Here is a 121916-nt window from a genome sequence, read left to right as displayed (position 1 = left end):
TCGGCTTTTGTAGTAGAGAGGGCAACACATTTTTGCAACTTAGATTGACAATAAACTGCTTCCCTTGCAAAAGTAAACAGATAACCGGAAGTGGACTTCATCGAGTCAACATCACCTGCCATGCCTGCATCTGTGTAGTCTTTAAGCAAGGTCTTACTCCCACTAAAACACAAACACGCCTTGGAAGTGCCCGTGAGATATCTCAATATCTACTTAACACCTTCCCAATGCTCTTTACTCGAATTTGACAGAAATCAGCTTACAACACCAATGGCGAAAGCAATATCCGGTCTTGTACACACCATTACATACATCAAGCTGCCCACTGTAGATGTATAAGGAATCTTTTGCATATGACTCTTTTCATGCTCACCCTTTGGACACATATCTTTGGTCATGCAGAATTGGCCACCAAGCGGACAACTGACTGGCTTCGCTTGATCCATGTTGAATCTCTTCAACACCTTCTCAATGTAGCTTTCTTGAGAAAGCCATAACTTCCCACTCTTTCTGTCATGAGTGATCCGCATACCAAGTATCTACTTTGCTTGACCCAAATCTTTCATCTCAAAGGACTTACTCAAGTCTTTCTTCAGCTTGGATATCTTGTTGATGTTTTGGCCAACTATCAACATATCATCCACATACAACAAGAGCACTATGAAATCCCCATCTAGAAATTTCTGAACAAATACACAATGATTGAAAGCGGACTTCTTGTAGCCATGCTTCACCACAAAGGACTCAAACTTCATGTACCACTGTCTCGGTGCCTGCTTCAACCTATACAAACTCTTTTTCAGCTTGCATACCAGGTGCTCCTTGCCTTTGACCTCAAACCCCTCTGGTTGGTCTATGTAGACATCTTCTTCATGATCCCCATGAAGAAAAGTTGTCTTGACATCTAGTTGCTCAACCTCTAGGTTCATACTTGCGGCCAAACCTAATACCACCCTGATAGAAGTCATCTTGACTACAGGAGAGAAAATTTCATCAAAGTTAATACCTTTCCTTTGACCAAATTCCTTCACAACAAGGCGAGCTTTGTGACTTGGATGTGGATTATTCTCCTCATGCTTGACTTTAAATATCCACTTATTCTTGAGAACTTTTCTTCCTTTCGGTTTCTCAACTAAGTTATAAGTGTCATTCTTATGCAAAGAACCCATCTCATATTACATGGAATTTAACCACTTCTCTTTGTCTGTACCTTCAAGAGCCTCTTGATAGTACATAGGTTCTCTACCATCAGATAGTAAACCATACGTATGTGGTGGATACCTGGTCGAAGCTTGTCTTTCTCTCTCGTACCTTCTTACTCCATCTTCTTGTGGTTTAGGAGGATGCACTTCTTCTTGCTCAGGTGGTGGTTCATGCACTTCATCTGTATCTTCTATCTCAATAGGTTCTATTCCATCATGAGCAATAAGATCATCACCATGAACTTCAAACCCATGGTTCTTTGCATTTTCAATGCCTTCTACACGTTCCACAGTTTGAACTTCTAGTTCTAAGTCAACAAGATCATCAATGAAAGCTTCTAGCTTCTCACCATTATCAAAGTCTGCTATTGTTTGGTCTTCCAAGAACACGACATCTCGATTTTGGATTACTGATAAGAGCCCAAAATTGTATTTTTAACCCCTTAACAATCATACTTTTAGACCAATTATGCGAGTAATAAATAAAAGTTAATGCTGATTACGTGTTTTTATGTATTTCAGGCATTGAAGTCAATTATGTGCAGAAATGTGCCACTTTGGCGAGATAAAGGAGCAAGGGTTGGTTGCTAAAAAGTTCTGTGATTAAAGGACAAGATTCAAGGAGACAAAGCCTTTGTAAAGCTTCGGTCAAAAGCTGAAAAGTCAACGCGGCGAAATAGTGCACAAGTCGGTAAGAAACTTCAAGACCATATCTTTGGACTCAGGCCTCAGAATTGGGCCTAGCTTTTGTCAAAACGACCGGCTCGGAAAGAGCTTTCCAATGGTCCGAGCCTTGACCCAATCAGAGGAGCAGAAGTGGACGAAAAGTCTGTTGAAGTCAAAGCCGGTGAAACAGGCTCTCGTGGATTTGAGAAATTGGGCTTTGGGCTTTATTTTCCGCCCAAAACATGACTCCTCAGCCCATGTACGAAAATGTGGATCTGGTCTCCTCCTTCACAAAAGACAAGACTTAACTCTTAAGGTATGGTTAGTTAGGTTAGAAGGTAGCCATTAGAGATAGTTTTTTTTTTTAGATCTAGATCTAGTTTTTACATTCAATTAGTTAGTTTAGAATCATATTTAGTTTTAGAATAAAGTATTAGTTCTTCATTTCAATTTAGATTATTGATTCAATTCTTAGTTATATTTAGTTGTTTTAAATTCAATTTAAATTCATTTTGAATCATTGTTCTTATTGTTCATTAGATTAATAAGTAGTTGTTATTCATTCCATAATGACATGTTCTTATTGTTCTTGTGTTGGGAATGGTAGTATAGAAAATTCACATCATTATATTGTTAGTTAATTTAGTATAAATTCGTAGTATCATCATAATAAGTTAATTTCTTATTCAAATTATTACTCTCACCATTGTTCTTTGTGTTTGTTCAATTGAATTTGTTTAAGTCTTGAGAGTTAAGAGTGGAACGAATCCGTACTCTTATCTATATTGCATGAATCTATTTGAGAGAGTAAGAAAATATAATTGATAACATAAAAATGGTAATATTATGTATTAGTGTTGTTAACATTAATATTAGTGTTTAACTCTTTTTATGGTTATCAATTACCTTCTTGTTGATCGGATCATAAAGTTTGTAACCAAACTTTTCATCCCCATAACCCAGAAAAATGCACTGTTTGGCTTTGTCATCAAGCTTGGATATCTCATCCTTGGGAATATGAACAAATGCTCTGCACCCAAATACCATAAAGTATCCATAATCAACATCTCTGCCTGACCATACTCTCTATGGATAATCACTATTCAGAAGCTTCGAAGGCGATAGGTTGATCACATGTACGGCTGTACGCATTGCTTTTACCCAGTAACTTCTTGGTAACTTAGAGTGAGAGAACATGCATCGAGCTCATCCTCTCTACAATGGTAAGGTTCATCCTCTCGGCTATACTATTTTGCTACAATGTCTTGGGAACTGTATGCTCATGACGAATCCCATGACTCTTGTAATATTCTTCAAATGGCCCAATGTACTCTCGCCCATTATCTGAGTGAATACACTTCAAAGGCTTCCCTGTCTTTTTTTCCACCATGCTATGGAAAGTCTTGAAGACGCCAAGGACTTCATCCTTGGTCTTCAGACTATATGCCCATATCTTTCTTGACGCATCATCAATGAAAGTCAAGAAGTACAAAGCTCCCCCGTGGGACTTCACTTTCATAGGACCATATAAATCTGTGTGTGCTAGCTCAAGGACATTCTCCTTTTGGTGAGAAGGGAATCTTTGGAAAGACATCTTGTGTTGCTTTCCAACGAAACAATGAGTGCATCTATTTAAATGCGTACCTTTGATGTTTGGCAAAGCCTTTTGCTTGGCAAAAACTTCCATGCCTTTTTCTCCCTAATAACAAAGTCTATTATGCCATAGTTCGGAGGAAACTTCTTCTTGTGCGGCATTTAACTCTGCTTTACACAAACTAGCTTGTGTCTTGTAAAACGAGAAAGTTTTCTTTCCTTTGGCTACTACAATGGAACCTTTGCTCAGTTTTCATACCTGGCCTGTTACCAAACGAGTTTTGAAAGCCTTCATCATCTAACTTTCTAGCGAAAATTAGGCTTAGTCGAATGTCAGGGACATGTTTTACATCCTTGAGTGTCAAGGTGTTGCCGACATTAGTTTCTACATGAATATCACCAATGCCTATAATCTCCGAGACTTCATTATTACCCATCTTCACCTCACCAAAATCACCCGATTTGTAGGTAGTGAAGAAACTCTTGTGGGGTGTGACGTGGTAGGAAGCACCTGTATCTACCATCCACTCTGTACCCTAACATGAAGTGCTCAAGCATAACTCATCACAATTTGACACACACTACACCAAAACTAGATATTTGTAATGCACACTTTTTTTTTTGATTTGTAACGGGTTTGTTACCATAAGTGACTTACTATTGTTTTATTACCGTGAAGGAAATATTGTAAAGCGCTACTTTAATTTTCAGTAATAATTGAATTAATTTCTAACGCTTTTACTTAATTTTGTTATGGGAAGTTATCGTTAGGCAAACGTTGAAAGTATAAAAATAAACCGGGAAAAAATTAAATTGAAAATTAGAAATTTTGGTACGAGGGAAATTGAAAACAATTCAACTCAACCGAAAATTTCGGGCTTTTCACAACCCCTCTTAACTAAAATAAAATAGATGAAAATTTCAGGCTTTTCATCTTTCATCGACCCTCTCTCAATTCTCTTTCAAAGTTTTTATTTTGGGGTTCGCCGCTTGTGTCCTTTCACTCCGCCGCCGTAAGTAAGTACTCCTTCCTCTTTCTTATCCTTTTACTACCTAGGGTTTCGACACTTCGTTACTCTAATTTGCCGTTTAAATTTAGCAAGCTTTTCAGTAAACTAACCTTTGTCTTTCTTCCTTTTACTACATTGTTGTGTAGATCTGTTATTCTCATGTTGGTTTAGTGTTATACAATGGTTCACTGCGAAGGTATACTTTTTATTTGTTCTTTTTATTTTATTGTGTTTTTCAATTAAATCCTGTATTTTGGTTGTTTTTCCTGAGACTAAAGGAAAGAGTCTTGAAGAAGTTCATGCTCTATTTGAGAGTAGAAGACAAGAGATTGAGATTGCAAAATGAGGGAAAGATGAATTCCATACATTTCCCTGTTTTCAAAATTTCGTTGATGTGAATTATACTACCCTCTTTTTCAGCTAAACTAAAAAAGAAAAAGAAAAAAAGAAAAACTTATGGACTTAATTTAGTTAGTTTGAGTGTCAAACCAAGTGACACCATGCATGGTATATTCTCGTGTGTGCCAACGTTAACCTTGGGAGCTTAGAGCAACAGATTAATAGTGCTTAAATTAGCCATGTAATCGGTTAGATGATTAGGATCAACTCCCAAATGTAACCGATTATAATAATAATTTTGAGTTTCTCACATGACAATGATTGTCGCTCGATGGATCCTAATGAAACCCAATAATCTCACATCAACAAGAATGGATAGATACATATGTTATATTACAGGATTTTCAGATAAAGATATCACACCCAAATTTAACGTTTAAATGGCGACATATACTGATGTATGTGATCGATTGCCCAGCTGCCCCAAGTTTGGCAAGCCAGACTGTTTTCATGGTTTCGTAACAGGCTTACTTTAAATCACACAATTAATAGGGGAAACAAATGGTAATCAAAGGTTTTCATTATCAGATCATTTGAAACAGTTGGCACACATGCTGCATTATATTTATACATAATTTGTAAGTTCTAACCAAAAGGCAGTATATGTTCTTTGATGTATATATTACATGCATATTTTCCGCTTCTAGTTGTGAACTTGTGATCGTTCTTTATTTTCTAATTTTATCTTTTATCTTTTATTTTTATTTTCAGTCATGAAATTCAGTATCGAATTTGTGTGATCTCCATTCCTGAATTTTGTTTGGTCTTGACTCTTTTAACTCAGTTATGAATTCCATCAACTCTGTTTTCTATGATTCCAAATATGCCTCAAAGTACAGTTGCATTCCATAGATATTTTTCATAATGGACCTGCTATTCAGACTCTTTCCTTTTGCTAGCACCTGAAAATATAAGATGTCTAAGTAATTTGAAGTGTCTTGGAGATGTTTCTATATCCCTAGTTTTAGATCTTGGTCATACTGAAATCTGGGATATAAGTGATGACTGATGACGATCTTTGTTTGTTACTTGTAGTTTCAAGTTCCATGGCTACATTGAGTTGCTTGAATATTTTCTTTCTACTTGCATTTATATAGCAATGTACAAGTATTGATCATTATAGTTAATTTTGTTGTAATTTCTTCTGACTTGTTTTTCATTTGGAAATATATCATGTCTCCATTGCCATCTGGTACTACTAACATTTGAAGAGATTTGTGGCGAATTTCCGAAGTAAAGGAGAAAGGTGAAGGGCTGGAATTGGTAGGCACAAATCAGCCACAAAGTGGTTCTTCATAAGCTTGGTAAGGGAGCATTAGGAGAATTTAGTATGAATTAATTAATGTTTGGTACTTCAATTCCAAGTTCTTTCCATGTTATTTTCTTACTTAATATGAATTGATGTTTGGTACTTCCAAGCTCTTTCCTTGTTATGTTCTGATTTCTATTTTCCCTACTTTGTGGTTTGATCTCTGAATGATTAAAGCATGTTTTTTCTGTTTCACGATTTTCATTCAGAAGATTAGTCCTTATGTGATTCATCCCCGCTTTACCTGAGTGTGTCAAGTATTTCGTCCTGTGTACCTTCTTTTCTCTATAACAACAAGAGTTTACGTTTTTGCATAAAATTTTGTTTCATTTTCCAATAAAATGTTCAATGATAGTTTGAATTAATTTTGGGGTTGTGCTATTAAAGTTCCACTTGTGTGACCCCTGGTTACAATGGCGGTGGACAAAAGTTCAAAGAACCATATGAAGTCTTAAGATTGATATTAATACTTTCTTAATTGACATTCTATTTTTTTTTTTTCCTTTTGAAACAATTTGAGTGTTAGGCAGACCCCTACCTGTCTTGGTTTTTGGTACAATAGAACTTAGTAGCTTATAAAGAGAAGGTATAGAGTAGCTACACTCACTTACCTTTTCTAGTGTCCGACATGGCGAGATGCTAAAAATTGTGGTATACACATGCAATATTGGCATGTGTCACGTCTAACAGAATTTTCTTTGAAATAGGCCTGTCCTTGTAACTTATCCTTAGACACATGATTATACAAAACATAAGTTTTAGTCCTGGTTACATCATTTATAGCTTCTTGAATTGAACAGTCCAACCTTACGAGGGGGTTTCTCTTTCTTCTGTAGAATTTTATATAGCTCTCATTGAATTTGAATGAGAGGCTACCACAACCTTTTGTTTAGTAAAAGAGTGCCTTAAGACCTAAAACTATGGCCTACTATTCCTGAAAAAGAATTGACTATACTCCTCATGCTCCAATTTTTCCAGTGAAGAAATCTCCAGCTAACTACTTGAGTATCGGTTAGAGAATTCTCGCAAGTACCATCGTGGATCCGATTCACTAATTTTATTTCCTTGTTCAACCACGGTTTCCATCTTAAATAGTTTGTATAGTTTCGGGATCAAGAAATGAAATCACAAGGAGTGGAGTTTATTCTAGACCTGCTATTACATAAGTAAGGGGAAGGTAGTCGAGCAAGATGATTCACCCTCCAACTATATAGGTAGTCCCTCCCTTTTATTTTTGGCTCATAAAATGATCCTGTGTACTTTCGCATGATAGTGTCATTTCTTTTGATGTAATTATTTTGTGGGGTTTGACTGAGCAAGTATAGTTTGATAGGTCTTTAATCAAGTGAATGTATTGATAGATGGTTGAAATGCACCTTCCTTACATCTTTCCCATGTTTATGGTATAGTAATCTTGTATAATAAGCTGTTTATGTTGTTTAAATTGACCATCTAGAGTCATCCAGACTATCATTTGTTTTCTTTGACTATTAACGGTCAACACTTCCTTAGTTGATTGGACTGGTTTATGTTGTTGCAGTCGTTTCTATTGTGTGCTGGTTCTAACTTTTGCATGGAAATCATCAGTAAGAAAAATTGGTCATGGTTTTGGCATTGAGCAATTGAAAAGCTTGATGTCAAGATGAGGACGCCTATGCCTCTCGGTTAGTGTTCTTGGTTTTGAATTTATCGATGTCATTGCTATGCTCGTAATATGTACCAATCATAGGAAATTAAATGTAATGTGGACCTGATTGGACATCCCAAAGCATTCAATGCAGTAAGTTATGAAAATATTGTGATACATGGCATATTACTTGCTTGAAAGATAATCACAAATCTGCATATGTCAGCTTTTAGAGGTCAGATTGTAGTATTTAGATCAATTAGTAGCTACTCTAAACTTCTCACCACTGAAGAAGAAAGTCCGACTAGCTTTAACAACTCTTGCTAATAAACTTTCATGTCTATACTATGCTTCTATTGGTAGCTACTCTCCCTCTTTTTGAATTCCGTGAGTTTGAGTATAATGAGCTCGTATTACTTAAGATTAGGATATAAGTATCTTTACATATTTGTTTTCTATTGTCTGACTCTCTTTTATTTATTTCTACTAGAGTATACAATGAGAGGGACTTTTCTGATGATACCATCCCAAAGTCATCTCCTGATGCTTACAACTACTGAAGGCGGGACTTCTATACAATTGATTGTATTCGTTATGTATAAATGACATGAGAGCTTGAGTTTAAAGACAAGTCCTATTGATTTGGAAAACAATATGTATTTCATTCATGGCAAGTCCTATTTATGTAAAACGTTTTGGTGAAGTTATTTTAATAAAAGATTATGTGATTGGATGGACTTGTGAGGTTTCTTGTTTATGTTAGGAACGATTGTATAATACCTAATAAGTGGGGGCATCTTTATGCAGGTTCAGTATAGTAGTCTCTCAAAAAAGGGTGGTTTTGGGGAAATTATTTTTTTACATATGGAATAGTTTTGTAATGGTGGAAAACCGTAACTAAGCTTTTGTAATGAGTAACACTTATGAAGCAAAGATAACCGTTACTAAAAGAAAATTAATCATTACAAATTTTATAAATCAAGAACACAAAAAAGTGTTACTAACTTTATAAAACCGTTACAAAAAGAGTAATACAATTGAGCAAAGAAAAAAACTGTTAGCAAATATTTTTAGTTACGAAAAACCCATTACAATAAATAATTATGTAATGGTTTAGATCCGCTACTGAATATTAATAACTTAATTAGAAATGCCCAAACTGTGGCCTTAAAAAAAACGTTACAAATATTTTTGGTAACGGTTTTGACCGTTAGGTATGTCCCGCTTTGGTATGGTAACAATTGCCAATTCACCTTCGAGCTATGATAGTGGAGTCTCGATTGGTGGTGCTTTCTTTCAACTCTAACTTGTCTTCATGTACGGTACTATTATTCTTATCCCTCTTCAATTCTATGCATTCATACTTGATGTGGCCACGGATACTGCAATGATAACACGACAAGTCTTTCTTAGGAGGTCTACTCACGCTCCTAGATTTTCTTTTGTCATATCATCACCTCTACAATGAGATGGCTCTCTACTTTTGCATCTCTTTTGCTTTTCTATAACAAGGATCTCTGAGTGACAGGAGCTACTTTATGAGTCCTTTCTTGTCTTCTTGTAGAGGTCTTCTAATGTTTTCCACAAACTAAAAGTGGTGGTCTCTTGGGATACAGTATGGATAAGTTGTCGCCAATACCTTTAAGAACACTGTGGAGATGCTGATTAAAAGTTTGAGCTTCCTCTCTGAAAATGGATGGTGGACAAGTACGAATTGCAAAGACCAACTTAGAGAGCCTAACACAAGCTCGTAAGAGTGCTAACTCACACTGTGGATCTCCCAATATAGCCAAATGGTTCAACAAAGTCATAGCCTTGTCAATACGCTTGCGAGCAAGACCCATGACCAAAAATGCATCAGTGCTAACTGCACCTCCAAGCAACTTGACACCCTGCTGTGGCTGGGACAAATCTGAAGGAAAGAACCCGGGAGTAGAAAATGACATGGATCCCGTGATGGCCAAAATATCTCAGTTTTTAGCCACATTAAGAGCTGATGTTAGGCGTTTTGATAGTTTAATGTCTTTGAGACACGAATCCTCAAAAGGTACTAATATTCAATTTCACCTTACTCACGTGATTCACATGTATAATTAGAGTAAGGAATGTTTGTCCAAACCTCAGGATTAGGCCAATTATCACAATTGAGATTTATCTTTTAGAGGGAACTGGTGAGAAGGATTTGATAGATAGATTTCTTCTTCCTAAGATGACTTACTACACAAATTATCTAGAGATTACAAGTTGTTTTCTTAAATGAGATAGAGAGAAAGATAGGGAAATGATTAACCTACTCATACAATAATTAGTTACATAGCATTTAGGAAACAAGATCACTACATCTCTAATACGTTTTGGGTTCATAGACAAACTTGAAAATGGAGTTGAGTCTCGATCCCTAGCAAGATGTACTCATTTCTGAGTCCATCTTGCTAACATGAGGAGTTGAACTGATATTTTATCTCTAAAATATCCCTTCAACTCCTGATTTCATTTTCCACTAGCCGATCAAATTCAGGGGTCTTTTCGCGAGAAACTTCGCATTTCACCTGAGTTATCCCAAAGTCAATGGGTCGCGTGAGCTAATCTAAAAGCTCCGGGCTCCAAATTTGGTCGGTCTCCAAAATTTTTTGTGATGGGATGTCTAAGAAAACCTAAGTATCTAAGCAGTGAAATTGGAATCCTAATTCATAACCTTATACTCACATGAGCATCATTAACTCTCACCTTGGGAGGGTTTTAGCTCATGATCCTGTGAATGATTATGCAAGATGTTTGATGTATGCTAAGTTAAAATGAAAAGAAACAGAATAAGAAGAATGTAAAGAGCTGAATTTAAGCTAGAAGGCAAAAGATTTTATTAAGAAAAACTAAAATGGCTTCCATTAACACTATTACAAGAACTTAAGTTTTGCTAAAAAAAATATGCATGAATGAGAGTCCATGCTCCCATTCTCCATTCAATACATATTAGAGACTTCATTCATTTTTCCCACGTGAAACCACCTTCTACATTCAATTCCATCTTATCTCTAAAACAAACCAATTGACACCTTGCACAAATTGACACTATTAGCACCTAAACTCTAGTCAACTTAATTATAATGTCATGCAAGGTGTCAATTTGTGCCAATAATTTGTACATTTTGTCTTGACTTGCTCGAATCTTGTGGGCCTGTAGAGTGGGTCCATGTGTTGCGTCCAGTGGCGGGCTGGGATTTTGGCATTTTTACAACTTCCCGCTTTTGTGTAGAGTTCGCTGCACTGATCATCTGAGCAGCTCATTCGCCGAAATCTGAGTCCCGGTTCAAGAGATATGAGCTTCGGAAGTTTGATGCTTTTGTGCACGTAATCTCGTTCTGACTTGATTCTGTCATGTTTGAGTCTCCGGGCTTTAGTCCGGCTTTGTTGGGCTTCACAGGGGCTGAGTAGATATATACACCATTCCCATGCTTTTATACATGTTTTATCATTATTTTTACAATAACTGTGAAAACCTGCAAAAGTACGAAAATATAATTATTTAATTATTATTAGACACAAAATTAACCATATTGTTATGTCTCTACGGGGTTTAATATTACAGTTTTGGGTGCTTATCACACCACCCCCAAACAACACTTTGCTTGTCCTCATGCAAATTTCATCTATACTACAACGACTCAGTAACAAAAACTTGTTTCCGAAATTAATCTCAGATATCTATATATCTCTTTAGCGGGGAATGATGATTAATTCCTTTTAAACTCAAGTTAATATAATGTGCATACAATAATTAAAACATCTACATATGAACATGCATATAGTGAAGTTTACATTGAAATGTACAAGCAGGGACATTTCTGGATCCTTTGGAAAGCGTCCCTAAATAGGTTCTTACAGGTATGTGTCGAAACACAAATTCACTCATAATTTTTTCACTCAAGTTTTGCTAACTCTAGTGTGCAGTGGCACACGTTTCCTCACATCTCAATGATAGTCAAAGGAGCTAAGGTTGATCAATCACATCTACTACTTATTATCACACCATCCTACTCCTAATTGAGCTAGATGTCTTTATTAGGTATTATGGGGCTTAGGTGGGGATGTAGAAGAAAATGTGTCTGGAAAATAAAAAATGACAAGTATGAGAGAATAATCTCTTCAAGATATTTACACTAGAGAAATCCTTGTTTTCTTTTCTTGCTTCTACATAAGTTTCCATACTTTGCTCTTAAGCTTTTGGAGTTCCAATTTTTATTTTATTTTCAAAAGCTTAAGAAAAATAATTCTATCTTTCTTTTCTTTTCTTTTTTTTCTTTCTGAGAGGCAAGTAACCGATTTGGGACAAGTCTTTTCTTTTTTTTTCTACATTTCATCTTATTTCTCATACTCATCATTTAGGTAGGTTTATTTTATTTGGAGTTAATAGATGGGTAAGATTTTTTTGGTGAAAGTGAAAGGTTTAGGAGGGTGACTAGCGGTATAATTTGTATGGTATGACTTTTTTTTTTGCTATGTTGATCCAAAGACGCCTAAATTCTCACCTAGGGTTTTAGATGGTGATCAAGTAAAAATCCCGACGCGTGATTTTCTCTATTTGGAAAAACTACTCCTCTATGTCATTACTCACATATCACACAAATTGAGGTTTTTTTGTTAGACTCTCACCGGATTGATAATTTAAGTAGACTAACTGTGAGTTCCAAAAACTTACTGCTATGTACAATCAATGATACTCAGTGCATGAATACTCATGAAAAGATGTAAAAACTATTGCGTACGTATTATCTTAAGTTTCTTAAGAACAAATCCTAATTCGAATGTTAATGCGAGATTTCTAGACAATTTTCATCATAGAAAAGAAAACAAGACTTTGTCACTAAGTACATTCACTAAAAAGAAACTAGAAACTATATACAACCTACAATTTGCCTAATTTTTTGCTACAAGTTTACAAACACCTCAAACGAATGATGCTTAGTCCTCGAAGTATCAAGAGAGAAAGAAAGAAATTACCTGAGAACCGTGAGCAAAATTAGAGCTGGATAGCTGCAACAAAAAGTTATTCTAACATAATATATTATACAAAAATAAAAACGATAGCATACCAATGCAACTATATACAGTTAGATATATATACACAGTGGCCTACTCAAATTTACCAACCACTAGGTCTTGATGTTCTCGCGTAATCTCGAGTGAAATGCATTTCCTTAGCATTGCGCTAATAGATAATGGTTTGCAAATGGTGCTCCATTGTTGTTCCCCTGATTCGTTCAAATGTGGTAACATATCATCGCCGTTAGGTAGCAAACGTAACCATCGCACCATGAAGGACGATCACGCCATTGCCGAAACCTTAATGAACAAATTATTCTGTTCGCAGGGCACATATAATCTATTTTAACCCAGTCGTTAAAAGTAGCCCGAAAACTATGGGAAATGTGTCCTCATAATTCGACAAGTGGTTGCGGGTAAAAGTAGATCTCGATGCCTAATAGTCGCGAGCTCTTTTAGATTGGTGATAACACGGTTTATGATATGAAAGAAGGTATGACCTTGAGCAAGCGCGTTGAATACTCTGCCCAGGCATCATTGGCGGTAGAAAAATGCCAATCTCCCATGATGTTTAGAAGGATAAACAACATCGATTCTCCACGTTCATGGTCATGCTTGCTAAGGGAATGGTGGTGTCTGGCCATCCCACGTCAGCTTCTTCTTTAATTTCAAGACCATCACCATGTGTTCTCTGGCGAGGCCATGAAAAGGAACGAGTAGAGTTCTAGGCGATGTATGGCCATGTTGTCGCGACTAAGGATAGGGATGATCCAAAGTTGGGGCAAATGTTGGCTCATAAAAGATATGTTGTGTGCCACCAACTTGGAATGTGAACCCATCTAAGAAGAAGACTTGGGCATGATTAAAAGCTTGTGTGTCTCCCATATTGGCATATAAATTATGCGTGAAACTTGGAGAATAAGTTTGGCCGAAACGAAGAACTAGGGAAGGCCACCTGATTTTGGTGATGTATTCACGAAATGAAGACCATAAGCATTGGAATCCATCATAGCCTAAAAGATTGCTCATGAATGATTCTTGGTGTATACATGCTTGATGAAGATAGGTCGGTTAGACGGCGAGAGAGGGGTAAAGGCGGGGGGATTCTGACGGGGTATCAATCGATGTGGGAAAACGTCCAAAATAGAAATAGTCATGTTGAAGCAACGAAAAGGTCCCACCTGGGAATCAAGTATGTCTACCATGCCCGATGGATAAGGTGATATAAAGAGAAGTATCCAATAAAAGTCCTAATGGGGTGGATGAAAGAGTATGGAAAAAAAGATAGGCCCTCCTCTCAGATTCAAATTTAAAACAACAATTTAAAATTTTATTGAAATGACTATTTATTAATAACAACTAGAATTATGACAATCCTAGTAGGCATACTCTTAAACATATCTTAACAAAGAAGACATAAAGACAAACAAGCAATTTTGATTATTAAATGATGACCATGCATCACATATGGAGAGTAATGAAGACCTTACAAGTGAATCATCATCTGTACAGTCTTTAAATAGCCCCTCAAGATTGTCTTTCAGCCACTTCAAAAATCATCTTCTGCAATGGAAATGGAAGAAAACCATCTCCTAATATTTTTCCCTCGCCTCATTCAGATATTTCTTAAAATGGAGAAACAGCTTGCAGTACCAGTAAAAGTGTTACGCCTCAGAGACAAAAAAAAATATCCGGATTCTGAAGTTCATGAGAATAGTTTCGAGGATCAGCCCCTCCAATCAGTCCTCATATGGAAGTTTTGGTGAATTTATAAGAACCTTGGAAATGAGAGACCAAGGAGGGGAAATTCCAAGCAATTTTACCAGGAGTACTTCTAGATAGATCTTATGTGGTTGCCCCATCTGATCTCAACTCTCTCTTCTTTTCACCTGATTCAAGTTTCACAAAATCTTGGCTGAACTGCAAGGAACTACAGAACTGCAAGAGGGACCTTGGACATTTGAGAATGGAGGGGACAGGTTGAAAAGAGTGGTAACTTTCGTGAAGGCTGCTACCAAAATAGTCAAGGCAGTGAGAGCCACTGAGGAGCAAACATATTTGAAAGCTGACGGGAATGTATTTGCAGTTTTAGTAAGTGTCAGTACACCAGATATTATCTATGGGAACACCTTTCAGGTAGAATTGCTCTATTGTATAGCACCAGGACCTGAAGTGCCAACAGGAGAGCAATCATCACGGTTGGTTATCTCATGGCGGATGAATTTTCTTCAGACCACAATGATGAAAGGTATGATAGAAGGTGGAGTTAGGTAAGGTCTCAAAGGAAATTTCGAGCAGTTTGAAGATCTGTTGTCTGACAATGTTAAACCAGTCGATATGAAAGAATTTGGATCCAACAAAGAGCAGGTCTTGGCTTCTTTTGCAGGTGGAGCCACAGTCAGACTGGAAGCTGGCTACTCAGTATTTATTGAACTTTACTGTGGTTTCCACTATTCTCGTGGGTCTGTATGTTCTTATCCACATCTTATTAGCCATGCCTAGCATGATCCAAGGTCTTGAGTTTGATGGACTAGACTTGCCAGATTCAATTGGTGAAGTGGTTGTGTGTGGGATTCTGGTTCTACAAGGTGAACGGGATTTGGGGATGATAATACGCTTCATGCAGGCCAGAAACCAGAAAGGTACCTCCTATTTAAGAACTTTAACTCTTTGTCGACTTGGTGTTGTGTCATTGTTTGTCTTACACTAACTCGAAATGGTTATGTCATCTTCTAACTGGTAGGAAATATCATGGTTTTCAATCAGTACATCAGAACATGTTACAAGCTTACAGTATATAAGTAAAAGCCGCCTCACTTAACAGTATTATGCAGCATTATAGCTCAACTCTAAGATAGTAATTTTATTTCTTTAGAAGAGGGTATATTCACTATATTGTTACCAATCACAAAAAGAAAAAAAAGATGATATTTGATTTTAATTCCACCTATGGACCTTGGAAATCTTTATCCCATTCATTTGGTGATCACTGAGTCCCATGCTTAGGATTCAGCAGATCTATGACTTGCAGCATTCTCTGCCAAAACATAATCTGTACAAATTTTTCTTTAATTTATTATTTTGTGAGAATATGTATAGGCTGACTCATCCATGTTATAAAATTACTACTTTAGGCACTACGGATCATGGAGGAAAGCGCAAGGGGATGGATGGTTGTTAACTGTTGCTCTGATTGAGGGAAGTAGCTTAGCAGCCGCTGATGCAACTGGTTTCTCAGATCCTTATGTGGTTTTTACTTGCAATGGGAAAACAAGAACGAGCTCTATCAAATTCCAGAAAGCTGGCCCTCAATGGAATGGTAAACTCACTTTTCTTGAATATTCACTTTCTACTTTCTAGTATCAGTGTCCTCTCAAGGCCTACCAGTGAGCTTAAAATTGACCTAACTTCATGCAGTAGTGAAACAACTTGTTTACTGGGTCCAAATTCTTTTACAAATGCTTCATGCACTGATGCTGCAACAGAACACTTTTCAACCTGCAGAAATTTTTGAATTTGATGCAATGGATGATCCTCCATCTGTTTTGGAAATAGAGGTATTTGATTTTGATGGACTTTTGATGAGGCTATAACTCTGGGACATGCCAAGTCAACTTTCTAAAGTCTAATTTGTCTGATCTGGCGGATATATGGATCCCTCTTCAAGGAAAATTAGCTCAGGCATGTCGCTTCTAAGTTGCACTTGAGAATTTTCTTGAACAATACAAGAGGTAATAATGTTGTTAAAGAGTACTTGGCTAAAATGGAGAAGGAGGTTGGTAAGAAGGTGAGTTGCTTTCCTGGTTAGGAGTTGTATCTGTTGCTCTAGTTGTCTTTTCCTGTGCTTACTACTAATTCCTAAATTATATGTAGATAAATATAAGATCACCGCAAACTAATTCAGCATTCCAGAAAGTGTTTGGGCTTCCCCCGAAGAATTTCTCATCAATGACTTTACTTGTCACCTGAAGCAAGTTGCCATTGCAGGTATTGTACAATAAACTATCTAGTTTGTTGACTTCCTAAACTCTCAAAAGAGGGGAGTTTCCATTCTTCAACATATTCATTTACCCTGCACTTGGTTCATCCTTGCTTGTCCTGCAGGTGGGTCATCCCTGCGGTAATTAGTTACGGACCTTATGGTCCATTTTGTTATGGCAGGCTATGTCCTGTTGCCTTATCCATTTACCGCTGATTCTTTGCAGGGTCGGCTCTTTTTGTCCAAGTAAGAATCATGGGGTTTCATACTTAACATGTTTGGAAATATAACAAAATTTTTCTTTTATGGGAGGACATTGAAGACATTCAGGTGCTTCCACCTACTCTGGCATCTATGGGTAGTCCATCCATCATCATTATTCTCTGTCCTGAAGAGGTATGGATGCAAGGCATGGTGCCAAAACACATGATCAAGAAGGCAGGCTGAAGTTCCACTTCCAATCTTTCGTGTCTTTCAATGTGGCTAATAGGTACTTAATAACCTGACTCTGCTTACTTTGACTTTTGATCATATAAATTCTATGAAAAAGTACAAAATGAGTAGATATGCATGGAAAGTTGCATCTTTAAACAAACTTTTGGGGAAATAATCCATTCACCCAGATGCTCCCCGGAAGGGCTGGAAATATAGCAAAGACAGAAGACTGGCGATGGTGTTGGAGCATCGCCAGATTAAGGTGGACGGTCCAGATTTTTTTAATAGACAAATCTATTAAACTCCCTTCCTTCCGGTGAATTTCTGGAGCATCTCTGAGGTGCACGGTCCAGATTTTCTTTAATAGACAAATTCACCCGGGTGTGGTTGGTGAATTTCTTTTTCAAGTGTAAAAACTAAAAACTAAAGATGGTCAGTCTTGCTCTTGTATTAGGGGTCAGCCAAACCCTCTTGTAATGTACTAAATGTATATTCGGAGTGTTTATGGGAAAAAAAAAAAGTCTTGCTCTTTGTACAATGTGGTTTTGAGTGAAGAAGATAAATATGCTACTTCACGAGGACAATTTTGGCACTATGGAAGGCAATATCGCTAACTCCCCGAAAGCAAAAGGTTCAAATAGTTGAAGAAGAATCTGAAGAAAAAGAGTCCAAACTGAAGAGAGCGGAGCTTTTCTGGGACTGGAAGATGCCACCATGTCAGAGGTTTATTCGTCTCATCTCTCCATTCCTGTAACCTCTCTCTCTCATTTGCAATGTGCATGTCCAGTGTAGGGGCTTTATTAGAGCATCCAGTTACTCTCTTCGACACAGACCTTTTACCCCTGTAAGTATTGACCTTGGTATTGTAATATTTTACTGCATTCTCAGGTGAAATTCTTCATGGAATTGTTTAGTGGAGGCTATATAGAGCGGAAGGTCATGGAGCGAGTGGGCTGCCTTGAGTATTCGTGATACCTCAGGGAATTGGTAAAATCTGATATGTACCAGAGACAAATTTGTTACAAGTTTGCCAGGCAGATTTCGAGCTATGGAGGAGAAGTAACGAGCACTCAGCAAAAAATACCCTTCCTCTAATAACAATGGATGGGTGGTTGAAGAGGTCATGACCCTCAACGGTGTCCCTTTAGCAGATCATTTCACTGTATGACAACTCCTGTTACTATTGATTCGTACCTTCCTATTGTGCTTTTATCGTTTCTTCCTTTTTGTAATTCAATTATTTGTTTTGAAACTCCTTGCAGCTTCAGATAAGGTATCAAGTTGAACATCTCCCTTCAAGACCAAAATCATGTAATGTCCAGGCTTATTTTGGAATTACTTGGCTCAAAAAGCACCCGCATCAGAAAAGGGTCACAAAGAATATTCAATCCAATCTGACTGTTCGCTTGAAGTCAATTCTACGGTCTACTTGAGAAGGAATATGTACCAGGAAAGTAAATAGTATGTTCATTCTGAATAGAATTTTGAGAATCACCTTCTAGATAGATGTTCGGATGATTGCATTCCTTCCGTGCATAACACAGACTTACTGAGATCAAAGAAGGTTTTTGTGATTCCACAATGATGATAGAAAATTAGTAACCCAACATTCCTCTTGAATACTTAACGGACATGACTATTGCATGGCTGATGCCCAGAAGACTGAGAGCTGTCTAAAGATGGTGTTAGTTGATTGATTAGCTGATTTATGGGAGCTCAAGTTTCAATCTTTATATTGACACATGCATACAGTGCTTGTTGGTTCAATTTGATTCAGACAATCTGACGCTACTTAACCTCTAACAAGAAGGGAGTTACTAGTAGTCAATGCTCATGGGATCAAGAAGTCGTAATTTGGTCATTCCTAGCCTCCTAGGTGAGCTGTGTTGTATGATGTAGATCAAATGATCAATTTGTACTTTATTTTGTTATTTATTAATTTTTAAATTTAGATGTCTGTATATAGAACATTTTGTATTATTCAAGTAATTTGCAAATAAGAAAATGTCTGAATGTAGTTTTATATATTTGGTGGGCGTGTTTCCTCTTAAACCAGAGTATCAACTGATAAACAACAGAGAAGAAACATCATGGAAATACTGACTAGTTGTTCTTTTTCTCTTTAGGAAAGTCTGAATTCCATTGAAACAGGTTGGTACGGTATATGCAAAATGTATAGGACCGTCTCTTCTGGCCTACTGTGCCTGATTACAGCCCTTGCGATTACAAGTCCTTGGTGTGAATCTAAAGGAACTCGAGTACTCAACAATGCATTGTACTAGTGTTCCTATGACGTCTTAAACTTTCCACAATGTGCTTTTCTTTTTTCATTTCCCTAGATGGCTAGATTGCACTCATCGCAGTATGTAGGCAGTTTCCGAAGTTTCCAACACATGGCCAATAAGAATTTAAGCTTTCGAAGTACTTTGGTGGAGTCGTGGAGATCTAGCTCTAGTTTCGCAGTGAATTATTACTGGCAAACTCGAAATAGTTGTGAAGTTTTTTATTCGGTCTTGACCGATATTCATGTTTACCATTTTTGGCATTGGTGATACAGAGAAAAATATGCTGCTGTATATCTAGCAGAATTTGTTCGTCCTAACCATTTGAAATGAGAGATTGACCCTTGACGTAATAATCACCTCTACAACTTAACCCCATTCATCGTCTCTCTCTCTTCCTCCAAATCAACAATGAAAAATTGCAATGGTGGTCACAATGTCATTCTTTAAACGGCATAGAGGTCTTGATGTAGAATATATGTAATTGATCCTCGATGTAGGATATATGTCAACCTCACCCCCATTCCCTTAAGAAGATCTCATAGAAATCAAAATGAACCTATTAAAAGTCAACATCTAAAATTTATAACACAGTGTGTTGTAAAACCCGAGCACCATCACCTGCAAAAGTTACGAACATAGAAAGTGTGTTTGCTAGATAATAATGTTACTTTGTAGGTGAAGAAATTCGCCCAATCTCATTGTTTGGCTGGTTAGATAGGAATACCACCATTATTAGTTGCAATTATGGCTACCTCCATTTTCAAAAATATTAGTGATACCCCCCTTTCCAAAGTATTAGTGATAACATTAATACTACGTTGGATCTTACAAATTTGGGTGGGGGATTATGAAAATGGGGGGTAACACTAATTGCAACTAATAAGAGGGGGTTGGGGGTTGGGTGGGTGGGTCCCTAACTAATCTTTGTTTGGCACGCACACATTCTTTTACCACACAAGCCATAATCTCTACACGGGGTTATTAGGAACCACACTTCTTAACTGAATAGGCTATTTCTAATTTCTCATGTTTTACAATTTAGAAACACCTCCCTCAATTATTCTAATAAGTTCCCTCCATTTTAAGTAATTTACAAAAAGCTCCCTCACCTCACTGAAATTAGAATTAGTTTTCATATTATTTAAAATAATTTAGAAAACCTCCTTCACGTCATTGAAATTATAATCAACCCCTCTTAATGTTTTTATATTGTTTTTTAAAGATGTTAGAGTGACAGGTTTAAAGATTTGAAAAAACCCGATGCGTAGCACGGTTTGCATACTTGTATAATAGTTACTGTAGCGGTATGCGTTTCTACCTTCGAAATGAGATTGTGAATATGGAGAATTGGCTGTGCTCTTTCTTTGGAAAAGAGTTGCCTACGTATCAGGTTTCTTAACCTAACTTGAATCAAGCCTTACGTAGTTCATCTCTCTCTATTTATAGAGGTTGATCTGACTTTCCTTATTTGCTTCAGGCCATTACCAAGTGGAGATCCTCATTTTGTGCTCTCTTGATGATTTGTCATTACTCTTGTTGTTACAAAGTAAATGTGTCCTTTAATGTTGTTGATATCTATCACTTTTGGGGTATAAAGATACTGAAATCTTTATTTCGCTCGAGTAGACTCAAGTCCTTACTCACGCCTTTTATGTTTAGTTGAGTAGGGATTGAACCAACCTAAATTCTAGGACCACTTACATCTTTCTTATACTCTAAGTAGGGAAACTAGTGAGTAAGATTTATTTGGATTATTAGCTAAGTTTAGTTTTGTTATTTAAATCCTAACGGACGCTTAAACATGCTAAATACAACAAATGACGATAAAAACCTAAGATTTTCCTAAGATATTCAAAGAGAAAGAAAAGGTGGAAGATCATTCCACTCATGCGAGGTCTTATAAACTTCTCTTAAAGTCGGATTACTACCTTCTCTAAACTGTTTAGGGTTCATTATCAAACCCGAACCGGCTTAATTGTCAATCCCTAGTGAAATGGAATCATCTCTAAATTCATTTCCCTAGCATATATAAGAAGTTGAACTGGGGTTTCATCTCTGAAATCCCATCTCAACTCCTGGACTTATACAACATAACTCATTAACTATGAAAATAAGAGATTATAGATAACTTCAACAAGTGGCCTAACCTGTGCATAAAAAGGGAGGCACACGTGAGTCCTTCTAAATTTCCAGGTCTCAAGTTTGGCTGGACACTACCATTTTGGGGTAGTGTGCTATATGTGCCCTTAAGTCCAGATAGTGAATCCTATTTCTAAGAAATTTTAACGAATCCTCTCATGAGCTTCATTAATCCTCCACCTTGGAGGATTTCAGCTCATGATCCTTGGATTGATTTCAAGTTACAAGATAGAAAGTAACAAGAGATAGAAAGAAAGAAAAAAATGTAAAACAAACTGATTACCTAAGTAAAAAAAAGGAAATTTTATTAGAAACTAGAAAATGTTTCCACCATTAACAATGTTTCAAGCTTTTTCTAAAAAAAACTAAAAGCTCCCCTCCAAAAGATAAAGACTTGGAATTTAAATGGAACAAGAGTCAAGGCAATCAATGTAGTGCATCCCCCTTGTTTTGTTTTTTCTCCATTTGAGAGAAATCTCATTTCCTCCCACGTGAAAAACACCAAACCACATTTACTTCCTTCTTACCCATACAATCCACAACAAAATGACACCTATCTTTTTTCCACTATTAATACCTAATCTCATCTAACTTTATTAACTACATGCAAAGTGTCACTTTTGCACCAATTATTTGCACCTTTGTCTTGACTTGTATGATGACTCATCAAATCTTGTGGGCCCACATAGTGGGTCCACGTGCAGTCCAATGGCGGTTCGGTCTTTTGACAATTTCACAACTTCCCGCCTATGCGTAGAGTTCATCGCACTAATCGTCTGACCAGCTCACTTGTCGCATTCGGAGTCCTGGTTCAAGAGGTAGGAGCTTCGGAAGTTTGATGCTTCTGTGCGGATTTGTTAGGTTTCAGATGGGCTTAATTGGAAAGCTTATGTTCACTCCCTATTCCGTGTTTAAATGCTAGCTTTATCATTATTTGTACGTTAGTTGCTCAAACTTGCAAAAACATGAAAATGCGATTATTTCATGATTATTAAACACAAAATTAACATAAATATTATGTGTCTCTATGGGGTTTATAAGAGTTTGGGTGCTGCTTATCAGGTTGATTGGACCGATCTTCGTGAGCAAGTGTCCGTTGTAGATCATTTGTTTCCATGTATGGGTCCATTTGATATTTGGATGATCTAGACTTGGGTCATACATAACTTTATGGTGTTATTTGATTTGGTGATATAATGATCCGAGAAGATATGACTTGGTATATGGACACGTGTGATGTAGTGATAGGTTTGAGAACGGAGGGTACTAATAGTTACAATGGAAACAACTCCAGCCGTCCAGTTGAACAACTAAATAATCACGCACCACATTACAAACATAGATTAGTCATCCTTAGGCTGCATCCACATTCTAAATTAAGCATCCTTCCCTCTTTAAAGAAATTGGTTCAAGATCTGGCTGGCAAAATGTATCAACTAGAATGGACATAGGAATGTGATACTTGTGCACTTCAATCAAGTTGCTACAAAATCATACTAAAGAAACTTGTTATAGAATCCCTTTTAACACTGCTAGCTAGGACTTGAATTGACTTGGCATGTTAACATGACAAACCCTCGAGAGAAACATAAACTGAAGTGTTATTAAGCATCCACATCCAATTTCAAAGCTCTCTAGCAAGGATGTTTCATGAAATACAAACACTTGATTTGCAAATCGTTGATTTCTAAAACAAGAGAAAAAAGAAGTTTGCAACAAGCTTAAAAGCATTAAAGCAAAAAATAAAAACAAAATAATAAGCATAAAGATCCTACGACCATAGTTCATACATGCGTCTAGCAAAGGCAACACGTACAAACAATAAGTTGGCTCTAAAACTTCCCCAAGCTCCTCAGCCCCAAGCTAGATCAGCTCTGACATATGAATGACAAACAAGTAATTAGTAGGTTATCAAAATAACATGGGGGGACTGTTGGGGAAAATGATACCAATCGATCCCCACTAAGATAGCTTGCACTTGGACAATCTACTACTCCAATCTAAAATCTAATCTTTCACTACAACTAATAACCAAACCCAACCTTCCTAAGCAATCAACAACTATATATCACAAACAAGTAATAATAAAGCAAAAAAAGTAAAGCATACCACAACACAAGATGTAACATGGTTCGGCCAATTATGCCTACTTCCACAAGAGCAAATCCTTTTATAAGTGTGGGAATGAAGATTACAATCACTCATCTCAAGTCTCTCCAAACTTACTAGATCACTATTCTCTCTTTACAAGCTTTTTCTCTTTGCAAGGGTTCTCTCAATTTTGGTGCTCACAAAATTGGGTTTCTATTAAAAACTTGGTTTTCCAAAACCTGAAACTCTTCTATTTATATTGGGGGTGAAATATCAGTGTAAAAACACGATCTCAATATTCTAGCAGAATATCAAAACCCGATATGTATAGGCATGAGCGGGCGCGAGCTCTGGGCAAGGCCAACTCAAGCACGTGCACGCCCTCTTCTATTTCCAGTTTTCCCAACTTCCAAGAGACATGTTTTTCGTGGAGAGGCTAAAAAAAACTATCTTCTTTTTTTCCAAGGGGCGGGCGCTTTGGGCAAGGCTAACTGAAAGGCACAAGACGCCTCGACTTCTTCACACCTAACAATACCTATTTATGTCACATGGTAAGGGACTCACACCCAACAATCTCCCTCTCGAGCCATGAAGGGGTACTCCAAACATTCCCGAATCAACGGGAGGAGTGTGGTACCATTCCGCGTAAAGACAACAAACATCAAACTTATCTTTCGTAAAACTTTGGTCATCATATATCCGACCCGTTTTGTCAAGATAGATCTTCTCAATGCACAATTGTTTTCACTTTGAGAACTTCTCTAATCCAATGATAACGCACATGTATGTGTTTGGATCTAGAATAAAAACTCGGATTCTTGCTCAAATGGATAGCGCTCTGACTATCACACAAAACTACAAACTAGTTTTGTCTTAGCCCTAGTTCATTGAAGAACCTCTTCATCTATAGCATCTCTTTGCAACACTCAGTGGCTACAATATACTCGGCTTCTGTAGTAGAGAGGGCAACACATTTTTGCAACTTAGATTGACAATAAACTGCTTCCCTTGCAAAAGTAAACAGATAACCGGAAGTGGACTTCATCGAAGTCAACATCACCCGCCATGCCTCGTGATCCGGTAGTCTTTAAGCAAGGTCTTACTCCCACTAAAACACAAACACGCCTTGGAAGTGCCCATGAGATATCTCAATATCTACTTAACACCTTCCCAATGCTCTTTACTCGAATTTGACAGAAATCAGCTTACAACACCAATGGCGAAAGCAATATCCGGTCTTGTACACACCATTACATACATCAAGCTGCCCACTGTAGATGTATAAGGAATCTTTTGCATATGACTCTTTTCATGCTCACCCTTTGGACACATATCTTTGGTCATGCAGAATTGGCCACCAAGCGGACAACTGACTGGCTTCGCTTGATCCATGTTGAATCTCTTCAACACCTTCTCAATGTAGCTTTCTTGAGAAAGCCATAACTTCCCACTCTTTCTGTCATGAGTGATCCGCATACCAAGTATCTACTTTGCTTGACCCAAATCTTTCATCTCAAAGGACTTACTCAAGTCTTTCTTTAGCTTGATATCTTGTTGATGTTTTGGCCAACTATCAACATATCATCCACATACAACAAGAGCACTATGAAATCCCCATCTAGAAATTTCTGAACAAATACACAATGATTGAAAGCGGACTTCTTGTAGCCATGCTTCACCACAAAGGACTCAAACTTCATGTACCACTGTCTCCGGTGCCCGCTTCAACCTATACAAACTTTTTTTTCAGCTTGCATACCAGGTGTGCTCCTTGCCTTTGACCTCAAACCCCTCTGGTTGGTCTATGTAGACATCTTCTTCATGATCCCCATGAAGAAAAGTTGTCTTGACATCTAGTTGCTCAACCTCTAGGTTCATACTTGCGCCAAACCTAATACCACCCTGATAGAAGTCATCTTGACTACAGGAGAGAAAATTTCATCAAAGTTAATACCTTTCCTTTGACCAAATTCCTTCACAACAAGGCGAGCTTTGTGACTTGGATGTGGATTATTCTCCTTATGCTTGACTTTAAATATCCACTTATTCTTGAGAACTTTTCTTCCTTTCGGTTTCTCAACTAAGTTATAAGTGTCATTCTTATGCAAAGAACCCATCTCATATTACATGGAATTTAACCACTTCTCTTTGTCTGTACCTTCAAGAGCCTCTTGATAGTACATAGGTTCTCTACCATCAGATAGTAAACCATACGTATGTGGTGGATACCTGGTCGAAGCTTGTCTTTTCTCTCGTGACCTTCTTACTCCATCTTCTTGTGGTTTAGGAGGATGCACTTCTTCTTGCTCGGTGGTGGTTCATGCACTTCATCTCAGATCTTCTATCTCAATAGGTTCTATTCCATCATGAGCAATAAGATCATCACCATGAACTTCAAACCCATGGTTCTTTGCATTTTCAATGCCTTCTACACGTTCCACAGTTTGAACTTCTAGTTCTAAGTCAACAAGATCATCAATGAAAGCTTCTAGCTTCTCACCATTATCAAAGTCTGCTATTGTTTGGTCTTCCAAGAACACGACATCTCGATTTTGGATTACTGATAAGAGCCCAAAATTGTATTTTTAACCCCTTAACAATCATACTTTTAGACCAATTATGCGAGTAATAAATAAAAGTTAATGCCGACATTCGTTTTTATGTATTTCAGGCATTGAAGTCAATTATGTGCAGAAATGTGCCACTTTGGCGAGATAAAGGAGCAAGGGTTGGTTGCTAAAAAATTCTGTGATTAAAGGACAAGATTCAAGGAGACAAAGCCTTTGTAAAGCTCGGTCAAAAGCTGAAAAGTCAACGCGGGCAGAAATAGTGCACAAGTCAGTAGAACTTCTGAAGACCATATCTTTGGACTCAGGCCTCAGAATTGGGCCTAGCTTTTGTCAAAACGACCGGCTCGGAAAGAGCTTTCCAATGGTCCGAGCCTTGACCCAATCAGAGGAGCAGAAGTGGACGAAAAGTCTGTTGAAGTCAAAGCCAGCTGAAACAGGCTCTGTGGACTGAAGAAATTGGGCTTTGGGCTTTATTTTCCGGCCCAAAACATGACTCCTCAGCCCATGTACGAAAATGTGGATCTGGTCTCCTCCTTCACAAAAGACAAGACTTAACTCTTAAGGTATGGTTAGTTAGGTTAGAAGGTAGCCATTAGAGATAGTTTTTTTTTTAGATCTAGATCTAGTTTTTACATTCAATTAGTTAGTTTAGAATCATATTTAGTTTTTAGAATAAAGTATTAGTTCTTCATTTCAATTTAGATTATTGATTCAATTCTTAGTTATATTTAGTTGTTTTAAATTCAATTTAAATTCATTTTGAATCATTGTTCTTATTGTTCATTAGATTAATAAGTAGTTGTTATTCATTCCATAATGACATGTTCTTATTGTTCTTGTGTTGGGAATGGTAGTATAGAAAATTCACATCATTATATTGTTAGTTAATTTAGTATAAATTCAGTAGTATCATCATAATAAGTTAATTTCTTATTCAAATTATTACTCACCACCATTGTTCTTTGTGTTTGTTCAATTGAATTTGTTTAAGTCTTGAAAGTTAAAGAGTGGAACGAATCTGCACTCTTATCTATATTGCATGAATCTATTTGAGAGAGTAAGAAAATATAATTGATAACATAAAAATGGTAATATTATGTATTAGTGTTGTTAACATTAAGATTAGTGTTTAACTCTTTTTATGGTTATCAATTACCTTCTTGTTGATCGGATCATAAAGTTTGTAACCAAACTTTTCATCCCCATAACCCAGAAAAATGCACTGTTTGGCTTTGTCATCAAGCTTGGATATCTCATCCTTGGGAATATGAACAAATGCTCTGCACCCAAATACCATAAAGTATCCATAATCAACATCTCTGCCTGACCATACTCTCTATGGATAATCACTATTCGAGGAAGCTTCGGGCTTATATAGGTTGATCACATGTACTACCAGACGCATTGCTTTTACCCAGTAACTTCTTGGTAACTTAGAGTGAGAGAACATGCATCGAGCTCATCCTCTCTACAATGGTAAGGTTCATCCTCTCGGCTATACTATTTTGCTACAATGTCTTGGGAACTGTATGCTCATGACGAATCCCATGACTCTTGTAATATTCTTCAAATGGCCCAATGTACTCTCGCCCATTATCTGAGTGAATACACTTCAAAGGCTTCCCTCTCTTTTTTTCCACCATGCTATGGAAAGTCTTGAAGACGCCAAGGACTTCATCCTTGGTCTTCGGACTATATGCCCATATCTTTCTTTGACGATCATCAATGAAAGTCAAGAAGTACAAAAACTCTCGTGGGACTTCACTTTCATAGGACCATATAAATCTGTGTGTGCTAGCTCAAGGACATTCTCCTTTTGGTGAGAAGGGAATCTTTGGAAAGACATCTTGTGTTGCTTTCCAACGAAACAATGAGTGCATCTATTTAAATGCGTACCTTTGATATTTGGCAAAGCCTTTTGCTTGGCAAAAACTTCCATGCCTTTTTCTCCCTAATAACAAAGTCTATTATGCCATAGTTCGGAGGAAACTTCTTCTTGTGCGGCATTTAACTCTGCTTTACACAAACTAGCTTGTGTCTTGTAAAACGAGAAAGTTTTCTTTCCTTTGGCTACTACAATGGAACCTTTGCTCAGTTTTCATACCTGGCCTGTTACCAAACGAGTTTTGAAAGCCTTCATCATCTAACTTTCTAGCGAAAATTAGGCTTAGTCGAATGTCAGGGACATGTTTTACATCCTTGAGTGTCAAGGTGTTGCCGACATTAGTTTCTACATGAATATCACCAATGCCTATAATCTCGAGACTTCATTATTACCCATCTTCACCTCACCAAAATCACCCGATTTGTAGGTAGTGAAGAAACTCTTGTGGGGTGTGACGTGGTAGGAAGCACCTGTATCTACCATCCACTCTGTACCCTAACATGAAGTGCTCAAGCATAACTCATCACAATTTGACACACACTACACCAAAACTAGATATTTGTAATGCACACTTTTTTTGATTTGTAACGGTTTGTTACCATAAGTGACTTACTATTGTTTTATTACCGTAAGGAAATATTGTAAAGCGTTACTTTAATTTTCAGTAATAATTGAATTAATTTCTAACGTTTTTACTTAATTTTGTTGCGGGAAGTTATCGTTAGGCAAACGTTGAAAGTATAAAAATAAACTGGGAAAAAAAATTAAATTGAAAATTAGAAATTTTGGTACGAGGGAAATTGAAAACAATTCAACTCAACCGGAAAATTTCAGGCTTTTCACAACCCCTCTTAACTAAAATAAAATAGATGAAAATTTCAGGCTTTTCATCTTTCATCGACCCTCTCTCAATTCTCTTTCAAAGTTTTTATTTTGGGGTTCGCCGCTTGTGTCCTTTCACTCCGCCGCCGTAAGTAAGTACTCCTTCCTCTTTCTTATCCTTTTACTACCTAGGGTTTCGACACTCGTACTCTAACTGCCGTTTAAATTTAGCAAGCTTTTCAGTAAACTAACCTTTGTCTTTCTTCCTTTTACTACATTGTTGTGTAGATCTGTTATTCTCATGTTGGTTTAGTGTTATACAATGGTTCACTGCGAAGGTATACTTTTTATTTGTTCTTTTTATTTTATTGTGTTTTTCAATTAAATCCTGTATTTTGGTTGTTTTTCCTGAGACTAAAGGAAAGAGTCTTGAAGAAGTTCATGCTCTATTTGAGAGTAGAAGACAAGAGATTGAGATTGCAAAAATGAGGGAAAGATGAATTCCATACATTTCCCCTGTTTTCAGAAATTTCGTTGATGTGAATTATACTACCCTCTTTTCAGTTAACGAAACGAAAAAGAAAAAAGAAAAAACTTATGGACTTAATTTAGTTAGTTTGAGTGTCAAACCAAGTGACACCATGCATGGTATATTCTGTGTGTGCCAACGTTAACCTTGGGAGCTTAGAGCAACAGATTAATAGTGCTTAAATTAGCCATGTAATCAGTTAGATGATTAGGATCAACTCCCAAATGTAACTGATTATAATAATAATTTTTGAGTTTCTCACATGACAATGATTGTCGTTCTGATGGACTGAATGAAACCCAATAATCTCACATCAACAGTAATGGATAGATACATATGTTATATTACAGGGATTTTCAGATAAAGATATCACACCCAGCCGAACGTTTGTTAAATGGCGACATATACTGATGTATGTGATCGATTGCCCAGCTGCCCCAAGTTTGGCAAGCCAGACTGTTTTCATGGTTTCGTAACAGGCTTACTTTAAATCACACAATTAATAGGGGAAACAAATGGTAATCAAAGGTTTTCATTATCAGATCATTTGAAACAGTTGGCACACATGCTGCATTATATTTATACATAATTTGTAAGTTCTAACCAAAAGGCAGTATATGTTCTTTGATGTATATATTACATGCATATTTTCCGCTTCTAGTTGTGAACTTGTGATCGTTCTTTATTTTCTAATTTTATCTTTTATCTTTTATTTTTATTTTCAGTCATGAAATTCAGTATCGAATTTGTGTGATCTCCATTCCTGAATTTTGTTTGGTCTTGACTCTTTTAACTCAGTTATGAATTCCATCAACTCTGTTTCTATGATTCCAGTCATGCCTCAAAGTACAGTTGCATTCCATAGATATTTTTCATAATGGGACTGCTATTCGTACTCTTTCCTTTTGCTAGCACCTGAAAATATAAGATGTCTAAGTAATTTGAAGTGTCTTGGAGATGTTTCTATACGCCACTAGTTTTAGATCTTGGTCATACTGAAATCTGGGATATAAGTGATGACTGATGACGATCTTTGTTTGTTACTTGTAGTTTCAAGTTCCATGGCTACATTGAGTTGCTTGAATATTTTCTTTCTACTTGCATTTATATAGCAATGTACAAGTATTGATCATTATAGTTAATTTTGTTGTAATTTCTTCTGACTTGTTTTTCATTTGGAAATATATCATGTCTCCATTGCCATCTGGTACTACTAACATTTGAAGAGATTTGTGGCGAATTTCCGAAGTAAAGGAGAAAGGTGAAGGGCTGGAATTGGTAGGCACAAATCAGCCACAAAGTGGTTCTTCATAAGCTTGGTAAGGGAGCATTAGGAGAATTAGTATGAATTAATTAATGTTTGGTACTTCAATTCCAAGTTCTTTCCATGTTATTTTCTTACTTAATATGAATTGATGTTTGGTACTTCCAAGCTCTTTCCTTGTTATGTTCTGATTTCTATTTTCCCTACTTTGTGGTTTGATCTCTGAATGATTAAAGCATGTTTTTTCTGTTTCACGTATTTTTCATTCAGAAGATTAGTCCTTATGTGATTCATCCTGCCCCACGGGAGTGTGTCAAGTATTTCGTCCCAGGTACCTTCTTTTCTCTATAACAACAAGAGTTTACGTTTTTGCATAAAATTTTGTTTCATTTTCCAATAAAATGTTCAATGATAGTTTGAATTAATTTTGGGGTTGTGCTATTAAAGTTCCACTTGTGTGACCCCTGGTTACAATGGCGGTGGACAAAAGTTCAAAGAACCATATGAAGTCTTAAGATTGATATTAATACTTTCTTAATTGACATTCTTTTTTTTTTTTTTCCTTTTGAAACAATTTGAGTGTTAAGGAAGACCCCTACCTGCCTTGGTTTTGGTACAATAGAACTTAGTAGCTTATAAAGAGAAGGTATAGAGTAGCTACACTCACTTACCTTTTCTAGTGTCCGACATGGCTAGATGCTAAAATTGTGGTATACACATGCAATATTGGCATGTGTCACGCCTAACAGAATTTTCTTTGAAATAGGCCTGTCCTTGTAACTTATCCTTAGACACATGATTATACAAAACATAAGTTTTAGTCTGGTTACATCATTTATAGCTTCTTGAATTGAACAAGTCCAACCTTACGAGGGGTTTCTCTTTCTTCTCAGAGAATTTTTATATAGCTCTCATTGAATTTGAATGAGAGGCTACCACAACCTTTTGTTTAGTAAAAGAGTGCCTTAAGACCTAAAACTATGGCCTACTATTCCTGAAAAAGAATTGACTATACTCCTCATGCTCCAGTACTTTCCAGCAGCAAATCTCCAGTTAACTACTTGAGTATCAGTTAGAGAATTCTGGCAAGTACCATCGTGGATCTGATTCACTAATTTTATTTCCTTGTTCAACCACAGTTTCCATCTTAAATAGTTTGTATAGTTTCAGGATCAAGAAATGAAATCACAAGGAGTGGAGTTTATTCTAGACCTGCTATTACATAAGTAAGGGGAGAAGGTAGTCAGAGCAAGATGATTCACCCTCCAACTATATAGGTAGTCCCCTCCCTTTTATTTTTGGCTCGCAAATGATCCTGTGTACTTTCGCATGATAGTGTCATTTCTTTTGATGTAATTATTTTGTGGGGTTTGACTGAGCAAGTATAGTTTGATAGGTCTTTAATCAAGTGAATGTATTGATAGATGGTTGAAATGCACCTTCCTTACATCTTTCCCATGTTTATGGTATAGTAATCTTGTATAATAAGCTGTTTATGTTGTTTAAATTGACCATCTAGAGTCATCCAGACTATCATTTGTTTTCTTTGACTATTAACGGTCAACACTTCCTTAGTTGATTGGACTGGTTTATGTTGTTGCAGTCGTTTCTATTGTGTGCTGGTTCTAACTTTTGCATGGAAATCATCAGCAAGAAAAATTGGTCATGGTTTTGGCATTGGAGCAATTGAAAAGCTTGATGCTGAAGATGAGGACGTCTATGCCTCTGGTTAGTGTTACTGGTTTTGAATTTATCAGTGTCATTGCTATGCTCGTAATATGTACCAATCATAGGAAATTAAATGTAATGTGGACCTGATTGGACATCCCAAAGCATTCAATGCAGTAAGTTATGAAAATATTGTGATACATGGCATATTACTTGCTTGAAAGATAATCACAAATCTGCATATGTCAGCTTAGAGGCTGTATTGTAGTATTTAGATCAATTAGTAGCTACTCTAAACTTCTCACCACTGAGTAAGAAGAAAGTCCAGACTAGCTTTAACAACTCTTGCTAATAAACTTTCATGTCTATACTATGCTTCTATTGGTAGCTGCTACGACCCTCTTTTTTGAATTCCGTAGTTTGAGTATAATGAGCTACGTATTACTTAAGATTAGGATATAAGTATCTTTACATATTTGTTTTCTATTGTCTGACTCTCTTTTATTTATTTCTACTAGAGTATACAATGAGAGGGACTTTTCTGATGATACCATCCCAAAGTCATCTCCTGATGCTTACAACTACTGAAGGCGGGACTTCTATACAATTGATTGTATTCGTTATGTATAAATGACATGAGAGCTTGAGTTTAAAGACAAGTCCTATTGATTTGGAAAACAATATGTATTTCATTCATGGCAAGTCCTATTTATGTAAAACGTTTTGGTGAAGTTATTTTAATAAAAGATTATGTGATTGGATGGACTTGTGAGGTTTCTTGTTTATGTTAGGAACGATTGTATAATACCTAATAAGTGGGGGCATCTTTATGCAGGTTCAGTATAGTAGTCTCTCAAAAAGGGTGGTTTTGGGGGAAATTATTTTTTTTACATATGGAATAGTTTTGTAATGGTGGAAAACCGTAACTAAGCTTTGTAATGAGTAACACTTATGAAGCAGCATAACCGTTACCAAAAGAAAATTAACTGTTACAAATTTTATAAATCAGTAACACAAAAAAGTGTTACTAACTTTATAAAACCGTTACAAAAGAGTAATACAATTGAGCAAAGAAAACTGTTAGCAAATATTTTTAGTTACGGAAAAACCCATTACAATAAATAATTATGTAATGGTTTAGATCCGTTACGAATATTAATAACGAATTAGAAATGCCCAAACTGTGACGCAAAAAAACCGTTACAAATATTTTTGGTAACGGTTTTGACCGTTAGGTATGTCCTGTTTGGTATGGTAACAATTGCCAATTCACCTTCTGAAGCTATGATAGTGGAGTCTCGATTGGTGGTGCTTTCTTTCAACTCTAACTTGTCTTCATGTACGGTACTATTATTCTTATCCCTCTTCAATTCTATGCATTCATACTTGATGTGGCCACGGATACTGCAATGATAACACGACAAGTCTTTCTTAGGAGGTCTACTCACGCTCCTAGATTTTCTTTTGTCATATCATCACCTCTACAATGAGATGGCTCTCTACTTTTGCATCTCTTTTGCTTTTCTATAACAAGGATCTCTGAGTGACAGGAGCTACTTTATGAGTCCTTTCTTGTCTTCTTGTAGAGGTCTTCTAATGTTTTCCACAAACTAAAAGTGGTGGTCTCTTGGGATACAAGATGGATAAGTTGTCGCCAATACCTTTAAGAACACCGTGGAGATCTTGATTAAAAGTTTGAGCTTCCCTCTGAAAATGGATGGTGGACAAGCAACGAATTGCAAAGACCAACTTAGAGAGCCTAACACAAGCTCGTAAGAGTGCTAACTCACACTGTGGATCTCCCAATATAGCCAAATGGTTCAACAAAGTCATAGCCTTGTCAATACGCTTGCGAGCAAGACCCATGACCAAAAATGCATCAGTGCTAACTGCACCTCCAAGCAACTTGACACCCTGCTGTGGCTGGGACAAATCTGAAGGAAAGAACCTGGGAGTAGAGCGACATGGATCCGGTGATGGCCAAAATATCTCAGTTTTAGCCACATTAAGAGCTGATGTTAGACGTTTTGATAGTTTAATGTCTTTGAGACACGAATCCTCAAAAGGTACTAATATTCAATTTCACCTTACTCACGTGATTCACATGTATAATTAGAGTAAGGAATGTTTGTCCAAACCTCAGGATTAGGCCAATTATCACAATTGAGATTTATCTTTTAGAGGGAACTGGTGAGAAGGATTTGATAGATAGATTTCTTCTTCCTAAGATGACTTACTACACAAATTATCTAGAGATTACAAGTTGTTTTCTTAAATGAGATAGAGAGAGAAAGATAGGGAAATGATTAACCTACTCATACAATAATTAGTTACATAGCATTTAGGAAACAAGATCACTACATCTCTAATACGTTTTGGGTTCATAGACAAACTTGAAAATGGAGTTGAGTCTCGATCCCTAGCAAGATGTACTCATTTCTGAGTCCATCTTGCTAACATGAGGAGTTGAACTGATATTTTATCTCTAAAATATCCCTTCAACTCCTGATTTCATTTTCCACTAGCCGATCAAATTCAGGGGTCTGTTTCGCCAGAAACTCGCACACGGGAGTTATCCCAGTGTCAATGGGTCGCGTGCGTGAGCTAATCTAAAGCTCCAGGCTCCAAATTTGGTCGGTCTCCAAAATTTTGTGATGGGATGTCTAAGAAAACCTAAGTATCTAAGCAGTGAAATTGGAATCCTAATTCATAACCTTATACTCACATGAGCATCATTAACTCTCACCTTGGGAGGGTTTTAGCTCATGATCCCAGGAATGATTATGCAAGATGTTTGATGTATGCTAAGTTAAAATGAAAAGAAACAGAATAAGAAGAATGTAAAGAGCTGAATTTAAGCTAGAAGGCAAAAGATTTTATTAAGAAAACTAAAATGGCTTCCATTAACACTATTACAAGAACTTAAGTTTTTGCTAAAAAAAAAACATGCATGAATGAGAGTCCATGCTCCCATTCTCCATTCAATACATATTAGAGACTTCATTCATTTTTCCCACGTGAAACCACCTTCTACATTCAATTCCATCTTATCTCTAAAACAAACCAATTGACACCTTGCACAAATTGACACTATTAGCACCTAAACTCTAGTCAACTTAATTATAATGTCATGCAAGGTGTCAATTTGTGCCAATAATTTGTACATTTTGTCTTGACTTGCTCGAATCTTGTGGGCCTGTAGAGTGGGTCCATGTGTTGGGCCCGTGGGTGGCGGGCTGGGATTTTGGCATTTTTACAACTTCCCGCTTTTGTGTAGAGTTCGCTGCACTGATCATCTGAGCAGCTCATTCGCAAATCTGAGTCCCGGTTCAAGAGATATGAGCTTCGGAAGTTTGATGCTTTTGTGCACGTAATCTCGTTCTGACTTGATTCTGTCATGTTTGAGTCTCCGGGCTTTAGTCCGGCTTTGTTGGGCTTCACAGGGGCTGAGTAGATATATACACCATTCCCATGCTTTTATACATGTTTTATCATTATTTTTACAATAACTGTGAAAACCTGCAAAAGTACGAAAATATAATTATTTAATTATTATTAGACACAAAATTAACCATATTGTTATGTCTCTACGGGGTTTAATATTACAGTTTTGGGTGCTTATCACACCACCCCCAAACAACACTTTGCTTGTCCTCATGCAAATTTCATCTATACTACAACGACTCAGTAACAAAACTTGTTTCCGAAATTAATCTCAGATATCTATATATCTCTTTAGCGGGGAATGATGATTAATTCCTTTTAAACTCAAGTTAATATAATGTGCATACAATAATTAAAACATCTACATATGAACATGCATATAGTGAAGTTTACATTGAAATGTACAAGCAGGGACATTTCTGGATCCTTTGGAAAGCGTCCCTAAATAGGTTCTTACAGGTATGTGTCGAAACACAAATTCACTCATAATTTTTTCACTCAAGTTTTGCTAACTCTAGTGTGCAGTGGCACACGTTTCCTCACATCTCAATGATAGTCAAAGGAGCTAAGGTTGATCAATCACATCTACTACTTATTATCACACCATCCTACTCCTAATTGAGCTAGATGTCTTTATTAGGTATTATGGGGCTTAGGTGGGGATGTAGAAGAAAATGTGTCTGGAAAATAAAAAATGACAAGTATGAGAGAATAATCTCTTCAAGATATTTACACTAGAGAAATCCTTGTTTTCTTTTCTTGCTTCTACATAAGTTTCCATACTTTGCTCTTAAGCTTTTGGAGTTCCAATTTTTATTTTATTTTCAAAAGCTTAAGAAAAATAATTCTATCTTTCTTTTCTTTTCTTTTTCTTTCCTGAGGCAAGTAACTGATTTGGGACAAGTCTTTCTTTTTATTTTTCTACATTTCATCTTATTTCTCATACTCATCATTTAGGTAGGTTTATTTTATTTGGAGTTAATAGATGGGTAAGGAATTTTTGGTGAAAGTGAAAGGTTTAGGAGGGTGACTAGCGGTATAATTTGTAACAGGTATGACTTTTTGGCTATGTTGATCCAAAGACGGCCTAAATTCTCACCTAGGGTTTAGATGGTGATCAAGTAAGTAGACGCGTGATTTTCTCTATTTGGAAAAACTACTCCTCTATGTCATTACTCACATATCACACAAATTGAGGTTTTTTTGTTAGACTTTCACCGGATTGATAATTTAAGTAGACTAACTGTGAGTTCCAAAAACTTACTGCTATGTACAATCGATGATACTCAGTGCATGAATACTCATGAAAAGATGTAAAAACTATTGCGTACGTATTATCTTAAGTTTCTTAAGAACAAATCCTAATTCGAATGTTAATGCGAGATTTCTAGACAATTTTCATCATAGAAAAGAAAACAAGACTTTGTCACTAAGTACATTCACTAAAAAGAAACTAGAAACTATATACAACCTACAATTTGCCTAATTTTTGCTACAAGTTTACAACACCCCCAAACAGAATGATGCTTAGTCCTCAAGTATCAAGAGAGAAAGAAAGAAATTACACGAGAACCGTGGAGCAAAATTAATTTGGATAGCTGCAACAAAAAGTTATTCTAACATAATATATTATACAAAAATAAAACGATAGCATACCAATGCAACTATATCTAGTTATATATATACACAATTGGCCTACTCAAATTTACGGTGATAAGAGCCCAAAACTGTAGTTTTAACCCCTTAATAATCATCTTGTTAGACCAATTATGTGAATAATAAGTAAGAGTTAACACCGATTATGCGTTTTATGCATTTCGTGGGCTTGAGTCCATTATGTGCGTAAATGTGCCACTTTAGCGAGATAAAGGAGCAAAAGTCAGCCAGAACTTCGAATGCCATATCTTTGGACTCGGACCTCGGATTGAGGCCTACCTTATGTCAAAACGACCGCTCGGAAAGAGCTTTGCAATGGTCCAAGCCTTGACCCAATCAGAGGAGCAGAAGTGGACGAAAAGTCTGTGGAAGTCAACTGCAGCTGAAGAGGCCTTTTTGATTCGAAGACTGGGTTTTGGGGCCGATTCTGCGGCCCAAAACATGGCTCCAAGCCCATGCACGATTTTTGGATCTGAATGTATAAGAACAAAAGCTTAGTTCATTGTTAATGGTAGATAGTTAGGTTAGAAAATAAATTAGATTAGTTAGCCTCCATTAAACCTTAATTCTAGATCTAGTTTTCATTAGATTAATTAAGTTTAATTTCATTTCAATTCTTGTTTTAGATTAAACTCTCAAATTATTGTTCTTGATTGATTAGATAATAAAAATAGTTATTTTGTCAATTTCGATTTATAGATCTAAATTCCATTATTGTTTGTTATCATTTCATAGTTATTAATTAGATTTCGATTATTGTTTAGTGAAATCGCATAAAGTTAGAATCTTTTCATTATGTTTAGTTTAGATTTAATGGGAATTGTTAGTTTGATGAATCAAGGCTAAATCCTCCATTAGAGGGTTTGATGAAGCCTTGATGAAAACTTAGTGGTTAGTATAGAATTGGTTGTAGAATCTATTCCACTCTAGAAAGTCGTGTTTAAGCCATGAGAATGGGTGGACGACTTCACATGCTAGTTAGTACTTTCGGTAGAAATGCCATGAACACTAGGGATTAGAACTCGAATTTCTGCCGCGTGAGAACGTGAGAATCGAGATACAAGAATCTATACTAGGTTATTAAGTTGGATTCGAGGTGGATTCAATTCCCTCTAATCCTTTATCTAGATTCAAAACAAGCATATTCCCATAGTATTCAGAGTAGTTAAATTCAACGTAGACTCATTTTAGTTTCATCGTAGTATAACACCCCTTCGTGAAAGCTCTCATTGACTTAAGAGTTTAACTAGTTAGACTTAGAAAACAATCCGTGCTAGAGAACTAGGAGTGGAACGAACGTGACTCCATTTAGTGCAATTTGATCGAGAGTAGAAGATTTGATAATAGACTCGTAAAAGAATAGTTCTAGTTTACTTACGTTTTGGATTCAGTAGTTCATTTCAGTAGGTAAACTATTCATTTTACATTTATCAAAATGCCACGCCATCTTAGTTGCACTTTAGCATTGTTTTCTTTGTAGAAGTAGTCATTTTTAAGTCCCATTAAACCCACCCACCCTTGTTTGATTCATACCGTGGTTATTCGTTTTCAGGTCGAAAAATTCGGAAAAAAATACCGAGCGCCAGCCGCTTCAAGGAGAGCGCGACCCGCTTATGTTATTCTTGGAATTTCATCAATACACCGAAGGCCGCCAGCTTCAAAGAGAGCGCGACCCGCTAAGTTACTGTAATTTTCTTCTACCCAGAAGCGGCCAGCATGAGAGAGCGACCAGCGCTAAGTTCTTGGAACTCGAATTTTTAATCGAAGCGCCGCCAAGCTTAAGATAAAGAGCCTTAGCCGCTCTTAGCTGAAATTTCGGATTTCCCGTGTTTGATTCGAACTTCGAGTTGTCAAGTTTTTCAGTGTTCTAATCTCTTATTTTAATCGAACACGCGTAAACAAGACGCTTATTCAAACGCGTAGCAAGGAGGCATTCAGTACTCCTTCTTCCACTCCTCGATCTTCTCGTCGAGGAGTTTTAATTCTAGTATAATCGGGCTTGTTTTTCAGTAGAAATAAATACAACACGCCTATCTAGAATTTCACACACTACACCCGATATTATGGTGAAGAAAGAGAGACTCCTCTCTCGACTTTTATAAAGCTTTGAGCGATAGCCCTAAATCTTGCATCGTTCTAGCGTAATCTAACGATGGATTTTCGAATTCCCCAAACATATTTAATTCATTTACCCGTTTTCCATGGTCTAGACCATGAAAAACCTTACCAACACGCGTAGGATTGAACAAGTCCTTACAACATTCCATCATCCTACCGTTGGTACTGAACAGATTAAACCGAGGGTATTTCCCTTCACCTTAGCCGATAAGTGGCGTCTTGGTTAAGCGCCCAAAGCGCTAATTTCGTGGACTCGTGGGCCAAACTTGTTGATTTGTTTATGGAACATTTTACCCACCCCTAAAGACGGATGAGATGCTTTCCAAGATTCATTTTTTCCGACAAAATCCTCATGAATCATTTTTCGAGGCTTGGAATCGTTCACCGATCCTTATAGAGTGTCCACACCATAACTTAGCTAAAGACACGTTAGTTCGTGCCTTTTCAAAGGACTTCTACACCACCATAAAGAAGTCCTTGACATAATGAATGGGGTAGTTTCCTAAGTAAAGGAGCCAATGAGGCTTACAAATTTTTAGAGGATCAAACTAAAGCGAAGGGGTGGGGGTAGTGACGATTACTCCGCCCGCTAGTTCTTCTTCCACGATTAAGGCTACCAAGATGTTTGAGGTTAAACCCGATCTAGAACTTAAAAATTTAATCGAATCTCTAACTAAAAAGGTTGAGGCCATTTCTGTAAAACAAAAGCCTATCCCCGCCATGAATGTAAATTCAAATCCATGTAGTTTCTTGTTGGAGTCCCGAAAGCATCCCGACTCTAATTTGTCCTATAGCCTATGAACATTCTTGTTCTATTAATAGTGAACCTAACCCGCTTGGAGACAAAATCCCAACTTCGGTTGGAGAAATAACCAACAAGTCACACCTCGTGGTACAATAATCAATATGTTAGGCCAACACACGCTTATAACCAAACTCCACCACAACAAGGACAGGGTCTGGGTAATTATAATAATTATAACAACCAAGCACAACCTCGACAAGGTCAAGCACAAGGTCAATATAGTTATAATAATTATAATGCTAATAGAGGTATCGTTCCGGTAAATAATAACTACCACAATCCGGCCTATAAATATAAATAACCAACAAGTCACACCACCCCGTGACTATTACACCCACACAACCGGATCGTCTTGACACCTTCATACAAGTGAGCCAACAACTCTTCCAAACCATGGCTCAATCTAACCAACACATTCTACAACTGTTAATAATTTAAACCAACAGTTAGCCCAAGAGAAAGCCCAACCAAAAGGTGGTTTCCGTGTTTATACATACCAACCCTAGAACAAAAAACACGACTTTGAGGTAAACGGTAATATTAGTAACGGAAACTACAAACGTAGGTGAAGCTAAATGCCATCACCACTCTCCGCTGGAAGAGTGGTTGATAACAAAGTAACTATGCCTATAGTTACCCCATCAAGATTCTCCTACAACGGATATCGAACTAGATACCGAAATAGAAACCGAAGAGCCTACAACCGTAGAGGTACCCGTTAAACCACAACCTAAGAAAAAAAAGCCAAGGTTAAACATCCTGTTGATTCATATGCTAATTATAGAGAGAAAACACCGTTTCCCCAAAAATTAGCCATGTTAACTAGGGATACAAATTATGAGGAGATTAGAACGTTTTCAAAAATCTAACTATAAACCTTCCCTTTCGGAAGCTATTAAAAGCTACCACACCATGCTAAGTTTCTAAGGAGTTGTGGTACTACTAGGCGTAAGACCAATATACCAAAAGACGCTTTTAAACGTAACAATTCCCAACGCTTATCCGAAAATAATGGAATTGTTAAGTACAAGGACCCCGGTCGCCCCATCGCAGACAATGCACCTTAGAGATTCTCACACGACGGATCGCGCTTATTAGACACTGGGGGCTAGTGTTAACTTACTCCCATTTTATTTGTATAAACAAATAGGTCTAGAGGAGATGCAACCTACTAAAATGACGCTGCAATTAGTCGATCGGTCTATTAAGTATCCTAAGGGTGTGGTTGAAACGGCCGGGTTAAAGTCCAAAAATTTTACTACCCCGACCCGACCCGTTATCCTCGATACGTAAGTCACTAACGACTCTGTACCTATCATTTTAGGGCGCCCTTTCTTACATCGCCAACGCGCTCATAAACCGCCCATGATGGTTCGATGTCCTTGTCCTTTGGCCATCTTTCTCGTTGAGGTAAATGTTTTCAAAACGAGGACACAAGATCCCGATTCACCTACAAATGGAGAGGTTAGCATGATCGAGAGCTTAGCTCAAGATTACTTCAAAACATGTTTCCGGAGAAACAGCCTTTAACAAATTCCTTTTCCTTCGAAATTCGACTTTAACAATGACTCGGTAGTAGTAGATTTAAATCGAAGAAGAATTCCCCGCAACTCTTTTGCACCACTTCTTTACCACTTCGCGAGTCCCCTTGCCAACAACCATTCATCCCTTGATGCTATGACCGGAAGATGAATTTTTCAATCTTTATCCCAGTGATCCTTTTGACCCACCTATTGAGGAATGTCTTGCATATATCAAGATTTCGATGATATGGACTTGAGAGCTTAGCCGAGAATCATTCACCTTCCATCACCAATATTCCCCACCCTCCACCTTTTCAAAGGAACCTCGAAGTTTGCACTCGATCCTTTAGTTTTTCCCCTGGCTTCATGATTTTTTAAATCCACCTATTAAACAAATACTTCCCAAGGATAAACCACTAGACACCTTCATTTTTAGACTTGAGACAGTCCCTAACTACACCATGAATGAGTTTTGTGCTAAACCCACATTCTCATTTTTTCATGCTTTTCCCTTTAAAACTTATCCCAATCCACCATATCTTCCACAACCATTCACTTTTCCACACTTATTCACTAGGACACCCCTCGCTCAAAGATGAAACATAAGGTGCATGCTCGGTTATGTTATAGGTCTATTCGACTTCGCTTTCATTCCACTAGGCTGCGTCAGAGGGAAATCTTGGTGCTTGATTGTGTTTGGATATGTTTTCTGTGATATTTATTTATGGAACGATCCACAACTATTTCGGGTTGTTGATATATGATAAAACCGCATATTCATACATATATTTAGATAAAGTCTCGAAAGTATCCGACTATAAACGACTCAATTTTTGTGTTTGGTGCATTTCTTTCATTTCCATATATTGGTGAGTGCACCATTCAGGTAACCGGCCCTCCCTATGGAGTGTGTGGCTGTAAAGTACCGGATCCTAAGTCCACGTTTCACATAATTCACGTTTTCCACTCTTGCATGTTTTCTCGGTTTTTGAGTCATGTTTCTCTATGGTGTGAATTATGTCTTTTATTGCTTATTGTTTTCCTTTATATTAAACCTAATTCATAAAAAGTAAAAAGTTTAAAGCTATAAAAATAGTAATCTAGCAAGTCTCGAATCTGACTTTAAAAGACCCCGTTTTAAAACAAATTTTACAAACCCGTTTTCAAAAATTTGTTTGGGTGGGGTGTGTTTGGTTTTTCCATTCTTGCTCACTTAAATTCCTATTCTTACCCCACCTCGCTCCCTTGAAGAGTAGCTAGATTTCTACTTGTTTGTTGTTTTGATGTTGTCTTTTATTATTTTTAGTAGATAGGATGTTACGTTATTAAATTCAGAAGTTAATTTTGACTTTTGTAGTGAAATGTTGTTTGAATGACAATATGAATATAATGTCGTTATTTTCTATCATTGCGTGATTAGTTAATGTTGATCCCACCTTCCCAAACTGTTTGGGGGTGGTGTTATCTATTCCAAAGATGATTTTATATAAACTTCATTCATTCTACACTCACAACCTACACTACACCTAACTTCTATCACTCACCTTTCACTCCCACGCTTTGCCTCATTTTTCAATTTTCAGCAACTCCGAAGCAAAGGCTTCTACAGAGCGACTCAAGCTCTCATATATTTTTGTTCTGAATTTTGCTCGAGCGCCATGCCAAGCCGAGAGCGACCTCCCTCATCTATCGCCCTAGAGCGCCTCATAAGCTTCAAGTCAAGTTGAGCGACTTCGCCTCTATCTGGCTCTATATACCGACTTCCGTGGACCAGAAAAATTCCAGTTTTCTACGGGTAGTTTCAGATCATTCATAGCTATTCCAGAGCGTAATTTTGAGATGACATCTCCTATAATAATACCGAACAGTCTTTCAAAGATTTGTTCCAAAGCACTACTTTATGGTGCTTGGTTTCATGAGGTGATCACACACGTAGGCTAGAACCGCTTTTATGGGTCTTGCTAGCAATTGTTCTTGGACTTGCCATGCCCGCTAAAATACAACACCCATGATGCTATTGGGTAGATAATATGCATGTCCAGGGAGTGGAGGTAAGTTTTAGTTTTGTTAGTGTCCGCTTATGTCCCAAGCAATTTAATTATGTTAACCCCATAATGGGTGGAACTCTTTAGAGTTGCGTCAATTTTTATTTCCTATATTAGTACGTTCTAACATTGTTTTTTGCAGATGTTTCCTGAATTTCACGCTTCAATGGTATTTTTCCTACCCTCTTTATTTACAATGCTTTGAGGACAAAGCATGCTTTTGTTTGGGGGCATAGAATCACGGTAATTAAGACATCCATAGGATATAGATATATATAATATGCATTTGTTTTCTAGTTAAAATTTCAAAAATTTAAAAATATAAATAAATAAGTTTATGCTATACACTTAGGAATATTGGTATTGTTTTCTTTCTCCATGCTCTTAACAATCTAGAAGTCTCACATAGCTGTTGCATCAGAATAATTGTTAGAAACGTAGGTTAATACGTAGGTAATAATCTTTGCATCTATCTATAAATATATTACATGAGTATCTATGATTGTTAGCAGAAAGTTTCAAATCTAGGCTAGAGTACTTATTCTACAAATCCTGTGGAGAATATAGCCTAAAGCCTTATATGAAATAAACATTTGAGAAATGACACAAGGGAGAAGTAAAACTGATAGAGAAATCACACGCCCACTTGCTTGATCACTAAACCATATCCTAAGTGAGAATTTAGGCCGCTCTTTGGATCGATATAGCCGTAAATTCAAACCTATGAATTATTTTCCCATTTAGTCACCACTCGAGCCTTTTCTTTAGCCTTCCATACACCACAATTCCTTTACCACCCTGTTACAAAACAAAAAAACAAAAAAAAAAAAAAAAAGAATAAATCAACCTACCCAATTTAGAATAAGTCCGAGAATAGAATGAGTGAAGAAAGAAGAAGAGAAAAACCGTGTAAACAAAAATTGTTACTTGCAAAAAATAAAGAAAAGAAGTTTCCATCCAAAGAAAAGAAAAATAGAAATAAAATAAAACTCCAAAAAAAAAATAGAATAAAAAAGGAGTCAAAAGCAAGGAAAAGAAAAAAAAAAAAAAAAAAAAAAAAAAAATATGGCTAAGGATGGAAACAAAGTGTAGAAGCAAAAGAAAATAACAAGGTTTTTCTAAGTTACATAATAATGAAGACTCTATTATCTCAGACTTGTCCTTTTGAATATCCATTTCCTTCCTTCTTAAACCATCTCCTAATCCCCGTGAACACCTAATAAAGACCTCTAGCTCAATTAGGAATATGTTAGTGTGATAGTAAGTGGCGATGATGTGTTTGATCGACCCCGGCTTCCTTGTTGTCATTGAGATCGTAAGGTAAAAGTGTGCCCAATTCGTACATTAATCGGAGTAGCTTAAACTTGAGTGGAAAAATCAGAGTGTTGTTTCTTGACTATTATTGTGAGAACCTACTTAAGGACGCTTATTCCGAAGTTCTCTAAAACAAACCCGCTAAACATTTGATAGTACTACTCATCAGATATATATGTTTATTGTAGATGATTGATTATTATGCATATATTAACTTAGGGTTTTGACTGGTTATTCTTATGTAATTGCTAGAGAGATGTATAGATAGTTGAGCATGAATAAGGAAACAATAGTTTTATTTTCTTAGTCGTTGAAGTATAGATGAAGTTCAGGAGTACCTTCATCGAAAACTCTCACGAGGTTATAACTCGGCCCACTAGGAATTCCTAGTGGTTTAAGGCCTTGTTGCATATGGTCAATGCAATCGCTCAAATAAACGAGATTAGGTAGAACTCCATTTTTGGTCACTTATTCTAATTTTCATCTTTGCTTCGAGGACAAGCAAAATGTTGTTTGGGGTGGTTTGATAAGAGCCCAAACTGTAGTTTTAACCCCTTAATAATCATATCTGTTAGACCAATTATGTGAATAATAAGTAAGAGTTAACACCGACACGCTGTTTTATGCATTTCGGGCTTCAAAGTCCATTATGTGCGTAAATGTGCCACTTTAGCGAGATAAAGGAGCAAAAAGTCGCCAGAACTTCAGAATGCCATATCTTTGGACTCAGACCTCGAATTGAGGCCTACCTTATGTCAAAACGACCGGCTCGGAAAGAGCTTTGCAATGGTCCAAGCCTTGACCCAATCAGAGGAGCAGAAGTGGACGAAAAGTCTGTGGAAGTCAACTGCAGCTGAAGAGGCCTTTTTTGATCGAAGAATTGGTTTTGGGCCCGATTCTCTCGCCCAAAAACATGGCTCCAAGCCCATGCACGATTTTTGGATCTGAATGTATAAGAACAAAAGCTTAGTTCATTGTTAATGGTAGATAGTTAGGTTAGAAAATAAATTAGATTAGTTAGCCTCCATTAAACCTTAATTCTAGATCTAGTTTTCATTAGATTAATTAAGTTTAATTTCATTTCAATTCTTGTTTTAGATTAAACTCTCAAATTATTGTTCTTGATTGATTAGATAATAAAAATAGTTATTTTGTCAATTTCGATTTATAGATCTAAATTCCATTATTGTTTGTTATCATTTCATAGTTATTAATTAGATTTCGATTATTGTTTAGTGAAATCGCATAAAGTTAGAATCTTTTCATTATGTTTAGTTTAGATTTAATGGGAATTGTTAGTTTGATGAATCAAGGCTAAATCCTCCATTAGAGGGTTTGATGAAGCCTTGATGAAAACTTAGTGGTTAGTATAGAATTGGTTGTAGAATCTATTCCACTCTAGAAAGTCGTGTTTCAGCCATGAGAATGGGTGGACGACTTCACATGCTAGTTAGTACTCGGTAGAAATGCCATGAACACTAGGGATTAGAACTCGAATTTCTTGCCGTGGAGAACGGAGAATCGAGATACAAGAATCTATACTAGGTTATTAAGTTGATTCGAGGTGGATTCAATTCCCTCTAATCCTTTATCTAGATTCAAAACAAGCATATTCCCATAGTATTCAGTAGTTAAATTCAACGTAGACTCATTTTAGTTTCATCGTGAGTATAACACCCTTCGTAAAGCTCTCATTGACTTAAGAGCGACTAGTTAGACTTAGAAAACAATCCGTGCTAGAGAGAACTAGAGTGGAACTAACTTCGTACTCCATTTAGTGCAATTCGCATCGAGTAGAAGATTTGATAATAGACTAAAGAAAAGAATAGTTCTAGTTTACTTACGTTTTGGATTCGTAGTTCATTTCGTAGGTAAACTATTCATTTTACATTTATCACCAACCACTAGGTCTTGATGTTCTCGCGTAATCTCGAGTGAAATGCATTTCCTTAGCATTGCGCTAATAGATAATGGTTTGCAAATGGTGCTCCATTGTTGTTCCCCTGATTCGTTCAAATGTGGTAACATATCATCGTCGTTAGGGTAGCAACGAACGTACCTCAGGTACCATGAAGGACGATCACGCCATTGCCGAAACCTTAATGAACAAATTATTCTGTTCGCAGGGCACATATAATCTATTTTAACCCAGTCGTTAAAAGTAGCCGAAAACTATGGGAAATGTGTCCTCATAATTCGACAAGTGGTTGCAGGTAAAAGTAGATACTGATGCCGAATAGTGCGAGCTCTTTTTAGATTGGTGATAACACAGTTTATGATATGAAAGAAGGTATGACCTTGAGCAAGCGCATTGAATACTACGCAGGCAGCATCATTGGCAGTAGAAAAATGCCAATCTCCCATGATGTTTAGAAGGATAAACAACATCGCATTCTCCACGTTCATGGTCATGCTTGCTAAGGGAATGGTGGTGTCTGGCCATCTGCCACGTGCAGCGCCTTCTTCTTTAATTTCAAGACCATCACCATGTGTTCTACGAAAAGCAGGCCATGAAAAGGAACGAGTAGAGTTCTAGCTGATGTATGGCCATGTTGTCGCCGACTCGTGATAGGGATGATCCAAAGTTAGGGCAAATGTTGGCTCATAAAAGATATGTTGTGTGCCACCAACTTGGAATGTGAACCCATCTAAGAAGAAGACTTGGGCATGATTAAAAGCTTGTGTGTCTCCCATATTGGCATATAAGTATGCAGCCAAACTTGGAGAATAAGTTTGGCCAGGTCGAAGAACTAGGGAAGGCCACCTGATTTTGGTGATGTATTCACGGAAATGAAGACCATAAGCATTGGAATCCATCATAGCCTAAAAAGATTGCTCATGAATGATTCTTGGTGTAGCCATGCTTGATGAAGATAGGTCAGTTGGAGCAGAGGGTAAAGGCAGGGGATTCCCGACGCACTATCAATCGGTGTGGGAAAACGCGTCCAAAATGAAATAGTTATGTTGAGAAGCAACGAAAAAGGTCCCACCGAAAGGGAATCAAGTATGTCTACCATGCCCGATGGATAAGGTGATATAAAGAGAAGTATCCAATAAAGTCCGATGGGGTGGATGAAAGAGTATGGAAAAGATAGGCCCCTCCTCAGATTCAAATTTAAAACAACAATTTAAAATTTTATTGAAATGACTATTTATTAATAACAACTAGAATTATGACAATCCTAGTAGGCATACTCCTTAAACATATCTTAACAAAAGAAGACATAAAGACAAACAAACAATTTTGATTATTAGAGAACACGATGAAACACTTAATTAATAATAATAATAATAATAATAATAATAATAATAATAATAATAATAATATATATATATATATATATGACGATGATGATGGTTATGATCGTGCACAAGACTGTTTAGTTAATCAATTTGTTGGCTGAGCTGAAACTGAATGTCCCCCTGGGTGGCAGAGAGCATGGTTTGATTCTCCATTAGGAGAGCGTGATTTTCAAGGATCGAGAGTGATTTTCTAAGATTTCCTCCTGTTCAATGTTGTGCATTGCTTGACGTTCTTAGAATTCCAAAAGACCTTTGATGATGATTTCCTGGCGTGCGTGCAGTTTTCGCATGCCTTGGTGAAGAAATTTAAGTCCTGCCATTAGATTAAAAATGTTGTGCAGAGCATCTTCATCAAAGAAGTTGTCAGAGGAGGGTACGTGTTCTTCGGTGTCTTGGGCGTCTGCTAGGTTCATGTGAGCCTCTGGAGTCCAAAAACCTGGGACCCAATCATGGTTGAGTGTAATTAGGCACGCTATTTTGAGAGGAATTGTCACACCCCGAATTTCGACAGAATTCGGACAAACAATATTTGTTCTCGACTCTTTGATTTTCGAGGTGTGACGCACTCTCTCCTTCCAAAAACCCATAAACAATTTAAATTTGCGGATAATTAAAAACCAATAAAATTTTTAACTTAAACAAAAGTCCTCCTCATTACAAAAATTTACAAATAAGATTAGGTTACAAATCTCTTTTCAATAACTCTTTATTTAAATTTACAAATGAAAATACAAATAACCTTGTCTCAACTGAAAATCTATATCACCTCAAGGGAAAACAAAACATATCCTGAAATGCAACGCTAATGCAAACCACAAGCAGCAACCAACCTTCTTCAACACTAAACCTGTCAAGACTTATCAACTATGTTCATTTAATGAACACACCCGATAAGCAAACATGCAAATCGGGTCAGCATTATAAAAATGCTGGTGTGAGTGATAAAAGTGATTTTACGTATTCTAACTATCTATGCGTAAACACAAATAATCATTTTACGTAAATACGTGTTTATATCAATATTCCTACTCTCAATAACGAAGTAATATAAGAGAGTCAGGATTCGTTCCACTCTTAAACCTCAAGACTTAAACAAATTCAACTAATCAAACCCAAAAGGAACAATGGTGAGAGTAATGATTTGATGTGAAATTTCTATACTACCATTCCCAACACAAGAACAATAATAAGAACATGTCATTATGGAATAAGTAATTAACTTTATAAATCTAATAGAACAATAAGAACAAGATATGATTGAATGAATAACAACTATTTTATTTATCTAATGAATGATATTCAATGATTTAAATAACTAATCTAAAACAAAGAATGAAACTAATTAATGGAATGAAAACTAAGTAATTAACTAATCTAGATCTATCTTTTTCTAACCCTAAACTCCATTAACATTAGCTTCCTAACCTAATTTTTTTCTAACCTAACTATCTACCATTAACAAAGAGCTAAGCTTTGGTTTTTATATGTTCAGATCCAAAAATCGTTCATGGGCTTGGATCCATGTTTCGGGCCAGAGAATCAGGCCCAAAACCCAATACTTTCAGTCCAAAAAGGCCTCTTCAGTTGTAGTTGACTTTGACAGACTTTTCGTCCACTTATACTCCTCTGATTAGGCCAAGGCTTAAACCATTGGAAAACTCTTTCCGAGCCGGTCGTTTTAACGTAAGGTAGGCCCAATTCCGAGGTCTGAGTCCAAAGATATGATCTTCGGAAGTTTTGTTGGCTTTGTGCACTGTTTCTGCCCGTGTGGACTTTGACTTTTCATCTTTTGACCGGGCTTTACAGAGGCTTTGTCTTCTTGAATCTTGACCTTTAATCACAGAACTCCTTAGCAACCGACCTTTGCTCCTTTATCTCGCTAAAGTGGCAAATGTCTGCACATAATGGACTTTGAAGCCTGAAATGCATAAAAACACGTAATCAGTATTAACTTTTACTTATTATTCACATAATTGGTCTAAAAGTACGATTATTAAGGGGCTAAAACTACAATTTTGGGCTCTTATCAAACCACCCCCAAACAGCATTTTGCTTGTCCTCAAGCAAATATGAGAAATTAGAATAAGTGACCAAAAATGGAGTTCTAACTACTCTCGTTTATTTGAGTCGCGATTGCATTGACCATATGCAACAAGGCCTTCAACCACTAGGAATTCTCTAGTGGACGAGTTATAGCCTCGTGAGAGTTTTCCAGTGAAGGTACTCACAAACTTCATCTATACTACAACGACTAAGAAATAAAACTATTGTTTCCTCATTCATGTCTCAACTATCTATACATCTCACTAGCAATTGAATAAGAATAACCAAGTCAAAAACCTAAGCTAATATATGCATAATAATCAATCATCTATGATACAAATATAAATACTATGAGTAATACTATAAAATGCCTAGCAGGTTCGTTTATGAAAACTCGGAATAGCGTCCTTAAGTAGGTCCTCACATAAATGTCAAGACAAAAACCACTCTGATTTTTCTACTCAAGTTTCGCTACTCCAGTGTGCAGTAGGCACACTTTACCTTACAATCTCAATGACAAACAAGGAAGCCGAAGTCGATCAAACACATCTGCCACTTACTATCACACTAACCTATTCCTAATTGAGCTAGAGGTCTTTATTGGGTGTTGCGGGGATTAGGAGATGGTTTAAGAAGGAAGGAAATGGATATTCAAAAGGACAAGTCTGAGATAATAGAGTCTTCATATTATGTAACTTAGAGAAAACCTTGTTATTTTCTTTTGCTTCTATACTTTGTTTCCATCCTTAGCCATATTTTTCTTTTTCTTTTCTTTAGCTTTTGACTCTATTTTATTCTATTTTTGGAGTTTTTATTTATTTCTATATATATATATATATATATATATATATATATATATATATATATATATATATATATTTTTTTGGATGGAAACTTTTTTTTTTTTTCTGAAGCAACTAACTAATTTTTGTTTACATAGGTTTTTCTCTTCTTCTTTCTTCATTCATTCTATTCTCAGACTTATTCTAGATTGGGTAAGTTGAATTTTTTTTATTTTGTTTTGTTTTTGTAACAGGGTAAAGGACTTGTGGTTTATGGAAGGCTAAAGAAAGGCTCAGAGGGGCGACTAGCGGAAATATAATTCATAGGTTTGAATTTCTAGCTATATCGATCCAAAGAGGGCCTAAATTCTCGCTTAGGATATGGCATAGTGATCAAGCAAGTGGACGTGTGATTTCTCTATCCGGATTTTACTTCTCCCTTGTGTCATTTCTCAATTGTTTCGCTCATATAAGGCTTTAGGCTATATTCTCACAGGATTTGTAGAATAAGTACTCTAGCCTAGATTTCAGAAACTACTGCTAACAATCATAGATACTCATGTAATATATTTATAGATAGATGCAAAGATTATTACCTACATATTAACCTAAGTTTCTAACAATTATTACGATGCAAAAGCTATTGAGACTTCTAGATTGTTAAGAGCATAGAGAAAGAAAACAATACCAATATTCCTAAGTGTATAGCATAAACTTATTTATTTATATTTTTGAAAATTTTAACTTGAAAACAAATGCATATTATACATATCTATATCCTAAAAGATGCCTTAATTACACGTGTTTCTATGCCCCCCCCCAAACAAGAAGCATGCTTTGTCCTCAAAGCATTTAAATAGAGAGGGTAGGAAAAATACCATGGAAACGCGTGAAATTCTGGAACATCTGCAAAACAAGGTTATAACATACTAATATAGAAAAGAAAACTGACGCAACTCTATAAGAGTTCCATCCATTATGGGGTTAACAAGAAATAAACTGCTTGGGACATAAGCAGACACTAACTGAAACTAAAAACTTACCTCCACTCCAGCGTTTACTCGTCATCCTCCTCTTCTATAAAGAAGTGAGGTTCCTTCGCATCCTGCCATGCCATGATAATTTGCCATGCTTCACGCCATTTATCATCTATGATTGCTAACCTATTAAGCGCCACTTGGTCGGATGGGGTGTAAGGTGCAACCTGATGAGGTTGTATCCTCCACCCTTGCCAAGTCATTGTACGGAAAGATCAGATAATATAATTGGTGGGTCTCACAATTTCGACCCCAACCCAATCCGTGAAACGGGCACAAAAAATAGGGAAGAAACATAGCATAATACGGCAAACTAAAACAGGCATAAGAAGATACTTATGTCTCATGCTATGGGCTCGTGCTAAACTAGACATCAAGGTTCTGGGAAGGTCATGGCACATACGTCCCGTGGCTAAAGCAAGGAAGACGCTGCAAGTGGCATCATTCACAGAAGAAAAAAGGCCATTCCCCTAAAATGTTTAGCATGATCCAAAACATAACAGTTCCTATGTTTATGGATAGGCTACCAAGGGCGACGTTATATTCCCCTTGGTCCTCGATACGGAAAATGCCTGCCCCATAAGCCTCATGCAAAAAGTCATAAGTGTAGACATGCATATTATCTACCTAATAGCATCATGGGTCTTGTATTTCAGCGGGCATGGCAAGTCCAAGAACAAATGCTAGCAAGAACCATAAGCGGTTCCCAGCCTACGTGTGTGATCACCTCGCGAAACAAAGCACCATAAGTAGTGCTTTGAAACAAATCTTCGAAAGACTGTTCCGGTGTTATTGTAGGAGATGTCATCTCAAAACTACGCCCGAACAGCTGCAAATCACCGGGAACAACCCACGTAAAACTGGAAATTTCCGTCTCACGGAAGGGCGGCGGCGGGTGCGCGCTCTCCACTTAAGCGGGTCGGTCGCTCTGCTGATTTTGGAATTCCAGTGTTTGGCCTTGCTGAAAAGCGCCTCTGTACAAAAAATCGACAAATGTGCGCGAAAAGCGCTCCTCTGGGGTGCAGGTGCGCTCCGAGGTGCTGAAGATCGAAAAATGAGACGAAACGTGGGAAACGTGGGAGTGAAAGGTGAGAGATGGAAGTTAGGTGTAGTGTGGGTTGTGAGTGTAGAATGAATGAAGTTTTTATAGGTTTTGAATTGTTAAAACGAATCGGTAGGTTGCCAAAAAGCTTTAAGGCAATTTCCGAAACAATAAAATTTCCGAACCCGAAAACGGAAACAATTCATATTCTTTATTCTATAACAACCCTAATATCTTTTATACTGGATTTAGACTAGTAACTTTTAAACTCTCTTAGATTTCATCCTACCACCACATCTAATCATAGGTATGCCAATTACGACAATATTCTCAACCTTCACTCCAAAACAAACTCTAAAATGGAGGATCTTCTACAAATCATGATAGAATAAATAATACCACCCCCAAACAATTCGGGAAGGTGGGATTAACAATAAAATCCATGCACAATTTGAAAAGAACAATATTATATTAAAATTGAAATTCAAACAACATTTAACTACCAAATTCAAAGTTAACTACGGAATTTAACAACGTAACATCCTATCTACTAAAAAAATAATAAAACAACATCAAAACAACAAACAAGGAGAAATCTAGCTACTCTTAAAGGAGCGAGGTGGGGATAAGAATAGGAAGTTTAGTGATCAAGCATGGAAAAAACCAAACACCATTCCCCCAAACAAATTTTTGAAAACAGGTTTGTAAAAATTTGTTTTAAAACGTGGGTCTTTTAAAGTCAGATTTCCTAGACTTAAAGTGATATATATGTATTTACATGCAGTTTCCCATATATCAATAATCTAAACAATTGTGGATCTTTCCATAAATAGTTAACATGGAATGCACCACCAAACATAATTAAGCTCCAAAACTTTCTACGACGCAACTTAGTTGAATAAGAAGGTGTCCAAGTGAATGATCGTGAGTAAATGAATGGTTTTGGAAAATACTTGGAATGTGGATAAGTGTTAGAAGAAAAGGGTGGGAAGAATGATTGGATTTTATGAGGGATTAACTCAGGTGGATGGTGGTAGGGTGGTGCTCTAGGTAGTGCTTGAGAAGGTGGATCATCAAAGGCTCTTAGAAACTCGTCAAATTCCTCATCTAGGTTGTTCGCATCCATATAATTATGGTATTCATCTCCATCTTTGAGGAATTCATCTATCTCGTCTATTGTGAGGTTTAGTCCATCTCTTCTATGGTCGGGAAGGCAGGGTTGAAAATTCTTTCTCTAGTTCGGTTATGTTCAAAGAGTCAAAATTCAGGATCTTTGTCTTCTTCCATAAGAGGGATATGTACTAGTGTAGGGACGACATCGCCGGAAGAACTAATGTGATATACAAAACTCTCAATAGACTTAACTTCACCTTCTACAGGAAAATCTAGTTGTTCATGCGGTGTTTTATCCCTATACCTAATATGAGGGGAACATATTTGTTAACCGTTGCTTTATCTTTTATCACTTTCCAACTAGGTTTCCATATTGGAACCTCTACAGTGTAGGGTCTTCAATTTCTATGACAAGATTTGGTATGGTATCATTTATAGTTCATGGGTGATCTTTAGGCATAGTCACTTGGTTATCAACTACTCTCCCGAACGAAGGGTAGTGGATCACTGTAGGTCCCCTTGGTTTATATTATCATTACACCGAATACTTTTTATTTCGAAGGCGGTGTTTGTTAACTTAGGATTAGACACTGCTTGACTTGGAAACACGCCGGTTTGGTTATTATTTTGGTTAGAAGACATGTCAATAACCTTTTGGCACAAAGACTGCATCATTTGCATCGTTTGTTTCATCATATTAGAGTTTTGATCATGCTGATCTTTCATCAAGTTGGAGTTTTGTTGCATAATTTGATTTTGTTTCTCCAACAAGGTCACTACTACTTTGTCTGTAGATGGTTATATTGGAATTAAATCTTGTTGAGCGTTCATGTCTTGATGTTGATAGTTCTGGGTTATGGGTACTAAACCTCTATTCTGGTCACCTAAGTTCCCTTGTCCTTGATGTTGAGTTAACCGGGTTGAAGTGTGATGGTTGTGGTGGTGTTTGTGCATAGACAAGAAGACAATAGAAGTCGGAATGCTCAAGACTACAAATGCACATTACAACGAAAGTAGAGTTAATGTTCATGACTGGAGTGGGTTGTTGTTGAACAGAGATGGCATCTAACTTTTTAGTGAGGGCATCGATAAGAGTTTTAAGCTCGGGATCATGTTTAACCTCAAGAGAAGAAAGAGAGGAGCGGGAGGAATCGTTTCCTCTCCAATTGTTGTTCTTCTTAGATTGATCTTCTAAGAATTTATAAGCCTCCAAGGCTCCTTTACTAAGAAAACTACCCACAGTCATGATATCTAGAACCTCCTTATGATAATGTGAAAGCCCCTTGAAGAAAGCACGAACAAGCGTGTCTTTCGCAAGATTATGATGCGGGCATTCAATGAGAAGATCAGTGAAACGATTCCAGGCCTCTGAAAAGGATTCATGAGGATTATAGCGGAAGAAATGAATCCTGTGAAGCATTTCATCTGTCTTCAGTGGTGGGTAAAACTGTTCCATGAACAATTGAACAAGTTCAGCCCATGAGTCCACAGAGTTTGGCGTTTGGGCAGTTAACCAAGATGCCGCCTTGTCGGCTAGGGTGAAAGGAAACACCCTAAGTTTAACTTGATCTGAACTTACGCTAGGATGATGGAATGTAGTGGGAACTTGGTCTATCCTACGCATGTGCTGGTAAGGCTTCTCGTGGTCTAAACCATGAAAAACCGGTAACAAGTTAAATATATTAGGAAAGATTCGAAAATCCCCCACTAGGTCTGCAAGAACGATGCACGACTTAGGGCCATCGTTTAGGGCTTTATAAAAATCAGAGAGAGGAGTCTCTTGTTCTTTAGCCATTGATGCAAGTGTAGTGTGTGAAATTCTAGATAGGCGTGTTGTATTTATTTCTACGAAAAACAAGCCCCGATTATACTAGAATTAAAACTCCTCCTCACGTAAGAGGCGAGGAGTGGAAGAAGGAGTACCTGAATGCCTCCTTGCTACGCGTTTGAATAACGTCTTGTATACGCGATCTCAGTGTATTTAACAAGTTAGAAACACTGAGTAACTTGAAGAAATAGAAATTTGAACTAACCTGTGAAAATTGGGTTGTTCACGCTGAATTTTCCTTCGAGGGCGCGGGTGCCCTCTGTTTTTTCGAATGTCTAGTGTTTTGGGCGCGGTCGCGCTCGGTTTGGGCGCGGGTCGCGCTTCAGGGTTTTCGAATTTTAGGCCTTTTATCGTACTCCAAAAAATTTGAAATTTTTATAGTAATTTGCTAAGACGTCTATCAAGTAGCCTGTAAAATTTCAGATCAATCGGAGCTATGAAAGTCCCTCTACTGCCCTTCAAAGTTTGCGAAACAGTTTTCAGACATAATACAAACAACCGAATGGTTAACCCATCAAAACAAAGCCAAAAATTTCCAAATTTTTACTGAAGACTCCTGACAGATCCTACTTATTCTTGTAAAACTTTTAGAGCAATTGGAGTTCTACAACCTCTCCTTATCGGCTGGTGTTCCAGATATTAAGTGTTTGCAATACTGCAGAAACACACTGTAAACACTCTACTACTTAGGAGGTCAAAACAAATAAAAAACTAGTCAAATTTTTACTACAAACTCCTAACTTAGGATAGATACTCCTGTAAAAATTATTGAATTTTTAGAACTCCCTAAGTAACCTTACTCGTCTGTTTTTCAAGAACATACGGTGTGAAAACTGAAATGCAGCACTGTAAAGATCGTATTTTTTTCACAAGGTAAACCAACTTTGAAAAATCTGAAAATATTCCAGTAAATCAACAACACATTAAATATTATGTATGAAAATTTTCAGAATTTTTGAAAATTTAAAAATACCTTCACCGCAGTGTTTTTCTCTGTGAATCCGCAGCCCCTATGCCTAAAACAGTGAACAGTTCCGAAAATTCAAGAAATAAGAATGAAAAATTAAAAGGGTGGGTGGGTAGAGAATGGGGGATTGCCCCTTGGATTCAAGCAATTAAATTCTTGTCTTGAATGAGATTAAGATGGCAGCGGTGCCATTTGATAAAAGTGATTTTACGTATTCTAACTATCTATGCGTAAACACAAATAATCATTTTACGTAAATACGTGTTTATATCAATATTCATACTCTCAATAACGAAGTAATATAAGAGAGTCAGGATTTGTTCCACTCTTAAACCTCAAGACTTAAACAAATTTAACTAATCAAACCCAAAAGGAACAATGGTGAGAGTAATGATTTGATGTGAAATTTCTATACTACCATTCCCAACACAAGAACAATAATAAGAACATGTCATTATGGAATAAGTAATTAACTTTATAAATCTAATAGAACAATAAGAACAAGATATGATTGAATGAATAACAACTATTTTATTTATCTAATGAATGATATTCAATGATTTAAATAACTAATCTAAAACAAAGAATGAAACTAATTAATGGAATGAAAACTAAGTAATTAACTAATCTAGATCTATCTTTTTCTAACCCTAAACTCCATTAACATTAGCTTCCTAACCTAATTTATTTTCTAACCTAACTATCTACCATTAACAAAGAGCTAAACTTTGGTTTTTATATGTTCAGATCCAAAAATCGTGCATGGGCCTGGATCCATGTTTCGGGCCAGAGAATCAGGCCCAAAACCCAATACTTTCAGTCCAAAAAGGCCTCTTTAGCTGTAGTTGACTTCGACAGACTTTTCATCCACTTATGCTCCTCTGATTGGGCCAAGGCTTAAACCATTGGAAAGCTCTTTCCGAGCCGGTCGTTTTGACGTAAGGTAGGCCCAATTCCGAGGTCTGAGTCCAAAGATATGATCTTCGGAAGTTTTGTTGGCTTTGTGCACTATTTCTGCCCGCGTGGACTTTGACTTTTCATCTTTTGACCGGGCTTTACAGAGGCTTTGTCTTCTTGAATCTTGACCTTTAATCACAGAACTCCTTAGCAACCGACCTTTGCTCCTTTATCTCGCTAAAGTGGCACATTTCTGCACATAATGGACTTTGAAGCCTGAAATGCATAAAAACACGTAATCAGTATTAACTCTTACTTATTATTCACATAATTGGTCTAAAAGTACGATTATTAAGGGGTTAAAACTACAATTTTGGGCTCTTATCAGTGAGTAGCTCTAAAATACAACATATACTTATACATATACATACACAATCCATAAGGTAGTTAGTTCCTCCACCGAGGCGCCTTAACTTCCAACAACTAATACAACATCCTTAAGTACAATAATTAAGGCAGGTAGTTCCTCCACGGAGGTGCCTTAACTTCCCACTAACCACACAACAAACTATACGCATAATAAATAAGGCATGTAGTTCCTCCATCGAGGCGCCTTAGGTTCTAACTAAACAAATAACCAACCAAACATATTATATCCGTACCATATTTCATGCTCAATTACAGAGTGGGTCGTCTCTACCCAAGTAATTAGTTTGACCCACCCTTCTACAAAGCCATATATAATCATATATTTAAAGATATATAGTTAACCAACATATTACCATAATTATATTATTTAAGGCTTTCTTTGTGTGTCCCTAAAATCACGTCGTATCTATGTCTTACCTAGTTTCCATGGCTCCCACAATCGCTTCCCAACGCCGAACATGTACATCCACATGCCTCCCCTTACATAATGAACCACTCCGTGCGTAACTACCCTGAGCGGGATGCCGCACACCAGGTAACCCTCACACAAAAGCCATTATGTAAGTATTGCCATTATACGGCATAAAATATCGCGCGTCTCGTTCTAATTTTGCGAATGGAATAATCAAGCCACCATTCGGCTACGCCAGAAGGCCATTCAGCTTCACTGAAATGCCAGAAGGGCCAATCACATTACCTACGCCAGAAGGGCCATTCAGATTCACTGAAACGCCCGAAGGGCCAATTATATCACATACGCCCATCACAAAGGCCAAATCATATGAGTTGTGGTAGCTAGGTTCTAGGATTTTCGTTACGTAAATTATTCAGGTGTCATACCTTTATATCTCAGAATAATTCTTATTCTATTTTATGTCAGTATACTTAATTGTACTGAAGCTCAACATTTCTCGTTATAATACAATCTACATTATCACGTGCCAATAATATTCATTGCACGATATCCAAGTATCTCTATATCAAATCTCGAAACTTATTATTTCACGTGCCAATAATATATTGCACTACACCCTATGAAATATCTCAAGCCTTCATACATACTACAATTCATTCAAGTAGCAACTCATAATAATAATCAATTATGAAATGTATTCGTTCAATATATTTATGTGAACTCAAGTCACCCTCAAAGCCCAATACTAAAGTCCATGAATCTAAGTCCGTATATAATTTAATTATCATAAAAACATATATATCTAAGTCTTATAAGAATTCCCCTCTTGTTACGTACCAATATTTATATTCTTTACACATTACTCACGTCAAATCTTAATTAGATACTGACAAATAAGATTATACAATTTTTGATAATATTTTATTACTACATTTGTCCATATACTTAAATATGTGAAAAAAACTGGAAAAAGTCAACATTCCACAGTCAACGGTCAACAGTCAAAGTCAACACGTCATTGTCAAAGTCAAACTATCGTTTTCATGTTCAACAGGTTCAGGGTCATAGCCATGGTTCATGTCAAAGGGGAAAGGTGCATAGTTCATGGGTTCATGGCTAAGGTCATGGTTAAGGTCATGGTTCGGACCCACTAGCCAAGCCCAAACCCAAACCTTATAACCCAAAAGTCTAAACCAACTTATTATTCAACCTGACCCAAAACTTAAACTAAAATTGGTCCAAAACAAAAGATTAATTCGGCCCAACAACTAACTAGTGTTTAGGCCCAAAACTTAAATCAAAACCGGCCCAACCAATACAAAATAAAATCGGCCCAACCAAAACAAAATAAGATTTAGGCCCAAGCCCCAAGCCCACGAACCAAACAGTCTTCTTCCTCATCTCCACCAGCCACCAAAATCGACCACCACAACCTCCACTCGTCCGCCCAGTTCAACCCAGCGGTTGGACTCTAAACGAAAACCCCCAAGACTTTAATACCTACAACAATCGAGTTCGTTAACTTTCGAAAACACTCCCTAACCGATCTCAATCGCCATTAACAGCCATTACCAACCCTTCAAAGCTCCGAACACCACCCAATCTCCAGCATGCCCTCACCCCACTACCAATCATCCATCAACCAACCCATAACACCATACCACAGTTCAATTACCATACCACCACCACAACAGTATCACAATATCACACTCGCGCCCCCATCATCGCACCTTCAAGCTTCAACAGCCTCATCCAATGAACCACAACCCACATCAAATACTTAACCCCCAACATCAATCAACAAATTCAAAACCACAGCAAAGAAAAAAAGAGTTCAAACAGAAAACATGACGATTTCTTATGTTGGGCTTTAACTGCCATAAACGGGCCATAAAGCTTTCGACAGTTCAACGTCGATTTCCGAGTCTCCACAAAATTTAACCAGATACAGGACAAATGTTGGTTTGGCTCGTGCCGCCATTGACGCTCTTTCGAGCTTCAACAGTTCAAAGTCAGTTCAAATTCCCAATTTCAGAGTTTTAACAGTTCGATAAAACTAAAAGATATCGACAGAAATAAATAAGTAGAGAATTGATCGAAAACACTCGACAGTAAAGGTTTTTATTCGTAGATGTATAACTTTAGTTTTGGTAAAAAGAAAAAACATAACTACTCACCTTTATTAACAGCTCGACGAATTCCTCCTAGTCCGAATCGTTGCGCTCCAACGCTCTAGCCAACGAGCTTCTATCTCTGCCTCCATTTTTATTATATTTTATTATCTAAGAACCCTATTCTCCAGAACAATATGAATATATACTTGGGTTTGAAACCCAAGCCCAACACAGACTCGGGCCCAGAAATCAGGCCCACATATCCCAAATCCAAATCCAGCAAATTTTTAAATAAATAATTAAATTAATTAATTAATAAATACATATTTTAAATACGGGCATTACAGGAATGGTTGGGTATATAGATTGGAACTCCCAACGCAACATGATTTAAGTCACTATGGTGGGCAAAGGGGCTAACGTTCTCCTGGTTATGACAATCGAGTTTCAGAGAAATAGGATGATGCAAAAATCTTCCATTTTAGTTTGTAGTACCCAAAGTAGATGGAGGAGGGGTTTAGAGATTTTAGATATTTTTGAAGTTCCAACCACATTGTGGGCTAAACAGTGGAGTACAGCTCGTTGATTTTGCTGCAATGATCGCTGGAGAACAACATGGTTTCGGGGGCTAAGTTTGTCATAAGAGACAATGACAAGTGTAGGGGAGTTTTTGAGTATCCCCTGATCTTCCCCTGTGCCTTGTGATCTAGAAGCTTTGACTGAAGGGATGAGATGATTGTGAGTTCAGGGTTGAACCGCTTGGCGGCTGCCTATGTATCTCCTTGTTTATTTAGGAGAATCAAACTCTAATTTGCATAGTTCCTAAGAGCAAATCCCTAGGGTTTATATAGGAAGAGCTATGAGAGTCCTAGGGTTAGGACTGTTCTCACCGCTTGTGAGTTCCCTTCCATCTTTGGACTCTGCCTTTCTATTAGGATTCCTCTTCTTATGGAAGTATGATAAAATGCCTATTTATTCTCGAACGTTTATTGGTTTCGGTTACTTGTTTTCTTAAGTCCGAGGTCCACAGTCCAAAGTCCGAGGTCCACAGTCCAAAGTCCGAAGTCCAAAATCCAACGTCCGTATAGTCGTACGTTTTAGTCAAGTTACCTTACTCACGTGGGTTTGGTAGGATAGGTCGAGTAAGGGATCGTCCAAACCTTAGGGCTCGGATAGGTTCACAACTGGAATTACAACTTGGTGAGTAGGATTTTTAGGTTTCTTTTTAGTTGGTTTTTAATTAAATTAACGGTAGTGCAAATAATATAAATTACTACGGTGATTATATGTAGGTAAACAAAAGTAGAGAAACAGGGAGAGAGTTAATCATGCTCATGCAAGAATCATTTTTCAACAGTTTTTATTACCAAATCACTACATCTCTAGTTCGTCTCGTTTTTGGAGACGACGTCGAGTATTGATCCCTAGTGCATGCCCACATCTCTAGGTCGCATTTCACTAGCATAAGGAGTTTCAATAATACCTCATCTCGGTATATTATTTCAGCTCCGGCACAAGTTCATCACCGGACGAATTGAGAGTCATTCGACACTGTGGGAGTCGCTAGAGAGCTGTCTGGAGCATCAGCAATTCAACTTTGTACAGTCTCGACCATTTTGGGACCGGATGTTAATTCTATGCCTAATTCCTAAGTAGTGATTCTTGAATATTAACGAAGTCAATCCGATTTTCACACGGCGACAAAGATAACCCTCCCCGAGGGGGATTAGCTCATCATCATAGAAGGAATAATAAAACTGCTTTGGATACATTAAGTAAATAAATGCGGGGATAGAAATTAAACTAGAAAAGAAATGACTATTATTAAGGGTAAAATGACTTACAAGATTAAGGCTTTTGAAATGGAAATGGCGGAATGTAAGTAAAGAAGAAGAAAAAAACTAAGCGTTAGCTAAAGCATTAATATCTTTGAAGACCTTATAATGAAGGCGCGACCTTCTTCATATATATAGCTGATACAAGAGTGATCCGTGAATCATTTAATTCAGTTTTTTGTTTCAGTTTGATTTATTTGTTCAAAACTTTTGTTTTGATATGTTTAGTTTTTTTGTCCTTTTGCTTTTTAAGTTTTTGTTTTGTAGTTTATTTCAATTCAAACCACCGGGTTTGAATTGCACGCGGTCTTCTCTCTTGCCAGGTGGTATCAAATTGAAACCATCCTTTGCCACCGCCTATATTCGACTCATCATGCCTTACGGGCCCGCAGAGTGTGTCCACCTAGTGTGTCTAGTGGCGCCGATTTTGGCTTTTTTTACGACTTTTTGTCCTTTGCGCAGAAGTTCGTCAGAATCGTCGCTATGACAGCAGCTTCACTAGCCAACGCTTCGTCGACACCTAGATTTATCCGATTTGAGCCGGGAGTTTCTCGCTTCTTTATATGTGGGCCCGATTCGCGACCGGTTTTGTTCTTTTGGAAACTTCGACTCTAGTCGGGGCTTTGTTGGCTTCACGGGATTGAGTGGGAATTCCAAATATTCCCCAGATATTGTGATTTGGCAGCTTCACTAGCCAATGTCTAAGATCTAGATTTATCCGATTTGAGCTTCGGAAGTTTCCTGCTTCTTTATATGTGGGCCCGTTCCGCACTGGTTCTGTTCTTTTGGAAACTTCGGCTTTAGTCAGGCTTTGTTGGGCTTCACAGGGGTCGAGTGAGAAACTTCAATTATTCCCGTATTCCTGTACTTCGATGCATGTTTTATCACTATATTTATTTTAATTACGGAATCCTGCAAAAAGTACAAAAATATAATTATTACATGATTATTAAACACATAATCGACCAAAATGCTATGTCTCTCGGGGTTTAATATTACAGTTTTGGGTGCTTATCACACCACCCCCAAACATCACTTTGCTTGTCCCCAAGCAAAGAAGAGACATTAAAACGATAAGTGGTCAAAAATGTGTTGTCCTAAGCTAAATCTCATTTCGTAGAGTGCGGTTGCATTGACCGTATGCAACAAGGCCTTGAACCACTAGGAATTCCCTAGTGGACGAGTTATAGCCTCGTGAGAGTTTTCCAGAGAAGATACTCACAAGCTTCATTTATACTACAACGACTCAGTAACAAAGGCTTGTTTCCTTAATTAATCTCAGGTATCTAGACATCTCACTAGCTTAGCAAGGGAAACAAGGATTTTATTATTTCGAAATTCAAGTTAATATACATACAATAATCGAAACATCTACGTATGAGCATGCATGCAGTAATCTAATAATGAAATGTACGAGCAGGGCCGTTTCTGGATCCTTTGGATAGCGTCCTTAATTAGGTTCTCACAGGTATGTGTCGAAACACAATTTCTCTCTTATTTTTCCACTCAAGCTTTGCTATCTCCAAAGTGCAATGCGGCACACGTTTCCTCACATACTCAATGACAAATGAGGAGCCGAGGTAGAAGTCACAACTACTACTTATTATCACATTATCCTATTCCTAATTGAGCTAGAGGTCTTTATTAGGTGTTATGGGGCTTAGGTGGTAGTGTAGAAGAAAATGGAATGGAAAATTCAAAAATGCTAAGTATGAGAGAATAAGGTCTTCGAGATATTTATACTAGAGAATCCTTATTTTCTTTCCTGCTTCTAATATGGGTTTCCATACTTGGATTTTTCAAGCTTTTTTATTCCCTTTTGATTTGATCCTTGGGGGAAGTCCTAACCTTGATATTTCTTTTGATTTTCGGAAACATATTTCTATTTTCTTTTTCTTTTCTTCTGAAACAGGTAACTGATTTTTATTTGTGACAAGGGTTTTCTCTTCATTTTTCTGCACTTCATCCTATTTCTCATACTCATCATCTAGGTAGGCTTATTCATTTATGGTTACTAGATGGGTAATGATTTTTTTTTTGGTGAAGTAGAAAGGATTAATGAACGGTTCGATTGGGGCTTAATTAGCGGTAAATTTTTTTCAGTGTGTGTGAATTTTGGCTATATCGATCCAAAGAAGGCCTAAATTCTCGCCTAGGATTTGGTAGTGATCAAGTAAGTAGACGTGTGAACTTCCCTATTCGGAAGAACTACTCCTCTGTGTCATTACTCATATATCACACATTTTGAGGCTTTTGGTTAGATTCTTACAGGGATATGGAAACTAAGTTGTCTAACCGTGGGTTCCGTAAACTTCTTCTTGTGGTACATTAAATGATAGTCAAGTGCATGAATGCTCATGAAAAGATGTAAAAACTATTGCATACGTATTAAATTAAGTTTCTAAGAACAAGTCCTAATTTTGATGCTAGGGTGAGATTTCTAAATATTTTTCATCATAGAAAGAGAAACGAGAATTTGTCACTAAGTACATTTATTTAGACATTAAGTAAACTATATATAACTATGCATGCCTAATTTTTGCAAAAGGTTCTCACCACCCTCAAATAGTCGGATACTATGTCCTCAAAGTGTTAAGAGGAAGAAAGAGTATACCTGAGAGGCTTTGAGCAAAAATAAAGCTGACATCTTCCATAGAAATTTATTGTAACACACTATATATTATACATCATAAAAGTAGAAGCACACTGTTAGAGTAGCACACTGTTAGGTTATTTATTTATTTCACATCAAAACATAAAACAAATATGTACATGCATCAACTCACATTGCCCCATCCTTGAAGTGGGGGATAGTCCCTCCTTGCCTCGTCCATGTAGAAATGCCATTCCTTCGCATCCCGCCAATCTATCATAGCTTTCCAGACTTCACTCCACTTCCTCTTCTTTGCATTGTCTCGATGAGCTGGGGAGTATGTCTGCTCCGGGTGTAAAATGAGAGAGTTCCATCCAACTTGAGTGATGTAGTCTCTGAAAAGATGTCCATATGCCGGAGAATTCAGCAAAGAATGGAAAGATTGTTCTGGAATCATCTTTGGAGCTTCCATTGTGTGAAAAAAAATGTGACCTGTTTAGACAAGGATAAACAAATATTAGAGCATGATGAGAATAATTAAGTAAAAACAAATTACCATACGAAAATTAAAAACTAGACAAAAGGTGATAAATAATATAAAATTGCAAAATTTAAATGGTTTTATTGGCCCAAGTAACGGCGAGGATCCTTTTGTGGGAGGGATCCGTTTATAAGATTTTCTATGCCGTCAATCCGCGGTAAATGTGACTGTTGCAACATTTTGCTTTCTGTTTGGTAAATCTCGGCGTGGTTCTCCATTATGAGAGTGTGATTTGCCAAGAATTGGTTGTGGTTGTGCAAGAATTGTGCTTGTTCCTCTTCGTTTATTGTCCGCAGGTCCTGAAATTCAAGAAGGCTGGTGATAATAATGTTATGACGTTTGAATAATGTCATCAGTCCTTGTTGAATTTAAGCCCTTCCATGGGATTAAATACGTTGCATAATGCATTTTCATGAAAGATGTTGTCGGTGGAACAATCTTCGTTGGTTCCTCGCACCGACATGGTTCTTGCAACGCCGGGGTTCGAGAATCCGCTCCTACATACCGAAAGTTAATGGTAAGAATGTTAGTCGTTCAAGAGGTATGTGAGGAGAAGTACTAGAAAAACCCCAATGTATCATGATAAGTGTCACAATGGTTGAAAGGGGCTGCCTTTTTCCCCGCACGTCGCGATCGCGATTCCGCAGAAATTTAATAATGCAAAAATCATTGTAGTTAGTCCGCAACACCCGTGAGTAAATGGAGGAGGGTTTGGTTATTTCGAAGTCTTAGATGTGCCTAGGACATTATGAGCTACCCATTGGATCACAGATAATTGGTTCTTTTGTAAAGATCGCTGATAAACAATACGGTTTTTCCGGTTGTATTCGGCCGTGAAGGATAGTTGCAAACATCGATGCCGGATATTATCGAAAAGGTGAATCCTCGAAGGTGTACTCCTTGGTTTGTAATAGGAATTTGAAGTACCTCAGAGATGATTTCCATAGTCAATTCATGCTCAGATCCGTTAGCACGGACAAAGAATTGTCCGCTTTGAAAATAACCGCTTTTATAAAATAACAAGACTAATTCTCGGAATAAAATGTTTGCTTATGGTGTAAAAAGAGGGTACCATCCTCGACGTAATATTTCAATGTGTCAAAAAAAGGATGAAAAAGACCATTTTGAAAAATTTTCCATAAAATTTTGCTCAGGAGCCTAAACTTCGAAAGTGAGGGCCATTAAAGATGGAGTGGTGAAAAATTATTTTGGAAACAGGGAAGTTAAAATTTTGAGGTGTCTATCCTTGGTATAAATAGGCACCCATCCGAAAATGTAAAAGATACGTTTCGAGGTGTCACAGGGTAGTTAGACCACGTGTATCTTCTAAGATATGCGCAAAAGTGGATGAAGTGTGGATGAGAAGAATGGGGCATGTGACAAGGAGTGCCCCCTTTGTTTGTTTTTTTTGTTTTTTTTTTAAAACTAAAACGTAAGTAGAAAGACAAGGAAAATGTAGGTATACGATTACACTAAGATGTAAGAACGTACAATGGTATGAAAACACAACACAATGATACGATGACTTAAATACAAACCTAAATGTTAGATAGAACTATATGCCACATTAACAACATGACTATAATAAAACAACCGAGCATGAAGACTTGAGTAGCATATTCAATCTGCTGCTGCTCAAACGTTTCTAGTCCATCCATGAATCTTGAGCTTGGAGTGATCCAAAAACGGTTTTTAGAATAAGAAGTGTAGAGGGAAGAATATAAGTGAATATGGAGGAAGAGTTGAACTTATTTATAGAAAGAAAATTGCCGTTTTCTGACCGTTTTCTAGATGTGGTCATGACCGTTTTCTGACCGTTTTTTAGATGTGGTTCATGACCGTTTTCTGACCGTTTTTTGATAAGTTTTCATTATCGGTTTCTGAACGTGTTAGTTACGTTAAAATTCGTTGTTTAAGTATGACATGTGAAATATATTTTATATATATATGTATATAATTTATTACTACCAATATATGTTCCTACCTATATACTATAATATTAGATATAGCTAATATATCAAGATAAAAATATTTAGGAACCATCTACTATTAAGCTAGAAAGTACAAACACGTAAATAAAATGTCTGATAGAAATATTATACAAGACCGGAAAAAATAAATCTAGCTATTGATGATCCTCCGTGTCAGAAAGCGTAATCCTCTGGGTGCGTGAAGAAGAACGAGGGGAGTCTCGCGACGTCGCGGCAAAGACGAGCTCCCCGTGGAGGCTAATCGCTCCTCGATATCACCAAGAGTATCCATCACCGAAATTCGAATCGATCTTTGGCTCGCCATGAACATTCGCTGAAACTGGTTCTGGTGAGTGAGCATATTGTCCTGAAATGCAGTCATGGAGGCTCTCATTTCCTAATGGAATTCGCCCATGCATTTCATCATCGACTTCGTGGCGAAAGTGGTCATATCGTCCTTAACTCGCCCAAGGTACGCCTCATCATCGACACTGGCGAAAGTGTACATGTCTCGCACCAATCGTTCACGCACGACGTATGGCTTCTATGGGTTGGGTGATCTTACTCATGGCAGTCTCATCAAAGTATGGTGGGTGAGAGGATCCTACGCTTAAGCGTGCTTTCGGCAACCCTAGGTGTTGTGGGTTCCCAAGGGTCTTGTATGCATTTCTTAAAGACCAAGCATATTCTCATATTGTGGTATAGGGGAGTAGTGGGGTGGCGCATGTAAATCCCCATTATTAATCATGACTTGCGTTACTAGAACGGCAAGGGGCTGACCTAAGAGTGGCATGTGTGATAATATCAAAAAGAAAGGTAACGATGCGAAGTTACCCTTTCGCCTCTGGAGGATCCGAGAGAAGGTGGAGGAAGGTCTTGTTGATGTCGGAAGGCTTCGAGGTGCCAATGATGTTCAGTCCGACCATTGAGTCATCGCTAGCGGGTTCCGCCGCGACCGAAGTACCGATACGCACATTTCCGTTGATGTTGTATTCTCCTCGATAAGCGCGGTCGAGCATTAGGTCGTAAGTTCAGGGTATACGGATCTTCTGCCGAAGTCGATCCGTGGTCGCACCGTTGGAATGCCCGTGATCCCGAGAGCAACACCGGTGTGACTTCGCGGGCGACACCCTCGACGGTGACCCAAAAATGGTCGCCATTAAAGCTCCCATTGTCGTAGAATTTCATCACCAAATCCTTGGAATAAAGCCCTCCATTGGCATATAACAAACTCTCCCATCCTCTAGAGGGAATTTCGTGATCAAAGAATGGAGCAAACATCCCGTTTTCAAACAAATTTCCAAATTTTTTTTCCACACAAATCCGTCTGTTTCCAGCCATTGCTGATCTAAGAGGGAGGATGGCTATTGATTATTGATGAGGGGGAGAATTGGGATGATCTGATGGAAGGAAATCTTGATCGATTTGTGAGGGTCTCAGCGAGACCGGTTTTAGTAAATTGTCTCGCATGCGAGACTAATTCGAGAGAGGGCAAGATCCGGTTTTGTAGGAAGATGAATCGTGTATTTGTGACGCGTGTTATCGGGTTTTTTGGGTTTAAATGGACCGAGAAATCGATATTTTGGTTGGGCCAAAAATTTTCTCGAAGCCCAAATCAAGCCTAAAAGCATGATTTAAACCTAAAAATCTAAATGCGCACTCCACGACTTCGTTTGGACTCGAATTGGACGAATGAGATATCGAAACGATCGGGCACGAAAAATTCTATCCAATTGTATGAGTCATTCTTGAAAGTCACATTTTTTTTTTTTTTTTTTTTTAAGAGAAGGAGAGTGTAAAGGTTTTATTTACATACAAGGGAGATATCGTGAAAAACCGGATGTCCACGGAGTCACCATCATAAATCATAGACAACTGTCATGTCGGGCTCGAGTTTAACCCAATCCACCCGTGATCGCGGGTTTCACCTCTATGTATTATGGGGTTAGGGGCAGGACGGTACCATCCCGGACCGCGGCGCCGCCACGGTCTAATAAAATTGCCCTTTTACATACCGGCTATCCTCAAACCGCCCCAAAAGGGACTCAAAGTAGCCAATTCTAGGGTTGGTCCGGTGGAATCCATTGCCCATTTGTGTTCCAAGTATGCAACATCTGGCGGGTTTGACACCTAATCCCATGTGCAAAACTTAATGCAAAGGGAAAAGGTAAACATATTTACAAGGTGAGTCTTTTAAACGCCGATCCTCAAGACTTAATCGAAGTCTTTTAACGTTAGATTCTCAAGACGAATCGAAGTCTTTTATCGCCGATTCTCAAGGCTTAATCCCAACCTGGGAGAAACGGGCGCGCGACGAAGATTATCCCCGCTACCGGTGTTAGACAAAAGTATACCTTAAACCGGCTAGTATCGGATAGGAAGTCGAGCCCAGGTAAGGGTGTTTGGCAATGCATACACCACCCCCATCCTTCTCGCAAGACGCCGTTTTACGAGCAAAAGAACTACGACCATTCCCTATTCGTGATGAGTGAGACTTACACCAAATGATTAGCTGAAGTTCGCGAGGTAGAGAGTAGAAAAGGGAAGAAAAGGAAGGAGGTGAAATTTTAGGTACCCATCGTTTACCGAAAAGCACGTTTGCTCGTGTTGCAGAATACATTTATACTCCGTTCTGTAAAAGAGTTTTCGTGGACTAAGGTTCCGGCGCTTGCAACCACACACTTCAAAGAACTTTGGAGATCATAAGATAGAAGATGGCCCGGCTACCAAAATGGCGCACTCTATAGAAACAGGATCGAAAGTACGCCAAACTAAAAACATCTAGTCGGTGTATCTTTGGATTTCGAAGAAGAGTCTGTTCAACATCTGGTGAGCGTAATTCGTGGTAATGTTTTAGGCGTTGTCCATTGACTTGAAATTCACTGTTATCTTTTGGATTAAGCAAAGAGATTGCCCCATAATGTTTCACAGCTGACACAATGAAAGGACCAGACCATCGTGTTTTCAATTTACGGGAAAGATGTAATAACTGAGTCAGACAAGAAAACTTTTTGGCCAATTTTGAAATCCTTACGAAAAATGTGCTTGTCGTGCACTCTTTTCATATTAGCTTTGTAGGATTTTTTGAGATCATAAGCATCACTCGAATCTCCTCCGGCTCATTTAATTGCAGTTTTCACTTCTACCGCCCTCGATGATATTGTAATTGAGGCTTTTGATGGCCCAAAAGGCACGGTGCTCAATTTCAACTGGCAGATGACAAGGTTTTCCAAAAACAATGCGGTAAGGAGACATCCCTATAGGTGTCTTAAATGCTGTTCGGTATGCCCACAAGGCATCCGATAAGCGGAGAGACCAGTCCTTTCTTGATGGGTTGACAGTTTTCTCCAGAATAGACTTTATCTCTCTGTTGGAGACTTCCACTTGGCCACTCGTTTGTGGGTGGTATGGAGTAGCAACCTTGTGAGTAACTCCATATTTCTTCATAAAAAATCCCAAAAATTTTGTTACAAAAATGTGTACCCCCATCACTGATGATAGCTTTGGGAACACCAAAACGAGAGAAAATGTTTTCTTTTACAAATCTCACGACAGTCTTATGGTCATTTGAGCGACATGCGAGTGCCTCAATCCATTTGGACACATAGTCTACAGCGACTAAAATGTATAGAAAACCTTGAGAAATAGGGAAGGGTCCCATAAAATCAATGCCCCACACATCAAAAATTTCCACAATCAAGATAGGATTTAGGGGCATCATATTTCGTTTGGTAATTTGACCTAGGTGTTGACAACGAATGCAAGCTACGCAATGTTTGTGTGCATCGCGAAAAAGGGTAGGCCAGTAAAAACCACATTGTAACACCTTGGCCGCAGTTTTCTTTCCACTGAAATGACCTCCGCAAGATTGTTCATGACAAAAGGATAATACGTCGGTGTGTTCCTAGTCTGGAATGCATCGACGAATGAGTTGGTCGGAACAATACTTAAAGAGGTAGGGTTCATCCCAGAAATAATATTTTACTGATGGATAAGAACTTTTATGATCGGGACGTGACCAAAAGGAGGGGACTTCCTCAAGAACTAGGTAGTTAACGATATCCCGTACCATGGAGATGAGAAAATAGAGTACAAGTATTCGTCGGGAAGGAATCACCGATAGCTTTTTAATCACTATCGATGTCACCAACCAGCCTTGATAAATGGTCGGCTACTTACATTTTCGGTTCCTTTCTTGTCTTTGATTTCCGGGGTGAATTCTTGTAAGAGAAGGATCCAATGGAACAATCGTTGTTTTCGTCCTTTTTCGCGAGTAAGTACCGAATTGCGGCATGGTCAGTATATACTATGGTCGATGTCCCAACTAGGTAGGGGCGAAACTTATCCAAAGCATAGACAACAGCTAGGAACTCTTTCTCAGTTGTGGTATAATAACGTTGAGCGTCGTTAAGAGTTTTACTAGCGTAGTAAATGACAATGGGTTTGTCGTCACGTCGTTGGCCTAGCACGGCACCAATAGCAAAGTCGCTAGCGTCACACATCAGTTCGAATGGTTGAGACCAATCAGGGGGTTGAATGATAGGAGCGGTAGTTAGAGCGGTTTTTAGAGTATCAAAAGCATGTTTGCAATTGAAATTGAAATCGAATACTGCATCCTTAAGTAGGAGATTGGTTAAGGGTCGAGCAACTTTAGAAAAATCCTGAATGAATCTCCTGTAAAACCCCAGTGGCCTAAAAAGGCACGGATATCCCGAATCAGACGCGTGGGAAGGGTAGCGAAGAAATTTTAACAATTTTAGCCTTATCAACCTCTATCCCGTCTTTTGAAACAATATGAACTAGAACAAGTCCTTTGGTAACCATGAAATGACACTTCTCCCAATTGAGTACCAGATTTTTCTCTTCGCAACGCCGCTAATACTTTATAAAGGTTGGATAAACAACCGCCAAAGGAATTTCCGTGAAATGGAAAAGTCGCCCATGAAGACTTCCATATAACGTTCCACCATATCACTAAAAATGTGAAGCATGCAGCGTTGGAAAGTGCGGGGCATTACAAAGACCAAAAGGCATTCGATGCTCAGATGCAAAGGTTCCAAAGGGACACGTGAAAGTTGTCTTTTCTTGATCAGCGGGATCGATGACAATTTGGAAGTATCCGGAATAGCCATCAAGAAAACAGTAATAGGCATGACCGGCTAAACGTTCTAGCATCTGGTCAATGAATGGGAGAGGGAAGTGATCTTTACGGGTTCTGGCATTAAGTTTGCGATAGTCAATGCAATTTCTCCATTTCAAAGGAATGCGAGTGGAGATGCACTCACCACTTTCATTTTGCACAACTTGAATGCCGGACTTTTTGGGAACAACGTGGACAGGACTAACCCAGTCACTATCTGAGATAGGGTATATGATACCTGCATCAAGTAAACGTAGAACTTCCTCTCTCACTACTTCCTTCATAGCGGGATTAAAGGCGTTGTGGTTCTCGTGGATGTCTTTGTGCCGCCATCAAGATGTATACGATCGTGCATATGCTAGGGTCTATTCCCTTGATATCATCTAAGGACCATCCGATAAGCGAGCGGTGTTCACTTAATGACATGAATCAAACGTGTCTCTTCATCTGTAGTCAAGTGAGTAGAAATTATTATAGGGTGACTACCATCGGGATCGAGATGTACGTACTTCAAATCAGGGGGTAGAGGTTTTAAATCCGGAGTTGGAGGATTGGGGATCAAGGATTCGTGAGGGATCATCTCTTCAATGGAAAAGAGCTTAATCCGGTTCTTTGAATTAGTTTGCACCGAAGCATTAGGTCAAATAGTGGTACTGACTCTAATAATGCATGGACATCCCTTATGTACGAGTCATCGTCAAACTCCGGATTATCAAAAGAAAGAAATTGGTGTATCTCGTCTGGGGGAAAAGAGTTTGTGAAATAATCATGTTCCAGACTATCAACCAAGCTAATCTCGTCCTCCATTATAGGATCGGGAAACTGTTTCATTAATTTGAACACGTTGAGTTCGACAGAAAGGTTCCCGAAAGACAATGTCATTGAACCGTCCCGACAATTTATGAGAGCGTTGGCAGTTGCAAGGAAAGGACGTCCCAAGATGATAGGGATGGAGTCACAAGCTACTTCAGTATCTAGAATGACAAAATCAACTGGATAGTAAAAATCTTGGACCTTTACTATAACGTTCTCTACTATGCCTTTTGGGTACTTGATGGAGCGATCCGCGAGTTGCAGAGTCATATTGGTAGGTTTCAATTCATGAAGACCTAACTGCTTAAATAAGTAGTAGGGAAGTAGGTTAACATTGGCACCTATGTCTAAAAGTGCAGTAGCGATATACTTGTCGCCTAACGTGCATGGTACAGTTGGTCGACCTGGGTCCTTGTACTTTACCACACCATTGGTAGTGGTAATCTAGGGAAACTGCTCAGTGAGGAACGCTTGTTGAGGTACATTCGTTCGTCGTTTGGTGGTGCACATGTTCTTCAAAAACTTGGCATGCTTGGGTAAATGCTTTAGCGTATCTAGGAAAGGTAAGTTTATGGTCAAATTTTTGAAGGTTTCACGGATCTCATCAAAATGTTCGTCATGTTTGTTCTTTACCAAACGGGCAGGGAACGGAGCTTTGGGACGGAATCGCGTATAGGGATCAGTGGCGTCTTTCCCAGGGGACGTAGGTGTAGATTTTGAAGGTACAACTTCGTCCGTTATAGGTTGCAAGGTAGGAGTTGGAAGGACGTCAGCCGTGACTTCCGTCGATTTCTCATCCGCATAACGATATTATTGTCGATGGTTCGCCGTAACGAAGAGTGGTAATGGCATTTACCTCACCCGCTTGGATTACTAGGTCCGGTGCATTGTTGAGTTCAAAGGCAGTGTTTGTAGGCTTAGGGTTTGGAACCGCTTGGCGGGGAACACGCCTTTTGACTTTATCCCGAAGCTAACACCTGAAGAGACCATTGGATAGAAGCTAGGATTTGATTCTGTTGATTCATGTATGTCGAAAGTTTCAGCCGCTTTTATCGGGCTGTGGATTGTACCAAGGGAGCAACAGGAACTAGTTCACGGTTATTATTCACGGGTTGATTTTGGTAGCCATATCCTTGGTTAGCGGGAACAAGGTTGCGGTTGTTTTGGTATCCCATATTTGCGTTATTGGGAAAATTACTTTGCCCTTGCTGAAATTGTGGAGGATTTCCTTGACGATAGGAATTGTAGTTCGCGGGTGGTCGTACAGGAACGTTGTTGCCACCTGAAGGAGCTTGTTGTTGGACAGGGGGTGCCCAAGCTAAATTCGGATGTTGTCACCAAGGTGCGTTAGGGATGTTGAAAGCACAAGCCTCTTTAGAAGGTTGGGGAGGACACTCGTATACCAAAGGACAATAAGAATCGGTGTGCTCAAGACTTAAGCAAAGAGGGCATGGGGAAGCGTTGGCAGCCATGACCTGTTTGGGTTTTTGTTCATTTACTTGTACCGAAAGAGCATCGACCTTTTTATTTAGGGACTCGATTAGAGTTTTTAATTCCGGATCGGGTTTGACCTCGAACATAGATGTAACTTTGGTAGGAGTGTCTTTAGAAGATCTAGAAGAATCAGTGTTTCCCCAATAGGTGCTTCGTGAGGCCTGTTTCTCAAGAAAAGTGTATGCTTCAGTAGCGCCCTTGTCCATGAAACAACCGCTGTTCATGATATCTAATGTTTCCTTTTGATGGTCAGAGAGACCATTAAAGAATGAACGGACTAATACAGCGGTGTTGAGTTGATGATGGGGATTCGAGAAGTAGATCAGTAAATCTGCTCCCCACGCTTCAAAAGGATTCCGGGGTGCCGGGCGAAAAGAATTGAATCTTTTGAAGCATTTTGTAGTTTTTCTTTTGAGTATAGAACTTTATCATGAATGCTTGAACAAGTTTGGCCTATGTGTCAACGGATTGCAGCTTGTCCAAAGAAGCCAAACCGAAGCTTTATCGCCTAAGGTGAAGGGAAACAACCTAAGCAAGACTTGTTCGTTAGTAACGGTCGGATGGCGGAAAGTGGTGACTACTTGTTGCATCCGGCGAAGATGATCAGACGGTTTTTCATGGTCTAAACCATGGTAAACAGGTGTAACAAACCGAAAATGTTTGGAGGAATACGAAAATCACCTACAATCGAGATCGAGTTTAATGCAGAAGTGTCCTTCCCGTAGGCAAAGATAGAAACCGAAAGGGGTTTCTCGACCGTGAGATTTTCTTCACCATAATTAAAGGAGATAATGGAAACGGAGATGTTTGACGAGGTTGATTTACGGAGGAGGAACTATGCCTAGGAGATAACATAAACAGCTTGTTTCTTGTATTTTCGACGATGATATGTAAGTTCTAATTTCTTATGTTTACCAGACCGTAGTCTCATACAAATATGAATTTTAATTTAGTGCTCATAAGGAACGAATAATGACTGGAGGTTTTAGAAGTTAGGAAGGAGGGAGTTGAAGCACGTCTTCCTGAGCTGTTGCTAACTCGAGCAGGGAAGCTAGGATAACGTGTGAATATTCCAACAACCAGGTTACCTGAGAGAATTGAGGGAGGTTGTTCGTGCTAGCACGTTCCTTAATTAGGTAACCTCAATTTTTTCAAGTTTCTTAGGCACTGATGGAATAGGATGATGATTTATGATGGTGTATTATGCGAGGTGTTATTAAGATGATTTAGATGAAAATTTTAATTACTATGATTTTTTTATTTTTTATTTTTTATTTTTTATTATTATTATTATTTATTTATTTTAATTTACGTAATTAGTGTATTATGGAGACGTGATTACGAAATATGCAATTAAAAACGATAGATGCCAAAATAGACTAACTAATCATATACTAATTTACGCAGAAAGTCTACCCATGCAAATCTATATTACCTATACATGCAACTATATGTAAGTTATATGTGAGCTAGGGGGATGTCAAGAACGAACTCATGCAATTGAATACCGTGTACGTGAATTGATGTAACATACAAAAATATTCTAAGCAGGTGGTTTGACGCTACTCATATATCAAAATATATTCGAATCATATTAATTGTGTTACGTGAATATGTAATGATGAACCATCTTTACATGCACTGAGTTCTCATGCCAACATATACATATACGAGGTAAAACAGGTTATAGCAAATAATATCCTCGACAAAGTTTGAGGAGTTTAAGAGTTTGAAACCTGGTGTCCCGCGATTCCTCGTATAGCGATCAACTACTCCCGAGCTTATGCTTACTAGAAAAACAGGACCAAAGAGCAAAAAGAGTAATCGAAAAGGAAAGTGGCTCAGACTGAAAACCGGAGTGTTGATACTCGAGTGTTAGTCTCGCGTGCTACTAATTCAGTCTCGTCCGAGACTCTTTTGTCTGTTCAGTACTTCAAATTCCTATGGAGTACTTAGACTGTGCTAATGAAAATAAACAACTTGGTTCACAGATATTTGTTAGTAGAAAAAAGTTAGGGTAAAGAGTTACAGTAACGAGTTAGTATTGTAATAGAAATGAAAATTAAAAAGATGAGGAGGTAGGGGAGGGGTTTTTATGGATGTATTCCAGTTATTATGTTAAGTCTAGAGTCCTTGCCCGGCAGCGGCGCCATTTGATAAAACGCCTATTTATTGGTTTCGGTTACTTGTTTTCTTAAGTCCGAGGTCCACAGTCCAAAGTCCGAGGTCCACAGTCCAAAGTCCGAAGTCCAAAATCCAACGTCCGTATAGTCGTACGTTTTAGTCAAGTTACCTTACTCACGTGGGTTTGGTAGGATAGGTCGAGTAAGGGATCGTCCAAACCTTAGGGCTCGGATAGGTTCACAACTGGAATTATAACTTGGTGAGTAGGATTTTTAGGTTTCTTTTTAGTTGGTTTTAATTAAATTAACGGTAATGTAAATAATATAAATTACTACGGCGATTATATGTAGGTAACCAAAGGTAGAGAAACAGGGAGAGAGTTAATCATGCTCATGCAAGAATCATTTTTCAACAGTTTTTATTACCAAATCACTACATCTCTAGTTCGTCTCGTTTTTGGAGACGACGTCGAGTATTGATCCCTAGTGCATGCCCACATCTTTAGGTCGCATTTCATTAGCATAAGGAGTTTCAATAATACCTCATCTCTAGTATATTATTTCAGCTCCTGGCACAAGTTCACATCACCGGATTTAATTGAGAGAGCTGTCGACACTGTGGAGTCGTAGCAGATCGTCTGGAGCATCAAGAAATTCAACTTTGTACGCCTCGATCATTTTGGGACCGGATGTTAATTCTATGCCTAATTCCTAAGTAGTGATTCTAGAATATTAACGAGTCAATTCGGATTTTCACACGAGCAGCATAACCCTCCCCCTGAGGGGGGGGGGGATTAGCTCATCATCATAGAAGGAATAATAAAACTTGCCGGATACATTAAGTAAATAAATGCAGGAAAAAAAATTAAACTAGAAAAGAAATGATCTGTTATTAAGGGTAAAATGACTTACAAGATTAAGTCAAATGAAATGGAAATGGCGGAATGTAAGTCTTGAAGAAAAAAAAACTAAGCGAAGCTAAAGCATTAATATGAAGACCTTATAATGGCGACCCCTTCATATATATAGGCGATACAAGAGTGATCCGTGAATCATTTAATTCAGTTTTGTTTCAGAGTCGATTTATTTGTTCAAAACTTTGAGAATCAAAGTTTTGTTTTGATATGTTTAGCTTTTTGTCCTTTTGCTTTTTAAGTTTTTGTTTTGTAGCTTATTTCAATTCAAACCACCGGTTTGAATTGGCACGCGTCTTCTCTTGCCGGTGGTATCAAATTGAAACCATCCTTTGCTACCCGCCTATGCCGACTCATCATGCCTTCGGGCCCGCAGAGTGTGTGTCGGTGGCTACCGATTTTGGCATTTTAACGACTTTTTGTCCGCTAGCAGAAGTTCGTCGCCTCGTCGCTATATGGCAGCCTTCACTAGCCAACGTCGGCACCTAGATTTATCCGATTTGAGCTTCGGGGAGTTTCCTCGCTTCTTTATATGTGGGCCCGCTCGCGACCGGTTTTGTTCTTTTGGAAACTTCGACTCTAGTCGGGGCTTTGTTGGGCTTCACGGGATTGAGTGGGAATTCCAAATATTCCGTATTTTGTATTTTGGCAGCTTCACTAGCCAATGTCGGCATCTAGATTTATCCGATTTGAGCCGGAAGTTTCCTCGCTTCTTTATATGTGGGCCCGCTCGCGACGGTTTCGTTCTTTTGGAAACTTCGGCTTTAGTCAGGCTTTGTTGGGCTTCACGGCGGTCGAGTGAGAAACTTCAATTATTCCCGTATTCCTGTACTTCGATGCATGTTTTATCACTATATTTATTTTAATTACGGAATCCTGCAAAAAGTACGAAAATATAATTATTACATGATTATTAAACACATAATCGACCAAAATGCTACGTCTCTCGGGGTTTAATATTACAGTTTTGGGTGCTTATCAAAGTCTGAATCTAGACCATATCTTATGAGAGGTAAGTTTCCTTGTTGATCATAATGTCCCATCGTGTATGAGAAGATTATATCTAAAAGGTAACTCCTAAGATATGTCATCACGATTCCTTCCTTATCATCAGAGATCGCCATCTTCAGTTTCCTTTCGTTCAGGAACTGTCTATATCAATTCCTAACGACTTGGAGAACTGTCATACTTAGAGGCGGTCAGCCATGTGCCTAGCATATGTCCACTAAACACTCGTGCTAAGCACGAGATCACTTATTCACTGAATTGATCCGATAGTCCTCGTCTCATTCTGGACATCTATAGTCTTAGGTTATTTCCCATACACGTGTCATCTGTTCAATGACGGAAAATCCCCCTTACAGATGCCCCTTCTCGTGCCATCTAACACGTGGGCACTTGAAGCGACACTACTTTTGGTGTGAGAATCTTTTTCCAAATCTATTACTGGAACTGCTGACGTATCTAACTAATTAAGGCTCTGAAAAGGCGGCTTGAAGACACTCCGTTTCCTGAAAAAGGTAATGATAGCAGTTCCATCCCGAAAAGACGCGTTGCTTGGGCTAATCGTAACCGTCCATCTTATCTGTATATAAAAAGATCTGGTGAGAGAACTCTCATTATCTCTTCTGCTACCTTTTTTCTGCATACTGAACCTTTTGATATCCCATTAGGGTTTAACCAAAACTTGAAACTTTCTCTCTTTTCTGATCATGAATCCCAACTGGTTACTTGTAAACATCGGAGATCTTTCCTCCCTAGAACTGATCCGAAAGAAATTTCACATCCTTGAAAATATCGGCCTGGAGTGGGGGAGGTTATCTGATGAGTTGGCCTATAAGGATGTGGCGCTCATCACCATTGATCAGCTTAGGGCTGGACTCACTCTTCCTCTTCACCCATTGCTAAGAGAGTGTCTGATTCACTTCAATCTTGCTCTTGGTCAGGCAGTGTTTTATAGAACTATCATATATTTTGCCCTTCTTGCCAAGAGACGTGGATTCGCTCTGAACCGTTGGGTGTTTGGTTACTTTTATGAGGTCCGGCGTATTCGAGACCAATCATACTGTTATCATATGACCAGAGACAAGAACTCTCCGATCGTCTTTTTTAAGGGGAAGCAGAGTGACGAAGGCTGGGCTGATCACCACCTTCGTGTGTTGGGTGATGCGTGGGACGTTTGTCCTTCTGATGCTGATGGTGAGCCAATGGGAATTCCTATTTCCAGAAAACACACCCATGTTCCAACCAATAAGTCTTCTTACTCAGAAACTTTATAATTTGATATAAGAATCTTTCGCTTAAATTTCTTTCCTATTATTCCTTAGATGACTCTTCCCCCTGGAATCAACTAACTGAAATTGATGCTGCTATGGTGGACTTCATCAAGAAGATCCCCAAGGAATAGAGGATGCCTTGGGTGATAGTTCCTGATCCTACCCGTCTTTTTGAATATTTTAACATATCTACTGAAGAATTGCTGCAACTTGCCCCTGGCTTTTCCCCTTTTGGGATAAATATTGTGAATTCTGGGCGCACAATGCCTCCTCCTGTGCATCAGGATGCTGGACTTCTTCCTCCTCTAGTTCAGGATGAATCATCTTTGAGTACTAGAAGAAGAGGAAACCACAAGGAGAAAAGCTCTGTGGCCGCCTCTAGTGATGCTGCGGCATCGGGCTCAGTTTTGGAGCCTGCTGTCAGTGATAATTGTGTGATCACTGGTGAGAGAGGCCCAAAACTGCCTCATGAACTTCTGGCGGCTAGTAATTTTCAAAGGGAAGTGCGTGCGACCAACCGTCATAAACTGAAGAGAGTTGCTCCTGCTTGATTCTGATGTTGCCATGTCTGGTAAGAAAATGAAGTTTCGCCCTCTCTTTGTTAATGAAGAAACACTTTTTAAGGTTCCTGTGACTATTCCCCATTTCAGTTTTGAGAAAGTAGCTGTACCCCTACCAGTTCCAAATCCTCCCATAGGTTCTAGACAAACTGGTGACAATGTCCTTCTGACTGTTGACCTTTCCCTCCTTGATAATCGTAAGGGAAAGGGCATTGCTGAAACAACTGCTGTAACTGTCACTCTCCCTCCTCCTCGATTCAGTGATAGGAGGGGGGTAAGTGATGACATTCCATTTTTGCCAAGATCTCCAGATTCCCCTGAAAGGGAGATGATCGTGGAGATGAGGCGTTAGGGACGAACTGATGAACTACCTGTTATCAACAAACATTCTTTTAATGATATATGTTGATATCGATTGACTGAAAGAAGCCGCTGCGACTTCCGCTGACAACAAAGTTTCAAAGATGGCATGGGAGCCTGGACCTGTCCTTTCTCCGGTCTGTTATTCATCTTGCCAAGGTAAGCCTTTCCCTCTATGTTCAATCTTCTGTTTCTTTCATTATGTCACTTACACACTCTGTATCCTTTTCCAGTTAGTGAATAAATTTTTAGCCATGAAAGAGCCCATCTTTGTGGCCTCAGCCGGTACAGCCACTGATGACATGGCTACTAGTGAGCTGATCTGGGCAAAATAGGTTGTTAAGAAGAGAGCTGAAGAGCTACAAATCCAGGTTGATCAACTCTTGGCCAAAGAGAAGAAGTCTGATACTGGTTTTAAGAATATGAGAGATATGATCTCCAACCTCCGGGGCTCTCTAGAAAAAGCCCAGAAAGGAGTTGCTGACGCTGCCACTTGGAAAGTGAAGTTCTTGGAACTGCGCGTCCTCTTCACCACCCTACAAGCAAAACATGACCAGGTCTAAGGGGAACTTCACTATAGGAACACCAAGATGAAGACCCTTGGCCAAGTCATTGCCTATGCAAATGAGGTCATGGTAGGCTATGAGAGGGCTCTAAAAGAGAAACGTCTTCGCTCTAATAAAAAGGTTGATGATCTCTTGGTGGAGACCTTTGAGTTTTATTCTCAAGTGGTGAAGGAGGTGAAGAAGAGGTCAGCTGGAAATGTCATTCGCTTTGCTCTGAGAGTGCTTAATGTTTCTCAAGAGCCCTTCGATGCTGCCAGACAAGTTAAGTTTGAGGAGGCTATTGAGGCTACTAGATATGTCTCTCAGTTGGATGCTCAGGGGCGAGTGGCCAACCCTTTTATCATGTTTCCTGATCTAGACATCAGTATCTCAGCTATCCAGGAAGAACTTATGCCTGATGCCTCCTCATCTTCTAAAGAAGACACCGATGATGACATACCTCCCATTCAGCTTCCTTTTTTGCCAGTTCCAGCTTCAGGTCAGTGTTCTGTTCAGCCTTCAACTGTTCTAGCTAATTCAACCACATAGTCTGTTCTTGAAAGTGAAATAAGAGTTCTTGACGATGGTGCAGCAGCAAGCACTGATGGCGAACCAAAGTTTGATTCTACCCCTGCTTCATAAGCCTTTCAGTTGATGATTCACATAAACAATTATTCTATGAGTCTGTAATATTGAGCTATGTAGCTCATATACTATTTTACTTATTGAGCTCTGCAGCTCTTCTAGTTTATGCATGCATGGTACTTATTTACTGAACTCTGCACCTCTTCTAGTTTATGCATGCATTTATAGCATTTTATGTTATATGACATATGTTACAATTCATACTCTACCCCTGATGCCCCCAAAGTTCATTTGGAACAACCATAGGTGTCCCTAGTAGGCTAAACAGATTAAAATGAGGCATAATTAGAATATGATTAGGATATCATGGAGGCCATTCAAGTTAACTGTAATTAAGAGTTTGATCGCAGACTCGCAGTAGAGACATATGTTTTTGCGAAAGTAACTTGGTGCCATGAGCACGGCACTGTGTTTCATAACGACAGGTCCTATTTATTTAAAAAATGAATATGTTATCATCTGAACAGCAGTGGGGGAGTCTTCCTCAGTGCCATCATGCTGATATAGTTCCAGGCCAATGATTGCGTGCTAGGATCTGGATCTAACCCAGATCTTCCCAGCAACCCCTATGTTGATGTATTGAGAGCTCTAGGAACTGGCATATAGTTCAGGCTCTCAAGAACATTATATCTTGTTCCAAGTCAAACTGGCATACAGTTTACTGAACAGTTAGTGTGGTTAGATTCCCTAAAGGCTTAACCCATCGAGGATAATCACAGTTTGAAAGAACTGGCGTATAGTTCCAGGCTAGTTGCATGGGGATGTGAAAGGAACTGGCATACAGTTCAACTTTTCCTTTCTTAGTATCACTGGTTCTAAAGCAAATTGGCATACAATATTCTTGAATAGATAGTGAGAAGATAATTCACTAAAGGCTTAGTCCAGTGTGGATCATAAATAAAGAACTGATGCAAGAAAGAAATTTGATGGCAATGTGGAGAACTTTATTGATGACATGGAGAGGAGTATACAATGCATAAAGAAGCATTAATAACAATTTACTGATAGTACTTGCGAAGGTGCTGTGCGTTCCATGGTTTGACAAGAACGTCTTCTTCAACAGTGTGTAGGTAGTAAAAACCAGTTCGACCAATCTTGTCAATGATGTATGGTCCTTCCCAGTTGGGCCCAAGTTTGCCGTTGGGCTTTGGGATCTCGCGCAGAATCAGATCTCCAGATTTGAAAGACTAAATCCGGACTCTCTTGTCGTATGATCTTTTCAGAATCTGCTGATTGGCAGCGACACTTTCTCTCTTTTCATCTAAGAGATTCATTTCTCTGCATAATAATTCCTCATTGTCTAGGGTGTGCACAACGTCAAATTTATAAGTGGGAACTTCAGTTCCGTAGGTTAGTGAAAATGGGGACTCACCAGTTGACCATCTGGGTGTAGTTCGGTATGCCCATAAGACCTTAGGTAGTTCCTCGACCCATAAACCTTTGGCATCATCTAGTTTACGCTTCATGTTTTCCAAAATAACCCTATTGGAGGCTTCAGCCTGGCCATTGCCTTGCAGATACCTTGTAGTTGAAAATAGGTGGGTAATGTGAAACTCCTCACAGAGTTCAACGACCAATCCCCCAGCGAACTGTTGCCTATTATCTGAGATGATAACTTTGGGTATGCCAAACCTGCAGACAATGTTGTTCCAAATGAACTTTCTGACATCCTGTTCTCGAATGAAGACCAGGGGAACTGCTTCTATCCACTTGGTGAAGTAATCCGTTGCAACCAGTAAGAATCTAACATTATCGAGAGCCGGTGGTAGAGGTCCTACAATGTCAGTTTCCCACTGTGCAAATGGCCATGGGCTTGCTAATGGGTGCAGTTCCGTTGTTGGAGCATGGATAAGTGGAGCATATCGTTGACACTTTCACATTTGTGGGCAAAAACCTCTACATCTATCCTTTTGCATGTAAGGCCAAAAGTATCCTTGCCTTAGGATCTTGAGAGCTAGTGTTCTGCCTCCAGCGTGGTTGCCACAAATTCCTTCATGAACCTCTCGCAGAACTTGTTCAGTGAGTTCTGGGGAGAGACATCTGAGATGAGGTCCCAGAAAGGACTTTTTGTACAGATCATCTTCAATGAGGGTGAATCTTTGTATCTTTGCAAGCAGGCGCCTTGCTACATTCTTACCCTCAGGGAGTGTCCCATCTTTGAGGTAGGACTTGTGTGGATCTATTCAATTTGGAGTGATGGCTGGAATAATACAAACTGTTGTAACTGTGAGTGCTTGGATGCTGGATTTCTCTTGGAACTTTATCGGGATAGAACGAGACTTGATGTTGCTCAACATCGAGGCAACATATGCCAAAACATTTGCGTGTCGATTTTCTGATCGAGACAGCTGGTAGAACTGAATGTTCTCAAACTTGCCTTGTAGACCCCTTACCAGTTCTAGGTATTTGGCCAGTCGCTCGTCTCTAGCCTCATATCCTCCATCAACTTGGAACACAACCATTTGTGAGTCACTAAACACTATGAGGTATGTCAGGCCCAAGTCGAGAGCCATTGTGAGGCCAGCAAGTGTCACCTCATATTCTGCCTCGTTGTTGAAACGTTCCAACCCAACCGGATGGATTTCTCCAGTGGCATATTGTTAGGAGTAACTAATACACCTCCCACTCCTGCACCTCTGTCATTTGAAGACCCATCCACAAACAATTGCCATCCAGAGCTCGACTCCTATGGGTCTGGATGGGCGTTTGGAGGTTTAAGCAGGATGCCCTCATCTGAATTGGGGGTTGTTGAGTCGTACCCAATGTAGGTCATTGCGAAATCTCCCAAGAATTCTGCTAGTGCCTGACCCTTTTCTAAGATTCATGGAACATAGATAATATCATATTATGACAGTTGTACGGACCATTTAGCTAACCTCCCTGACTTGTTTGGCCTTTCCAGAATTGATCGTAACTGGTACTCTGCGATTACCCTGATAGTGTGGGACTGGAAGTACGATCATAACTTCTCTGCTGCAAAAACAAGGACTAAAGCGACTCTTTCGAGTTTAGGATATCTTATTTCGGCTGGTAGGAACGTTCGGCTCAAGAAATAGACAGGTTTTTCAACCTTCTTTTCATCCACATGTATCAGTACAGAACTGATACCGTAGTCAGATTAACAGAGATAAAGACCCAAAACTTCTCCCTCAATTAGTTTGGAAAGGATTGGTGGTGCCCCCATGTATGTTTTGATCTGATTGAATGCTTTTTGGCATTCTTCCGTCCATGCAAAGGAGGTATTTTTTCTAAGTAACTGAAACAGAGGTTTGCACTTATTTGAACTCTTGGAGATGAACCTGTCCAGAGTTGCTAACCTGCCCGTGACTTTTTGAACCTCTTTCATATTCTTAGGTGAAGGCAATTTCTCTAAGCGCCCGGATCAGATATGGGTTTGCCTCGATTCCTCGCTTAGTAACCAGATACCCTAAAAACTTCCCTAATGATACAGTGAAAGCACATTTCCCAGGGTTAAGTTTCATGCGATACTCTTGGAGAACGTCGAATGCACTTTTCAAGTGGGAGAGATGACCTCCCCGTTTCAGACTCTTTATCAGGAGACCATCTACGTACACCTCCACAATGTCTCCTATAAATCTTTCAAACATTTTGTTCACCAAACGCTGGTACGTGGCTGATAAATCATAAAAAGATAAAGTTTACCTACGAAATGAACGATAAAACTCAAAACGTAAGTAAAGTAAAACTTAGTTACGTGTCTAAATTTATCAAAGATTGTTCTACTCTCGATCTATTGAACAGATATAGTGGAGTAGGAAGTTCGTTCCACTCCTAGTCCTTCCGCATGCTGTGTTTTCTAGTCTAATTACTCTACTCTAAGTCTAATGAGAGATTTACGAAATGATAACTAGACTACGATGCAACTACCCACAAAATGCAACTAGTCGACTATTTAAACAACTATGGGAATACTACGTCAATTCTATGATAAGGAGTTAGAGGGGGGTTGATTCCACCTTAGCTCAACTTAATCCACTAACGACCGATAAATCCGTAATCGAAATGAATCGCCTTCAAGAAGTAACAACTGGGTTATTCCTAATTCCCTAATTACACATGGCATTTCTACCAATTCATAACTAGCATGTGAACGATTACACCCATTCTCATAGTGAACTAATCATTTCTAGAGTCGAAAAGAAATTACGACTATTCAACATTAACACGAATCAAGCCTTCATCAAGGCTCGCATGACCCCTCTAATGGAGGTTTAGCCGAGAATCATCACGCTATCATTCCCAATCAAATTCGAACAAGACATGATATAAAGATTTGAACTTTACTTGTTTAAACTAAATTCAAAACTACTCATGCAATAATTGAATTAAACTAATAATGACAAATAAGTAAATCTAAGGATTTAAGCTAATAAATAAATGAAAATGAAACTAGATTACCAAGAACACTATTTTATTAATCTAATGAATAATAAAACAATGATTCAAATACTAAATTAATAATTTACTTTGTTCTAAAGTAATTAATTAAACATGAAACTAGATCTAAAACAAGATATGAAAAACTAATTAATTAACTAATTGAAATTCTAAAACTAAGTTCTAAAACTAATTAATGGAGGCTAACTAATCCAATTTTTAATCTAGGTCTAACTATCTACCATTAACAAAAAGTCAAGCTCTTGTTTTTATACTTTCAGATCCAAAAATTGTGCATGGGCTTGGAGCCATGTTTTGGGCCAGAGAATCAGGCCCAAAACCCAATTCTTTCAGTACAAAAAGGCCTCTTCAGCTGCAGTTGTCTTCGACAGATTTTTCGTTCACTTCTGCTCCTCTGATTGGGCTAAGTCTTAGACCATTGGAAAGCTCTTTCCGAGCCGGTCGGTTTGACATAAGGTAGACCCAATTCCGAGGTTTAAGTCCAAAGATCTGACGCCCGGAAGTTCTCGACTTTGTGTCTTTTGTTTACGCCCGCGTTGACTTTGACTTTTCAGCTTTGACCGGGTTTTAGAAAGGCTTTGTCTTCTTGAATCTTGGCCTTTAATCACAGAACTCCTTAGCAACCAACCATTGCTCCTTTATCTCATCAAAGTGGCACATTTCTGCACATAATTGACTTTGAAGCCTGAAACACATAAAAACACGTAATCAGTATTAACTCTTAATTATTACTCACATAATTGGTCTAAAAGTATGACTGTTACAGGGTTAAAACTACAGTTTTGGGCTCTTATCAAATCACCCCCAAACAACATTTTGCTTGTCCTCAAGCAAAGATGAGAAATTAGAATAAGTGACCAAAAATGGAGTTCTATCTACTACCGTTTATTTGAGCGATTGCATTGACCATATGCAACAAGGCCTTAAACCACTAGGAATTCCCTAGTGGACCGAGTTATTGCCTGCGTGAGAGTTTTTCAATGAAGGTAGGTACTCACAAACTTCATCTATACTACAACGACTAAGAAAGAAAACTATTGTTTCCTTATTCATGCTCTAAATTAACTATACCTCTCACTAGCAATGCATATAGGGTAATCAAGTCGAAACCTAAGCTAATATATGCATAATAATCAATCATCTACAATAAACATATATATAATGAGTAATATTATGAAATGCCTAGCAGGTTCGTTTATGAAACTCGGAATAGCGTCCTTAAGTAGGTTCTCGAAATAATAGTCAAGATACAACACTCTGATTTTTCCACTCAAGTTTATTTACTCGGTGTGTAGTGGGCACACTTTACCTTACAATCTCAATGACAACAAGGAAGCCGGGGTCGATCAAACACATTTACCACTTACTATCACACTAACCTATTCCTAATTGAGTTATAGGTCTTTATTAGGTGTTGCGGGGATTAGGAGATGGTTTAAGAAGGAAGGAAATGGATATTCAAAAAGGACAAGTCTGAGATAATAGAGTCTTTATATTATGTAACTAGAGAAAACCTTGTTATTTACTTTTTCTTCTACACTTTGTTTCCATCCTTAGCCATATATTTTCTTTTTCTTTTTCTTTGGCTTTTGACTCCTTTTATTCTATATATTTTTTTTGGAGTTTTTATTTTATTTCTATTTTTATTTTTCTTTTCTTTGGATGGAAACTTCTTTTCTTTATTTCCTGAAGCAATTAACTAACTTTTTGTTTACCATGTGTTTTTTCTCTTCTTCTTTCTTCCTCATTCCATTCTCAGACTTATCTAAATTGGGTAGGTTGAATTTTTTATTTTGTTTTGTTTTGTAACAGGGTAAAGGATTTGTGGTTTATGAAAGGCTAAAGAAAGGCTCAGAGGGGCGACTAGCGGAAAATAATTCATAGGTTTGAATTTCTGGCTATATCGATCCAAAGAGGGCCTAAATTCTCGCTTAGGGTATGACATAGTGATCAAGCAAGTGGACGTGTGATTTCTCTATCCGTATTTTACTTCTCCCTTGTGTCATTTCTCAAATGTTCCACTCATATAAGGCTTTAGGCTATATTCTCACAGGATTTGTAGAATAAGTACTCTAGCCTAGATTTGAAACTTATCGCTAACAATCATAGATACTCATGTAATATATTTATAGATAGATGCAAAGATTATTACCTACATATTAACCTAAGTTTCTAACAATTATTCTCGATGCAAAAGCTTCATTGAGACTTCTAGATTGTTAAGAGCATAGAGAAAAAAAAACAATACTAATATTCCTAAGTGTATAGCATAACTTATTTATTTATATTTTTGAATTTTTGAAATTTTAACTAGAAAACAAGTGCACATTATACATATTTATATCCTAGTAGATGCCTTAATTACACGTGTTTCTATGCCCCCCAAACAAGAAACATGCTTTGTCCTCAAAGCATTTAAATAAAGATGGTAGAAAAATACCATGGAAACGCGTGAAATTCTGGAACATCTGCAAAACAAGGTTAAAACATACTAATATAGGAAATAAAAAACTGACGCAACTCTATAAGAGTTCCACCCATTATGGGGTTAACAAGAATAAAATTGCTTGGAACATAAGCAGACACTAACTGGAATTAAAAACTGACCTTATATCCCGCTTTTATTTATCATCCTCCTCATCCTCTTCTTCTATAAAGAAGTGAGGTTCCTTCGCGTCCTGCCATGCCATGATAATTTGCCAGGCTTCCCGCCATTTATCATATATTATTGCTAACCTATTAAGCGCCACTTGGTCTGACGGGGTGTAGGGTGCAACCTGATGAGGTTGTATCCTCCACCCTTGCCAAGTCATTGCACGGAAAGATCGAATAGTACTATTGGTGGGTCGATGCGATTAATCGTAATCCAATCCGTGAAACGTGTACAAAAAACAGGAAAGAAACATAACATAATACGGGAAATTAGAACAGGCATAAGAAGGTACTTATGCCTCATGCTATGGGCTCGAGCTAAACTGGACATCAAGGTTCTGGGAAGGTCATGGCACATACGTCCCGTGGCTAAAGCAAGGAAGACGCTACCAAAGGCGACGTTATATTCCCGTTGGTCCTCGATACGGAAAATGCCTGCCCCATACGACTCATGCAAAAAATCATAAATGTAGACATGCATATTATCTACCCAATAGCACCATGGGTCTTGTATTTCAGCGGGCATAGCAAGTCCAAGAACAAATGCTAGCAAGAACCTGGTATTTCCATTGGTTCATCATCAATGTTGATGGAGAACACTTGTTCTCCATCTGGTCTCTCAAAGAACATGCAGTTATCGTAAAAATAAGATGCTAGTGTTGGAGAATAAAGTTCAGCAGGTCTTACCATAAGCGGTTCCCAGCCTACGTATGTGATCGCCTCGCGAAACCAAGCACCATAAGTAGTGCTTTGGAACAAATCTTCGAAAGACTGTTATGGCATTATTGTAGGAGATGTCATCTCAAAACGATGCTCTGGAACAGCTGCAAATGATCGGGAACAACCCGCAGAAAACTGGAAATTTTTGTGTTTACTGAGGTCGCAGTGCGCTTCCACTTGAAGCGAGGCGCTCTCGATGATTTTCGAGTTCCAGTGTTTGGGCGCGAGTCGCTCACCTTGGGCGCAGGTGCGCTCAGTGCAAAATTTTTTGAGACTACTAGCTAGTAAGCGTGTCGACTCCATCAAAGCTTGAGTGCTCCGAGGTCCGATTTTTGAAAATGGTGAAGAACAACCGGAAACGTGGGAGTGAAAGGTGAGTGATGGAAGTTAGGTGTAGTGTGGGTTGTGAGTGTAGAATGAATGAAGTTTTTATAGGTTTTAAGTTGCTAAAACGGATCGGGAAGTTGCCAAAAAGTTTTTACAGCAATTTCCGGAAATACTAAAATTTTCAAACCCGAAATGGAAACAACTCATATTCTTGATTCTAAAACAACCCTAGTATCTTTTAGGTTGAATTTAGGATAAAATTACTTAACTTATCGAGATTTCATCGTAACCAATATTTATTCATAGATATGCCCAGATCGGCAATATTCTCACCCTAACTCCGAAATAACTTCTAAAAACGAGGGTCATATAAAAATCATGCTGGAATAGATAATACCACCCCCAAACAATTTGGGAAGGTGGGATCAATATTAAACAACCACGCACAATGAAAATAATCGCATTATATTAAATTTTTCATTCAAAGTACATTTCACTACAAAATTCAAATTACCGAATTAAAACTGACATTAAAATAACTAACAATAATAAAACTACAAATAAAAATCATCAAGCTATACTATCCCTAAACACGCCAAGATCTTGGTAGCGGAGGGCACATTTCGGAGATGGCTCCTGAGGTCCCGATGGGCCAGCACCATTCGTCTTTTGGCGACGACGCTCGTGCCTCGATGATGTATCCTCAGAAGGAGAATCCCCGTGAGGTGGGACGCGTGCAAGCATATCGGCTCGGAACTGGCGCTGAGCTTCTAGCTCAGCCCTCATCTGTTCCCACGATGGTGGTGGTGGTGTGGTGGCGCGGCAGCGTGAATTTTTATTTTTTTATTTTTCGGTGGTTTTTGGTGATTTAAATTTGTGGAGGTGGTGGTGGTACGGTTTTGAGAAGATTTGGAGTGGGTTTGGATGTTTGGCGTGGGTGTATTGGTTTTTTATGTTAGTGTTTAAACCTTTGTTTTTATTGTTAATGGCGGTTTGGGAAGATGAAGATCGCGACTGTTGGTGTGAAGGTAAGGGGCGCAGGTGCGCGCTAGTTGGGCCCAAGCCCAATTCAAATTTTTCGAATTTTGTCGATTTTTAGCGCGACTTCAAACTAATATTGCCGCTTCGTTACCGGTCCAATTTTTGCGAATGAGATATGGAAATGATCAGGAGAGAATTCCCAATCCAATGATCCATAAAACACTCTATTCCGACCGTATATGACATATAAGATAGTGGAAAACGCCTCGAAGTGTATGCATAATGTAAGTTATGCGAACGAATGAACTCTAAATTCATAGATTATGTCAACCCGAATCGAAATACAATTAAACGGCCTAAGCAACTATAATGGGACATCAAACATTCGAGAACAGAAACACGAACACCCCACCCCCAAACAAATTTTTTTACAATAGAGTTTAGAAAATTTGTTTTTTAAGTGGGTCTTTTAAACTCAGATTCCCGAGACCACTACAACAGAAGGGGTTTTCTGCGTAGCGCCATATACTGTCGCTAAAAGTCCTAAAAAGCGTTGCAATAGACCAATTGCAATGCCAAACAGGGCGTCACAAAGGCGCTGCTAAAAAGTGGGTCACAAAAGATAAATTGCGTCGCAATGTATGGCGTTGCAAAAACTCCCAGTCTTTTGTGACGCCATTTGTCATTGCTACTATTGTATCCTCGTTGCTACTTCTATTTTTCAAATTTAATTGATATTAAAAATATTTAAAATTTTTAGCAACGCCTGGCATTGCAAAAGATAACTTGTAACAACACCATCAAGCGTGGCAAAATGTGTACCTTTAATTACGCTTTGAGGCGTCGCAAATAGCAACTTTTTAGCTACACTTTGTTCATTGCAAAAGGTTTAAGTCACCAGCTACATCTAGAGCGTTGCAAAAAGGGTGTTTATAGCTTTTAGCCACACCAAAACTATTGCTAACGATATTAAATCCTAATGAAAGCACCTCTTCATTGGCGACACATTTAGCATGGCAAATTATGTCATTCATATACCTGTACAATCTTAACCAATACAATTTATAGAGAAAACAATAATCCTGTAACAAATTCGATCACTAGAAATCGTAACAAAATGTATTTCATTGACAAAAATCATTCATTACAAAAGATCTTAAAAAATCCACTTAATTATGTTTTGCAAAAACATCATCTCACATAATCTTAACAACGATCAATTAAATTTAGACAAATTGCTCTATAATATGACGATTTGAGCAACATCCACTCGAAGTTTCTTCATCAATCTACTACTTTCGAGTTTTGACCAATCTGATACAATGAATGAAAAAAAGTCACATAAATATATTTAATTGAAACATCATTAATTAATAAACCTAATACACACTCAAGTTAGCAATGCATGTGAATCCCTTTTTACCAACTCAAACCTATGCACCTATAATATACAAGTTATATCTAAACTGGACCACCCAATTCCTGCTTATAGATTATAAGTCTTATTTACTATGTCAATTCATCTCGTCATTACACCTCATCAAATCCAACTGTTACAAGCAGGGGAAGTTGATAAAATCACGTGGAGAGGTACAAACAATCCACTTGATATTGATTACCAATACAGAAATATTAAATTCATTCAGAAAAACAATCATACTAATTAAATTCATGCAATTAATTAAATACTTGACCCCCCCTTAAAGAGAGAGCATTTTTTATCTACTCCCATATCTCGACGACATAAACAATGATTACATAAAATCGGTGCATAAAAAGAAAACCTTATAGTAACTTGACGAGTTGAAAATTGAGAAAATGGAGAGTGGGGTTTAAGTTTTTACCTTGACGAGGAGCTTTAGGTGAGCATGAATCATCAAATTGGGAAACAATTCTTTTGGCCTTCTTGTTTTTCCCTTCATAAAATCGATACCCTACACAATACACCGAATGACAACAAAATGATCTATCAAGATAAAAAAGAACTTGCCGAACGTGAAAAGATTAATTAATCGAGCTATATTCTAGAAGACTTCAAAATACTTTAGAAACAAAAACACCACTTTTACAAACCTAGGACTGTCCAAAATTTTCTTGATAACTTCATACAGTCATTCATCTCTCATGGACTTGGTGTTGCAGCAAATAGATGAACTATATCAGATTATAGGATTACTGAAAAAAGGCCCATACCTTTATATGTATAAGAATTCCACTTACCTCTAGTTGAAGTTCTCTTTTCCTCTATCTAAACTTGACGATCCCAAAAAGTGATAGGTAAGGCCTTCATAATCACATGATCAATTAATCGGGATGAGTGAGCAAGTAAGAATAACACATTATGAGCAAGAACAAAACCATACATATCAAGTTTATGAGCTTTTTTTTAATAAACAGCAAGCACAGTCATTTAGTTGGCTTTTTTAATAGAAGTTGTAAATTCTTATGAAAAAAACCAAAACAAAGAATTCACTTCCTTAAAAATGAAAGTATAAAAAAACTATGGGACCTGAATCAAAAGAAACCAAAAAGGCTAAGGGCCACTAATCCTCATTCCACTAGTTTTATTGCAAAAGGGTTCACATCATTCGACTGAATCTCCATATAGATATAGTAATAAACACATGCTAATCCCTATGAAATGTTTCACAAGTACAATTAACACCAACAGCCTTTTGCATTTTAATAAAGCAATTTATCTGGTAATATATCTAATTGTTCTAGTATAATAATGGTGGCTCAAGAGAAAGGTGGTTGTCATATTTAACCTATATAGGACGAGATGCTAGCTGTTTTCCCTTGCTGTGTCTCTAGTTTCTCTTCCACCTGCAATAAATAATAAGGCAGTTCATAAGCACTAGATCATCTCCAGTGAACCTTAAGTATTATGTAGCTTCAATTAATGTAGCTAATAGAATTATTGAGTAATATAGGTAGATAAAAGGTATTATAACCTAGTGTATCAGTATAATATGTTACTTGATTAGAGTAGCAGACTATCCATTATAATTTGACATCCAAGGGCTAAGAGGTGAATTTTGTCCTTCAAAACCTTAACAGTTACCAGTTGCAACCTTAGGGGATAAGACTATCAAGAATCTTAACTTCCTCAGCTAAATATTAAGAAGTTCCTACCATCTTACTATTAAAGTAATGAGTAAAAAACACAGACAAGAAGAGAGAGATACTTGTTTAAGCTTGTCAGAAGCAGAAGTACAAGTACATCCGAATACATGAAAGTGCAAAAGAAAGAAAAATAGAAGAAAACTTACTTCTTCCATTTCCTTTTTCTGTGACGCCTTTGAATCTGATCTCCATGCAATATAAAGCAGCCTCAACCCAAAGAATGCATAAAGAACTGTAGTGTAAACCAAGGTAAGATAAATAAGTAAATAACAGATAATATATTTAGTGAAGATGGGTACACATGCCAACAGCCATAGGCTACCCATCCTGTCTCAAGAAATACTTACACCAAAGGACTAAGGCAATTATTTGAACATTATAGTTACATTGATGTACTTGCATGAAACATGTAAATCTAAAGTACTCAACTTGGGAAGGTTTCCCGTAAAACAAGAGTGGGGTGTGGATGATCATGCATACCATTTCCTTAAAACTGATGGGTATTACACACACAGACCAAAAGCTGAACTAAACTTGTCCAGTGTCATTACATACTAGACTGGAGTTTCACGTACTCGTGTTTTATAGAAACACATTGCATACATTTACATCCCATACACAATTATGTAGTAAAAGCACGCATGTACGTGGTACAGAGTAAACACATATACTGGTTGATTTACAGCCAGACACTAACTAACATAAGTTTACAAGATGCTAATCTCAATTAGTTTACAGAATATACAGCAGAAGCATTACCCAGTACAAGTACTAACACACGTCTACTGAATGAGACATTTGTGAACCAATGAGTAAAAGAAACTCCAACAACAAGAAGCTTAAAATGACATGGAATTTTAATAAGAGTAAGCCTATAGAGAAAAATTATTTTTAGTATAAAGATAAATTGTTACCTGTAGCAGCACTATTTGTGTGTTTCCTTGATATCAAATTTGGCACAATTATACCAAGTCCAGTGGATAGTATCTTTTTCACAAGAACAAAAAGTCTAAACGTGAAATTCTCTCAAATCAGTGGAAGGAATCCTAGACCACAAAAATCTTACCATCATCACAACTAATGCGGAAAGGGCACCAGATAGTACGTTTGACTTGGGATGGCGCATTGCCATCAGTGCCGCAATTATAAATGTCTCATCTCCTATCTAGCATTAAATAAAATATATATCAGGGCAAGCTATAAAACAGCCTAAATGTGCTGGAGGCTTGTCATCTCCCCTAAATCTTTTCCACAACTGTGAATTAAAACATAGTGAGAAAGAAAGTAATGAGGGTAGAATTGTGAGTAAAAAGAAATGGGAACCTGAATGAGATTGAGCGAAGTTGACTCTCCGTCGTAATAGTCATTTCTATCCATGTACAGGACCTGATTTATTATGAAATACAAGAGAGTAGGCATTACAGAGATGGAAATATATTTTATAACATAAGAATAAGCAGTATAGGGATCTCTAGCTTTTGGTTCCTGCATGATCAGCCTGATGCAGCCCTCCATTTGATCTCTATATGGATCTCGAGCATCCACAACATACGTAACTGGTACTCCATGTACGTGCAATGAAGAATATCATCACCTATAATTTCTATAAGGATTAGGAGCTCGTCCACTAAAGCAAAACACACTAGAACTAATAAGACAAACCTACCTCATCAGGTTTGGAGAAACTATGCAGTTCTTCCTCAGTCAAGTCAAAAAAAAAAAAAAGAGGTCAAATCAGAAAATGTAACTGGGACTAGGGCTTATACTCACCTAGCTATAAGTTTAACACTAGTTTCTACCACCAGAAAATGAAGATTGGACTACTCACCTATAAGTTTAGTTTTTACCAGAACTATTTACTGACATAAACATGGGGAAAGAAATCATAAAACCAAAAGTCCACAGCAACACAACATGGGAACCACCAAAACACGAATAGTCTAAATTAAATGTTGAGGCAAGTTCTAAGACTAGCCAAAAGAAGATCTAAAGTAGTGCTGGCTTTGGATGTGTTAGCATTTAAAATGAAGCAAACATCATTTGTGTGTTTAAAACATTCCAGGTTACAACTACTGTACGTACATAGAACTTTAGTATAAAAGCAACCAACCCCATGTCAAGTATAAACTAACCTACGTACAATTTAGAACTTTAACACCAATCCAACCACTACATCCACGTAACAAAATGAACTACCGATAAGGCAATGTAACTATCAACCCAAACATTTACCCAGTAGAATATCTCATAATGTAACTATCAACCCATAACTTATAGTACAGCCACACAAAAATTTAAGGAACAACGAGACTGAATTTTATCTATTCTAAAGATTAAAAAGTACACTCAAAGGTCTAGACACAATCTAGTGATATTTTTCCTATTCTAAAGATTAACAAGTACACACTCAAAGGTCCGGACCACGGTCTAGTGATATTTTTCATAGTTCATAGAAGTGAGGGAACACTTGATTACAACTACAACAAGGTGAAACAAATTCCACCAAACAAATGGCACAAACATTCCATTAATGTATTTATTAACTTAAAGGTTTGTATACAATACATGGTAAAGAAAAAAAAGTTCAAATCCTACTTCTGTGCAAAAATGGTAAAGAAAAGAGGTTGAGCTGTATAAGTCAGGAGCAGATTTAGTAGCAACTATGGAACATAGAACTTTGGAAGTAAGATCTAATTACTTTAATTGACAACACTTAATCAAGGAAAATTTTCCAGTAAAATGGCCCATAATAACAAATTTTCCACTAACAAAAGCTATGTTTTACTAAAAGGGGGAAACAAAGGAACATCGTAACAGAGGGGGAAAACAAAGGAACATCAAAACAACACCATTTGGGAAAGAATCAAAACCATCTACAATCAAACAATTACAAATGAGAAGAATACGAACCTGAAAAATTAAAGTATCAAACTTTTTCCTCTAGTAGAAATTTCAGCATCTAACCTGATAAATTAATTAAGAGCCAAAAATGAGAAAAGCTTGTTTTGAGAGGAGAGAAAAAAAAAGACAATGAAGGTGGTCGCCGCATATTTGCTTGCATTGTTGGGTGGAAACAACAAACCTTCTGCTGATCACATCAAGACTATTCTTGCCTCTGTTGGGGCTGATGTTGATGATGATAAGATTGAGTTTCTCCTATCGCAAGTCAAGGGCAAGTACATAACAGAGGTGATTGCATCTGGAAGGGAAAAGTTGGCTTCAGTTCCTCTTGGTGGTGGTGGCGCTGATGTTGCTGTAGCTGCCTCTGGTGGTGGTGGTGCCACAACACCTGCTGCTGCTGAATCAAAGAAAGAAGAGAAGGTTGAAGAGGCAGAGGCATCTGACGATGACATGGGCTTTGGTCTCTTTGATTGAGGGGTTTGTGACCACACATCCTTTGTAGAAGTTGGAGATGCTGGTGAAATGTTGGTGTTCACTGTCTGCTGGGTAGATCTGCTTTTCATGTTTTTAGGAAGTTATTGAGTTTTAAACTTTTTTGTAGAAAGGAGTTTGATAGGATGAATTTGAAATATCCTTGGTGTACTCAAAGTATGTTGACTTATTCAAATTAAGAGCCAAAGATAATTAAGGCAACCTGAAATTTTTTGAAGCTCAACCCAAAAGTCGAAGCTTTGAAGGAAACCTAAAACCAAAATTAGGCATTGCAATACACCCACAATTTGAAGCTTCTCAAGCGAAAAAAGAGATAGAAAAAAAAACTTACTCACCGCAAAAAGAGAGAGAGAAATAAAGCGTGGTCAATTTTGTTGCTTTGGTGGTTGGAGCAAAAGTTTGATAAAAGAAAGTGTTTAGGGTTTTTCAATTTTTAGTTTTTTGTTTGAGCGCCAAAAAATGAAAATACCCCGCTCTTAAGAATGCCCAAGAGCAACACCATTCTAGTCACAATAAAGGATATACCAAATACCCCTTTTAGATTGGTACAAATACCCCTTGTAACAACGAAGAAGGCGCGGTAAATTATAAGCTGTAACATTAGCAGCGAAAGTGGCGTCCTAATTGATAAAGTCCCAATAAAAAAATTGCATTTATTTTTTTTCTAAAAATTTAATTACACTAGTTGCTATGCACGAGGTGCTGCAATTGATAAATTCAAACTCATAACACGATGAAATTTTAGCATCCCCTAAAGGCGTTGCAATTGGTGACTTGTAGCAATAATTTTTTGGCGTTGCAAAAGAGTGCGCTGCAAAAAACCCCTTTTGTTGTAGTCCTAGATTACTATGTTTATTATTTATATATATATATATATATATATATATATATATATATATATATATATATATATATATATATATATATATATATTTACTTTTATAAGGAAAAACAATAAGAAATAAGGACATAATTCACCCCATAGAGAAACATGACTCAAAAATCCGAGAAAAGATGCAAGAGTGGAAAACGTGAATTATGTTAAACGTGGACTTAGGATCCGGTACTTACATCCACACACTCCATAGGGAGAGCTCGGCTACCTTAATGGTGCACTCACTAATATCTGGAAATGAAAGGAATGCACCAAACACCAAAATTGAGTCGTTTATAGTCAGATACTCGAGATTTTATCTAAACATATGTATGAACATGCAATTTATCATATATCAACAACCGAAATAGTTGTGGATCATTCCATAAATAAATATCACAGAAAACATATCCAAACACAATCAAGCACCAAGATTTCCTATGACTTTAAACCTAGTGAACCGACAAATAAGTCGGATAGACCTATAACGTAACATAGCATGCACCTTCTTTTTCATCTTTGAACGAGAGGGTGTCCTAGTGAATAAGTGTGGAAAAGTGAATGGTTGTGGAAGATATGGTGGATATAGATAAGTTGTAGAAGGAAAGCATGTAAACAATGAGGATGTGGGTTTAGCACAAAACTCATTCATGGTGTAGGTAGGACCTGTCTCAAGTCTAAAAATGAAGGTGTCAAATGGTTTGTCATTTCAAGTATTTGTTTTCTAGGAGGATTTAAAAATTATGAAGCACATGAGAAACAAAAGGATCGAGTGCAAACTCGAGATTCCTTTGAAAAAGGTGGAAGGGGAGTCGAGGTGGATGTTGTGCAAAATAGTTCTTGATAGGGTGAATCATCACCGCACTAAGAAACTCATGAATTCCTCATCTAGATTGGTCATATCCACATTACTATGGTAGTCCTTTATATCTTTGAGAAAGTCATCTATCTCTCGTCCTCATCCATAATATGTGTATCGACTAGTGTAGGGATGAAAATGTTGGAGTCTGAACTTCCAAAGGAAAGAAATTTGGGCATATGATTATCGGGGAGCGTGTTGTTGAAAAATAATCTCGTTTAAGCTCTCGATCATGCTAACCTCTCCATCCATAGGCGAATCGGGTAAATGTGTCTTTGTTTTAAAACATTTACTTCAACAACAAGATGGCCAAAAGACATGGACATCGAACCATCACGCAATTAATGAGCGCGATTGGCGGTTGCCGGAAAGGGCGCCCTAAGATGATCGGGATGAGTCGTTAGCGACTTCTCAGTATCGAGGATGACAAAATCAGCTGGATAGTAGAAATCCTAAACTTTTACCAGCACATTTTCGACCACACCCTTAGGATACTTAATTGACTGATCAGCTAATTGCAACGTCATTTTAGTGGGTTGCATCTCGTCTAGACCTATTTGTCTATACAAATAAAACGGGAGTAAGTTAACACTAGCCCCCAGGTTTAATAACGCGGTCGTCGTATAGGAATCTCCTAAGGTGCATTGTACAGTAGGACTACCAGGGTCCTTGTACTTAACAATTCCATTATGTTCAGATAGAGTTGGGAATTGTTATGTTAAAAATGCGTCTTTTGGTATATTGGTCTTACGCTTAGTAGTACACAACTCCTTAAGAAACTTAGCATGGTGTAGTAGCTTTTTAATAGCTTCGAGGAAGGGAAGGTTTATAGTTAGATTCTTGAAAACGTCCCTAATCTCCTCATAATTAGTATCCCTAGTTAACACGGCTAATTTTTGTGGAAGCGGTGGTTTCGTCTATATTTAGCAATGGTATCACCGGATGTTTAACCGTGGGCTTTCGTTTCTTAGGTTGTGTTGTAACCGGTACCTCTACGGTGGTAGGCTCTTAGGTTTCTATTTCAGTATCTAGTTAAATAGCAGGTGTAGGGGCTACTGGTGGAGTAACTATAGGCATAGTTACTTTGTTATTAACCACTCTGCCAGAACGGAGAGTGGTGATGGCCTTTAGCTCACCTACATTTCCATATTCATTACTAGTATTATCGGTTACCTCAAAGGCTGTGTTTGTTGTTTTAGGATTAGGTATTTCGTGACCTGGAAACACACCTTTGGGTTGGGCTTTATCTTGAGCTAACTGTTGGGTTAAATTATTAACGGATTGTAGAAGCTGTTGGTTAGATTGAGCCATGGTTTGGAAAAGTTTTTAGCTCACTTGTATGAAGGTGTCAAGATGATCCGGTTGTGTGGGTGTAGTAGTCACGGGTGGTGTGATTGGAACTATTTCACGTGAATTATTTATGGGTGGATTTTGATAATTATTATTTACCAGAACGATACCTCTGTTAGCATTATAATTATTATAACTACCTTGACTTTGTGCTTGACCTTGTCGAGGTTGCACTTGGTTGTTATAATTATTAAAATTACCCGACGACTGTCGCCCTTGTCGTGGTGGAGCTTGGTTAAAACTGTGCGTTGGCCTAACATATTGATTATTGTACCCTGGAGGTGTGACGTGTTGGTTATTTCTCCAACCGAAGTTGGGATTTGTCTCCAAAGGGCGTTAGGTTAACTATTAATGGAACAAGCGTGTTCATAGGCTATAGGACAGTGGGAGTCGGGATGCTCAGGACTCTAACAGAAACTACATGGATTTGAATTTACATTCATGACGGGGATATGCTTTTATTGAACAGAAATGGCCTCTACCTTTTTAGTGAGTGATTCGATTAGAGTTTAAGCTCGGGATCGTGTTTAATTTCAAACATACCGGCGGCCTTAACTGTATTAGAAGAACTAGCGAGCGGTGGATATCTTCACTACCCCCAGTTGTTATTTCGCTTAGTTTGATCCTCTAAAAATTTATAAGCCTCCGAGGCTTCTTTACTTAAGAAACTACCCCCATTCATTATGTCAAAGACTTCTTTATGGTGGTGTAGAAGTCCTTTGAAAAAGGCATGAACTAACGTGTCTTTCGCTAGGTTATGATGTGGACACTCTATAAGGAGATCGGTGAAACGATTCCAAGCCTCTGAAAATGATTAATGAGGATTTTGTCGAAAGAAATGAATCTTGGAAAGCATCTCATCCGTCTTTAGGGGTGGGTAAAAATGTTCCATAAACAGCTGAACAAGTTTAGCCCACGAGTCCACGTAATTAGGCTTTGGGCGTTAACCAAGACGCCGCCTTATCGGCTAAGGTGAAAGGGAATACCCTCAGTTTAATTTGTTCCGCACCAATCGTAGGATGGTGGAATGTTGTTAGGACTTGTTCAATCCTATGCATGTGCTGATAAGGTTTTTCATGGTCTAAACCATGAAAAACGGGTAACAAATTAAAAATATTTGGGGGGATTCGGAAATCCCCCATTGGGTCTGCTAGAACGTTGCAAGATTTGGGGCTATCGCTCAAGGTTTTGTAGAAGTCAGAGAGAGGAGTCTCTCCTTCTTCAGACATTATATCAGGTGGTGTGTGTGAAATAGTAGCTAGAGGTGTAGTGGGTTGTATACTAGATAGACTTGTTTGTTGACATTGTCGTGTAATTACGTTCGGTGTTTTTGTTCGACCAGGCCTTAATCTCATACAAGGCTAAGACCAAACTTAGCTAAACACGTCAACACTCCAAACAATCCTGATATACTAGTATAAACCTCTAACAGGAGATGCGAGGTGTGGAAGAAAGGAATACCTGATTGCGTCCTTGCTTCACTTATGAATAACGTCTTGTTTACGCGTGTTCAGTGTATACAACAAGTTAGAACACTGAAAAACTTGAAAAATCGAATTTCGAATCAAACCTGTGGAAATCCGCAAAATTCAGCTCGAGGCGCTGGGTGTGCTCACTTTGGGCGATAAATGTGCTTTTTAGTGTAAACTTCGAAGTTACAGTGTTTGAGCACGGTCGCCTTTCGGTTTGAAGCTGGTCGCTTCGGCTTCCGATAACTTTTTAGCTTGAATGCACGCCTTTTTTTTTTTTTTTTTTTTTTTTCGAGGAAGTTTAATGCTGAAAAAAGACAACCACGTTAGAATCGAACAAGGGTGGGTGGGTGAAATGGGACTTTAAGAAGAGTACTTATACTACGAAAACAATGCGAAAGTGAAACTAAGATGGCAGCGGCGCCATTTGGTAAAATCATAAAAAGATAAAGTTTACCTACGAAATGAACGATAAAACTCAAAACATAAGTAAAGTAAAACTTAGTTACGTGTCTAAATTTATCAAAGATTGTTCTACTCTCGATCTATTGAACAGATATAGTGGAGTAGGAAGTTCGTTCCACTCCTAGTCCCTTCCATCTTTGTGTTTTCTAGTCTAATTACTTTACTCTAAGTCTAATGAGAGATTTACGAAATGATAACTAGACTACGATGCAACTACCCACAAAATGCAACTAGTCGACTATTTAAACAACTATGGGAATGCTACGTCAATTCTATGATAAGGAGTTAGAGGGGGGTTGATTCCACCTTAGCTCAACTTAATCCACTAACGATTTAATCGTCAGTATCTGAATTGAATCGCCATGAGAACAACTGGGTTATTCCTAATCCCTAATTACACATGGCATTTCTACCAATTCATAACTAGCATGTGAACGATTACACCTATTCTCATGGTGAACTAATCATTTATAGAGTGGAAAGGAAATTATGACTATTCAACATTAACACGAATCAAGCCTTCATCAAGGCTTCGCAACCCCCTCTAATGGAGGTTTAGCCGAGAATCATCACGCTATCATTCCCAATCAAATTCGAACAAGACATGATATAAAGATTTGAACTTTACTTGTTTAAACTAAATTCAAAACTACTCATGCAATAATTGAATTAAACTAATAATGACAAATAAGTAAATCTAAGGATTTAAGCTAATAAATAAATGAAAATGAAACTAGATTACCAAGAACACTATTTTATTAACCTAATGAATAATAAAACAATGATTCAAATACTAAATTAATAATCTACTTTGTTCTAAAGTAATTAATTAAACATGAAACTAGATCTAAAATAAGATATGAAAAACTAATTAATTAACTAATTGAAATTCTAAAACTAATTAATGGAGGCTAACTAATCCAATTTTTAATCTAGGTCTAACTATCTACCATTAACAAAGAGTCAAGCTCTTGTTTTTATACTTTCAGATCCAAAAATCGTGAATGGGCTTGGAGCCATGTTTTGGGCCAGAGAATCAGGCCCAAAACCCAATTCTTTCAGTCCAAAAAGGCCTCTTCAACTGCAGTTGGCTTTGATAGACTTTTCGTTCACGTGTGCTCCTTTGATTGGGCCAAGGCTTGGACCATTGGAAAGCTATTTCCGAGCCGGTCGTTTTGACATAAGGTAGACCCAATTCCGAGGTCTGAGTCCAAAGATACGGCCTTCGAAAGTTCTGCTGACTTTGTGTGTTTTTCGCGCTGCGTTGACTTTGACTTTTAGCTTTGACCGGGCTTTAGAAGGGCTTTGTCTTCTTGAATCTTGGCCTTTAATCACAGAACTCCTTAGCAACCAACCATTGCTCCTTTATCTCATCAAAGTGGCACATTTATGCACATAATTGACTTTGAAGCCTGAAACGCATAAAAATACATAATCAGTATTAACTCTTAATTATTACTCACATAATTGGTCTAAAAGTATGACTGTTACAGGGTTAAAACTACAGTTTTGGGCTCTTATCAGTGGCCCCTGCATTTTTTAGTCCGAATGGCATGACCTGATAATAGTACATGCCATCCTCTGTCGTGAAACTTCCGTGCTTGTGGTCTTCCTCATGCAATGGGATCTGGTTATAGCAAAATGACCCATCTGTGAAAGATAATAGTTCATGTCCAGCCATCACATCTACCAATTTGTCAATCCGCAGTATAGGGTAACTGTCTTTCGGACATGCGTGGTTTATATCTGTGAAGTTGATACATATTCTCCATGACCCATTCTTCTTATGTACTAGGATAATATTAGAGATCCAAGTGAGGAAATTGATCTCTTTGACAAAATTAGTTGCCTTTAGTTTTTCAACTTCGGCTTTTACCGCTTTGGACCTATCAACACCTATCCTTCTTGGTTTCTGCTTGACTACTAATGCATCACTGCGGACATTGAGTTAGTGGCATGCCACGTGGGGATCAATTCCTGGCATTTCTTTGAATGACCAAACAAACACGTCTGTGTGTTCTCGAAGAAAACATACTAGAGCCTGACGCTTTTCTGAACTCAACAAGGTGCCGATGAAAGTGGTTTTTGGCGAGCTGCCTCCCACAATTTCCACTTCCTCTAACGGCTCCAGTGAGGGGGGACCCTCTCTCTCTCTTGGGACTAGATCCGGAAGAGGGGGGGGGGTCCAACTGTAATTACTATTTGGCGGGTTGCCCCACCTCTATTGGTTCAAAAGGGAGTGGGGACTGCTTTATTGCCATAGCATAGCATGCTTTGGCAGCTACCTGATCCCCTTTGATTGTCTTAATTTTCTAGTTAAGCAGGAACTTCAGACATTGGTGATAGGTGCTAGGAACAGCTCGGAGTCTGTGCAGCCAAGTCTTGCCCAAGATAATGTGATAAGGTGTATTAGCTTTTACCACAACAAAGTTTATGATGAGAGTTACTGGACCAGTAGCTATGGATAGTTGGATCTCCCCAACTATTAGAGCTTTGTCTCCACTGAATCCATATAGGTTGGAGTTGGTGGCAACCATCTCAGAATCTGGAATCCGCAGCTTCTTGAATGCATCTTAGTATAGCATATCTGTTGAACTGCCTGGATAAACCAATATGCGATGTAAATTATAATCTCCAAAAATGAGTGTCAGAACAAGTGCATCTTCATGTGGGCTTTGAACAAGTGTATCTTCATGTGGGCTTTGGATGTTACAATAGTCAGCCTCAGTGAAGAGGATAAGCGGATCTTTGTGGGGTACCGCGTTGACCTGTGCACCCGTAGTCAGTTCATTATTCATGATCCTCATTTGCTTAGCGATGCGCATTTGATATCGCACGCCCTTTTCAGCGACCTGCCTACTTCGTTTGCTTGCCTTTTTGGAAATCATATTTAGCTGGAAGTAGCCATTGAGCGGTCTAATTCCTTGGGGATCCTGAACTGACGTGCTGATCTCCTCAGGCTATACTGCGTTCGCCTGTTCATGTGTTACAAACTATTTCAAATATCCCCTTTCAATCAGATCCTGTAGTTCATTTTTTAGGGTCATGCATGCTCTGGTGCTGTGACTCTTACTCTTATGGAACTTGCAGTAGGCCCGTTGGTCTCTGGTATCCAAGGAGCCTGGCTTAAGCGGAGCTGGCCATTTGAGGTAATTCTGATTCTTGATCTAGTCCAGGACTTCATCTAGCATTTTGTTTAAAGGGGTAAAGTTTCTGTCCATCAAGGGAAGATCTTCTTCAGCTCCTTCCAATCGTGGTTTCTTCTGTGGTTTTCCATCTGCGCTACTGGTTACATTCTGGTACTGTCCTCTGGGAATCCGTCCCTTTGATGGGGATTCAGCCTTTTGGCGGCCACGATTACGGTCTCTTTTCAGCTTTAGAAGGGAAAAGTTACCTTCTTGAGGGGCCATAGGAGCTGTCCAACTAGCTTTTTTTGCTTCATGACGTCTATCAGGACATCCTCCTCCCACCCCGCATGAGTTTCAACCCTATCTAGGAGTTTCTTTAAATCACGAGGCGGTTTCCTAGAGAGGGATCTGAATAAGGTGTTGTTTTCATCCAACCCTTGTTTGAAAGCTATTATGGCAGTTTGTTCGTTGCAAGACTCTATATGAATTGAAATTTCCATGAATCGTTGCATTTAGGACCCCAATGCTTCTCCGTCCTTTTTCTTGATGTTGAACAATGCGTCGATCCGCTTTGGTTGGTGCTTGTTGCATGAGTACCCTGTCTATGAAGGTCCTAAACATTTCTTCTGAGGACCTGATCTGTAACGCCCGTATTTAAAATACATATTTTTCTATTTATTAATTAATTAACTTATTTATTTAAAATTCGCTGGATTGGATTTGTGATATGTGGTCCTGGTTTCTGGGCCCGAGTTTGTATTGGGCTTGGGTTTCAAACTCAAGTATATAATCACATTGTTCTAGAGAATAGGGTTCTCAGAGAATAAAAAATAATAAAAATGGAGGCTGCTTGTTTGCTCGAGCGTTGGAGCGTGACGACTCGGACTAGGAGGAATTCGTCGAGCTGTTAATAAAGGTGAGTAGATTAGTTTTCTATTTCACGAAATATGTTAATTATTATGGTATTAATATTCGTCCTGTCATTGGTAAAACTGTCGTTATTAAAACTGATTAAAATCTGTTGAACTCCGAAAATTGAGATTAAACTGTCGAAGGTTGATTTGGGCATGTTAATGGAGCGCGAGCCCTCGCGCCCAAACAAAACAATGGTCCTGTATATAAATAATGGTCCTGTATATGAATTTGTAACTATGTGTATTTTATTTTTCGGTTATACACTTGTGGTGTTGATTGTATTATGGATTGGAGTCTGTGGTGTGGTTGGGGCTCGGCAGTAGAGCTGTTAGAAGCTCCCAAGACTCGTCAATGGCGGCGAGCCAAAACCAAACGGTTGTTCTGTGTACGGTTTGGTACTGTGCGTATATTATTTGAAACTGTTTGTGTATTCCTCTTGTTGTATTGATTGAGGTTGGTGGGTTTGATGTTTGGTTTTGGGTGATTGTTGGATGTCGGGGGGTTATGTATTGGATGTTGGTTAATGATTGTATATGGTTTTGCAGAAGGGTGGGTCAAATTAATTACTTGGGCAGACGACCCGACCCATGGAATGCTCATTTATAATTGTTGGCATGGAATGATGGAGGCGCCTTATTTATTATATATCACGGTTTGGTTGGTTATTTGTTTAGTTGAATGTTATATTAGTCGCTCGATGGAGGTGGAGGAACTAAGCGCATTATATGGTTTGTGTATATATTGGTATAAGTATATGTTGTATTTTAGGGCTACTCACACCATCATTTTTATAATGCTGACCCGATTTGCATGTTTGCTTATCGGGTGTGTTCATTAAATGAACATAGTTGATAAGTCTTGACAGGTTTAGTGTTGAAGAAGATTGGTTGCTGCTTGTGGTTTGCGTTAGCGTCGCATTTCAAGATAGGCTTTGTTTTCCTTTGAGGTGATATAGATTTTCAGTTGAGATAAGGTTATTTGCATTTGCATTTTCATTTGTTAATTTTTGTAATGAAGAGGACTTTTGTTTAAGTTAAAATTTTTATTAGTTTTTAATTATCCTTATATTTAAACTGTTTATGGGTTTTTGGAAGTGGAGAGTGCGTCACACCTCGGAGATCGAAGAGTCGGGAACAAATAATGTTTTTCCGAATTCTGTCGAAATTTGGGGTGTGACATGATCTGCCGCTCTAGTAACCTATGGTACCACTGGAGCGTAGATCTAGATAGGGAAGCTTTGAACTCTTGACACATGACGTGGTCATACCTTTCGTATTGTCCCATAGTTGCTTGATATTTGAATACGTGATCCACCGAATCTGACTTGCCATTGAAGACACTAAACTTTGGTTGCCAATAGCCATGGGGGTAAGACTTTCTCATTATTCGAGATGCGAAAGGAGATTGGCCTGCCCCCATTATGCCGTATCTGAGTTGCTATATTCCAACTCAAATGTCTCGCATCGAGCTGGGCCCCTTCGCCTTGGGTTTTTTGCATGACCACATTTTGGAAGGTCATCATCATCAAGATCGATGAGTGGCTCTTTCCCTATGTCAGATTGATACAAATGCCTCAGCAGCTGTACTTCTTATTCAAGATTGCTTCTTTGTTGTTTCAGAGCCTGAACTGCCTGACTTGCCTGAACAGACTCTGGGTTGGTGAATATAGCATTCTCACCATCTTGACGTTCCTCTTGAGCATTATTCTTGGGGCCTGCACCGGGAGCAGTTGGTCCGTCAGTGCTGGTCATAGGTCTTTGGAGGGGGTTATTCGCGTCATGGTGGTCGACGTTCTCCCATTCTTCAGGTATCTCATGCTTTTCTTCTCTCGCGGTGATGCTACGTATGGTAGCGCCACCCTTTGTTTTCTTTGCTCCTGCCACCATAGTGGTAAGAGTTTTTAAACTAAATCTGTCGTTTGAATGAATGTTTACCTGCTTTTGTCCCCACAGACAGCGCCAAAAGATGTAGTGGAGTTTTCGAGTATCCCCTAATCTTCCTCTATGCCTTGTGATCCAGAAACTTTGACTGAGTAGAGAAGGGATGAGATGATTGTGAGTTCAAGGTTGAACCGCCTAGCGGCTGCCTACGTATCTCCTTGTTTATTTAGGAGAATCAAATCCTATTTTGCATAGTTCCTAAGAGTGAATCCCTATGGTTTATATAGGAAGAGCTACGAGAGTCCTAGGGTTAGGACTGTTCTCACCGCTTGTGAGTTCCTTTCCATCTTTGGACTGTGCCTTCCTATTAGGATTCCTCTTCTTATGGAAGTCTGAATCTAGACCATATCTTATGAGAGGTAAGTTTCCTTGTTGATCATAATGTCCCATCATGTATGGGAAGATTATATCTAAAAGGTAACTCCTAAGATATGTTATCACGATTCCTTCCTTATCATCAGAGATCGCCATCTTCAGTTTCCTTCCGTTCAGGTACTGTCTATATCAGTTCCTAACGACTTGGAGAACTGTCATACTTAGAGGCGGTCAGTCACATGCCTAGCACATGTCCACTAAACACTTGTGCTAAGCACGAGATCACTTATTCACAGAATTGATCCGATGGTCCTCGTCTCATTCTGGACATCTATAGTCTTAGGTTATTTCCCATACACGTGTCATTTGTTCAATGACGGGAAATCCCCCTTACAGCAAGCATTAACTGCTTGACGGTGTCGAATATCGGTATTTGAAGTTGCAGCTCAGGGTACGTCATTGGTATTTGAAGGATCTCGGAGATAATTTCCGAAATCAATTAAAACTGCAGTCTATTGGGTCAGAAGAAGAATTTACCGTTTTTGAAATTGCTATGTCTCTAGAACTTCATAACCAAATCTCTGGAATAAAACGCTTCCGAATGATGTAAAAGAGGCATCCATCCTCTTCGTACAATTTCAGTGTCAAAGTATGGCTGAAACATGCCTTCATGAATTTTTTTTTAAAAGTTTGTTCGGCCACTATACCTCTTTGTGGATTCATTGTAATTTGAATTTAGGGAAGAATGGAGAAGTATGAGTGAAATATATATGTCGAAAGATTTCAATCTTATAATAATTCACGGATTAGGATGGAATGAATGGTTAGATCCAGAATTAATGTGTGGACAAGGCACAAGTGAAACATGTGTTGTTGTCGCACATAATTATGTAATAGGACGTAGCAAGTAGGCGTAGCCATGATAGGTCTTTTAATGTCAAATTCCCATGACAATTAATGAGGTGTTCACAATATCAGAAAATACGGAGGAAGGTTTTATATGGCAGTTAGACCCACACATATTTTCTATTTTGAGTTGTCAAATAGGGCATTTAAAGTCACGTCCCTAAGATTGTTACTGAGGTATGCAAAGAGATAGAACGTGCAGAGAAAGGCGCCATAGTATAGTTAGACCTACATGTAAATTCTGAATTGATATAGCAGACCTCAATAATGGAAGATGGTTAGATTTGATAGAGCTGCGTGCGCAACATTTTTTTAGGCGTTCCTAAGTAGCGTGCGCGACTTGCTTTGAACACAATGAGTCGAGTTAGATTTAGTTTTGTGAGTGATTGATTTTTTATTTTTTATTTTTTTTGGGTTTTTATGATTTTTTATGTTTATGATAAGGTAAAAATACAATTAATACACACAAATATTAAATAGGAAACTTCTCCATTTAATACGTAAACTGTACAAATGGTTGAGAATTATTTAACACACTACACTAATATACAAAGGGACAAAAGAAAAGATAGATGTATGTTACATAGATCTAGATATTCTGGAGGATGTTATGCATAATTAACAGTATTACAATAATAAATACTGTTATCAAGAAGACCTTGAATGCATCATCACGTTGCTGCTTTTCGAATTTCTCGATCGGATCCATTATGTTGAAGAAAATGAAAGTTTGCGAAGATTAAGTTGTGGAGAGTGAGAGAATGGGATAAGTAAAGTATGGTAAGGAGGCTCGAATTTTATAGTCGAAAATCTGACCGTTGAAGTGGGGAGCGTGCAAAAATATAGTCGTTGGGCCTAGTGGTGGATCAGACCGTTGTCATAGCTGTTGAGCATAGTTATGGATCAGTCCGTTGGGCTTACTTTTTAGGCCCAATGCATAATGCAACAGATTAATCTATATTTATATATAAGGAAGACAATAATCTTATAGGTAAATAATTTCTATATTTCAATATACAAAGGAAGACAGCCCAAATGAAATAGGTAAATAATTTTCTAATTTAATTCCTGTTTTAAAAGATACAAATTTTTTGGCCCAAGCCCGGTAAATGAAACGGAAATACCCATTATGTCTTTAATTGTTCTTAAAATTTCAAACGTGGATTCTGGATTCGTTTTAACTCCAAATGGGACAAATGAGCTACCAAAAAGATCAGCATTAAAAATGCCAACCAATGGTATGGGGTTAAGTTATGTGGAAACAGAACTCTACCTTTTTTTTTTTGGAACTATATACAAATGTACAAGGGAAGAGTAACATGTTTGCAACACTGGACGACCATAAGACTCTCCACGTAAAATCTTATGCAACTATCATGTCGGCGCTGGAGTGAACCCAATCCACCCAAACTATGGCTTGACCTTTATATTTTAGGGCCTAGGGGTAGGATGATACCATCCTTGACCGTGCGAGGGGTGCAACGGTCTAATAATATTACCCTTATTACATATGGTATAGCCTCAAACTGCCCTGAAAACGAACTCAAGTAAGAAACAACTAGGGGTTGGTATGGTGGAATCCATTGTCCGTATCCTAAGTAGGCAACATCCGATGTTGAACACGAATCTCGTTGGGCACAGTGATAGTGCTAAGGGGAAATGGAAAAAAAAACACAGAATATATACATGTTGAGTATTTTAACGTCATATCCTTAAGACGATTGTTAGTTTTTTAATGTCAGATCCTCAAGACGATTGTGAGTCTTTTAACGTTAGATCCTTAAGTTAATTCCCAACCCGTGGGAGCAACAACACGGTGACGAAGTTTATCCTGCTCAGCTGGTGTCAGGCAAAAATATACCTTATACCGGCAAGTATCGGATAATGATTGAAGACCTGGACAGAAAGGTATTTGACAACGCATACACCACCCCATCCTTTGTGCACATCGTTTACGAGCAAAAGTACTATGACTATTACCTATTCAAGATGAAGTGAGACTTACACCAAATGATTAGCTGAAGTTCGCGAGGAAGAGAGTAGAGAAGGGAAAAGAAGAAAGGAGGGGAAATTTTTGATACCCATTGTTTACCAGAAGGCATGTTTGCTCGATTATCAGAAGACATTTATACTCAGTTCTGAAATAGAGTTGTTGTGGACTACAGTTCCGGTGCTTGCAACCACACACTAAGAGTCTTGAGAGAAGAAAAGAAAAGAGGGCCTGACTACCAAAATGGTGTACTTCCCCTTTTTTAAACACATGGAAGGAAGTACACCAGCGAATCTAGTAGTCTCTGTAGACTGGATCTTGGAGAAGAGTCTTTTCGACATCTGGAGAGCATAACTCATGATAATGTTTAAGGCGTTGGCCATTTACTTGAAAGTCACTGTTATTGTTTAAATTTTTCAAAGAGATTGCCCCATAAGGGGTTACAGCAAAGACAATGAAAGGACAAGACCATCGTGTTTTCAATTTTCCTGGAAAAATGTGTAATCTTGAGTTGTACAACAACACTTTTTAACCAATTTTGAAATCTTTTCTCAATATGTGTTTGTCGTGCACTATTTTCATGTTGGCTTTATAGGACTTCGAAAGATCATATGCATCACTCTGAATTTCCTCAAGCTTATTTAATTGCAATTTTCACTTCTCACCTGTTGCATTGGTATTATAATTAAGGCTTTTGATGGCCAATAGAGCACGATGCTCAAGTTCAACCGGCAGATGATAAGGTTTTCCAAAAATGAGGCGGTAAGAAGACATCCATATAGGTGTCTTAAATGCCGTTCTATATGCCCACAAAGCATCAGATAATTAGAGGGACCAGTCTTTCCTAGATGGATTCACTATTTTCTCTAAAATAGACTTAATTTCTCTATTAGAGACTTCCACTTGGCCACTGGTATGAGGATGATACGGAGTTGCCACCTTGTGTGTGACTCCATATTTCTTTAATAACAACTCAAAAATTTTATTACAAAAATATTTTCCCCCATCACTAATGATAGCTCTGCAGGGAACACCAAAACGAGAGAAAATATTTTCTTTTACAAAAATGACGACGGTTTTATGGTTATTAGCACGACATGTTATTGCCTCAATCTATTTTGACACATAGTCAATAGCTACCAGGGTGTAGAGAAAACCATGAGAATTTGGAAAGGGACCCATGAAGTTTATGCCCCAAACATAAAAAAATTCGACAATTAGAATTGGATTTAAGGTATCATATTGCGTTGAGTAATGTGTCCTAGCTGCTGGCAGCGGGTGCATGCTTTACAATGCTCATGTACGTCTCTAAACAGTGTTGGCCAATAAAAACCACATTGTAAAACCTTGGCCGCAGTTTTCTTACCGCTGAAATGACTACCACAAGATTGTTCATGGCATAAGGATAACACATCATTATGTTTTCAGTCGGGAATGCAACAACAATACTTGAAGAGGTAGGTATCATCCCAGAAATAAAGTTTAAAAGTGGAGAAGAAATTTTTTTGGTCAGTACGAGACCAAGATGAAGGGACTTCCTCAGTAAATAGGTAGTTTACTATTTCAGCGTACCTGATAAAACATAAAATTGATAAAAGTTTACCTACGAAATGAACGATGAAGTCAAAACGTAAGTAAACTAAAACTATCTTACGATGTCTATATTTATCAAAGTTTCTACTCTCAATTCTATCGAAATAGAGTGGAGTAACAAATTCGTTCCAGTCCTAGTGCTCTAGCATGGAATGTTTTCTAATATAATTAGTCGGTCTTAAGTCTAATGAGAGCTTTACGAAGGGTGTTATACTACGATACAATATGAAATTGATTATGTTGAATTTAACTACTTAATGCTATGGAAATATGATTGTTTTGAATCTAGATAAAGGATTAGAGGGAATTGAATCCACCTCGAATTCAACTTAATAACCTAGCATAGATTCTTGTATCTCGATTCTTACGTTCTTACGGCAAGAAATTCGAGTTCTAATCCCTAGTGTTCATGGCATTTCTACCGAATACTAACTAGCATGTGAGGTCGTCCACCCATTCTCATGGCGAATCACGACCTTCTAGAGTGGAATAGATTCTACAATGCTTCTACGCTATACTACTAAGTTTTCATCAAGGCTTCATCAACCCCTCTAATGGAGGTTTTAGCCTTGAGTCATTCCGCAATCATTTCCATATGAATCTAAACTAAACATAATATCAAGATTCGAAATTTACTAATCTAAATTAAAAAATAATTAAATTCTAATTAACAACTAAGAAATGGTAACCAACAATAATTAAAACTAGATCTAATAGATTGAAATAACAAAAATTGAAATGACAAGAATAATAACTATTTTATTTATCTAATGAATGATATTCAATGATTCAAGAAATTAATCTAAAACAAGAAATGAAATTCTTAAAACTAAGTTCTAAAACTCATTAATGGAGGCTAACTAATCTAATTCTAATCTAGGTCTAACTATCTACCATTAACAAAGAGCTAAACTTTGGTTTTTATATGTTCAGATCCAAAAAATCGTGCATGGGCTTGGATCCATGTTTCGGGCCAGAGAATTAGGCCCAAAACCCAATACTTTCAGTCCAAAAAGGCCTCTTCAGCTGTAGTTGACTTCAATAGACTTTTCGTCCACTTTTACTCCTCTGATTGGGCCAAGACTTTTACCATTGGAAAGCTCTTTCCGAGCCGGTCGTTTTGATGTAAGGTAGGCCCAATTCCGAAGTCTGAGTCCAAAGATATGGTCTTTGGAAGTTCTATTGACTTTGTGCATTGTTTCTGCCCGCGTGGACTTTGACTTTTCATCTTTTGACCGGGCTTTACAGAGACTTTGTCTTCTTGAAAATTGGCCTTTAATCACAGAACTCCTTAGCAACCGACCTTTGCTCCTTTATCTCGCTAAAGTGGCACATTTCTGCACATAATTGACTTTGAAACCTGAAATGCATAAAACACGTGAATCGGTATTAACTCTTACTTATTATTCACGTAATTGGTTTAAAAAGAAACGATTGTTAAGGGGTTAAAACTACAGTTTTGGGCTCTTATCAAACCACCCCAAACAGCATTTTGCTTGTCCTCAAGCAAATATGAGAAATTAGAATAAGTGACCAAAAATGGAGTTCTAACTACTCGTTTATTTGAGTCGCGATTGCATTGACCATATGCAACAAAACCTTAAACCACTAGGAATTCCCTAGTGGACGAAGTTATAGCCCTCGTGAGAGTTTTCGATGAAGGTACTCACAAACTTCATCTATACTACAGCGACTAAGAAATAAAATATTGTTTCCTCATTTATGTCCCAATTATCTATACATCTTACTAGCGATGAATACTGAATAATCATGTGAAACCTAAGCTAATATATGTATAATAATCAATCATCTACTTAATAAACATATATACAATGAGTAATGCTATGAAATGCTTAGCGAGGTTCGTTTCTAAAACTTCGAATAAGCGTCCTTAAGTAGGTCCTCACATAAATGTCAAGACAAAACCACTCGATTTTTCCGCTCAAGTTTATTTACTCCGATTAATGCGGTGGGCACATTTTACCTTACAATCTCAATGACAAACAAAGGAAGCGAGTCGATCAAACACATCTGCCACTTACTATCACACTAACCTATTCCTAATTGAGCTAGAGGTCTTTATTAGGTGTTGCGGGGATTAGGAGATGGATTAAGAAGGAAGGAAATGGATATTCAAAAGGACAAGTCTGAGATAATAGAGTCTTCATATTATGTAACTTAGAGAAAACCTTGTTATTTTCTTTTGCTACTACATGTTTCCATCCTTAGCCATATTTTTATTTTTCTTTTCTTTGGCTTTTGGCTCCCTTTTATTCTATTTTTGGAGTTTTTATTTATTTCTATATATTTTTTTTTCTTTTCCTTGGATGGAAACTTCTTTTCTTTTTCTGAAGCAACTAACTAATTTTTGTTTACACAGGTTTTTCTCTTCTTCTTTCTTCATTCATTCTATTCTCAGACTTATTCTAGATTGGGTAAGTTGAATTTTTTTATTTTGTTTTGTTTTTGTAACAGGGTAAAGGACTTGTGGTTTATGGAAGGCTAAAGAAAGGCTCAGAGGGGCGACTAGCGGAAATATAATTCATAGGTTTGAATTTCTGGCTATATCGATCCAAAGAGGGCCTAAATTCTCGCTTAGGATATGGCATAGTGATCAAGGAAGTGGACGTGTGATTTCTCTATCCGGATTTTACTTCTCCCTTGTGTCATTTCTCAATTGTTTTTTCATATATAAGGCTTTATGTTATATTCTCACAGATTTGTAGAATAAGTACTTTAGCCTAGATTTGAAACTTCTGCTAACAATCATAGATACTCATGTAATATATTTATAGATAGATGCAAAGATTATTACCTACATATTAACCTAAGTTTCTAACAATTATTATGATGCAAAAGCTACGTGAGACTTCTAGATTGTTAAGAGCATAGAGAAAGAAAACAATACCAATATTCCTAAGTGTATAGCATAAACTTATTTATTTATATTTTTGAAATTTTTAACTTGAAAACAAATGCATATTATACATATCTATATCCTAACAGGTGCCTTAATTACAAGTGTTTCTATGCCCACCCCCAAACAAGAAACATGCTTTGTCTTCAAAGTATTTAAATAGAGAGGGTAGGAAAAATACCATGGAAACGCGTGAAATTCTGGAACATCTGCAAAACAAGGTTATAACATACTAATATAGAAAAAGAAAACGTATGACGAACTCTATATAAGAGTTCCATCCATTATGGGGTTAACAAGAAATAAATTGCTTGGGACATAAGCAGACACTAACTGAAACTAAAAACTTACCTCCACTCCAGCGTTTACTCGTTATCCTCCTCTTCTATAAAGAAGTGAGGGTCCTTCACGTCCTGCCATGCCATGATAATTTGCCATGCTTCACGCCATTTATCATCTATGATTGCTAACCTATTAAGCGCCACTTGGTCGGATGGGGTGTAAGGTGCAACCTGATGAGGTTGTATCTTCCACCCTTGCCAAGTCATTGTACGGAAAGATCGGATAATACAATTGGTGGGTCTCACAATTTTGACCCCAACCCAATCCGTGAAACGGGCACAAAAAATAGGGAAGAAACATAGCATAATACGGCAAACTAAAACAGGCATAAGAAGATACTTATGCCTCATGCTATGGGCTCGTGCTAAACTAAACATCAAGGTTCTGGGAAGGTCATGGCACATACGTCTCGTGGCTAAAGCAAGGAAGACGCTGCAAGTGGCATCATTCACAGAAGAAAAAAAACGCCATTCCCCTAAAATGTTTAGCATGATCCAAAACATAACAGTTCCTATGTTATATTCCCCTTGGTCCTCGATACGGAAAATGCCTGCCCCATAAGCCTCATGCAAAAAGTCATAAGTGTAGACATGCATATTATCTACCCAATAGCATCATGGGTCTTGTATTTCAGCGGGCATGGCAAGTCCAAGAACAAATGCTAGCAAGAACCATAAGCGGTTCCCAGCCTACGTGTGTGATCACCTCGCGAAACCAAGCACCATAAGTAGTGCTTTGAAACAAATCTTCGAAAGACTGTTTCGATATTATTGTAGGAGATGTCATCTCAAAACTACGCTCTGGAACAGCTGCAAATCACCCGGGAACAACCCGCAGAAAACTGGAAATTTCCTGGTCTACGGAAGGCAGGGCGCGGGTGTGCTCCACTTGGGCGCGGTCGCGCTCTGAGGTTTTTGGAGTTACAGTGTTTGGGCGCGAGTCGCGCTCAAGTTGGGAGCGAGTCGCTCTCTGAGTAAACTTTCTGAAATTGTCTAGGGCGCAGGTGCGCTCCGAGATGCTAATTTGTGAAAATGGTGAAGAACAACGGGAAACGTGGGAGTGAAAGGTGAGAGATGGAAGTTAGGTGTAGTGTGGGTTGTGAGTGTAGAATGAATGAAGTTTTTATAGGTTTTGAATTGTTAAAACGAATCGGTAGGTTGCCAAAAAGCTTTAAGGCAATTTCCGGAAACAATAAAATTTCGAACCGAAAGCGGAAACAACTCATATTCTTGATTCTATAACAACCCTAATATCTTTTTATCTTTGGATTTAGACTAGTAACTTCTAAACTCTCTTAGATTTCATCCTACCACCACATCTAATCATAGGTATGCCAATTCGACAATATTCTCAACCTTCACTCCAAAACAAACTCTAAAATGGAGGATCTTCTACAAATCATGATAGAATAAATAATACCACCCCCAAACAATTCGGGAAGGTGGGATTAACAATAAAATCCATGCACAATTTGAAAAGAACAACATTATATTAAAATTGAAATTCAAACAACATTTAACTACCCAATTCAAAGTTAACTACGGAATTTGACAACGTAACATCCTATCTACTAAAAATAATAAAAAACAAATTCAAAACAACAAACAAGAAGAAATCTAGCTACTTTTCAAGGGAGCGAGGTGGAAGTAAGAATAGGAATTTGAGTGATCAAGAATGGAAAAACCAACACCCCACCCCCAAACAAATTTTTGAAAATAGGTTTGTAAAATTTGTTTTAAAACGTCGGGTCTTTTTAAAGTCGATTCGAGAATTGCTAGATTACTATTTTTATAGCTTTAAACTTTTTTACTTTTTATGAATTAGGTTTAATATAAAAGGAAAACAATAAGCGATAAGGACATAATTCACACCATAGAGAAACATGACTCAAAACCAAGAAAAAACATGCAAGAGTGGAAAGCGTGAATTATGTGAAGCGTGGACTTAGGATCCGGTACTTACTGACCACACACTCCATAGGGAGGGCCCGGTTACCTGAATGGTGCATTCACCAATATATGGAAATGAAAGAAAATGCACCAAACACAAAAATTGAGTCGTTTATAGTCAGATACTCGAGACTTTATCTAAACATATGTATGAATATGCAGTTTATCATATATCAACAACCGAAATAGTTGTGGATCGTTCCATAAATAAATATCACAGAAAACATATCCAAACACAATCAAGCACCAAGATTTCCTATGACGCAGCCTAGTGGAATGAAAGCGAAGTCGGATAGACCTATAACATAACCGAGCATGCACCTTATGTTTCATCTTTGAACGAGAGGGTGTCCTAGTGAATAAGTGTGGAAAAGTGAATGGTTGTGGAAGATATGGTGGATTGGGATAAGTTTTAGAAGGAAAGCATGGAAAAAATGAGGATGTGGGTTTAGCACAAAACTCATTCATGGTGTAGTTAGGGACTGTCTCAAGTCTGAAAATGAAGGTGTCAAGTGGTTTATCCTTGGGAAGTATTTGTTTACTAGGTGGATTTAAAAATCATGAAGCACTGGGGAGAAACTAAAGGATCGAGTGCAAACTTCGAGGTTCCTTTGAAAAGGTGGAGTGTGGGGAATATTGGTGATGGAAGGTGAATGATTCTCGGCTAGAGCTTTCAAGTCCATATCATCAGAAATCTTGATATATGCAAGACATTCCTCAATAGGTGGGTCAAAAGGATCACTGGGATAGAGATTGAAAAATTCATCTTCCGTCATAGCATCAAGGGATGAATGGTTGTTGGCAAGGGGGACTCGTGAAGTGGTAAAGAAGTGGTGCAAAAGAGTTGCGGGAATTCTTCTTCGATTTAAATCTACTACCAGGAGTCATTGTTAAAGTCGAATTTCGAAGGAAAGGAATTTGTTAATCTGTTTCTCAGGAAACATGTTTTTGAAGTAATCTTGAGCTAAGCTCTCGATCATGCTAACCTCTCCATTTGTAGATGAATCGGGATCTTGTGTCCTCGTTTTGAAAACATTTACCTCAATGAGAAGAGATGGCCAAAGGACAAGGACATTGAACCATCGCGGCAGGTTTATGAGCGTTGGCGGTAGCCAAGAAGGGGCCCTAAAATGATAGGTACAGAGTCGTTAGTGACTTACGTGTTGAGGATAACGAAGTAAATTTGGGTAGTAAAAATTTTGGATTTTAACCAGCACGTTTTCAACCACACCCTTAGGATACTTAATAGACCGATCAGCTAATTGCAATGTCATTTTAGTAGGTTGCATCTCCTCTAGACCTATTTGTTTATACAAATAAAATGGGAGTAAGTTAACACTAGCCCCAGGTCTAGTAGCGCGGTCATCTTCGATTTTATCAAAGATTCTACTCTCAATCCTATGAGATATAGTGGAGTAGAGTGATTCGTTCCACTCCTAGTCCTTCCGCATGTTAATGTTCTCTAAGTATAAGTATTCTTAACTCTAAAAGTCTAATGAGAGATTTACGAAGTGGCAACTAGACTACGATGCAACTACCCACAAAATGCAACTAGTCGACTATTAGAACAACTATGGGAATGCTACGTTGATTCTATGATAAGGAGTTAGAGGGGGATTGATTCCACCTTAACTCGACTTAATCCTACTAACGACGAATAATCGTCAGTAATCCGAATGAACTCGCCCGCGAGAACAATATGGTTACTCCTAATCCCTAATTACACATGGCATTCCTACCAATTCATAACTAGCATGTGAACGATTAAACCCATTCTCATGGTGAACTAATCGCTTCTAGAGTAGAAAGGAAATTACGACGACTCTACGATAATCGAAATCAAGCTTTCATCAAGGCTTCTCAACCCCCTCTAATGGAGGTTTAGCCGAGAATCATTACGTAATCATTTCCGATTAAATTAAAACTAAACATAATATAAAGAATTGAAATTTACTAATCTAAATTAAACAATAATTAAACTCTAATTAATAACTAAGAATTGAATAACAAGTAATAAATGAAATCAGATCTAACACAAATGTAAATGACAAGAATTGAAATTGACTAATAGCTATTTTATTTATCAAAC

The 121916-nt window shown here is 38.0% G+C and overlaps 1 protein-coding gene and 2 pseudogenes across 1 annotated transcript; 2 read left to right on the top strand and 1 right to left on the bottom strand.

Annotated features, from left to right (window-relative positions):
- Positions 1-14553: 14553 nt before the first annotated feature.
- On the top strand, positions 14554-81999 carry LOC147480929 (C2 and GRAM domain-containing protein At1g03370-like; annotated as a pseudogene).
- Positions 82000-94849: 12850 nt separating this feature from the next.
- On the bottom strand, positions 94850-96937 carry LOC147480928 (GDT1-like protein 4). The gene is made up of 5 exons (XM_086578784.1): positions 96746-96937; positions 96489-96587; positions 96337-96409; positions 95569-95654; positions 94850-95122 (listed from the first exon to the last, which is right to left on the bottom strand). The coding sequence occupies exons 1-5, from the start codon at positions 96935-96937 to the stop codon at positions 95060-95062; spliced, it is 513 nt and encodes a 170-aa protein (XP_086434910.1). The 3' UTR covers positions 94850-95059.
- Positions 96938-98431: 1494 nt separating this feature from the next.
- LOC147480927 (large ribosomal subunit protein P2B pseudogene) lies at positions 98432-98976 on the top strand (annotated as a pseudogene).
- The last annotated feature ends 22940 nt before the right edge of the window (positions 98977-121916 follow it).

The sequence above is a fragment of the Coptis chinensis genome, chromosome 8, assembly GCF_015680905.1.
Source record: "Coptis chinensis isolate HL-2020 chromosome 8, ASM1568090v1, whole genome shotgun sequence".
In the NCBI taxonomy this organism is placed as follows: domain Eukaryota; kingdom Viridiplantae; phylum Streptophyta; class Magnoliopsida; order Ranunculales; family Ranunculaceae; genus Coptis; species Coptis chinensis.
Note: the sequence above shows the minus strand (reverse complement) of the source record. Positions and strands in the feature narration are given on the sequence as shown.

Excerpts from the sequence above, each read along its gene's own strand:
- LOC147480928 (XM_086578784.1), bottom strand. The coding sequence starts at position 96,937 with ATGGAGGGCTGCATCAGGCTGATCATGCAGGAACCAAAAGCTAGAGAT. Across the intron at positions 96,410-96,488 it reads CCGCATTAGTTGTGATGATG|ATACTATCCACTGGACTTGG; the intron begins GTAAGATTTTTG and ends CTTGTGAAAAAG. Across the intron at positions 95,655-96,336 it reads CACAAATAGTGCTGCTACAG|TTCTTTATGCATTCTTTGGG; the intron begins GTAACAATTTAT and ends TTTACACTACAG.